Here is a 116774-nt window from a genome sequence, read left to right as displayed (position 1 = left end):
ATTATTGGAAATATCAAGGGTTCAGGGAATATTCACTGTGTCAGCAGCCTTGCGTCTAATGAGGTTGTTTGGACTCTGCTCTCTGAGCCAGAGTAAAATCTTTGAAACATGTTAGTCACAATTTAACTGAAAGTGGGGGAGGTTTTTAACAGTGAGCTTTAAGTAAACTGCATCTTTTTGAATTTCCTGGGCAGCTGCTTTTCTCTCTTTGATGTACTGTGCCTGGTGATGCTGTTAATGAAATGCATAATTATGTGTTACATAATAAAACAGAGCTAACATGAAGGTGCCTAATAGATTATAATGATGTGGAGGCCTGAGAACCTAAAGACTCTTGGGGGTTGTTGAAAAGTTCCGCTGGTGACAAAGATGATGTCTAAAGAGGTTTGAATAACTGTGCTCATAAATTAATTGTGGTCTCTTTGTGTGTAAATGACATTTTTCAGGATTTTGTATATATAAAGATTATTGAAAAAAAAAAAAACAAACTACTATTTGCTAGGCTGCTGATGTATGAAGTGTCAGCGCCGAGTGCTTCCAGTGCCTATTAGAGCTGCTGGCTTTGCACAGATGGGTGCCCTAGGCAAAGACATTTTTGGCACAGCCTGTCTCACCCGTAGGATCAAAAGGAACCAAAAAAAAAAAAAAAAAACCAAAAAAACAAAACAAAAAGAAACCCCCCCACCCCAAAAAAAAAAAAAAAAACAAAAAAACAAAAAACCAAAAAAACCCAAACAAACCAGCTGGCAATATGTACATAGAGTAAATTGCATCCTAAAGAGCAACCCCTAGAATGCAGTCTTGGAATGAATATTGATAGAATATTGATAAATGAAACATTCCGCTTTACGGCTGGAGTTGTAGGCATTTTGTGACTGCCCCCAACTTCCCTCCTTCCTTTCTCTGCTTTTGTCACCTACATTTTCTCTCTCCCTCTGTAATAATCTGTATAACTTGTTCCCTTCAGAGAATCTTTAGGAACTGTTTTGTACACATAGGTATTTTTAAAGGAGAGGGTGTATAAGCTTCCAGCCCTGGACCACATGGGCTCCGGATGGTGCTGGGCTGTGGCTGGGCTTGCTTGACTGCTGCTCTGGGCTCACAGGGGCCCGTCTGCTGGGGGAATTAGCATGCTGGGAGCTCCAGTATGGATTTACAGCCTGCTAGTTACTTGGCACTAATTCCCGAGGGTAGATGATTCTAGTACCTACTAAGAGTGCTTTTGTGCAGGTTAGCTTCAAGAGTGCTTTTGTGTGAGTTAGGCAGGCTCCTTTTTGAAGGTGAAATTTTTCTCACTATTTCTCACTTCCCAAGCACCAAGGGTACCCAGATGGGCAGTTAGTGCATAGTAGCTATTATACAGTAAATTCACACCCAAGCTCACTGAGCATGAACCTCCTCATGCAGCCGAATCCCGAGGCTCTGCACTTTGTCTCTCTCAGCAGGGAGCAGATGGCCCTTCTCTAAACAGGGAATACCAATAAAGCCTTATGAAGAGCACAGATATTGTGTGCATGAAGAGTCGTGTCTGTCCATGTGCTTATATGAGATGACTTGAATCTATCACTGTTCTTGGGTTAACTTCTGTGTCTGTGATTTTTGTTAAGATACCCTAAGAGGACAACTTTGATGTTGAATTGACATCATCTTTGTCATTAGTAGACTAGGGTTTTAGCTGCAAGTTTTGATTTCTTCCTTCTTCATCAGCACCGAGACAGGATACTTTTCATTATGTGAATGACTGCATCTTTCATGTGTGAATCTTTCTTTGTTGCAATTCCCTTTCCCAGAATTTATTTGAACTCTAAATTAATGGTTTTCTCTAGGTCTCTAAGTATTAGGAGGTGAAATCAAGTCAATTTTTAGGTAAGACTTTGTTTTAGGCTGGGATTCATAAATAAGTTGATCTATAATTACTGTACAACTTCATTTTATCTTAAGATCACATAATGGGTTAAGTTTTTGTGCAAAGTTTTCGTGAAATTTTATAAATTATTTTTCTGGTTTTTATGCTTATACTTCAAATATCATTGATTTCTAAGTCATCTGCACGTTTTCTTTAAGGTTTTGCTCCAGTATTGCCTATATCCAAGAGAATTTTGTATCACAGAAATTGCCTCTCCCACTTCCATCTATAGTGAGAGTTCTGAACAACTCCACTTGTGCTATTGTGGCCAAAGTTTAAATTTACTTACACACAAAAGATATTGCTCAAAATGCTTTTAACATGTCTTTTTAAAAATGACCTCAGCCATCCTAGCTTGCCAAAGATAAACAGCATTTCTGCTCGTCAGGCGTTAACCCTTGGAGGAAGTGAAGTCCAATGCTGAATGCAGAGGCACTCGCTCCGAGCATTCAGAGTGCTGTTGTAGAGAGGAGCCATCCTCCCCCCAGATCCCAGCACTCAGGAAGGCTGCAGGGCTGGGGAAAATCAGCACAAGCCTCATGGTTTCTCAGTCGCAGATGTAAAATGCTGCTGAATGTTTCCAGCAGTAAAGGAGGAGGGTCTGGGCCAGGTCAGCTTGACTGTTCCTCCTACAGGATAGAAGGGTAGGAGGAAGGCATAAAGTGGGATGAAAAACAAGAAGAGGTGGCTGATGAGCCAGGCTCTGGTTCTTGCTGTTCTGAAAATATTCTGTATAGGTTAAGACAATCACTTGAAAATATTTTTTAGAGTTTAAGTTTCAAGAGTTTTTATATTTAGAGTTTCATAGTGCTTTTATAGCTTTTTATAGTAATTTTTACTGTTGGTTTTATTCCAGAAGTGTTTCCTGCAGCATGATTCTTAAAAAAACCTTAAAAGGAATTCACAATAAGGATACTCCATTTGTGTGAATGAGTTGCAGCAGATATGATGAAGCAATTCTTAAAATCCCACAGTTGCTGTTTTCCGTTCAACTGACATGTTCCTCTTTTTAAATAAAACAGTTGAATGCTAGGTTTAAAGAGAAATTCAAAGAATGCTGTGGTGTTATTGGAAATCTCTGGCTATGTCCAAGCAGAAAGGACAGTTGCATGACTCTGTTGTACATGGCTGACCATGCCATATGAGTCCTTTGTTGGGATATGCTGTAAATCATCTTGAATGTTATCTTTTCAAATCCAGAACAGAGACAGAAGGAGGGTGAAAATTTAAGCCTGGATAAATTTCCTACAGCTTATCATGCAGAAATGTGTTTATTGGCATTCTTTGAATGCAGATATTTGAAGCGCTTAACAATCTCTAACTGATGAGGTCTATTAAATGGCCATGTGCTGTAATTCACTTTGTCTGAATTGGAGAAAAGTTCCTGGGCAAAAGCCTCTTAGTCTTATGAGGAAAGGTCGCACATTTAGTCCCAGGGTAATTGCTAATGAATATATCTGTTTAATGGGATGCATTGATAGAGGAAATAGTGGGATGTGAAAGGAGATGGCAATTTTTACTAAAAAGCCTTAGTAAGGTATCGTAAGGAGAATTTCTGTGCAGTGGTTTTCACCATGAAAAATATTTTACTTAATTTTGAGTGTGAGACCCACTTCATTGCAGGTCTAAACAACATTAATTGCATTCACATTACTTTCTGTTTGGTTTAGGAGGATTCACTCTGAATCCTTTATTCAAAGGCAGTTGTACTGGTGTGCTTTAAGTCACTTTCCCCACAGCTGTTAGACATTTGCAGTAGCAGGTCAGGTGAACTTGGTCTACCTTTGTGCTTAAGTTATAGTGGTTGTATACAACCATGGAGGTAAAACCAATCAGGTAATAATAATGATATCAAGGGTAATAAAATATTAAAACATACTACATACCTCACCACTCATCTGAACATACAGTCGCTACATAGGGAGAAAGGACAACTACACTTAGAAGAGGTGTTGTGGATGAGATACCATAATTTGTGCACATGATTTTCTACAACCAGAACTTCATGCCAATTCATAGGTTTGTGATTGTGGCGACAGGGATGCCTGCACCATGCCTTGTACTGCCCAACATTGTTCTGCATGGTAACTGGTGTTCCTGCTCCTTGATCTCCTGAGCTGGACTCCTGTTGGAAGCTGCTTCATCCCTTTTCTGGCATCCTTCAAGATAACATTTGTCCAAGGAGCTTGTTCTGTCAGGAAGCAGAAGTAAGGGAAAACAAGTTTATATCTCCTGAGCTCAGCAAGAAAGAAAAAAATTTGGATTTGTTTGCATTTTTAAATATTTGTCACAACGCCAAGCTATTTTAAGCAATCTGGCTACTTCATCTCTACTTACTATCCTCTTCTACATCTGAATTATCACAAGCCACCTGAAATATGGGAATCAGATGTGAATTTTAATGTAAAAGTCATGCTTCAAGCTGACAGGTATGGGAGGGGGAGTTGTCACTGCATCAGCCAAGATTCTCTGGTGGAAGTGTTGATTGATAACCTATACCTGGGAAAGGAGGGGAGCACCCTTCTGCTTTCAGCCGACTGAGTTGCTTTCCATTCCCTTGTGAAAGAAGTAGGTAGTCCTGTGTAACCATTGCCTGCATCTCCAGGTATATGAAAAAAATGCAAAGTCCTTTGTTCCATTTTTTCCTTAGGTAGAGTTCACAAATGATCCAGTCCTCCCCACTGGTAGTGCTGGCTGTCATGCTGGCCAAGATGGTTGGTGACTTGTTCAATGTATCCCTGTAGGGTTCCCTCATGAAGCTGAAATACATTCCCTATTTGTATTTGGAACTTTTGTTCATTTACAAGAGAAAATAGTGTGGTCTCTCATGTTGCTGATCTGTAATTTTTCTGTGTCATGTCTTTTGCAGAGGCTGTGTGGCTTCTCTGAGACCTGGAGCTTAGAGAGAAAAAGGGAAAAATGGAGACCCTGATCCTGAGGAAGGTCCCCATGGTGTGATGTGCTGTACAAAGAGAATGAAAGACTCTCTTCAGGCTTATGGTAGGACCTGAATTACCACTGCCACTGGAGTCCTGAGAGCAGTAAGTGCTCCATAGTGACCAGCTAGATGCTGTTTATTAATGGTCCAATTGAGAATCCAGCAAAGGTTTTCACAGATCATTGTCACAATTTCTTGTGAGCAAAAGCTGTAGAAGAGAGAAACAACAACAAAGTATGGTGGAATGTGTTTTGACATCTGGATGACTGGTCTGGGCTTCCTGTATGTTGAATACCATAAGATGTACCTTTTCAGGTGGTGATTCCTGCCACCCAAGGACAGCAATTAAAGGGAGATAAGAAGAATTGTTTTCTGGAAGTGCTTGCTAATGACTGCACTAAACAGTCTTTACTAAACTAAAGACTAAATGAATAGCTTGGAAAAAAGTTGCACCCTTTATTTTCTTAATCTACATTAATCCAACATGTCCTGTGTATGAACCAGTATCCAAATCTTCATTTTTTCATGGCGTTTGTGCCAGGTAATAAGTACCGTTTCCTCTCCTAAGTGTAGGTGCTGGGACTGTATTTATCCTAGCTAGTGACAAGTCTGTACTACTGTCTTCTATAAAATAATTAGCAGAAATGCTGTTTCTTTGAGATGTTCTCTAGGAATTAATTAGGTATATATCCACAGCCAAAGCTATTTGCAGGACACTTCACTTTTCACCCAGTATTGAGGTCTACTGGATAATCTTTTAGCTTCAAATGACTCTCTAGAAAAATAAAATGTTGGTGACTCACTCTGTTCCACAGTTTCTTCCAAATGTAGCCATGTCTGAAAGGTTTTAACAAGCACATTGAATGCTGGGTATAATCTAACGGCGTTTATCATGAGAGGAAAAATTGCCAGCAATGCAGTAGGAGGAAATAAAAACAATCTGTGACATTATGGATGACTTCTATATGTACCACAGCAGATAAAACAGAGAGGAAGAAGCCATAAAGTTTCCCATGGTATTCCAATTAGATGACAAGCCCATGGAAAGAATTATAACTGCTTTCCTGGTTCAGAATGAGGTCCTATTCACTTGAAGGACATATATATACACATTTATATATATATAAAATTTCATTTTACTCCCACTCCTTCTTTTTTTCTCTCCAAGCACATTAAAGTAAGTTTCTGGATAACCTGATCACAGACTATACCAATACTTTAAAGCAAAATACATAGCATCACAACTTGGTAAGGATTTTATAGCTAGACACTTTACAGACTGCCAAGTTTTAGCCTAAATCCTCTTAGACATAGTCTGAATAGGCTGATATATATCTCAAATAGCAGATGTAGTTGCTAAGCTGCTCTCCATCATATTTAAAAAGTAATGACAGCCAGGTGAAATCTTCAGTGACTGGAAAAAGGGAAACTTCATACCCATTTTTAAGACGGATAAAAAGGCAGACCCCAGCAACTCTCACGGACAGTGGGTTTGTAACCTCGGCGAGTTTGTGGATGATGAAAAGCTGAGTGGCGCTGTTCATCTGCTTGAGGGAAAGGATGCCATCCATAGGGCCCTGGGCAGGCTTGAGGAGTGGGCCACTGTGGACTTCATGGAGTTCAATGAAGTCCTGCACCTGTGCTGGGGCAATCTCTGGCACCAGTACAGACAAGGTAATGAATGGACTGAGAGCAGCCCTGCAGACTTGAGGATATTGGTTGACAAAAAATCAGATATGAGCTAGCAATGTGTAATTGCAGCCCAAAAAGCCAGTTGTATCCTGGACTGTGTAAAAAGAAATGCGACCAGCAGGTTTACTCTGCTCTTGTGAGACCCCACCTGGCACATTGCATCCAGCTCTGGAACACTCAGGACATGGATCTCTTGGAGCAGGTCCAAAGAAGGTCCACAAAAATGATCAGATGGCTGGTATGCCTCTCCTGTGAAGAAAGGCTGAAAGAGTTGTGGTTGTTCAGCCTGGAAAAAAGAAAGCTCTGGGGACACCTTGTTGCAGCTTTTTAATACTTGAAGGAGCTTATAGGAAAAATGGAGAAAGAGTTTTTATCGAGCCCTGTAGTTATATGAGAAGGGTCAACAGTTTTAAACTAAAAGAGAATAGGTTTAGATTGGACATAAGGAAGACATTTACTACGATTAGAGTGCCTCATCCCTGGCAGTGTCCAAGCACAGGTTGGATGGAGCAACCTGGTCTAGTGGAAAGTGTCCCTGCCCATGGCAGGGGTTTGGAACTAGATGATCTTTAAGCCCCTATAGCCCAGACTATTCTATAAGCATGTGGTTCTATGTCCATGGTCTCTCCAGCATACTTCTTGGATACTCTCTTACCTTGTTATCCTCTCAAACAAATGAAGCTTCACCATTCAGCCACCTTAGACCTGGGACTTGGACTGATTCCCAGCTCTCTTATAGCTTGGGCATCCCAAACCCTGAATAGTGACTCAGGGGATTTCTGTTCTGCCTCTTAAAGTAAAAAATATAATAATTGAAACAAATTATGAGGCCTAACATGAAGTGTTTGTAGGAATTCCGAGCCTTAGATCTTGTTACTTCACCTAGCATGGGAAATACACAGATTAAGACAAGACAGTAAAAAAAATTAGTGTTTTTACATGTTACTTTATCTCTCTTTCCTCATTGCTTATGAGCATCCTTGAAACTTTAGAAGTCCTTGAGCAGAAACTCTACAGAAAAGTGTCTGGCAATGAACTTTTCTTTCCATGTGTTTTCCCTGTGGACCAAGGTTTCTCTTTCTTTTTTCTCTCTGACTGATCCTGCAGCTAACAAGATGCTATGGGAGCCTGCTTATTTGCTTCTTTAGTCTTTTATCTCAGTGCCCACACAGTTTATGTAAGGCTCTGCTGTTTTAAAGTTCCACTTATTTACTACACTTTAGTAGTATTTTTCTCTTCAAATGCCTGCACCCAGATGCCATTTTGCAGAGACTGTCCTCTTCCTCTGGTTGTGTCAGCTTGGTTGAGGGTTTGCTGCTCTGAGAAAGTGTGGGTGACACAGTTACATTTGTGCCAGGTTCTGCATCTTCTTTGTTCAGTATTATTCTAAAAGATCGCAAGGTGTATAAACTGTGCCTTGCTGGATTCCTCAAATCAAAACAAGGACAGGAGTTAGCTATGTAGGAACTGGTAGCTAGCATGTATTTATAAACAGGTGATAAATTACATTTGTGTATGCAGAGTGAAAGATTTGGATAACTAACAGCTTGCTTAAATGCCACATAAATTTGGATCCTTCTTCAGTGGAAACTGAAAAAAACCTTTGGTAAACAACACCTGGTTGGTAGCAGAGAGGAAAAGTGACAGGCTCAAGAGAACGTGATTTTAGGTCCTCAGCACTGGTACTGTCAAAGTGTGGATCTTCTCTTACTTAGTTCTTCATCGGTGTTAAGGATGATAAGACCTTCTGTGTTTGATCATCTTGTTGATTCTTCTTAGAGGTCTGGATAATATCCCTAGGAGGAAAATATGTTACACATTGAATGGAGAAGCAAAAACATTCCTTAGATGAGCAAGGTAGGGGGCAGCATTAAGGTCCAGGTCCACAAAGGAATGTGACTCCTACCTGCTGCAGAAGTCAGTGGGTACATTGAGAAGCTACATTATCTACACGCTGGCTGTGAAGACATCTCTGTAAATACTGTTATGTACAAAACTGGTGGAAGTGAGACCTGGATCTTCAGTGGTATTTCACTGCTTAATTTGTATGTAGGCGCTGTCATCTCTGGATGCTCTGCTTCCTATGGAACAGGGAGGCTTAAGATTTGTTTTCTTAATACTCATTATATTTTTGGAACCTCATTGATCACCCTGCCTGTTTTATTCTGTGCTCTGGGTGATAAGGCTCCAAACACAGCTGTATCTAGTGCAGGACTGCTACAGTGCACTATGATTTCCAGCTACATTGCACACCACTGTAAACACCCCCCTTATAAAATCTGGTTCACTGGAACACTCAAAGCTGCTGGCTGCCAGGGAATGTTCCTTAATGAGGGTAAGGAGTATTTGAACACATCTATGACTTGGCAACGCTTCCTGCTTTTTATAAGCTACTATACACTTCAGAGAGAAAATATCTTAGAGGCTACTTTTTAATGGGACAAGTTTACTTAAGAGCTGAGTGGAGTTGGTGCCAGTAGTTCTGTTTTGTTCTAGCTTAATATTGGCCTTGTCAAAGTTCTTATAGTGTCTCCTGGGTGTTTCTGTATTGCATACCATATAAAGCTGGTTTTGGGAGCCAAGAATTTTGGCTGGAGTATATATTATAGTGGTCTCATTATATTTTTCTAAAGTGTATCAGAGGTGGCCCTATATTAAAGATCCTTGGAGCAAGGCTGATTTTTTTTTCTTTCTCCCTTCTGGTTTTGCCTTAGCCCACACTGCAGACATTGGATCCAGAATTTGTGCCAACCCAAGTTTGAGGGTTATTTGGTATCCAAGGTCTCGGTTTGGCCTATGATAAAATTTGGGTAATAAGTGATTTTTTTTTTTTTAGATGATACCTTGGATTTTGAAAATCACCAGACTTTTGGGAGGGTGCTTTTGGTTTGGGCTTGCACTAGCAACTACTACATGAAAAGATTCCTTTCTCATCTTGCTGACATAAGTATTCACTCAAAGACAGCTTGCCAGCATGGTGCAACATGTGGTGCATCCTGTCTTGCCTCTCTGAGAAGATGTGTGTTTTATGACTGCTTGGTGCTTTCTTACTGACAGACATCATTAGGTGGTGGACTTGGCAAAGTTTTTGCATTAGAAGGCATCCAGCCCATCTTTTCTAGAGTGTTTGTGGGGGAAGCTGGATCCTTTTCTGGCTGCACAAAGGATAAAGGGAGCTGCTGTAACAAAGCCATGCTTTGTCTTGGGAGAATCCTGGCTACCACAGAAAAGATGGAGAGAAGGTGTTGAGATGTAGGTGAGATTTGTTAAAATTATGTTTGGGCTTTAAGCTTATGTCAGGTTTAAGAAAACATGGCAAAGAACCATTTTTATTCCTTTTTTTGCCTATTCTCCTGTGCTGGGTTTTGAGTTTGGTGCGATCCCATTACCCGAGAAGCAGCTGTATGAGCCATAACCAGTGGAATTGAACCCCTGACTAAAGTACTGTGGCAGAACCAGGTGCTCCTTTATGTGCATGGAAGAGCAGCAGTGCAGCCTTGGCCTGGTTTCAGTGTGGTGCAGTTGGTGGTGCCCATGTGGGATGGGTGAAAGGATTCATTGCACCCTCCTGTACCTAGAGCAGCTCACTGTTGGACAGTGCAGCGCGTCTCCCTTCATGATCCTATTAACCTGGCCAGGGGCTGATGCCAACTTGCTTTGCTGTACACCAGCTTTCAGACTGTGCTTGCCACAAGGTTATCCAGAACTGCTCCTAAAAGCAACAAAACAAAGCGAAGAGTTGATGCACATGAATCTGTGTGAAGAAGGTTAATCTGAACATGAAGGGAAGGCAAACTTGAAGTTGGGCAGAGTTGCTGTTTTATATTAATCCAAATATTTTTGTTATGGTGGCACGCTTTTCTGACAGGTGGTGGTAAACAAGGCTACTTAGCTCTGTAGTTTTCAGGAGACCTGATTTTCTCTCTTCATAGGAGTTTTGGAAAAAAAAAACCCAAAACTCAGTGATACTGAAGGAGCTACAAAGATGAACTAATGGGCCTATTCAGCTTTAATCTTCAGAGAAGACAGACACTGTTTTCTACTGTTAAATTTCACCCCAAATTCCAAATTTTTCATGAGGTTATTTCAATGTCCAAATCCATTAGGAAAAAAAGTCACATGCAAGCAGCTTTATCATATTATGTGAATATTCAGAGGAGAAAGGGAGAGGAAGGCTATATGGAGGGAAGCAGGTGCTGTTCTGGGAGTTCTGTTTTCAGGCCTGCCCCATTTTCTCACGTTGCTTTGGCCAAACCAATTCATTTTTCAATCTTCTCAGTTACAGAGGGGAAAACAATGCCTCCATGTCTCATGTGGCTTTCAGTGTCTGTTGTCTTTGCCAAGTATTGTCAATTTCTGAAACAAAAGGCCTTATGTAAAGGCAAAATTTCTTGTGAACTCTAGAAAATGATTTTTAACCTCCTCTCATTTTGACTATTTAATTAAGCTACTACCTAAAGGTACTACATGAATCAAAATGATTTTATCTATTTAGATTGGTGAAACCATATAAAGAAGCCCAAGATTCCAGTTGCATTACTGTTTATTTTTAGAGCATACTCTGAACAAATGAAACAAATTGCCTTTCCCATGCTAGAGTAAATACCAACAGATATAACTCTTAATCTAAAAGAAACTTTTCCCAATCTCAGCCAATCCCTTTCCTAAAATGTCCAGGATGAGAACTGGCCCTGTGCCCTCCAGGTTTGGAGATGCAGGCTTCCACAGAGCGGTGGGTGAGGAGCAAGTGTGGAGCTGGCTGAGGTCAGGGATTGGAAGGGCTGGAGGGATTTGATTGGAAGGGCTGGAGGCTGAGCTACAGCACACTGCTGACCTACTGCCCTTGGAAGTGCACTGGTAGTTACTGCAGTCCTCACAACCAAGGATATACAATAGAAGTTACGAATACAGGGATAGTGAAGACGAGCCAACAATCTGTCGGATTGAAATCCTTGAAGGACCTCGTAAATACTTTAATGTTTACACAGGGCCTGTATATTTTCACAATTACCTTTCCATGAGCCCAAAATGTTTTTAACACTGGAATGTTTTCAGGCTTTAAGAAGTTATATTTTCTGATACATCTGAAAACTGCAGGCTCAGCTTCTCTATTGGCCCATTTTTTCTCATGAAAAATTAAAGCTGGATTCCTTTTTTACCTCCAAATATGCAGAATGTAAATGGTGAGTTCTACCAAAGTTATGTATTGATTATGATTACAGTGTGGTAAGAAGAAAATGGCTTGAATTTACAAGAGAATGTTGTACCAAAAATTGGCAAAAAGATGCATCTACAGTATTAGCCTCTATTATAATTAAGAAGTGATGAGAAAAATGACTTTTCTGTAGAGAGATTTTTGAGGGAAAGAAACCTATAAGAAGTTTGAAAGGTTTGAAGCAGTTCTTTAAAACCTCAGGGTGAAAGTTTGGAGGCATGAAGACATAGATCAAATATAGGGAATTTTGAAGCAGCTGAGTGTTCCTCTGGTTTCTGTCACAAGGCGCTTCTCTTTTCTGTCCAAAACAAGGTTCCTGTTAGAGTGTGAATGGGACTGTCATGGAGCTGGCACACCTGCTGCATGTATTAGACATGCAGTGACAATGGATTGGTACTTAATATAAGGCTCTGGCTCTTGCTGTGAGGTCCATTGTGAATCGGCTGTAAGGTCCGTAGTGAGTGTAACACAGATCCCTTTTGGCTCATGGACAAGGCTTTCTGCCTGATGTTGAGAGAGGGATAACAAATCCACAGTGATTTTGGTGGTGTTTTCTATTTCTGGGGAGTCCTGAGAAACCAAAAGAAGTGACTTCTGCACACTTTCTGCAGAAGGAAAGGCGCTGAAGCAGCATCTGGAACTAATAACCTGTGTTTCACAGCTCACTGGTGGGCAGCAAGGGAGCCGCTCCGGCTCCAACAGGCCCTTACGTAAAACCTGCACACAGTGATTTTCAGCTGTGGGAAATTCGAAACGGCTTCTGCTGGTCCAGTGAGGAGGAGACTGCCTGACTCCCTTTTGGTTCACCTGGGACGACAGGCTCCCTGCAAGGGCATCACCGCAGCCTTCAGATGTGGTAGCACGCAGGTGGAGCATGCACATACACACACAGGGAAATCACATCCAGCCATCAAATGGGGTATTCCACTAATTGGAAAGTCTGTTCTGGTGTCTGGCCACCATTTGGCAGATACTGACAGTTTCCACTTAAAGCCAGCCAACCTCACCAGAAAGCCAGCTGTGCGGCTGATCTCATGAAGATGTCATTGAACAACTGTTTGAACTCCTTCATGAAATGGTGGGTCTGATTAGAGGCAGGCTGGAATCCCCTGGGGGTCTTTGTTGGATGTGGGAATACAGGCATCCATTGACGTAATAGTTACACCTCAGTGTTCCTGAGCTGCATGTAAGGATATTATCTTCATTCCGGCACTGGGGACTCCTTCCAAGTTCACCTTAAGCTGAAATGGAGTCTCTTTGCTGTTCACATGTACGTCACTTTTTCTGTTCCTATGAGTGTTGCTATGTCCTCATAAATATTGGTAGGTTGTCATAATGGTTGCCATGATGAAAAGACTTATTTATTAAAAAAGAAGAAACAGATGGCACAAAATGCTTCAATGAATTTCAGCATGTTTAAGAAATGAGATACCCCTTTTAGAAATATCAGTTTTGTGAAGGTGTTAAATGCTATTTCACACAATATCGAGGGAGGTTTTTATTTTATACACACAGTACACTGTGTGTGCACAGAGTGACAGCAGAGGTAAGACAAAAAAAAAAAAGGACACAGAATGGAGTACTTTTATGAAAAGCCATAAAGAGATGCTGATCTCTTTTTAGTTTTATTAGTTGCTGCCATTCAATACATGGAGTTCTGACAGTAGGTGAATGGGACACGAAAGCCACATTAGACAGAAAAAGCCTGAGGAAGCTGAATCCTGGTGTTGGGGAGAAAGAAGAAAGGAGAAAGCAAGTCATACACACAAAAATTCTGTTCCCAGAATTGTAGGTGCATATATTGACCACATTTCACTATAAATACAGGGTCAGGTGCAGAGACAGCCACTTATTTCCTGGAAGAGCAGAAAGTAATATCAGCATCCAGGGTATTATTTTTGACACATTCTGTACTTGTAGTGGAGGGTCCTTGCTGTAAGTCATAACTAAGAAAAAATCATGTGCTGCATGTGAATGGTATGTAAAAAGCAGGGGGATTAGTTAAAGGAATTTTTTTTTTATTATGAAAGTTTGTAGAAATTTGTATCTCGAAGTATTTTTATGAAAAATTATTTCTGGGTCATAATGTGAAAGAGCTATAGGAGGGATGTAGTGCCTTTAGAAAAGGGAGTGCTGAAGTTTGAGGGGTTAAATGCCTTTCTTAAGGAAGTTGATTGTACAGCTGGAAGGAGAAGTGCTTTTTCTTGAAATTCTGGTTAAAAATGTCAAAACCTTTTATTTACTGGACTAGGAACTGGGTGTAATCTGTATCTCTAGGTAACTAATGTTGTGTTTTAATAACCTGACTACACTTTTCCACTACAAAGTGTCTGATTCTCAGAGGGATTGGGAAATTTGAAATATTTGTTATATTTTTTTTCCATCTTCTGTGTTACTTTAGTTTACTTGTTTAGTAATCTATTAGACCTAAATCTTGATACCAATTTTGACTAAAACATCAGCTGATAATCTGTGCCTTATTATTAAGACAGATACAGCTGTCACTGTCCATTCCCAAACATTTTAAAGCCAGAATTTTTAATATACTAGTCGGTGCTTTCTTGGACCAGGGAGAGTGGAAAAACTAAGGTGGCTGGTGCAGTACATGAGGGTGGAGGCCCTGAATGAAGCTTTTATAAAAACTGTTTCACAGGAGATTTCCTCTCTTCTTTCCAGTTTGGATTAGGGTTTTTGGCATATGTTTGCAAGAAACTCATCATGTCTTTGCACTCAAACTGCAAAAGCCAGCTTAGGACTTTGTGAATTTCCCTTGGAAATTGCTCTGCAATGCCCCATCCAGAGAAGATACATTTTCCTGTTTGTTTGGTTATAAGCAAGCTCAAAGGCATTTATTTCAGTGCTCAATTTACTCACTTCTCTCACTTCTCTCTTCTCCATTCCTATGGAAGTTTGTTTGAAATATTTCTTTGAATTTAGATAGCCTGTACTGGTGTCTTTTTGAGAAATTACTTTCTTTGCCTCAGGTTGGTTATAATGCCAGGGCAGATGGATTTAACACAAGCTTAACCCTTTTGTTTTTGGAAAAGATTAGTACAGGCTTAGATAATAACTTGCAAAATACGAGGATAGCTGAATAATTGGCATTCTTAATAATAATCAGCAACGTGTTCTAGGGTTAGCCCATTAGACATCAAGATAGCTAATCTGACACTGGATCCTTCTGTCTGTGTACACTTACACACATTCATATATGTTCTCTCTTGAGCTGGCTCTGCATTACTTGCAGGGGTCCTTCTCTCCTGACCATTCAGCTGAGCAGCCTTGGCAGGAGGGTGTTTGCTACTGGCCCCCTGAGAGCCTGGGTGCTGCATCATCCCCCTTGTCTTGGAGATCCCAGGTGAGGGCTCATAATCCCCACAGCTGAGGTGAGAACCCATTTTGGATTCTCTGGTGTTTCTACCAAAAATTGGCTTTTACAGGTCATGTCTGCTGGATGCCACTCTTCAATGGCCACGGTGCAGCACCTTCTGTTGGACTTGCAGAGCTGATGAGACCAGATGTGTGCCAGACAGCTGCTTGTTGGAAATGAGACATTTCCACACCTGCTACTAATCACCTGGAGAAGTGCCCAGTTCTGGACAGAAACACCAACTGAGGTTAGATGCCTTCAGGTTTGGGTGGAAGCAGTTGAGCAGGCACTGTCAATAGCTCTGAATATTTAGATGCCTGTACTCCCCTAAATAGTCTGTAGTGGTTAAGTTGCTGTTTGTAGAGTTCAAGCATGTGGATCCACTTCCACGATCCTTTACCTGATTATCCCAAGGTCACATGCACATTCTAATTCATTTATTTGTAGCTAAATGCCCTTGCATAAACAACTGCATGTATACAAAGTGGGTAGAAGCTGCTGTTCTTCTAACTTAGCAGTATTTTATACTGATGGTGCTTCATAAGAATGAAGGAAAAAAAGGTAAAGGAACAGAAAAGAAAACTCTTGGAAGAAAATCTCAGAACAGTCAACATTCTCCCCATCTTTCCCACCCCTTGTCCTCCTTGCCCAAAACACAAAGACCTTTTTATCTCTGACTCTTGTTTCTTTTTTGTTCTGCAATTTTTCAAGCATTAGGGAGAGACAATTTACCATGAGATTATGAGACCTTGTGGAAATCCATTTTTCTTTAGTGTACAGTAGTTGTTAAACATATATAACTTTCAAATCCTCTCTGGGAAATAAGTGACAGGGAGACATTCAGCTAACCCAAACAACACATTTCACAGTAAGTGCTGTTCTACCAAAAGGCCTTTAGACTGCATAGCTAAATGTCCCCTCATTTAAGGATATTGAGGGAGCCAGGATCAGGGGATGCTGGGAAGCTTGTTGTCTTACAGTCAATGTAAATATTTGTAGATATTCTGAAGGGAGTCTGAACCCTGCAAAACTTCTGGCTCCTGAATTAACCATAAGGATTTCTCACTTAGTTTAGTGTTCAACTAAAATAGAGACAGTGAGGAGTCGTAGGCCTGGTCTGCTGTGCAAAGTTGCACTGCAGAGTGATTTCCAATAGAGCTAATTAAACAAAAGCACATCAGTAGGATGCATGCACTTACATCAAAGCACACAGAGATTTCATAGGTTTAATTTAACTTCAAATCAGCTTAAATGTGTCTGTTTCATGGGCTAGCACTGAGTGGAGCAAATCAATTTTAAATTTATTAAAGTGGTGTTCTTTTCCAGTGTAAGGAGGTCTTATAGGCTTTTCTGTTTCCCTTTATTGATCTCAATGGTATTCTATGAACATGCTAAAAAATCCTTTATTTTTCACACAGCTTACTTGCAAAACTACTGAATTCAGTCATTTGCACGTGATTAACATTTTTGCAGTACATATATACTATTCTGTTACATAGTGAGATCCATATTGGCATGTAATTTTTGGATAAGCTTTTTCATAGTTTGTTTTCACTAAATGTCTTGTTGAAAAGAAAATTGGTGGGCCTGTGACAAGTATGTAGAAATCTTTTTTATGACTTTTAAGGCAAGGAAAAAAAGAATTTGTATTTAAATATAAGCAATTTCCTGTGATGTTGTGAGTTTGGTCACAATGGGGTTACCTTGAAGGGGATAGTAAGAAAGCTAATATAAACAAATAAACTGCATTTATAATGTAGTAGCAGCTGCAGGTCATCATAGCAGTGTGGCTTGTTCAATACTAGAATGAATATTCTGTTATTCCAGCAAACTGAAATGTATTTTTTAAAAAAAGAACTTTCTAGTCTCAGAAAATGCATGAATAGTGGAGACTAGAACAGAATAACTCTACTTGCCAGTGTTCATAACACGGGTAAGTAATTTTAACATCCTCCAACCTGAGAAGTTCCCCTGAGCTAATGAGCCTGTCCTCTTAATTGCTCAAACTTTTGACCATACTCAGACAAAAAACCACCACAAGTATTAATTAAGCAATCCCCAAAACATCCTCCTGAGAACTATTTATACAAGATGCAGTAGTCAGTCAGGGCAGTAAAACAGTGGTTTACAAGAAGCCCAAATAAAACCTAGGGCTGTCCCGAGCAGGATGGCCTGTGGTGAGTCAGTGGATAAACATTCTCCGTGCAGAAAGCAAAAAAGGGGAGAAACAGCCTAAAACAGATGAAGGAAAGTCTGAGAATATATCCAAGCAAGCAGCATTGCCTGTGTTCTCATGTACCTTAATCCTTGTCATGTGTTTGAATTAGGATTATGCTTCTCTTCCACCCACCTTTAAGTCCTTTAAATCATTTGAAACTTACATAAAATATGGAATAAATCTATTTGAAGAAAAGTTCTCTTGTACTGCAGGTTGTCTAAGGAAACCTCCATGTTATGATTAGATCTGTTATGGTTAGATCCTTAACAATTTATTTCAGTGGGAAAACTTCCATTTGATTTAATAGCAACAGGGTCTGAACTACATTTTCATGAATCATTTAAGACAGTTTGCCATTCAGGAATATTGGCTTCTTAACAAATGACTTTTTTTGTTAGATCATAAGGCAGATTTTCTTCATTCCATGTTATATCCAGTCCCATGGATGTGGTATTGAAAGGAACCTGAAACTTGGATATCATAACTTTGGTGAAATAGCCTCAGTACTTTAACACATTATGCTACTATAGTGAATTATATTTTGGGAGAAAGTGTTCTCACATGTCCTATAAAAGAAAAATTCACACTAGATCTGTTTTTGTAGTGTGGCTGCAGCTCTGTGTCTCCCTTTGAGGCAAATCTATTAAAGTAAGACAGGCCTAGTTGATAAAATCCAAATGTAAGTACCCTGCATTATTCCATTAAAAGGCATTTTCAGCATGGTAAATGAAATGTCCTTGCTTGAAATTGTGTTTCAAAACCAAGGCCTTGGTTGCATCAACACAAGCATGCAGCAGCAGTGGCACTCACCAGCTGGGCAAAGTGTCCTTTGGGAGGCATTTGGGCAAGCTTGTGGTTGTGAAGGTTAGCAAGGTTTTTGACACTGTTTTGCACCATATTCTTGTATCCACTGTGTTCAGTCTAGAGGCTGAACAACCAGATGGTAAAATACCTGGTGGGGTGGTTTGCCTTAGAGGGTGCTGATTAATGCACTGCCTGGAGGCCTAACAAGGGAAGTACTGCAGGGTCTAGAACTGGAACGGTTCACTACAACTGGCCTGTTTAACATTTCCATAAATGACCTGGAGGAGACAGTGGAGTGTGCTTTCAACAGAATTGCAGATGTGACAAACTGGAATGGTCAGGGCTAGACCGCTTATGCTGTGAGGCTGCACAACTGGGGCTTGCTCATCCTGGAGACGAGGTGGCTTTGGAGGCCCCTAACAGTGTGTCCCCTCCTCCTCACCCCCATAGTTATGGGGGGCCCTTGGAGACATGGAGCCATGGTCTCCACAACAGGGCATGGTGGACAAGGAAAAATGGCACAAGTTGAAATGAGATGTTCATACTGGATATGAGGAAATACCTTCCCACCATGAGGACAGTGGAGTAGTGGCACAGGCTGCTCAAGGTGGTTGCACAGCCTTCATTCTTTGGAAGTCTTTAAGACCTGACAGGAGAAATGCACATCATTTGAGCTCATAGTGGAGTGCACCTTCAGCAGGAGGCTGGTCCAGAGAACTGCTGAGATCCCTTCTGACTTGAACAATTCCTGATTCTTATGATCCTACAGGTGCAACTACAGTTTGTCTTGGTGTTTACCTGAGAAGCAATATATTGGTAAAGGCTTTCTTTAGCTAATTCTTTTTAAAGATGTCTTGGGCCTTGTAACAGTCTTTCATAAAACAACTCTTTTGCCTGCTTGTTTCCTACACCCCCAAAGCAAAGTTATTCTTTACACCAACAGACAAAGACTTTATGAAAGAAATGTCACTGATGATGAGCAGTGAATCAGCACAGTCCTCAGTGTGTTCTTACCTCTGCAAAAGCTTACTGAAGATAATGCAAGGTATAGAGTGGATGTAGGCAATACACACACTTCATAATCCCAGACAAAACCAAGACCACAGAAGCATATAATGAGATATCCCTCACATTTTTATAAGTGGCTGATTTGACAAAACAGAAGGATATTTCATAGGTTTCTGTGATAATATGGAATATTTGCTTTCTATGCAACAGAGAAAAACTGTGAAGTTGTGAAGACTGAAAATCTACACTCTGCTAAGAAATACACTGTAGAAATTGCTCTGTAGTATCCCATGATAGGGGATACTATGAAAGGGATGCTGGGATGCCTTGGGAAGACACCCTTATTTAAAGTAGAGTGACACATTGAGACCTTTTCCCACAGTCCTCTGGTTCTTTATGTTAATAAACTTAGTGACATCATTACCGTTCTCCTCCCTGGTTCTAGAATGTTCATGATTCCTGTTCTCCCCATTGGATCACCGTTATGGACACTCCCCCACTGTATCCTCATTGGTTGTTCCCCCCCGGTCCCGCCTTTGTACCTCCCCTGATCCCTTCACCTATTGGCCCTCAGACTGTAATACCCCACCGACACCCACAGACTGTTTAAAAACCCTGGACCCTCCCCTGTTGGGGCTCTCCTGTCCCTGAACCCCTTCAGCATGCTTGTTGTTAAACGGTCACTGGAACTTCATACAGAGAGCCTCTCCTGCTTTTCTCCATCGGCCTACAATCTACAACTGGCAGTGCAAGCGTCTGGTGCTTGTTTGGGCTATCCACCTTCTCTGGGGGTGACACTCTTGGGAAGGTGGCTGTCTTGGCAACATCTGCCATGCAGTCACATTGTTCGAATGAAACAGTATTTGCATTACTATTACTTAAAAACCATTTGGGGTTTGTACGTAGTTCATGTGATTCAGGAAGTAGCTGTTATCATTAATCGTGTTTTCACATTGTGTTCATTGTGCTAGATCTATCATATTCCGAGACAAAGCTTAAGGCAGGCAAATATAGATTTTTATCTGGCCTATGGAAAAGAGGCAGAGGATAAGCAGGAATCTACTCATTTAGGAACAATGAAATTACTTTGGTGAAGTGTTTTACACAACAAGCAGCCACAGTGGCACAATTCTGACAGCAGCTTATCAGCATCTATGGTTCCCTTTGAGCTTCACCACTTATTAATTGGTAGAAGTCAAAGAGGTTAAGAATGAAAAAAAACACATCTCTTGGGGATTTAAAAATTTTGTTTATTGTGCACCCAGCCACTCTGATTTGCAAGGTAAATTACTTCTCATTTTAACTCAGAAATAAAATGCAGTTCAGAGAGGTTCATTTTTTTTTTCTGTAAATTGGTGTTCTTGGTCCCTTGAAATGTGGCTCTGTAATAAGATGATGTTCCAAATTTATGTTGTCTGCAGTCTGTTTCATATAACTGGGGATGGGTATGACGTGTTTTGATGCACATAAGACTATTTTTTGGGGGATTAATTTAAATCCATCCCAATTTAGAAGAAGAAACTTACTTCAGCTTTGTAGGTGCCATGTATGAAGTGCACTGTCTTCTCAGCTCATTTACTCTTAGACAGGTGGTCATATAACAAACCATCAGAATAACTGGCTTGAAAAAACAACCTCGTGTCTGTCAGGAGGGAGGACAATAATTAATAACATATGGAAAGAGTTACTTTTACCACAGGGATGAAAGGTACCATGGTAAAACAGGATGTGGGCAAATGTATGCTCCAGTTGTCTCTGTCTGTGGTTTGTGTCAGCCTGTTTCTGACCAGGAGGTTCTGGCTTATGGTGTGTCCAGATGACAGTCAGAATAATTAATGTTTTTTTTTTTTTTTTGAAAATAGAAACTATGAAACAAGCTTATAACTAGAGCAGTTCATTGCTTTCAGTTGTAAGATTCTGGCCTACTATAATTCCACAGAAATTACTCTTAAATTTTGCAGAAAGTATCTTTATTTTCCATTTCACCCAACTGTCAGAAATAGGGGGCACACATGTTTTTCAATTTTGTATGTTCATATTTCCTGAAGCTTTGCCTAGAACATGAAAGTTATTAGAAAATACTGTAAGAATCTGTATATGATTTGTGAACTATCTTTGAAAGGGCAATTTTTCTAGCTGCTACCGCTGCAAAAAAACAACCTTATTGCAATGATAAGTGTAAGCATGAATTTCTCCAAAGTGCTTAACTTTAATCTACTTGATATCATCCAGAATTCCAGAGGATTTCATCTCAGATTAAAAACCTTTTTTTACCATGAAAAGTCATGCAATTTGATAAGTGGGTTTTAAGACATCCTGCCTAGGATGACCAAGTCATGCATATGGTAGAGTTTATCACGTATCTCACACAAAGCAAGGCAATGCTTGATAAGCACTTTTATTGGGTAATTACATTTTTTTTTTTACATTTGCAAATAAAGCAGATTGATTTCCATCTTGAAGTAATTTACTAACACATTATAAACTCGTCAAATGCTAACGTGGTGCAGAATGCCATTTCCTGTTTACTAAGTAATCCTTTGGCCATCTGCTTTGTGTCTTTCAGGTTAAACCTGGACTTGTTCTCTGCCAGGGACTGTCATGGAGCCTGGCGTCAGAGCCCTCCACCTGAAGGAAAACATTGCCTCCTTGGCTTGACTTCTTGCAAATACAAGCCACAGCCGATTCCCAGTGGTTTGCAGGCCCAAGCCAGAATGTGCAGAGGTGTTCCAGGGAACTATTAAAAGGTTAAAATGCTATCAAATTGATGTCATGCAATGTTTCTGGCTGTTTATCAAATAATTTTTTTTCTTTAAGCATCTGTTTGTGAAGATTATTTGATATGTATATGAAACTTGTTCTTACTTTCTTTAACATGGAAAGAAAGTGTCCTTTAAAGAAAGGACCCAGGTCATTTCTACCACAAGGTCATCTATTGCATCAGGAATTTATGGAAACAGCAGCAATGAAATGATCTTATGGGAACAGCAGAAAAAGGGGAAAAAGCCCTTTGGAGCCTTAAAGGTTCACTGAAACAGTAATTTAAAAGGATTTGAATCCAGTTACTCGTGACATTTCCCATGCCAATTCAAAGCTGGCCCACTCTTTCTTCACATTTTTTTTTTCATTTTATTAGTGTATGCTTTTACAGGAAATGAGTTAACATAAATCATATTACAGACAAGATAAGCAACAAAGTCACTGGAAGTAACATGCTAGGGTAAACAAGAATCAGACTAAAAGAGTCCTTGCCATATGGGGCACTCTCAAAAGGCATATAAAATCTCCTGATAAATGAAGTATTTGTGGTACTTTATTTCATATGACAGCAAGAGTGAATTCATCCTTTTAGGAAGGGATATTAAGACTGTCCTTTGAGTGGTGGGTTATGAGTGGGAGAGGCAGTGACTTAATTTCCACTTTGAGTATCCTACAGAAAAGGAGAAGATGCATATGCACCTCCTACTGCATTGGAGTTCACACAGCAAAGCCCTATGAATTCTGCTTCCAACAACAATAAAACTGGACACATGTAATAAAAACAGATGGCCAGTTTTGTTTTGTAATATTATAATTTTTCATGATTTTTGTGGTTTCTTTTGTCCTGAATGGCTGCAGTATTCTACATCTTTTCTTGTACAGAGTGCCTTTTTTATCCACTTCTGTTTTATCGCCTTAACTGCATGGCACTTGGAGCTACCTATGAGCAAAGAAGGATAAAAATATTTTTTCTGTCAATGTAGATTGTGAAAAAAACTATCTGTGCATCATTGGTGGAGATTAATTTAGGACTTGCCCATTTGCCTACTTTATAACAAATTTTCAAGGATAACTACTAGCAGCTGAGTGAATATTTAATAAAGATTTTGAACTTGCTTCAGTGACAAGTGAAACAGTTTTATATAAACCTTTTAGGAAAACAAATATCTTCTTGCAATGAGAATTGTACAGTGGGAATTATTTGGGTTTCAGTGGCCTGGAGGAGTAATGACATCACTAAGTGCAGTATTGTATACTTGTGTATGATACATATACTTGTTTCCTCACAGTGATGTTATCATAAACATAATTAATACAAAATGTGCTAAGGCCCTAAAACCTAAATTTCTGAGCAGTAGTCTGCAGTGTGTACCAGTCTGAAGATATTATAGAGCATAAACTATTGTGCTTTTTTAGTTCTCAGCTGTTCACAGCAATAAAACTAGAAAGCACACTAGCAACAGCTACAGCTGAAGTTCCTTTAAAATTCACTTTACAGGCCCAGGCTGCTGCGGCATATGCAGAGTTCATGTAAATACTGTTGTACTGTACATACTCTGTATTATAAATACTCTGCATTTTATAATGCAGAGCAAATTGGTGTTGTGGGAAGCAAAAAGGTAGAAAGGAAGGCTGATACTAGGACACTCCAAAGAGAGGTGCCTGTAGAGAAAAGCTGATGCTCCCTGAAAATTCTGGTAGGGTTGTGGTTTTCTTGATCCTCAGAGCTCTTTGGTGATACATTCTATTGGAGCCTTTTCAAAGGGATGAAGGAAGAAGTTTATTTCCCTGTTACTTTCAGCATAAATGAACTGCTGTTAGCCTGTTTTGAATAAAACCAAGATAATATTATAAATGGTTGACAAAGAAGAATCAAATAGCTTTTCTGGCTAGTTGGTACCTTGCTCCAGTGAAACACATACAGAGAGATTGTCTGGGAGCAACAATTGTGTTCTGGGGTGATCTGACAACACCCCTTCTTGCTCCAGTGTTTGCCCAGTGGCTTGAGGACTTTCATGATGAATTTGGAATGCCTTGTCCCCATAAGGGACCACAGGTGACTTTGGTGTTCTGCTGTTCTCACCAACACTGGGAAGGGAATGCTCTGCAGTCATCCTCTGAAACAAATCTCCAGTAATGTGATGGGTCATGGAATTTGGGTATTCATGACCAGAAGCACTTAGGATTTAGGTTTTCCATTTTACTCATAAAATTACAGCTCTTGCAGCACGTAACTCTTAAGACCAAGATGACAAATGCTGTGAACTCCTTAAAGGAGAAGGATGCTGTTCAACCTCTTGCCCTATGAGACCCAAGGAAATCCCATATGGATGTGACATGACCACAGCAGGAAAATGGTAAGTTATTTACACATCTCATACATCAATAATGTTAAAGTGGAGGATGTGTGACTTGCCTGACATATCTTAAATAGGTGGCTGGGGAAGATGTAAAAAATAATTGCTATGATGTTTTTGTTGAGAGTTGCCTTGGATGTAATTATTGGCCCTCAAATATGGTTGTTAGGTTTTCTCCTCTCTTGAACAAAAATGTTGTTATTAGGTTAAAAAGAATGGAATAACAAGCTAATGAAGGGAAAGAAACAAACAATCTGCTAAGCTTGCATGAAGGCAGTGGCAGCTCATAATTTTTTAATAATGTTTCTCATTTATATGTTTTTTGTACCATTTTTTTCTCATGAAATAAGCATGGACGAAACACTGTAAATTTGGTCCAAATGTAAAAGTTATTCAGTACCTGGCCACACTTGGAAACTGTAGCAATGAGAGTTGCTGTATACAGATGAAGTGTTGTTATGTTTCATAACACATATGAGTGATTCTGACCCTTTGAAGAAAAAAGGTCAATGCCAGCTCCTACAAAAGCAAGGATGGTGGCCAAGCGATGTTGGCTGGAATTTGCATGGGCCTACAAATGCACCTTAATGTTGGCCTGTAGCAAACACGTAAATACTCCAATTTTATTAAAGAAAAACACAAACGTGCCTCCTCCTCTCCCCCAGATCTTCCAGATCTGCCTAGCAGGGCTAGATTTTTCTCCTACTCTTTGTGATCTGGATGGTTACCCACTGGGGATCAAGATGAGATCACTGAACACATTTTTCCATGGGTGACCTAAATCTGAAACTGTTATCTTCCCCAGCTGAGCAAGCAGTAGAAAATAAAAACAAAAGCAACTACTAAAGAAAATTTCTTGGCTTTAAAATTGTTAAAGAGGAAGCAAGCTGTAGCTGAGAAGCAAGTTTCCAAAACAAAGACCTCCTTAGAGTAATACATTTGACACTTTGCCACAGTCAGAGCTCAGTGCATGCCTGGGAAACCCTTGCAGAGTTCAGTTTGAGGAACGTGTGGCTACATGTTCCTCAGACTCTACTCTGCAAGGGTTTCCCAGGCATGCACAGAACTTGATGGTGAACTTGATGCATTGATGGGGTTGATCAAATTACTATGTGCAGCACAGAGGGTTGAGGAACTGACTGGCCCCCTTCATTTCTCCCACAGTAGTGATGATACTTGCACATCAGAACAAAAGAGACTATTCTTTTGCACTGCAGCTGGAATGCCTCCCCTGTTGCCCCCCAGTGACTGCAGCTGAGCTGAGCTGTTAAGAATGTGTTAGCCCTGAGCCCGCTGAGAGCTATAAATGTCATGCCCTCAATGACATGCCCTCCTGGCTAGGTGGAATTCATTCTTCAGAGTGACCTGAGGATAGGACCACTGCCTTCCTTCCCAGGCCGTTTCTGCCAAAGAAACAGCATGAGGCTGTAAATGCATATTGAGGAGTTGTTGGGAGGTCCCTTGGCTCTTTTTTGTCTTGGCTGCTCTAGATTGTGGCTCCAGATCCTCCTCCAGTGGGAAAATATAGAGTTATGCTTCTGCCTAATTTCTGTGAGACCAACTCTGAAAAAGCTATTTTTTTCATTTCCACATATGTTACAATGTACTGGTGCAGGGCCATTGTGGGGCAATGAAGTGGTTCTTTGACATGATGAAGAGATTAGACATATCATCACTTGTGTTTTGCTGCTCCATCTTCTTTGCCAGAGGTTACTTCATAATGTAAAGTACAGTAAAACCAGAAGACATGGAGGATTTGAGGAGAAAAGCTGTAGGTAATGAATTTCTTTTCCCTGTCTGTAGACATTTCTGGGATATAACATGGACAGTGATGATATTGCATGGTCAGCAGCAACATCTTTGCTGCCATGCTTTGCATCCTCTGATTGCTTCCCTCTACAGGCATGTGTAATAGATGACAATGTGTTCTCTACCAGGGTGCTTTTTTTCTGGGATGCTGTTTATTCCTTGTTTTATGTAGGTTTCCTTCATATCTGTGACTGATGAATACCATGTTCCTCCCAGGGACTGTTCTGATGTTGCCTTTGCCTTCACTTTTGCCAAGGAAAATTAGGGAGCAGCTTTTCTGTACTGTGGTTAAATCCTCCTGGTGTCCGTTGAAGTAAAGCAGGTGCATGCTGGTGTCTTGTTAGACCAGGAGCTGTCCCCTCTGTGTCCTTTGAGAAAAAATGGTGAAGAGAGTCAAAAGCTGGAATGCTGCCCAGCAATCTTAATTTCTGCTTTGAACACAGCTGCGAGACAATTTTCCTGGAGAAAATACGAGGTTGACAAATACCACTGAGTAGCCTGTTTGGGAATTTTACCATAACAAATAAGCCATTTTGTTCACGCCTGAGGGTCTCAGATCTGTACCATACGTACCTTTCCTTCTGTCAGGCTGAGGGCTGGATTCCCTGTGCTTGCCTCCCTACTCTTACCTACACAGCTGTTAGCCATTACTCTGCATTCTGTTTGTCTATCTTTTAGCTGAAGGAAAAATTTTTTTTTTGCTTGATTTAATTTGACTGGGATAAAGTAATTATGCAGAAACCACGATACCTCTGATGGTAAGCAGACTGTACAGAATATAACTGTCTAAGCAGAAATGGGTAAAACTTGGTTTTATGCTACTTCTGTAGGGGACGTGACATTTTTGGCATTGTGTCTGCATTTTTGTGTGTATTTTTTCACCTAGGAAACCCCATTTCTTCTCACCCATCAAGTTTACTGGAACTTCAGCATTTGTGGTTTATTGAAATAGGTACTTTGAAGCCAAAAAGAAATTTAAATAAAATATTGAAGGTAACATTGTCAAAAATCCTTGTACTGTACCATGTTTGTTCAAACTGTTTCATCACAGTTGGATGCCCCACCGCTGGAAGCATTTAAGGCCAGGCTGGATGGGTCTTTGACCAGCTTGGTCTATGGGAAATGTTCATGCCTGTGCAGGGTTGGAACTAGATTATCTTTAAGATCCTTTGCAATCCAAACCATTCTATGGTTTTATGATTGCACATTATGGATATGCTAGGCAAGAGTGTATTGACTATGTGATTGCCATAATTAAGTTTGTTTGATATAAATGAAGTGTTCACAGTACTTAATTTTCAGGACAAAGTTGGGAATCTAAGATCCTTTCAAAAGATAAAATACATCCAAAAGCTGTGGTCTTCATGTAGCTAAAATGTTAGTAGATGTTGGACTTGCAGAAACCCCTACTGACTGAAAACATGGCTTCCCATCCAAAGATATTTCAAAAGGTCTAATACCCTGGAAACCAGATTCAATCCATCTTAAAATAAAACTTAATTACCTCTGAAGGTCTTGTTCTGAAAGGTGAGTTAAAGCCTGCTGCTATGTGTAATCACACAAATCTGTTTTGTAAGCTTTCCTTAAAAATGTCCAGCTGGCCTGGGCCAAGCTGCACAGGCCTGCAGAGCACGGCATTGCCGCTGGGATGCTCCCAGCGAACCCGGCGGGACTCCAGCGTGCTTGTAGATCTGGACGTGGAAGCTGACTTCAGTGGGGCTGGGAGCACTGGCAAGAATGCTGAGTTACATCTTTCCACTTCAGAAACTCAAGGGAGATATTAAACATCCGCTTGATCAGCAGCAAACTCCCTGCTCCAAATCTCGCTCAAAGGACGTCATGTCTAATGGAGCTGAGCTGCCAGAAAGCTGCACCTGAGTGAGGAGGATTTCTGCCTCAGGTTAGTCCCCGGTCCAGATCCAGAAGAACTGCCAGAGGAGGGAGCCAAACTTCATTTCTGTTGGCAATATTTATTTTGCTGCTGTTCTTTGCTGCGCTCCTGCACTTTCTGCTTCCTTTGTGGTAGGAGGAAGCCAGGTACAGAACAGTGTGCGCTCACGAACTACTTCTACTCAATGGTCCTGCTTTAGATTCCCTGCTTGTGAGGTGGTATGGGAAGGGAGATACTCTGCTCTCCTCAATCAGAAGACATAGTAGACCAGCTGTTCCCAGTAACAATAATGACACTATTGCTGAGACAAACATTTTCACAATGATGCATGGGAATGCTAAATCCAAACCACATTGTTTAGCTAATGCATGCTTTCGCCCTGCTAAAGGGGAATGTCACATAACTGAAAGTAAATTGAAGAGATCAGAGTTTAGAAAATATGACAAAGTTGAAAACTTAAAGCTGTAATACACAGAAACATCCTTTAGTAGTGAAATCAATGATCCAAAGTGGTGTGTGTATGTGTATTTTATGGCAGTTTATTAGGTACGACTCCCCTCTGGCCAGTCCAGTGAACAGACACTGTTGCGAGTCAGGAATGCTTTCTGCCAAGCACTTTAGTGAAACTGAATATAGCATATAGATCTCCTTTCCCACAGAACATATCAGGCATTGCAACATATCATAGATATGTCAGGCTGTAGGTATGGTTTCTGGCATTTTTCTTTAATCTGCACTCCCAGCTGGGACTAATGAAACACTGCTCTCAAGACTTGTGCATGCACATGTGTTCAGAGAGTCCTCACACACTGTTTTAATAAGGTAATACTTTTATTTTTGTTAGCATGAAAAGAGGTACTTGCCTTCAGTAGTGATGCGATACAACAGCTTAGAGAAAGGAAAGTTAAAGATGAATGGAAACATCAAACATTTAATTTATAAATTAATTACTGAGCTAGTGATATCTACCTTAATATTGTGACAGCCTTGCTGCTGGCACTTTCAAAATAACTGATACGGGTTTGAAAGATTGTTGGAGAGCCTTTTCCTTCTGGCACTGTTGTGGAGAGATTGCTAAGTTTAGATCACAAGAATGCAAGAATGCAAAGTTACTCAATCAAATGCAGAAGTCTGCTAAGTTCATGCAATAAATGGAGATAAAAATGGGGTTTTGTTTCTTACCAGAGGATCATGGTCAACTTCCCCCCTTCCTTTCCACTGGGCCTTTGCTGTACATTCTGGGCAACAGTGATTCTACCAGGTCTGATCAAAGCTAGAAACACCTTTGGCAGTGGTTTGAAGGCTTCATATGAACTCAGCAAAGAAGAAAAAAGGGGAGGGGAAGCACATTAAGGACTTGTAAACTATTTTTAGGTGTGCAGACTAGGGAGCTGACAGCAATATCTGATGGCAATATCAAAGTGCCTTTGTGATTACTTGGTTTTCATGTTAGAGGGTAGAGTCTGTCAGCACATTGATTGTTTTCACTGTCCAGCCCCCTGCTTTTGAAGAGCTGCTCTAGTTAATTTCAATGATACCCTATACAGTAATCTTGCCTATTTAAATAAATGGACTTCAGTACTTTCAACAAAAGCCCTGGGTGTTATGATCCTCCCATGCATTGTCAGCGTCCGGGGGCACTGTAGCTCATGAATAACACAGATGGAGGAAGGTTTATAGAGTCTGTGGCAGTGGTTTTATTTCATATCCAAAGTGCGAAAAGCTTCTTCCAAAGGACAACATTATATGATACTTTTAAAATAGGTAGGCCTGTTTGGCCTCGAAAATAATTACGCAGGTGCTGTAGGACTTCATGATGGAGCCCTTTGCAGGGAAAACTGGAGTGTTGCAGAGACTGTGTGCTAACCCAAAAAGTCAAATTAAAAACGTATGCAGCCACACTGCATGTGGGTGGCTTTTAGGCAAGTGCAGAGTGTTGTTAAATGTCGAAATCAAATATAGGCATGGGGAAAACTGGTGTGTGAATGGAAAGACTGATCACATGCTTGTCCTGCCGTTTAAATGTGTGGTAGGCTCCTCTGAAATTCAAAGTCTGCCTAGCAGCAAGCCAGCTTGTAGAGAAATACAAATCTGATTTTAAGTCTTCATACATTTCTAAAATCTAGCCTTTCTGCAGGTCTGAAAAATAAAGTTTGCATTTACAATTTATTAACAGCTGCCTTTGCATTTTCATGGTGAGGCTGTGGACTTTCTGTCTGCTCATTCACCCTGATGATGTTGCCCATAAAACCTGACAACTGGCAACTGAGGTAATGAGTATTAACTTCAAAACATAGCCTTGACATAGAAGAAATCTCTGTACTGTAGATTTGAAAACTGAGGTACAGAGATTAAATATTTGCTCAGTGTCCTTAGAAAAGCTGTAGCATAGAGAGAATTTGATCTTTGCTCTGGAAAACCTCAGCCTAGTACTTGATAGTGACCTTTTTATAATCTTTTAGGTAAGATGCCAAAAATTCATGCAACGCTCCCTCTTCATTTGAAGAACGAAATATTAAGTAAACAGTAATGATTTAGCCTGCCTAACCTGAAACAACCCTGTAACCTTGAGATTTTATTGTGTAAGATGAAGATTTGGTTGATTTAAAACAGTTCCCAATACGTGATGATCTAGTCCTTATCTACTGTCTAGCTCACCATATGCAGAATACTCTTTTTTACAAGTTTAAAAAAGCACAACACTATTTCAAGTCAGGCAAATGATTGCATTGGATATTGGCTAAAACAACAGATAAAATCAGGTAAAAAAAACACCCCAAAACCCAGGTACTTTTGGTGGATTAATGCAGGAGAAATAAGCCTAAAACTTTCTCAAGTAAATGAAAAAATGATGCTTCATGTTCTTTAATCCATCCTCCTCCCCTTGTCCCTTTGTGTAGCTATTTTATCCATTCCATTTAGGAGACTCCTGCCTTGAATGCTTTTGCCAGTTGCATCACCTTTTAATGTTCCTTCTGTTCAATTGCAGCTACTTTGGAGCTGTAGTTCCTTTTATGTCACTCACCCAATATTTAGAATTTGTAGTTTCCTCAGATAATTGGCCATCTTGACAGGAAGAGTGACACAATCAGCTGTCAGATACTTTTCATTCCTGACTTCCATGCCAAAACTGACATGTGGATATTGGAATAATAATGTGTTATCTTAATTAGGTGTATCTTCATGATACATGCTTTATAACAGATAGAGCATACGAAACTACTGCAATGCCTTGCCAGGGTATCTTTGAAATGAGATTCCCTACTTAAGAGTTTTCTTCCTTCTTAAATAAATAAAGAGCAAACGAACAATTGCAGAGTCCAAGTCTGAATCTTAGCACTTCCTGTTAAACCTCACAAAATAGTGCAAGAAACATGTTTGGTCTGCTTTCTAAGGCTTGATGATGTGATAGGAAGGATGTTGTATGTAACATCAAAGAATGATGTTGTTATGCCTCTGAAGCCTGACTTCTGGAAGTCCAAGGGAAATAATGTATGCTCATTTTTCTCCAGAATATGGCAGTTTTTAATAGGCTTGGATTCTTATCAGAAATGTTCCAACGATTTCCTTCACTGTGTTTGTGTGTGCTTTTTTCTTGACTATCCAAATTTCTCTCACACTTTTCGAAGTTTTGTTAAGTGACTCCTTGCTGGGTTTAGTTAAGAGCAGTGCTGAGCAAATTGCAAGCTGCCAAAACCAGCCAACAAACCACTGGTGATGAGCAAATGTTTCTGCTCTTTCAACTCATGGTGAATATTACTGTTTTCTTAATTCCAGCATCATGTTCAAGTGGAAAATGGTGCAGTCTGGACTACAGACCTGAACACTGTTTGGACCCGAGCAAACAGGTTCTGGCTGTGGATCAGGGTGGATCATAACTTTCACACTTGCTGTCTATATATGTTAGGATTAAAGTCTTGGGAGTATTCCTGGCCCAGTGATCTTTCTTGAAGTAGACTTCTTGGAGCTGTACATGATGATCTCGGAGCAGAATTTAGATCTATATATTTATGTCTCTTAGAATGATTACAGACTTTTTTTTTTTTGAAAGACTGTAGAATGTGAACCTTTAGAGAGTCTTGCAGAATGAAATGTGTAATGCACAAAAGGTAATTCACAGGAAATGACTGGATTAGTTTCTTCTCTATATCCTCTGCTGCAGTGAATATACTCTGAATATATTGTGTTTTTCTCCATTTCCCCCTCCAAATGTAGTCTGAGTGGAATAGGTCTTGCCTGTTGTAGCATGCCTTATTAATGTCTTCTCATCATTGTCCTCAAAACCAAGTCCATTAATTGTCTATGCCACATGTCCAGATGATGGCATGCATGTGGTAGGAGGCCTAGGGAAGAGCAGTGACTTTCTCAGGAGGGGAGATGTGAACCCAGGGCAAAGTGTTTGCTCAGCCATTAGCTCTGCTGCAGTGTTGCACTTACCTTAGTAATCTGAAAGAGATTTTATTAAAACCAAAGCCAGTCAGATATTAAATTGAGACAAATAAATTTTCAGTAGTTACGAAGAATACCAAATTCCTTCTTTGTCCTGTGAATGGGATGTGCTTTAAAGGTGGGAGCAGGTGACAGACTCCTAGTATTTCTGGCTGTGCCACTAATTTCCTTCAGAATGGATGCTTTTCCACAAGTTACACTCACACAGGCATTCCTATTTGTAAAAATCCCTTTGATAACCTTAGATGAGAGACCAAAGCCATTGAAAAAAAAATGCAGATTTCAAGACTACATAGTGAAACAATTGACCATTGCAGGAGAAAGGGATCTTCTCTCCAGTGTTAACTTGTGGGGGGTGAAAGTGATAGAATAGTTTTCTTCAAATGTGTGTTCCAGATCTGTACAAAAATGTAGACGTAGATTCTCACAGAATATCTTCCTTTAAATGGTATTTTATAATAAAGGACTTGAACCTAGTTCTTCCATATCCACTCCCTAGGATCTTTTGGATCACGCAGGCATGCTTTCTTAGAATCATAGTCATGGAATCATTAAAATGGCTAAAGACCTCAGAGTAAGCCTTCTGCTGTGGAATGCTAATAACACCTTGAAGCAAACTAATCTTTCCTGAGAGACATTTATGTTAAAGCTAGTAAATCCCTATAACATGTTTTGGTTTGAATAAAACAGTATTTTTGGACACAGAAATACTCAGTTAAAAAATAAAATTCCCAGCTTATAGTTGGTGTTCCAGTCACAAAAGCCACTTGGTATGTTGTTTATATTTTTTCTGATGCCCTAATGAAGATTAGGTGTCTGCTCTCCTCTGAGTTCATCAAGCACATAATGTAGCAGTGTGTTGCACAAGTATGTACTACTGTATTAACTCCTAGCTCCTAGCTGTAATCACATAATAGGGCTAGCACGATGTTAAGTATGCTACAAACCAAAAAGATCTGTGGTGGTCCCCAAGGTATCTGTTATCAAAGTGTAAGTTAAAAGTTGAGAAGTGGATAGTATGAATGGAGGGCGCTTGTGTATGTGTGAGTGTAGCAAACAAATACTAGGATAAAAATAGCAATTTTATGTATCTTGCTTGTCAAGGCCTTATCTGTGTAATGCAGAAAGGTAGAACTCTGAAGAAAGGTTTGAAAATATAAATTAATTTATAAAAATATTCATTTTAACATTACTAAGTCAGCAATAATATTGAATGTCTCAATGAACTCTAGAGTGCAGTACTGTGAGTGAAGGTTTCACTGATGATTTAAAATAGGACATAGTATTTTGGCATAACTTGTTTTAATGTAGATGTTACTTAAGAAGGATGAGGGAAGCAACAACAGTCTATCTACTTGCATTTAGATAATTGTATTTGCTTATTACAGGTATTGTCTTGTTGAGTGCAAACTACACAGTTCATGAGCTGGTCCTGACAAGGACAAGGTCAAGGAGAGGTCAAGAAGAACATGTAGGATAGGTGATGTCTTTTAATCTAATATGCCAAACCTAAATGAGCAAACATCTGTGTGATGCTGCTATTGCTAATGGATGTTTAGGAAAGCCAAATGTGTGGTCAGCTCACTAATACTTTAGAATCAGAGAATATCTCAAGTTGGAAGGGACCCGTAAGTAACACTCCTGATGCAGCTTTATTCCATTTCCTTGCATCCCACTGCTGGTCACCAGAGAGCAGATTAGCACCTCCCACTCCGCTGCTGTCCTTGGGGAAGTTGTAGACTATGATGGGTCCACCCGTCAGCCTTCTTTTCCCCAAGCAGAACAAAACAAGCAGTCTCAGCCACTGCCCTATGTCTTGTCCTTGAGGCCTTTTACCATACTGGTTGCCCTCCCCTGGACACACTCTAATAGTTTGATGTCCTTCTTATCTCAAGAACCCAAACCTACATACAAGACTTGTGGTGTCATCATATCTCTGATGCTAAAGCATTGCGTACTTGCTGTTTAAAATTTGCCCATTATAATGAATGTAGTCTGCTCTAACTTCAGGTTAAGGCTGTGCATACTGCTGGAGAAAAAGCACATCTCTGAATTGGAGACAAATTAGAAGTCTTTCTTCCCATCTCATCCTCTCTCCTATGAGAAGGCAACCTCTTTTCTTTCAGTTCTTTCCCTGTTTAATAAGCATATTTGGGTGATTTAGGATGAGTAGTCTATGAAAGAAGAGATTATGTAACATATGTGGTTGAGATAAAGAAATGAACAGGTTCAACTTAAATTTAAGGATGACTAGAGACCTTACAGGGACATATCCCATAAACTGTAATGCCACTCAGTGTCTGTTGTGCCAATCAGAGTCAGAGTTGTGCAAGACTGCTGGTAAAGAATTCCTTTGCTCAGATAGGCCATAGCATTCTTCTCTTTCTCAACTTCTCTATGGATAGCAGAATTGTTATAATATTTAATTCACTATGGGATAGCACTTCTCTGAATGATGAGTGTTTATAAAACCTTTCAAACTTGAAAAGCATGTAGCATTCTTCCCTTTGACAGATGACCAAAGGATTTTTAGGAATAGTAAACGTTAAGCATAGTGGAAGAAAATCGTGAGTTTCTAAGGCAAGACTAGCATTGTAGTTTTAGGAATTTATACAGGCCCACCTGGAAAGTCATCATGTGTTACTGAAATTTGGTCTGCACATGGGAATGTGGCTGGCAAAATGATGTTAAGAAGGAGCAGGGCAGTTATGTATGATGAGGTGCCTGTACACAAATAGATATTCCTATGGAAAATGGCTGAATCTCAGCTGATGGCTGATACCAGTTTTGCTGCACATTTCTGCACTATGCTATCACGTAATTACCACTTAGTGCGTGAATTTTAACAGCATGGATAACCTCACCCCTAAGCCAATACAATTGACATTGTCTTAACAGAGATACGGTCACAGTAAAGGAAAACAAAAATTTGTAACTGAAAAGTGCTCTAATTTCAATTGCTAATTTAAGTCTTACTGGCAAAAGAATTGATAAAGTTTGGACAAGTTCTGCTGGTGTAGCTCTGCTAGAAGTCTTTTTGTTAGGAGTCAGACTGGGAGTCTTTTGAACCTCTAATATGCTGCACAGAAGGAAAGAGAAATGCGTTCTTGCCTTTTCCAGATAACAGTGGAGAAGCTGCCCATTCTGTCGCGCCCAACCATGCTGCTGAGTCGCTACACTACAGATCCCTGGTATCAGCAACTCTTCATCAATCTGGTAAGGCTGAAGCCAACTCTAAAAACAAACATTTCCTCCATGAACAATATGTTTGTTATATTTTCTCATTTGTTTATGATGGCTGTGTCAGCCGCACTGATTTACATAAACACTGCCAATCCTGGGACGTTACATTCTCAACAAAAGTAGCTGAGTACAAACAGCATTCCGAAGTTTTAATTCATATTGTATAAACATAACAGATGTTGATAAAATGAGCCAAAAAGAAAATACAACAAAGGAGACCATTTCAAGGGGGCTTTTGATTAAAATACATTCCAGATTGACAAAATGATACAATGTTAATGGAATAGATCATTTAAATGTCATTATTTGGCTCTTATAGTCCTATAAAGCAAATATAAAGCAACGCTTTTGAGATTTAAACTCCATTACCGTACAGTGCCTATACATCAACTTATAAATAAAACTATATTTCTTTTCCCTTTCCTTTTTCTTTTTTTTTTAATGCCTCCTATGACATTGCCACATTTATTTCCTAAATACTGTACTAAAATACTCAGTACAAAAGCAATAATAAGTCTGGTATACAGAGTAAGGCCTAAAATAAATATATTATAAACAAAATTAATGCAATTTCTGCCTCAGTGAATTTCCAGTCATTGAAACTGAGATGGGCAACACTGAGAAATCCAGGTTAGAGGCCTAGTTCAGTTGGGTTTTCTTTAAAAAGATATAAAATCTGATCCTGTTAATTCATGTGTAAAGATAATGAGACTTCATTTGAGATTCATCTGGTCTAAATCCCTTGCTTTGAGAATAGCTAGAAGGAGAGAAAATTTACAAAACCTGCAACGCTCCTAATATGCACTATCTAGTTTAGCTTGAGTATTTTCCTTTAACAGATGGGGAAACTGAGGTGGAGAGAGGACACATGGCTTTCCAAAGTTCAAGAGGAGGTCATACATGGAAGTAGAAGCCAGCTCAAACTGAGGCCCAGTCCAGTGCTTGCGCCTGTGGGCCACAGAACTTTTTTATTATGGGAAACCTATGGAATTCAATAGCATTTCATATTAATGTGATCCCTGGAGCAACAAAGTTTACTATCCCTTTCAATAACTTGTTATCATCACTCATGAAAGCTCTGTTTCTGATATTCACGTAAATATCCATTGTGAATTTCCTGGGTGCAATGATTTCCTGTGGCAGTGATTTCCATGGCAAAATTACATGCGGTAAAGAAAGAGGAACCTCTTTACTTTTGATTTGTTTTCTTCCTTATGTCTATTCAAGCCTGGTCTGTTCTTTAAATGAGAGAAGGAGAAGAGATGTGCCCTTCTATGTTGTGCATTTATTTATTTTGTTTTATCATGTCTTTGTTTCACTCTTCCTCTGTCTGGGGAAGCATAGCATCTGGGAAGCACAATACACCTTCTTTGGCAGAACTGGCCAGGTCACAGGAATAATATTGTAGAATTATGGGAAAATAAAGTGTTAGTGAACAACTACATACTCTATAAAGACCAGCTTGGTTGACAATAAAATGATCTTTAACTTTGCTCCTATCAAGAAACCATTAAAGCCCTCATAGTTTTCAGTCACCAGAGTTTAGTACTGCTAGGCCCACTTCTCACACCTACGTGATTCTTTCTCTTCCTTGCAGCCTATGTTTCTATGTGAGTTGATTTTTATAAGGTTGTACTACAAAATATTATAGAATGTCATAAATGGTTGTGTAATGAGATAGCAGCAATAAAAAAATTTAAAACTTAATAAACATTGGGATCACTGACTATTTTCCAGCAAATCTTAGACCAGAAAAATCTTAACTTCGAAAGTGGACTTCAACTTTGCTTTTCCAGTCTGTGAAATTTGAGTGCATTCCAGTCATCAGAATTTATTTAGATTGAACCTTATGGTTTACCAAAAAATAAAGTGGTTCTTTTACTATGGTATTTCCTGATGCTTTAGGTATAATTGAGGATGTGGAGCAGGGAGAGAATCCATGTTCTTATTGGATGCTGTAGAACCTGCAGAACCAAGTGTTTGGAGTGATCAGCAGGAAGGACTTGATGCCTTTCCTGCTGGAGGAGAGGCTCAGGCTCCAGCTGGCACCACAAAGCCCTGATGCTGCCCCTGGATTCAGGGCCATGCATGCCTTCTTAGGCTTTGTCACTTGTTTGGAGCCCATGTTCTTCTTCAGGAATACATAATCAGAGCTTTTCCACTTGATTCCTTCCAGAGTGGACATGCTTAAAATGTGTAGTATCTTGACATGAGAGATTGTAGCCTCAGAGCTGTGTCCTTTCAGCTGCTTGGTGACTGCAAAATTCACTAATTTAAATGCTTGTGAGACAACATAAACATATGTTTATGGAAGACATATAAAATGTGAAAGATGGATGTCAAGAATGCTTTTGTCATGCTGTGTCTATGTCTCTTGAAAAATACCATAACCATCAGCAGCCGCTATGTTGGCAAAGCCTTTCAGTGAAGACTAAATCTTCAATCTCTTAGTATCTGCCTATTAGAAAATATTTTAGATTTCCTCCAATGATTTTGATGTTTAATTTTGTTCTGTTAAATTCCAGAGGGATTCCCACATTTTTGGACATTAAAACCAAACATGTATGAAGGAATCCACCACTATTAATGTTATAATGAATACCAAGGAAAACTAGTAATAATTTATTGGTTATAAAAACTTGCCAAAATTCCTGAAAGTGAATTTCTGGTATTTGAATCATTCAGCTCTGACTCTCCTATAAGTAAAAGATTTGTTGGATGTTCTCTAGTTTCCCCTTTAGTAATTTGTCTTTAATATTAATAATGTTGTTTCTGTAGCACCACAGAGAAAGCACAGTGCTTTAAAGCTAAAGAGTCCAGTCAATGCATACAACTGGCAGGCCAGAAATGCTCAAAGTCACATGAGACAGGCTCTTTAAATGGTCATTTAAAATATGTCATATGCAGGATAAGAAATGCTCTGCAAATTATCCATCTAAGAGACACAGACATGGATGTTTATTTAGATCCCGTTACAGTTCATAATCTTTTGCTCATTACTACACTAGCAGGGTCATTGTCACTACTGAGCCATGCCTCACCTACCTGGAAAATGCTAAATTCTTCTTGAAGGAATTAGGGTTTGTGTGATAGCAGAATTATCTAGAAACCATTGGTGATTTCCTCTTAAGGCAGTGAGAATCTCTTCTCTTGATAAGCAAATCTACTCTTGGGAACACGGTATGACCCTTGGGGATGGTGCTGTGCAGGGCTGGGGATTGGACTTAATGATCCTTGTGGGTACCTTCCAGCTGAGCTTGTTCTGTATGACTCTGGGATTCTGAAATCTGAGTAACCTTGCCATGAATTTGCATCTTTGGTTCAAAGCCCATTGCTGATTTCCTTTTCCTTGATTTATTGAGTACACAGAGTATCACCTTTCTAAGACTTGAGTAATGTAATTTTTTTTTTTGCTTACCATGTCTGTGGCTAAATGACTCAGTACAAATTGTAGCTGGGGTGTAGTTTGCAGAGTATGAGAGCTTGAGATAGCCAGGATAACAGTAACTTGTTACACAACTTTGAACTGGCCACATCAATGCTTGGCGTATCATTTTCTCTGCCCTTAAATTTGAAACAGTGATGTGAATCCACCACAGGTACTGTGAAGAGTATATGTGAGAAAAATGTTACAGGAATATAAACTATTTATAAGACTATTTTAGGCTGCCCAGTTATAAAAATCATAGCAAGGTTGCCTTTTTTTCCTCCGTTTTAGTACAAGTGTAATTTCTAAGCAAAAGTTCACACAATTTACATGGAGGTTCTCTTAACTCTGTTGGGAACTGGGGCATGGCATGCTACATTTTTCCATACATCAAGTATCTAGTTTCCTTGCTAGAGGAGGGTTTCTTTGTTTGGTTGGTTTGTTTTGGGTTTAATTTTGTTTTTTTGTAATGTATATGTGTTTGTGAAGACACACAGAAGAGAATTCCTCCCAGGACTGAAAGGAGTCACTCCTTTATATTCTGGACTCCAGTGACAAACTCATCACAAATGATAATAGCCTAATATAGGATAATACACTAATACAGGAAAGTGAAAACTGATGAAATTGGTAGGATTTTTTTTTTCATTAATATGTCATTCTCATGATCTTTATATAGAACAGGTCTCTAAGGAATCACAGTAACATGTAGTCCTATCATTTGACTCTTGGGCACAAGATACTTGTGCCCAAGTACAAGATTCTTTTTATCTGCTTTAGTGTATGGTAAATGTTCTGCTATTTCTTCATATATTTTGAACTAAAAGCCAGATACAGTAAAGATGCTATTTTATATAAGATACAGTTTATCAATTTTCACAATTTTTTAACCCAAACTTCAGTGACAAAGGGCTTCACAATAAAATTCAAGTATTTGGCATTATCCTGCAACGTCCATCATGTAACATTGGTTGTGTTTTTCCTGTCATGTGACACTCACATACTTTAGAGTTAATTGCCCAGTGTTTTTAAACAGCCTGGTTTATCACACTGGAGAACCTTTCAACATTGTTTCACAACTGATTCCTTCTTACATTTTTAAATGGGATTTTGTCCTTTAATCACATTTATTTGCTGACTATGAACAAAAAAACCTAAAGGAGGGAAGACAGATTAAGAAATTATTTGTATCTACTTTATATAAAAATGATGACTTTAAGGATTCAGGGACAAGCATTGCTAAAGGTACTGGTAATATGATATTGTCTATCATACCTCAAGGCTCAGATAGCCTTAACAAAAAATCTAAATGCTAATGGAAATGTAGCTGTACTGTGCAAGGGTAGCGCCTGAAAAATCACTGATGAGGAAGTGCTGCAAAATGGTACCGTTGTCTCTGCTGCCCCTTTTCACATAGCTTCAGCTAACAGAGCTGTCAGTGTACCACTGGTGATCATGAAATCACTTAATGAAATGAAGTGTAACCAGCTCTCTACTAAAATAGTGCTTAATTAAGTGTGACCATGAAGTGATGGGAACCATAGTAGTATACAAGGGAATGCTTGTTCATTCCTGAAAGGCCTATTAAAGTAAGAGGAAATATGTGATCAGCACAGTTGTCTGAATGTCTAACATGGTATGGCATGTGAATGCCAGCATCGGAGTTCAAACACATGAGGAGTTACAAACCAGAATTATTTACACTATGTGATTGTAATCAATGCCTAGACACTTCTGAGGAGCCAAAGCAATGAAATGGTTCAGTAACTTGCAGTATCTCATTAAACTGGTAAATTTTGCTCGACTGAGATCATAGATCATAGACTCAACATTCTGCCACTGAGGTTACTCCTTACTCCCTGACAACAGAGAAACGGGGAAGTATTACCAGCTTCTGCATATTTTATTTTGAAGGGTTACAGAAAGGAACTTATATTTTTGTGCAGTTTATATTTGCAAAGACCTCTGTAGATACGAAGTCCCACAGCTTTTGCTGTGGTGTTGCTATAATTCCCCCTCTTATCTATGCTGGAGCTGAGATGTGGGATATGAAGTAGCCTGCTGAGGACTGGAAAGTGAGTCTGTGGCAGAGCTAAAAGATCTTCAGACTTCTAACTTCTTAACTTCTCAGTATTAATCTCTTTCTTGCAAAGTGAACCCAAAAGCTAGCCCTAAGAGAAGGCACAGCAAGCTGTGTGACTTCCATGTCCTCTCACATTTTGTCAGTTTTGCCACACAGAAGTGTTTCTAGTGGAATAGGGCTGTCCCTGGTATACAGAGCAAAGCCACCCGTGCAACAGAGAGGATTGTAAGGACTGCCCCTGTGGAGTAGGCACTGTAGTCCTGTATAATTTCTCTCTGTCCCATTGTGAATGCATCCTGGAAGTCTCCTAAGACATGCTGGGCCAGCACAGCAAAGGATGGGACCCCTGCTGAGTCACTGCATTGCACATGCAGAAGGTATGGCTTTCTGTGAAAGCAAGAGATTTAAAAAAAGAAATAAGCAAGACTTGAGATCTCTGGTATGTGTGTATATGTATAGATGCGAACATGTGCATGTATACAGGTAAAAAAAACGAACCTTTTTTAAACTATCATTTGTAATTTAGGAGACAGGCAAAGCGCTGAATGAGGCTATATATTTCCTTTGAGGAAAAAAAAAAGGAGGAGTAAACAATTTATGTGTATCTGGAACTTGATTATCCTACAATTATACAGGCTACTACCTATAGAAACCTTTTTAATCTTTCAGGAGTTAGCAGTAGGATAGAGATTACTGTTGGTCCAAGTTAAGGTCTGAGAGCAAGGCACAGATGCATAACAGACAGAATCAAGGGCCCAAGAGAGCCATGTCTTTCAGGATATACACTAAGAAGTATTACTTTTCTCATATGACAACCACAGCATAGAATATAAACATTGTTCACAAAAATGACATGACATTTTTAATCAGCTTGGGCAGATTGTGTCTCTGACAAGGATCTTTCTTGCATCTTGTCTTTAAGGTGATGAACATCTGAAAACACCAGCTCTTTGAACCTAGAAAGCTGAGTCTCACAGAATCAGAGAATTTACATTAGAAGGATCCTCTGGGGGTCATCTAGTCCATCCCCCTGCTCCAAAGAGGTCCAGCTAGATCAGACAGCTCAGGCTATTCAAGCCCTTTACACCCTCAAAGATGGAAAACCCATATCCCCTACTCCAGTATTTGACCATCTTCATCATAAAAAAAAAAAAAAGAAATTATACTTAATTTGAGTTTCCTATGCTACATCTTAAGTCCATTGCCTATCATTGGACACGTGCAGGAGAATCTGACTCTGTCTTATCTGTAGCCTAAGGACAGGTAGTTTCCGCAGTCAAGTCTTCTCTGAGCCTCCTCTTCTCCAAGTTGAATTGAATTGTCTCTCTAAGCATCTCCTCATATGCCTGTGCTCCAGCCCCCTGACCAGTCTAGTGGCCTGCTGCTGGATTTCCTCCAGTATGTCAATGTTTTTGCTGTACTGTGGAGACTTCTCTTCATCCCCAAACTGACTTGTGCAGGTATCATGCTTATCTTCTGTATCATTCAAGTTTTAGCATACATTCTGCCAACAAAAGCATGATTTCATTAGAAGATAAGTCAGAACATTCATTTTTTTAGCGGAAGAAACTTGGGGACAATGAAAATGTAAGGTTTTTAACTCATTGCTACCTTCCCCTTTAGTAGGTAATGTGTTCTTATGTTCTGGTCTTTTTCTCAGCCCACAATTTTCAATGGCTTCCTGAACTGATAGGAAGTCTTCACAGTCCCCTCTCAGCATCCTGACAGAAATATTTACATCAACTTGGGCCCTTGGTTGCGATGTCTTCTCTGTTTCTCAGAGCTCTCCTTTCTGCTTCTTCTGAAGGCTCCTACTCCTTGTGTGTTTCACCACTCTGTCAAGATTTGTTCTTCACTCCAGAAGTTTTTTCCCCATGAAATTGCTCAACTGCTCTTGGAAAAGCACAATTTCCTCCTCCTTCCCGAAGATGCCCCCTGAGTACAGCCACATTGTTGTCTGCTGTCTCCTGAAAGGAACACAATGTCTATTAGCACAGAGTAGCTTCAAATGAAGAAATTAAGAATTATACACTCAACATGTTAACAGAAACATCCACAACATTGTTATGAAAAGTTATTCATTAGGGTCTGGCTGTGATGTTGGAAATTACTCAGGGTGGTTTTATAACAGTTAAAACCCGTAAGGTGCTGTGTGTGAGGCTTTGGGGTTTGGACATATTTTTCCACAACTCTTTACATTTGTCAGCAAGAACATACAGCTCTTTTGACAGTAGGACCTGGGTGGGCAGATGGCTGCTGGATGCTGTAATAGGAGGTTGGCAGGACACAGAATGATAAACTTACTTGTCAACAGCCTTTCTGGCTTTCTTAGGACAGACTGAGCTTTGTACCTCTGCAACTTGTTTCCCATGTAGTCCCTGGTAATTTTTTTGGTATGGGTTAATTGATTTTGTATTTGCTTGCTGCTCTTATTATGTCTGCCCATCATGGAACCCTTCTCAGCACAGAAGCTCATTTTGTGTCTATTATTCCCTGCTTTTTTATGTTGCTTCCCTCAGCCAGAAGGAATTCTTCTTAAATTGTTTGCATGTTGGTGGCAACAGAGATGGAAGACCAAAGAAAATAAAGAAAAGATCCACAGTAAATGTTGAAAATGGGATCCATCCAGTGTGTGGCATGGAAAATAAGGCTGCAAGCACCACTAGGGTGATCTCCAGTTGGGTGACTGCAGCATTACAAGTCAGAAGAGTTTACAAAGCACCTCAAGATGAAGCAGACCTGTGGCTCCATCTGTATTTGGTATGGCCCTTTCTCTGAAAAGCAACCTACTGGCTAGAGGCAGGCCAGATCAAGGCAATCTGCAGTGCCTTTTTGGCCCCTGTGTCTGCATTTCCTTCCTATGAGTCCAAATTATTGTGTAGGATTGGTGGTCACTAAAGTTTCCCATGGCATGGATTTGGGATATTGCTAGGATAGGTGCATGGACCAGCCTACTAAAACTATTCTTGCGTACTGCAGGCCAGATGCCTTTAATGTCCCATTGGTTCATAGTCCATTTGTGGTTCTCTCTTCAGTATTCTGAGCATTTGCGCTTTCTCTCTCATACAGCACCTTTTTATTTCCTATTAGTCATGTATTAGTTGCAATGCAGTTGTGTTAACAGCATTTTTCCACAATGAATTTCACTATTTTATCTCCATATTTCTGCTCCCTTCCCCTTCCCTTCCCTTCCCTTCCCTTCCCTTCCCTTCCCTTCCCTTCCCTTCCCTTCCCTTCCCTTCCCTTCCCTTCCCTTCCCTTCCCTTCCCTTCCCTTCCCTTCCCTTCCCTTCCCTTCCCTTCCCTTCCCTTCCCTTCCCTTCCCTTCCCTTCCCTTCCCTTCCCTTCCCTTCCCTTCCCTTCCCTTCCCTTCCCTTCCCTTCCCTTCCCCTCCCCTCCCCTCCCCTCCCCTCCCCTCCCCTCCCCTCCCCTCCCCTCACCTCCCCTCACCTCCCCTCACCTCCCCGTTAGGCATTATTACTTCACTCTTGCTACTTGACTGCTTTGCATAAAAATACCTTTATCTGCAAACATTTAGGAAATTTTGCTTTCTTTACTTCACAGCCGAGATATTGGCATAGAAAATGAATCACTTTTTATCTCCCCTTGTTTTCCCTTGTTCCAAGGTAATTTTTGCAGACTGGTGCAAAGCTTTGAGTGCTCCTGTTTTCCTTTTTAAAACAGAGGGCTCTGAATTGCCATTGCCTGGTACTGCAGGCATGGTCAGAGGGGTTGCATTTCTTGCTCATTCGCTAGGCTCAGAATACATCTTGTTAACGCTACTCAAGGCAAGCTCACAGTTTGCTGAGGGTAAGACGTACCCCAGTGAATGTCACCTTTTTTATTACAGTTTTGTAAACTTGAATGAAGCTGAGTAGAGCTGCATAAAAGGTCTCTGCAGAAATAAACAGAGCAGATCAGGGGCTAAGTGCAGTTTTCCCATGTGATTTATATATTTTAAGATTAGGCCTGGCATTTTGCAAAATGCTGTTTGAAGTTGTTAATTAGGTTTGCCTGAACAGGCCAAAACAGACACAACTAATTGGTTGAGATTATAGCTATAAGATTGTGACCTCTCACAGTCAAATCTCTCAATGTATGTTCTTGTTTAGGTCTGTCCTTCTGTGGTTTTTTTTGGAGGAGGCAGATAAAGACTGCCCCATATCACTGAGATAGTGAGGAATACTTTGGGGAGTATCATCCCTATCTCAAATCCGCTGTTGTTTGTGGGAGGTTTCTTTACTGAATACCTGTCTTCATGCTACTTCTCCTTTTGACAGGAGGAGCCCTACCAGGTGACTTTTCAACTTTTTATGAATAAAGCCCAGTAGGAAGGCTTTTTACAGCATCAGTGCATCAGTGTATCAGTAAGTACAAAATAATTTAGTCACGTCTCATAGTCCATGCAGTTACTGGCAAACCTGATTCATTTTATGAATAATTTTACTTGGATCTTAGTGAAAAAATGTTCTTATTAACAGTATGAGCAACAAATTTCCAGACAAAAACATGGAGGAGGGAGAGTATGTATAGACACAGTCTGGTGGGGGGGGGAATGTGACTTCATTGCACTTCACACGATAAGAGGGTTCACTTCAGGAGCTGGTAACGGGATGGAGACTTGAAAGGCCGGGCTACAGGAAATGGGGATAGTGAGTCAGGAAATGGCAGCCTTCCCTCCGAGTCATCCTTGAACCACTGCCCTGGTGTACTCAGAGTGGGAATTGGATTAGTATAGATCCTGTTCCTTCAGAAGAGATTTCAAACTTGGGTCATGACCATTTGATGTTGTCAAGTGTTACGTGCAGTTTCTCCTTAAGAGCATGGATTTCAGCTCCCCCATCTGCTCTGATCTGTAGCATGGGTGGCTGTCTGTGCTCTGTAGCTGTCCCTCTCCACAGTGGCAGATATTCCATACCTCCTGCCCGGACTCTCTGTCCTAATGCTGCGAGGCCAGCTGAGTTATGCACTCACTTTGCTTCTTGTCAAAGTCACTGTACGGCTAGTGCCCCAGAGGTGTCTTACACGGCTGCTAAATAGCTGTATTTTCCTGATAAATGCACATTACTCTGTAACACTCAATTAGCTTACCAGAAGCAGAAGAGCTATCTGTTAGGGGGCCAGTGGCAGTATACGGTGGTTGCAAGGGCACTTATTAGAAGGGTATGGTGGGGTGAATTCCTTTGTCATTATCTGTAAGTATCTAAAGAGGGGGACCAAGAAGATGGAGCCACGCTCTTCTTGGTGGTGCCAGGCAATAGGACAAGAGCCAATGGGCAGAAAGTGAGGTACAGGAAGTTCCACCTGAATGTGAAGAAGAACGTCTTTACTGTGCAGTGACCAAGCACTGGAACAGATTTTCCAGAGATGCTGTGGAGTCTGCCTCACTGGAGATATTCCAGAACCATCTGGATGTAATTCTGTACCATGTGTTCTAGGAAGACCCTGCGTGAGCAGGCAGTTTGGACCAGATCTGGTCCCTTCCAAGTTGATCCATTCTGTGACTCTGTGATTCTGTGTCTAGGCGGGCAGGCAGCAGCAAGGCTGAGGCCGCCGGTCAGATCACAGCTGGGAACAGGCACCTCAGCTGGAACGCACCGTGCTCGCACCTCTTAACTCGCCGCTGTTAATTGACAGAACGGGGTTACGCTTCGTACCGAATTACGGCCCAGAGGAGCCTGACGGCAGCCGGGGCTGGCGGGAGACCCCCAAGCGAAACGCGCCGACGGGGCGGAAAGGCGCCACCTGCTCCCGCCCCCCGCTCCCGGCAGACGCCCGCCCGCCGCCTCCCGGCGCCTGGGCCGCGGCCCCCGCCGGGCCCGGCGCTGCCGCCGGCCGCCCGCGGCGGCGCCGGGCGGGCCCCTCCGGCGGAGGCGGCAGCGGCAGCGCCGGCAGCGGCCGCAAGATGCCGCCCTGCCCAACGCCTTGGCGGCCGCGGCTGCCGCCCCGGGCCCTGCGCGGCCGCCCGCGGAGCGCCCTCCCCGCCGCCTGGGCCGGGCCCGGCCGCCGCCGTGCCGCCTTCCCGGGGCGCAGTGCGCCGCGCCGCGCCGCCCCCCGCCGTTTTCCGCAGGAGGCACCTTGTCCGGCTCCACTCACAGAACCTCGGAATTGTTAGGGTTGGAAGGGGCCTCTGGAGGGCATCCAGTCGAAACCCCCCTGTCAAGGCAGCGTCTGCTAGAGCAGGTGACACAGGAAGGCGTCCAGGTGGGTTTTGAATGTCTTCAGAGAAGGAGACTCAGTGACCTCCCTGGGCAGTCTGTTCCAGTGCTCTGCTGCCCTAAATGTAAAGAAGTTCACAAAACCACAGAATATGCTATGTTGGAAGGGACCCACAAGGACCATCGAGTCCAGTCCCTGTCCCCGCACAGCACCATCCCCAGGAGTTACACCATGTGCCTAAAAGTGTTGTCCAATTGCTTCTTGAGCTCTGTCAGGCTGGTACTGCGACCGCTTCCCTGAGGAGGCTATTCCAATGCCCAAACACTCTGTTGCAGTTTATGGTCATTGCTCCTCATCCCGTCACTGCGCACCACCAAAAAGAATCTGGCCCCATCTTCTTAGCATCTGACTTTGAGATACTTACAGGCATTAATGAGATCCCCTCTCAGTCTTCTCTGGACTGAACAGACCAGGTCCCTCGGCTCTCCTCATAAGAGAGATGCGCCAGACCCTTCACGGTCTTGGTGAAATGGTTCTACTGGGCTACAGGCAGGTTGGGGGTGGCTGCTAGTGAGGCTGGGTGAGGCCACTAAATTCAAGCACTCAGGACTCCGGCACTGGCCAGGATTCAGCAAGCTTCTACAGGGAGAGCAGAGCCACTGGCACTGGGGTTATCTTACAGTGACAGAGGGGTAGGTGCCAGCACTGAAACCCAATGCATTCTGTTCATTACAGGTGATCTCAAATGATTTTTATTCAAAACAAACCAAAATCAAACAGCAAGTAACTTGGATGTTGAATTTCAGTAGCAATTGACTGTGTTGCCCTTTTGAACCTTGTGTGTTTTGGTTTTCCTGCATTCAGCATTCTCCTTAAAAGAACTAGTACATAGACTGCATGGTTTTTGGGAGCAAAACTGTCTGAAGAACACAGCCCTGTGCTTTAACAGCCGCTAACTGTGTGCATTCATTGGGGAAAAAGTCGAGAGCAGTTAGACCACACTTCCAGACTGGCTCTCAAGGAGGCCAAGGCCATTGAGATTTTGGGATTATTCATATTTCAAAGCTAGTTTGAAATACAAAATTGTTTCGAGGCTAAAGGAATGTAAACAATTGTCACATGTAGTTGTTGGGGATTTTTTATGAGAGAGGTTTGTATTACTTAAAAATTGCTTACAATTGCTAATTTAGCATCTGCGTGGAATGCAGTATTGTCTGGACTGCTGTATTTGCAATCAGAGCAGATAGCAAGCACAAGCACTTCCTGCACAGCTTCTTGGCTGCGACCTAGACTGACCCCATGAACAGCAAGTCAGGGTGAGCAGTGTTGGACTTTGATGCTTTCTTCCGTTATTGCTGGTGTGTTAAACCTAGCAAAACTGCTTGGCTACTCTGCTGAGCTTGCCACGTAGTTCCAGCTACACTGTAAACATCTGTCTGCCAACTGACTGAAGCCACTGTGTTCATTTTGTGTGGGCTACTGAGCTGCTGTCAGATGGGAATGACTTAGGTTATCCCATGTCTTAACCAGTGTACTAGATTCAAGAGGTTCTGAATGCCTTTATCCTTGCCTGACTTACCTGTTTTTTGACTAGATCCTTCTGAGCTATATGTTTTCAGTCCCTTAGTAGGCCTCTAAATAATCCCCAAGAATGTGCTGGATGTCATTTTCCTACAGAGCTCAAGTAGATTAGACAGAAGCATTGAGTTCATTGGATGGCTATGGATTCAGTCAGCTCTTCTATGCATCTCCTAACCAGTAGAGTCCCATCTCTTAGAGACTTTGTGATACTAGTTTTGACAGGATGCATTATGTGTTCAAGGTTACATCTGAAAACCATAAAACTACAAAAACGGGATTTTCAAGACGGCAGTACAAGCAACTGCAGTGGCAAATGAGCTGAGATCTCTGAGAATGTTATTCTATCATCATAGACATGTGTGTTGCTTTCAAGGTGACAGTAGGGTGTGACTGAGAATACCTGTGCAATGAAATGTACTATAGACTTGGAAGTGTTTGGTTTGGAAAAAGAGTGCTTTTCGCAAATGTGAGTATGCATTTAGCACTCACCAGGCCTTCTGAAGTTAAATGAGAATTTCAAAACACTTAATCCTGCAAATCAGACTGTCCGTGTATATGAAGGAGCCTAGGAATGTTCATTCTGAAGTTAGAGAAACAGCCTCGTTGAAGAGATCCTCATACAGATGGTTAGGCTTCAGGACATGAAATTTGGGATTTATTTGGCTGAATACCCTAGAAGGCATTGTTAACTTCCGTGACTCATCCAGACTGTCTGAACTTCTCAGATTGAAAAAAAGGAAGCAATGAGCAGGTTAAAATATGACAGAGCTTCCTGTCTTGCCTTGAAGAGAAGGAGTTTAGAAAGACCTTTTTCATATTCTGCTGATCCAAGTTGAGTTCAGTGACTGGACAAAAACAGTAGAGGAGATGCTGGTTGTGAGACGCCATTCTTGCCAAACCTTTTCAGCCTCTGAAGAAGGCTTATTTTGGCAGAATGTTAAGCAATGCTTTTTGGACTGCTTTTTATTTGGGGAGGCTTATGGGAAAGATGCTCCTCCCCAGGCACTGAACCATAAATATTTGAGTTTTATGCAACCAAAATTCCTTTGAGTAGACACAGAATAAGTGACAAAAAAACAGAGCTTTTACCAAACCTATGAAATGAATTTCAACTTTGCCAGGTGTTTGGCTGTAAGACTGTGAGGTCCCATATTTAACAGCTCATATACTTTGCCAATAATATGTGAAGTGTTTCATTATCTTATACACTGTAGTTGGCACACAGCAGTTTGCAGACAAAGAGTGATGGTTTATGATATTTGTGGATTCCATATGCAAGTTGTAGGCATGAAATGATGTGTGGTGTCTGATAAGACAAATATATAAGAATGAAAGAGTTCACATAGCAAATATAAGATACTTTCAAGTATCTGATAACTAAAATGATAAAGTGCTAAGTAACATAAATACTTTGATTTTTGTCTCCTTTTATAATTGCTCAGAATATAAAAAAAATAACAGGCATGCCTTCAGCTCACCCAAGCTGTTGGAGGAGTACTTGGGGCAGATGAAGAGCTAATTAATTCTGAGACTGCCAAATAGCCAGAGCCTTTTAGGATATTCATCCTAAAGGCCAAATTTTTTACAAATTAAAACTTAATTTAGATGGACAAGCTTATGGGACCAACTGCATACAACTGCATATTGACCTCAGTTCCCAGTATCCAGTGAAGTATTTTGATCAGTATTGAAATAATTACTGCAAGATTCTGGTTGTAGTTTTATGGATTTTTTTCCCCTGTGGTGTTTTCACTGTTTGCTGAGTTTTAATCTTTCCAGAAGAAAAAAATCAAACAGCTTGAAACTTTAACTACTTCTAAGTAAATCTTTGAGGAAATCTTTAATGTGTTGATTTGCAGCATAGCAGTGTATTTAAGTGTGCCCTTCTTTATGTATAATAAATGTTGTGCTGAGGTAGGGTCCACGGATGAAAAGCAACTGCCTATTTACACCAGCAACTCCCCAGGCATGGGAATCTTGTGTGTTGTAAGAGTGGCACCGTTTTCTGTGGCAGTGCTTGCAGCAGCCTGTGTGGTCTGCCCTGCTGGCCTTAGCAGCCCGTCTGAACTGGCAGGGGCCAGCAGCCCGGGAGACCTTGGTCCCTGGGTGAGCCCTCCACCAGCCCACCATGGAGTCACAGGGCTGCTCCCCAGCTGCAGTGAGCAGGGCAGCTCAGGGAGATCTGCTCTGTCTCACCAGCTGTAATGCAGAAAAGAACAATTCTGGGTATCCAGAAGAGCGAGGAGAAAGTTTGACTATGAAAAGCAGAACAGGGAGCTTCTTGCTTTCATGTCTTCTTCAAGGACTTTGGCAGAACTTTGGTGTGTTTTGTGGTGGTTCTGCTGCAGCTTAGGACCTATGACAGATGAACATTTTTTTTAGAGAGCTAGTGAACCTTTCCATGTGAACAAGCATCAGCATTCAGCATTTGTCTGATGCTGAATTTCAATATTTTTATTATTCCCCCCTTGAGGTGTCTCAGAAGTATGGAAGATTATTTAAATGAGATTTTTATTGTCATTTCTAGTGAATTTTCTGTGCTGTAAACACTGAAGGAAAAACTCAAAGGCAATCCCATCCCTTGTGGGACTGGAGTCTGTTATTAGTCATCTGACCAAGAAATGGGAACAAGATAAGAGTAACATTATTTATATGTATCTAAATTAGTAGATTATCAACAACTATATGAAATTTAACGAAGACAAGTGACAGATTGTGCACCTGGGAGAAAGCAACACTGGATGCACACCCAGACTGGAGAATGAGATGCTGGAGAGCAGCACTGCAGAAAGGGACCTGAGGGAACTGGTTGGTAGAAAGTTGAATGTAAGCCAGCAGTGTCCTGGCAGCCAGGAGGGCCAAACCTGTCCTGGGGGCCATCAGGCACAGCATGGCCAGCCAGGCAAGGGAGGGGATCGTCCTGCTCTGCTCTGCCCTGGGGCAGCCTCCCTCAAGTGCTGGGGGCAATTTTAGGTGCCACAGTGTAAAAACGATTTAAAGCTATCGGAGGCATCAAAGGAGGTCTGTGAAGATAGTGAAGGGTCTGGAGGGGAAGCCATACAGGAGCAGCTGAGGTCATTTGGTTTGCTCAGCCTGGAGAAGAGGAGGGGAGACCTCACTGCAGTCTGAAACTTCCTTGTTTCAGGAAGAGGAAGCAGAGGGGCAGGTGCCAATCTCTTGACTCTCATGACCAGTGACAGGACTTGAGGACATGGCCAGAAGCTGAGTCAGGGGCGGGTAGGTTGGCTATCAGGAAAAGGTTCTTCACCCAGAGGGTGGTTAGACACTGGAACAGGCTCCTCAGGGAAGCGGTCTCAGCACTAAGCCTGACAGAGTTCAAGAAGTGTTTGTACAGTGCTCTCAGGCACATGATCTGATTCTTGGGCTTGTTCTGTTCAAGGGCAGGAGTTGGACTTCCATGATCCTTGTGCTTCTTTTCTAAGTCAGGACATTCTATGATAACACCTGCTTAGATGCAGGTGGTCACAAAAATTGCATATTAGAAGTTGTCTGAATTCAGTGGTTTCTTATTATCAGAGACATAGGCAGTTCTAAGAGATGCATGTTTCTCTTTGTGTTTGAAAGAAGCAAAACCCAAGAAATTTCCAAAAAGCATAGATGTTTTGAGGAAAATGATGGAAATAAAGCTTTCCACTGAATCTGTCTTATTATGCTGACACTTTTGTGGCTAGTCTCAGCTCTAGTGACTGTACAGATATAGTTCCTTCATATTCCTGACTGGACAGTTGTGAAGCCCTTTTTCTGGGACTGATGATGTAAGAGAAGACCACAGGATTCTGATTCCTGTATCAACTTTCTGCAAAAGTTGAGGAAACTACCTTATTTGGAGAAAGTAGCATACACAGATCCAGATTCATCAATGTTTTCTGGCTGATATGGCAAAACACAGTTTTTATTCACTCAGCTTCCACAGGGGAGTTCACTATTTTTGATTTTATCTCACTTGTCTGGACTCTCCTTACAGTAAATGGACAGAAGGTTTCCACAGACATAAAAAATGATCCCCAGTTTGACTGTGGAAATCTGTGTTTAAAACAGGCATTGATTTAGAGAGGACTTAAGAGTGCCTTAACTATTTGTCTATCATCTAGTTTTCTGCATGTTGGGCAGGAAATAATTCAGTATCGTCTAGCTTTTAGTAGTAATATATCATGATTAAGATGTTTATGTAGGATAAGGATAGCAGAAAAATTCTGAGAAGGCTTGCTGAGCCTTACATTTCTGAGTGAACCAACCCCAAAGGTGAATCAGTTACTGATACTCTCTGAACAAGGTGGGAAAACCACATCAAATCTGTTTGGGCCATATGCTCTAAATAGCCTTTGAAAATACAAGCATGAGGTAAATTATGGTTATTGTTAGTGAAATGGTGTTTTAATTTTGAAGTACATCTTAAATGAGAGAAATGTTAGATGTTTATTTTCTAACAGTAATCACCTGTATGAAATTTCATTTAAATACTTGTGAATAATTAAAAAAATTAAATCACTGACATTTTATCAAATCTTTGCTTAAGACCTGAAGATCTGATGGAATATGCAGTTTTCATGAAGTGAAATAGAAAGGCTAGAATACCATCTGCCTAAAACATAAACCTGTTCAATGCAGAGATGGAAACTACAGTTTAAGATTCCAAGAATTTGTGATGTAATTTCAATAGTTGTTCATCTTCTCTCAAAGACATCTGTGCATGTAGAAGTAATAAGGCATGTCCTTGTTTCAGTGCACATCATTTTAGGTCTTGGAGTGCAGAATGTGAAAATAAGTTTTTCTTATGTTTCATTTTAATCAGGATAAAATGACAGTTTTAGAGTTGCAGACTGCATGTAACAAGATAAGCAGTACTGCTTTCTAACAATACATGCACAAGTTGCATGTATTGTTAGAAAGAGGTATGTACTTAGAAAGCAAATGACAGCCCTGAAGGTACGGTGGAATTGTAAAGCACTGGTGTACACTGCTTATCTTTTATATCATTCTTACAACCTTGGCACACATAGTTTATGCTCAAGAATTTAATTTCCTTAGTTTTATATTTTTGCAGTTGTTAAAATCTACCATATATCCAAAAATAATATAGTCAATTAAAGAATTTTGCAGAAATTATTAGAAAAGCAAACATTTGTATCAACATTTTATTCACACAAATGTCCTCTCAATATATTGTCACAGCTCTCCACTGTTGTTGGGAATTGTATATGCAGAAGTCAAGCAGAATTAAGCTTTCATGAGCAGATAATTAACAGATAAATATATTATCTCTATGCTCTGTAAATTAGATGTTGTTCTTAAAGAGTGGTTTCAGAAGCCCTGGTTATCTTTTTTTTTTTTAGCAAAATTTCATGTTCTTATGTGTTTTTTTTTTTTTTAACTGAGTTTATAGCTTTTGAAAACACCAGCAAGCTTTATGGTGACTGGTGATTTTTATTTAAACTGATTCTACACATTGCCTTGATATTTTCTTATATGTCAATGTAGCTTGGAAATATGATCCATTTCTTGAAGTGTAGCTAATAATGCTCTGGACTCTTGCTATTGTAATGGTGTTAATTCTTCCCAGTCTCTGTTTTGCTGGTCTGGCTTGCGCAAAGAGTTTAAAAAGGCCAGGAACCTAAGACCACCGGCATTGCAGGGAAATAACATCTGAAAAGTTCCCAATCCTACAGTCTGCCCTCCTGCTGCTGAAGAGAAATAACAGACTTGATTTGGGTTTATTTGTGGATGCCTATTTTATAAAAAACAACAAATCAAAGAAATAAATCAGTGCAGATCTTATAGGATATTTTATCTGCTTTGTTTTGTTGGTTGCTGTAGCATGACTGATAGAAGAGACACGCTACTGGGAACATGTGTAATGTTATTTTGTTTATTGTGGTACATTTCTGTCATTTTGCTTATACACTCAACACTTTCTCCCACCTTATTTTACTTTTTTCCTCCCAAATCTGCAGATTTTATAGTCATCAGTTCTTAGTTTGTTTTTGGTTTTGTTTTTTTTTTTCCCACACTTTGAGTCAGTCTTGCAGTTCTTATTCAGTCCTTACTTTGGAGAAAAGCCTTCAGGATTTCAACAGGTGGTCTCCTGGAATCACCTCTTGGGTTTTGCCATATTGAGTTCATAATGTCTTTTAGAGAACTGAAGCTGAAATCACTTTGCTTCTTTGTCCAGGTACAATGTGAAATTGTACATCAAAATCTTTATCACCAATCAGTATGTCGAAACCACTCTTTGAGTCTGCTTTGTTACTGAAGTCTCATTGAACTATGTGCATGATGAGAACAGCAATAAAGGGAGACTGCAAAGTCCATGCCTCCTTTGAGGGGCCAAAGAAGGAGGCATAGCAAGGTAATTTGGGACAGAGTCAAACAAGTTTCTTTTGTGTTGCTTCAGCAGGTGAAACGTGCCTTCTTTATTCAAATGATGAAATGTGGAGATGTTCTTTGCACATGTACCCATAATGCATGTGCTGTAGGGTTGGGGGAAATGAAATCCTCTGCTTTTATTTCCAGAATCTGCTCTGTTGAGTCGCCAGGTTCATTACTAGTTTCCTTGAATGCAGAAGCATTTCTGTTTTGCAGGTGTTTTGCTAAAATTATGTTTCATTGTAAAGAACAGGTCTGTTTGTATTTTTAAAATCCTACATTCACTGGTGTAATCACATAAGCAATTAGTAATAGCCAAACAGTTAACAGTAAAACAAGATGTTTTTGATTTGGATTTAAGTCGTTGAAGAGTCCTTTTCTGAGTCATACAAAATGCTTCAATTGTGTGATTGTCCTAATCATTGCTAATGAAGTTGACACACCCATGATGTTGTTTTTGGCTTTGATACCTAAAGGACTTAGTGAAGCAGCTGGAGGGTTTGGTTGTGTTCCACATCTCACAGTGTCATGGGACACTGGAACAGTAGTTGCTTCAGGGAATCAAGAGAAAATCAACACTGGAATCATCAGTGTTCATCTACACTCCCACTTTGATTCTGCTCTGGTTTCTTTTAGCTTCTCACTTCTTTTCCTCAATGCAGCAGTAGGAGATCATCATAATTCAGTCTGTGCAGAAAAAAATGAAATACTAAAAATGGCTTGATCTCAGTTTTTAAAATGTATCTGAGGAAAAATAGGTGATAGTTTAGGTCTCTTCAGTAAAGTGATTTTACAAAATCTAAGTACTGGACACTAAAGCTAATCAGGTTTAACGTGGGAATAAACTGAAAAATAAGTTATGCAAGGGTAAGTAGTTAAAAATTGCTAAGGTGTATAGACTCTCTATAAGGGTGCCTTCAAAACATGATATCTAAAAGATATGAATTACAAATCAACCAGAAGTTACAGTCTATGTGATCAGGAGGCTGGTCCAAATGGAGATGGGAATTTCTGTTGAATTTTTAGGTTGTACCACAGGAAAACAGTAAGGAAAAAGGGAAGTTTTTTCTTTTAAAGTTACTAATGTCTTCTGGCTTTTCTGTCAAATAGGCCAAATATGGGTTGCAACTTGACAAGAATAATAAATGCTTAAACTCTATGTGTTTTTTTGACATATTTAATTCTTAACTAATGAGTAGGCTCTCTTCAGGAAAAACATGATAATGATGTCTAATTGTTAAAATGTGCTAGTTAGCACTGTTGAAAGACTTCACTTGAATTGTAGTGTAGGAGAGGAAAACTCCTTCCCTGTCTTTTCTTTAAATTGTCTAGGTCCTGACCTCAGGTCTTACTGTTAAGAAACCAAAGAGTTCACCCGTTCTTTCCTCCCGTTGTCAGTTCAGGAAGCAGGAATAAAGGATCTTCCAGATTATGCCAACAATGTTAGTATGGGATTTTGATTCCCTTCCAGCTGAGAAGGACCTAGCATCATCCTAGGGTCTTTTTGAGAGGTAATGTGCTTTTTTCCTAGCAAAATTAGCTTTCAAACAGACCTAAAAAGAATAAAGGAAATAAAAAGACATAATTGAATATGTGGAAGTCATTACAAATAAGGAGCATAAAAAGGAGAATTAACTTTCACAAGATACGTGCCAAAACATAGGCAGGTACACCAAAAAGATTTTGAAGAAAATTATGAAAGATAGAAAAGTAAATAAATTCACTTTTCTATCTCAAACACATTAGAAGTTGAAACTCTACTTCTAAATCTATAGAATATAATAAGAGTGTGATAGCAGTGTACTGATACTCACTATGGAGTGGCTTACAGCTATTGTAACATTTTTCAGGAGGGGAGGAAAGAAAATATATTCAAATTGAGGCAGAATAGTTTTAGGCTAAGTATAGCATAATTTTTAGAAAAGCACTGCTTACTGAGTATTTTAAATGATTCAAATATGAAATTGCCAGATTGTTAACTGGAATTTGCATCCTAGCTGTTTGAGGGTGGAAAGTGGCTGTTGTGCTGCCAGTCTTGAATCTGGCTTTGTGGTAGGCAGACTTTTAGAAGCTAAGTAATAAAGATTAGGTGAGAAGGCACAGGCCTATGCATTATGAAAAATTTACATTGTGGTTTTGTAGCACTACCTTGCTGTTCTACCATTTTTTGGAATGAGTTAACATAGACTGGTTGGATGCTGTGTGCTGCTCCAAGAAAGATGATCCAAAGTCATCACCATTCCTCTTATAAAATTATTACGTTGTTCAGTAAGTGGGAAAGTTCCCTTCTCGGAATGAAGTGAGAAGTAAAAATGTAACTTTGCAGAGTAAAGGGTTTTTCTGCTAAAGTCTAACTAGTTTAGTCTGCATACACGGGCCTATTGCTGTATTTATGAGAGGATGAAGGACAAGGTAGGCTTGTTCAAGAAGAAGGTCCTTTACAGGTCAGCAGAAAAAAGCTCATAACACTCAAAGACTAAACTATAAAGTGGCAGATGAAATTCTGTGTTAATAAATGCAAAATAATCCACTCAGGGTGGAAATCCAGCTGTGACTATATGTTACACAGTGCTAGACTCCACATAAGCTGTTGCTGTTCAGGGAAGTCACCTTGAAATAGCTGCAGGCAAGTCTATGCAATCCGTAGCTCACAGCCAGTCAAAAAGCTAAGTAAATTTTAGGAATGGATAGAAAGGGGACAGACAAGTAAACATAGAACATCCCTGACTTTGCTTAAATGAAGGGTAGATTTCTTGTTCTTTGTAACAAGGCAAGTAAATAGATGTGTACTAAAGGTTACTTTACAGTTATGTATTCACTGTTTTCACAGTAAGCCAATACAATTTAAAAACAGCAGACCCAAAGAATGACAGAAGTGTCAAAATGTCTAAATGAAACTTTTCCCCCTCAAAAATGAAGTTCTTCGAGGTCACATTTCGAGTTGCTTCTCCAAGCCCTTGCAGCTGTGGGATTCACAGCCTCCTACTTAAAAAAATTGTTATCGATGTGTCATACCATAACTACCAAGAAACATCAAGCTTTTGGGAAAATAGTCTAGTGAGCAGCCCATGATCTTTACAGAGCCATTTCAGTATCTCTCAGCACCTAAAATTGTCTGTGATCCACCAAACAGGCAAACATCCCTGTATTTTTTGGCATGTAATGGTATGGCGTGATGTTTAAAAATTATTTATGTTACAGGTTACAAGCTAACTCTAAAAATTGATTTGTGGCAAATGACACTTCCTGTGCAAATCATTAGTTTAAAGACAGTGAATTTCAATGTTAATTTTTATTAAGGATGAAAGATAAAGATGCAAGCTGAAAAACAGCAGTAAGGTTTTCTTGTGAGGGAACAGAGACGTATAGTCATATAAATGTCATGCATATTTGCCAGAATTTTATCAACAGTTACCTTAGCTTTCTTTTCTCATTCCCTTGCTTTTAGGGATTTGAAGAAGGTTAACATCTCCCCCTACTTCCTGTGCAATAAATAGTTAAGAACATGGATATTTTCCTGTCCTGGGGCAGTCCTTTGAGTTAACATAGGAGAGACACTGTCAATTATTGTTTCAGCATCTCCTTCTACAGATTCACAAATGTATCCTGGATGATATTTGGTGGCTTCAAGCTTGAAGGATTTGAGTTAGCCAAAAGGATTAGATAACTATAACCATTTCATCAATGTTATCATAGAGTCGATCGGCTCTGGCAGAAATGATAAGGACAATTGGCCTTCCCTGTGCTTCAGATCTGACTGCTACACAAATTTAGGAGTATCCATCAGTTAAACTAAATATATATATATATATGCATATAGAAATAATGAAATCTGTATCTCTTGTTTGTTAACCCTGGACTACAAAATATTTGGGAACACATTATGATGTCTGTTGCCGTAGCAGAAGTTGCAGTAACTCCATTTACTTAGCATTACTTTTTTGGATGGTCATATTGACTGCTCAGTTTGACTGACATCAAACTCAGGCAGAAAGTTTCCAAGCTGAGGCAAGCTCTGCCAAAACAAAAAGAATTCTGTTATTGTTGAACTCTACATGCCTAACATGCAACTCTCATACAGCAGTGCTGTGTTTTGGGAAATACTAATCAACTGGGACCCAGAAACAGGCAACAAAAAGACTTCGCTGGCTCCAAATGGCAAATTCCCTTTCTCTGAAAGGGCAAAATGAAAGGAGGTAAGGGATGTTTACAGAGAGTGCTTGTTATTCCTTCTTCCTTACACATTTCTAAATATACACTTTCCTATTTGAAAGGATTTCTTAGCTAGATAGGACTTATATTTCTTATAATTCCTATTTCACTTATAGGACTTATAAGTGTTTTAAATAGAGGAAAAAAAGCGAGGAGTAAGATCATTGAGGCTAATGAGAATGAGAGGGATTCTAGAGCATACCAGCCAACTTTAATTATATTTTGCAATTTACTGCAAATACCATTATGGGATTTTCATATGTTGGGGGGAATTCTCCAAACTTTTGCTCAACTGACTTCCATGGGAATTCATATGAATAATGACCTTATCATTCATGATATGGAAATAATTATTGTTGTACTGGATAGCTTGTCAGCCTGTCTAGTACTGCTGCAGATTTTTGCATGTGTTAAGCTAGGCCAAACCTTGAGAAATGAAGCTACATCAAGGTGCTTTGCTTTTCCTTCATCCTAAGGACTGTATACTTCTAGAAAGCACAAAATTCATGCCTAGACCTGGGAATGACCAAATCACTCACCTTTCTTCTTTTTTTCCCCTCTTCTTTTTCTGATTAACATCCTAGGTATGTTGTTCATTAGTTCATGGCATCTGCTTTTGTCACTTCTTGGGATAAAAATCCATGAAGAAAAATACCTCCCTAATTGATAATTTTTCCAGTAAGTGCTGATTTTCTCCCTTTGCTCATTTCTGTTTATTTAAGAAATTACCAAGGTGTTGTAAAGGATAACTCATAATTGGGAGTCTGGGGATGTATAACATGACATGAGGACGTCGTCCAGTCTGAGATACAAACAATATAGACTTTGCTGCTGGCACTGTGCTAGCTGTGAGGGCCATGCTTCTCCTAGTGGGAGCATGAGCAAGGCAAATAGAAGAGGACAGGTGCTGAGCACAGCAGTTCTGGTATCAGCAAGGTTTGCAGCGCATCTGTTCTCTCAGTCTTGCCTTCAAGGGCTTAAAATTCACATGTAGCTAGTGAAGAAACAGACATGCCTCAAATCAAATAAAGCCAGAGTATAATTAAATAATAAAACATTACAAACAGTGCATTTCTAGGGAATTACAGCATGCCTTGGGTGGAGTTATAAGGCATGAGGCCAAAGGTTGCATGGCTTTAATCATCCAAGAGGCACAGAAAGCCCCTGATACTGACAGTACTAGAGAAAGGAAGAGTGAAATGGTGTGGGCAGTCTTTCTGCATACTGTTTAGAAACCAAGCTTTGATTTTATGCTATTTGGGTATGGAACTACCTGTATCTCTTGCATGTCTCTTCTGACCTCAACCAGTTAACCTGCTAAGAGTGCAGAATGATGCTGGCACATCCAACCAGCTACTTCAGCACCCGAGTACCTCTAACGACTGGAGCAGAAAGTCTGACTCTGGATCAAGGCAGTTTTTTCCAGCCCCTGTTCCTGGGCCAGGATTTCCATGAGTAGAGCTCAACAGCAATGACAGCAGCTGCTAACTCTGGTATGGAGAACAGGGAACTGGGAGAATGAGAGGATCCCTGGGGTGCTGTAAGCTGGACTGCTGAGGGGGTCAGTGCTGAGGCTGAGGTTGGGGAGCCTTGAGGTGATGTATCTGGGGTAATAGACATTCTGTCACCATGGGCTTGGCCAGAGTGGCCCAGAGGATGAGTTGGAAGACAGAGTTGCATTTTCCAGTGGGGCAGAACAAATTATGAGTGAGACCATTTCACTGCTTTTCAACATGGGTGATTAAAATATGATTCTGATACCACCCTGTGTGCTGATGGTTAGTGTTGTACTTCTGTACAGGAGGTTGTGAGAATTCAAGGAGCTGTGGGTGAGGTGGCCAGCGTCCTCCTCTTCATGCTCATCTTTTCCAAGTGAGCTTCCAAGGATCTGAAGCTTTACCCAAGAGGTAGGTATGAGGAGATGCTTGCAGGTGCAGTGTTCCTCTTACCCTGTGCTCTTCCTGTTATCTTCTGGTGTTTGGCTGGAGAGAGAGCAGACTTCAGCAGAGATATGAGAACCACAGCTGGCAGCAGGATGTCGTCTCTCAGCGAGGGGTAGAAGCCAAACCCAGTGCTCTTGCTGCAGTGGCAGCTCCCATGAGGGTGGAGAGTAACAGGCTCTTGGAGAAGAGGTCTTGTGAGGTGGGAGCCTTTGTGTCATGCTGGTAATAAATTCTTCAGAGACAGAACATGCTGATTCACAGAAACTGAGACTCTTTGTGGGAAAGAGTTGGCTTTCACAAATATCTTAACTTGAAAACTCTTGTGGAAATAAAATTTTGGAACCATCAGAATGTTTTGGTAGTTTCTAACTGAATGGCTTTCTCATTTAAAAATACTTTTTGTTTTGAAAATTAAACCTAATGACATATTTAAGAAGTTGCATTAAAAGATATGTTTTGAAATTGTCAAAGCAAAATACTGACCTTGAACTCCAGGGTTTTTTTTTCTTTTCTCTAGGTCTTTAGCTTTGAAAATTGCAATAATTTAAAACTTTCCTCCCACTTTGAAGTGGGATATTGATATGCAGAAAACTGTTTACAGGGAAATTGTTTCTCTGTCAGCTTAACATAATGGACTATGTCACTTTAACATGAACTAGCCTCATTTAAAAACAACAAATTTCTAATAAATTCACTTTAAAAAGAAATAAAACAATTCTATTGCTACAAAGACACCTTTTACTGTCACAATTATTCTCCCACAAGTACAAGCATGTTTTCTGATTCTAGGCTTAAAATGTTTACTGATGATTGTAATGCACTCAAAAGAAACCAAATACAGATGGTTAAGTTTGAACAATGTTTTTCTCACACAGTATTTAATGCTCAAGAAAGTCATAAAACAAAGAAGTCCCAATTCAGTACTGTGTAGCATGTCCTGCTGATGTGTTTATTTCTGTTGCCTGGATTTTAATCACTGGGATGTGCTCACTTCAAATGTGATGCTAAACATTGCCTGTTATTATAATGCATTTCCCAGGAAAGTGCATTCTGACTAGCATGCAAAGTGCAGAAGAAAAACTTAGGGGGATTATTATATTTTTTTAACATGGCCTGAAGAAAAACAATGGTTCATTCTTTGAAGCCCTGTATCCTGAGTCCTATTTATACTGTTACCAGTTTGGCAAAGGGAAAGGGCCTTCCAGATGAGTGTGTATTATGGTTGTACCTACAGGTTCACAGTACCAGAGGGCCATACTCTGAATTCATCTCCTCACAACTCACTGTCATCCTTTTTGCCCCCACTGTGCCAGGAAGCTTCATGTCATGGCTCACAGCTTTACCCATGTGCTCAGTCAACCTTGCAGGGCCCAACACCCATCTGCTTTGTACTGACATTAAAGATGCCACTATGTTCTTTCCTAGGAGTAGTTGCAGAGTCTTTGGCTATAATTAAGTCCCACAGTAACCACAGTGCAGCAAGATGTAAATGAGTCCTTGACTTTCAGTGGTTGTGTTTTGGTGGTGATGGAGATTTCTGGGGCACTGGCTGAGTTATATGGTGAAATCCTGACACTGATATCATTAGGACTCACTGGTCCAGCTTGTATGATAGAAATGCTTCTCATCATAGTGATATGGAGGTGACATAAGATGTATAGAACAGATATGATTCCTGGGTTTGGCGTGTTTTTTAAAATTTTCTTTTATTTGTAACATTCTTGGCACCTTTATAGTACTATATATAGATTCAATATATTGGATTAAAATGATGGTGGATGGTGAAGGTGGGTGAAGGGTAAAGCAGAATAGCTATGGTGCAAAGGTAGCACCTTTCCATCTTGTCTCTATTATTAAAACCAGGACAAATCTTTTTTTCTATTCACTAGGACTTACTAGAACCTTGGTATCAGCTCTGACTCAGGCAACCATGAAAACTGTTCATCTTGTGACTCTCCCCACTTTTAGTGCCCTTCAAGTACTTTTTACCTGGGAAACTTTATGACAGCAATATCTTGGAACATAAAACATTATTGTCCTACATTGTGTGCTTGGGACTTACCTTTATAGCAGAACAGCAAAAGCAGCAGGTTGGCAGATTGGCTGCTGAGCTGCCTGGGTGCTCCATGTCGTTAGTCCCAGTTACAAGTGTTACTGAAACCCAGCACTCACTGCTAAGTGTTGAGGTACAGAGATGGAACAGAAGTGCTGTTGGCAGCCATCACCAGCTAGTTGTTTTTGTCTGTGATTTCATGATGTTTAAGACACAGCGGAGCTTTTTTCTCATTAGTAAGGGTCAGTATGCAGAAAACAGATCTCATGAAGTCCTGGTGTACTGTGTCACCCTGTTCCGTCTTCATTTCAACATCACCCACTCCCACCTTGCCTGAAAAATCACACACTCTGCAGGATGCCTTGGGAAGACGGATTGTTTTCATTTGCAGGGAAGTTTGCAGCAGAGCACTTTTAAAATGACATTGTAAGAAATTGCTACAGTGCAAGACCTGCTCTGACTTTTATTTATGTGAAAAGAGATCTGGGTTAGGATTTCTAGTTGGAAGAAACCCACAATTTTACTAGGACAGGGAGGCTCATTCTTCTCTCTTGGCATACCATGCTCTCTGCAATCTATTTGAGAGGCAGTAAAGGAGGTAATAAAGTGGCAATCAAAAACAATGCTTCAGTAGTCCTGATCCACAGTTTGTGGGATTTCATTTGGAACTTATTTACCTAACCCACTCCCACACATGTATCTATCTTAGGCACCTACAGGAGTCGTCTCTTTGGAGGGCTTGAGGCTGTCAAAAGGTTAAATTTAGTTCTTGGAGCAGCCTGGAATACTTTATTGTTGGGAAGGGGAAGTGCTGAGAGGTAAGGGTATGTGGGCACTGCAGGTAGAGACAGCAATAATGACTCAGTATTCAGGAGCAATGCATTTCCATCACTGCCACAGTGAACCAGATTAACTGATCCTCCTAAGAAGAATCCTGGATTTCTCAGGGATGTGCTGGGACTGGAAGCTTTCTGGCTACCAGATCTGAGTGAGAATTTTTTTTTGTCTCAGCATCACACCGTACTGTACAACAGCCAAGTGGTATCCAGGGCGGTCAGAGCTGTGAGTGCTTTGGGTGCTCTGATGGACAAAGCAGGTATGCCCAAGTGACTTACCTCACAACATCTGATTGTACCTTCTGAGGCCCCTTCCAGCCTGAATTACTCTATGATCCTGGCATCCTACATTTCACAACTGCAGAGCTGTTGCTGCAGCCCGAGGTAATCCCTTCCTTCACCCCATGGCCGAGGTTAGCTGGCTGCACCCACAGTAGGACAGTGCTGATACTGACAGTGGTCCTGCTCGTACATCTGAGCAAATACTTCAGAGCAAAGTCGATGCATTATCTTTTACTGGCAGGCATATAATACAAAGGAGACATGAGATGATTATATTTTTTTCACATTCATTACTTTACATATTTTAAAAAGCTGTCTTTCACAGATCTTTTCTCTGTATATTGATTAGGAGCCATTCTGAAAGCATCACCAGCTGCTTATTTGCAGCTATGTATGAGGCTTGTCAAGATTGTGTTTCTGATTGAGCTGGGACATGTTCACAGCATGGCTGGCTTCCATAATCCTGTGTGGATATGCTGGATGTTTTCTCTTATGTCTCAGGATGGCAAGAATGACATATGCTTTCTTGCTTTCTTGACATATTCTGTCATGCCAGTAGATATTGACCTGGATGTGACAGAAAAAAGCTGAAGACATGTATGAATGAACTTAAAATTCAAAATAATATGGACAGAAGAGGCTTCTTTCTCAGTTTTCTCTACTGTACAGCACTTCTCTGGAAGTTCTTTCCATTTCCTCTCTGTATTTTTGCACATATCTTCTATAGGGCAGGTGTATGTTTAAAGGGTAGAGCTGAACAATAGAAATCCTATAGGTTTTTTATATGCAAAGGTAGTCTTCTGTCTCTGAACACTGATAGATTTAAGGTCCTAGGCCAATTGTTATATACACTGTTGGGAAATTAGGAAACGGTTGGCCATGACTATGAACTTATGCAGAGCATTTAATTCAATTTTCATTCTTCCAGAATAAGGGTGGAATTCTGTGTTCCTTGCTGTAGTAAAGTCCTGCTGTTCAGCTGAGTCAGTGTAATGGACAGTTGCCTGAATGCATTTAGAAATAGAGGGCCAAGCAGATTATCTCCTCTTTATTAGCTTTCTTCCTTGCTGTGGGATTTCAGCACATCCCAATCTTGAATACATTTCTCTTTGCAACATACTTTTGGATGGAGGAAACTATTCCAAGTTTGCTCACAGGGAATTGACATGGGGAGAAGTGAAAAACTTTAAAACATTCAGGTTTCCAGTGGTACAGGTGGGCCCTTACTCAGGTAGCTGAACACTTTTAAAAAATTCCCCTAGAGATGTCTTTCTGAAAATGAGCGATGTGGCAGCGCAGGGACTGAACCCACCCCGGTGTCCCAGATGCTTAGCTAGTGCTGCAAACACTGGCTTACCCTTCCTGTCCTAACACTGTACTTAGTCCTGTCACTGCTGCCTTTGATTTAGAAGGGCTGCTCTGAATAGAAAGACTGTACTCAGGGTGAGTAATGGTGGTGAAATTTGTCTTTTTAGTAGTTGATTTTTAAGCCTGAAAAATCTGGCATATTCACAGACGTGAATCAGTGCATCCAGCTACAGATGTTATCCTCTGGAAACTGATGATCCTGTACCCAGCCGTACTGCCGTTGAACTACAGAAATGCTCTCAGAATGTGATTCCTGTTTCTACGACATCCAGAAGACAGTTGCTTTCTCTTTGTAGAAGCAAAAGATCAGAGGAGGTAAAAAGCAAACTAGAATAACACAGAGGAAGGGGAAAAATGTGTTCAAAAGACCTCTGTCTCTCCCCAACTTCCTGCTCCCTCCCCCTGCCCCCTGCCTCCTCTTCCTTCTGTTTCTAAGGGTTAAATATGCAGAGGGAAAAAATTGCTAGACTTTATGTCTGTGCTTGGTGGGAACTATTAAATTACAGCTGGATGTTTTTAATTATGCCACACATAAATGCCTGAACACAACAGCGTTTTAATCCAAATGTGAGCCTCATTTATGTGTGTTCTGTGTTTGCTCTGAAATGCACTGGCTGGCACTTGTTTGTGGTGGCCCCTTTGTGGCATTGTAACAGTGTGTGGGGTTTTTACCTCCCCCCCCTTTTTTTTTTTTCCCAAGTGCGAGGATGGGAGCTAGTGCTGGCGAGGGGGAAAGGAAATGGGTAATAAAACAGAGAGCTAAGCGGCTCACTGGAGCCAGGGATGCTGGGATCTGGTTAATTGCTCCGAAATGAAAAAGATTCGGGGGTTTTCATGAAATCCCATAGGTGCATTTGCCAAGCCTCAAATATTAGATTGAATTACAGTTTCTAATTCCTCCCCCCCTTTACCCACAGCCATGTGTCTTATTTCTTCCTAAAACTTGTCCACTTTTCAGAGCAATGAATGCAAGAAGGAAGCTGAGTAAGGACTGCCTGCCTGCTTGTTTTACACCTTCCCCACCTACATCTTTTCCTAATCCTACCTTTTATTAAAAAACAAGGAATCTGTCTCTCTCTCCTCCCGTGTATCCTGATCTGTTTGTGGATTTGAGGTTGAAATGTTGCCTATATATTTTGCCTTGCAAGGGGCTGCAGGGAGGGCGTACTGAGGAACACTGTCTCTGTCCCTTGTTCTCCACACCCACGCACTAGCTAAGCATAATACAATCCTTTTCTGCATAGCCACCAAGACTTGTTTTTGTAAAGGGGCTTTGACCTGTCCCTCTCATTTTCAGAAATAATTTTACATTGGCAGCTAGTTCTGCCAGCATTTTTACTATCCCACAAAGGGATTTCAGCACCTGATTTGTGGGTGTAAGGGGACTTCACTGGGAAATGACGTCAGTGGCGTGGCTTGGAGGAGTAGCTGTCTCCGAGATCAAATCCTTAAATGGTAGGATTGGCACCAACAAAACTGAAGCTAGAGCTGAGACTCTCCTGTGTATAAATTATGCCCACAAATCAAGATGCAAACCCCTTTTCTGACAGTTATTGTGTTTTGTTAACCAGTGAACAATGTATATTTTCTTAGTCTGGACATTTTGAGATTATGAAAAGTGCACCTTGGTTATTAGGCTGGTATCAGATCCAAGTGTTGTTTCTCCTCTTGTGAGGAATTGGAAATATTTTCTCTTTCTTCCACCCCGGAGCTGGGAGGGCTTTCTGAGTCACCTAGTTATGCCCCAGCCTTGGAATGGACCTTTCTGCTGGAAATTTCTCTGCCATGTTTTCCTGAGCTAATTCTGCTGATGCTCTCAGCATCCAGCTGCCACTCCACAGGCCGATAATTCTATAATTCTGATGTACTTCTTACTCAGGGACCCTTTTTTTTTTTGCCTTCTACTTTTGTTTAAACTTTCTTTTTGTGTTTTGGGTAAAGGTGATTTGGCATGCCAGCATCAATCAGCTGGCTCAGTTCCTCTGTCCTCCTGGAAGTTGTTTCCTACATTCCTGTGTTATTTCTCACCTTCCTCATACCATTTATTTGTGGAAGCTCTGCTGGAAAGGAGTGTGTGAAATGTTCCTTCCAAATTATGCATGCACATTAGCAATTAATTGTAAGTTCCTACTTTCAGTCTACTGTGATTATTTTAAATAATTAAAAATTAAGAGCCCCATTTCCCACTCAAAGGCAAGAAGGATTTGGCCACCATTTAACTGGCAGTTTACCCAGCCCCTCATGCAGCCTCTGCTGTTAGGCACTAGTCTGGGCTGCTCAGCTTTAGAGAGCAGAGCAACTAAGGGCATGCTTGAGTAAAGCATGCTTTGATACTTCTGCTGTTTCCTTGTACGTGATCTCATGATGCATTGCTGTGGGGAGATCTAACTGTTCTGCCAACTTGTTTTCAAGAACTGTTTTCAAAGGGAATGGTTTTAAATTGCTCACTTGGGGGGTCATTTATTGTCTGTTTTTTTCTTTTTTAGTGCTGGGTCCTCAGGCGTTCGAGGGTGAAATCTCTATTGTTCACCCCACCTCCAGAATGATCAGAAATCATGGATTTTTACTTAGCCACCCACTGTCTTTTGACCTGAATACTTCAATTTTTCTTTCCCACCCAGTGCCTTCCTAATGTTAGCCACAGTCTTCCCATCTTGCTCTCACCCTGTAGGGTAAGGAAATGTGGTTTCATCCATGAATTACATTAATGCCATTGTGTGAATCATTAGTGGATCCAGCATCACAAGCCCTAGGGGATCAAATACTTGCAAACCACTAGAGAGAAATTCTAATATCAAATATGTGGCAGGAATTGTCCTAGCTCGAAGAAAACAAAACAACCCTCTTTAATACCCAGAGAAGGTCATGGTGCTTAGAGAGAAGAGCAGCTTGTGTAATAGCCTCGAGGGGCCAGAGGAAGCCATCCTGCTTCTCTCTCCTGTCTGTACTCCCTCTTGCCTCTCCTCCTCCCAGGCAGCTCCCTGTCCAGCAGGCTAACAAGATCCTTCCCACTTGTGACATATAACAGCAGTATTTGAAGCCCTGACTAGGCTGTTGCCTTGTTCTTCCTCAAAACAAACACAAAGTCAAGACTAAGCATGACTAACTCAGGAAAAATAAAGGTTAATAAAGACAGAAATTGAGCTTTAGTGGTGGGGTGGGAGAAGAAAAGCTGAACACCTGCTGTTCTGCTGTGGTGCCATCCCAATTGCCCTGGAGGCTGCTGTTAGTTCTGCCTTTGCAGGCCTTTTTGCCAGTGTTTCTGCTTTGCCTTTAGCACTTTTAGAAGACAGCACAAGAGCATGGGATTGTCTCACAGCCCAAGGGGGAGTGTAAGATATAAGTAACCCTGTGATTGCTTGCTGGCATCTCTGATGATCCCAACACTTCAGGAGGTGTTCAAAAGCTGATTAATTTTTTTTTTTAGTTGTGTGTAGTGGCAGGTGCTCACATTTTAAAATTTTGTCCAATCATCCTCTGGGACATAAATGCACAAGGCATTTTTGGCTGGTGGCTCTTGCAGTATGCATTACCTGCGTAAGAACAGGAATACTGTGCAAAAGCAGAGAAATCAGAGGGGAGTGGCTCTGTTATGCATACTGGGGCACAGATTTCCCTTAACGACCTCATCCTGCTAACCTTGAAGAGAAAATTCAAAGGTACTGCAAACCTTTTCTCTTTGGAAACACTTATTCCCAAGTATCAGGCAGCAATACTTGACATTCCCCGCAAAAATTAGGTGGTTAATAAATTTCAACAATCTATCTAAGTAACTGGCATAGCTAGATCATCCATGCTGCAAGTGACCAACCTAGAGATGTGCAGAACATCTCAAAATAGCTGTTGAAATACTTGGGTAAAATTTTCATTTATCTTCTTTTGTGAACTATGAATTAAAGTGCTGGAATGTGAGAATTTCCAGTCCAAGATGGTGGTGGTGGGACCATAACTGAAGGGAGGGTTAGTTTTATCAGAGCAATTTTGAAACAATTTGGAATCAAATAGGTTGGTTTTAATTGTGTTTGGATCTGAAACTCTTCACAAACTCTTCACTGAATTGGAGTTCTTACAGTCTGTTTCAAGAGCTAATAGAGATGACAAAGCAATGGGGAGTGGAATTTTTAAAACTGGTATTCTGAGAAATATCAGGTAACATTCAGAATTTTAAAATCCTTGGATTCTAACATCTGTAAGCAGAGATTTGGTAACTTACTTTTTGAAGCTCATTACCATAGCAAACTTGCTAATTCTCTGGCAGTTATGAAGGTTTAGCCAGCAATGATGTCAGACTCAGAATTAAAAGTATGTGTGGAACAGATAAGATAAAAGGTGCCTTTTTTCTTTGAACATGGAGAGTTTTCTGGTTATAGTTTCTTGAACTTGTTGAAGTTAATAAAAGATAACACAAACTATTTTGGGATGGGGAGAACAAACCTTTAGGCACAACAACAACAAAAAAAGAAAACCAGGAGTAAAGCTCCTCCTATCCAGACCTTAAGTATATGGAAGTTTGATTTTCTGTGTGTGTGATTAAATGTCTTAATTTATTAAGCAAAGATTTATTGAAGAAAGGAAAATTATGTTTATTCCATGCATACGGCTACTACAGTGTCTTTCTGAATTATGGATATTTTCCTGCACATCAATGTTATTACAAAGCTGGAGAAGCATCAAAGGAATATTCTGCTTGCTGTATGAGCCTTGGGAAGTTAAGTGCTGAGAGGAGACTAGGTTATATTTTCCCAAACTGTGAAGCAGATAAAAATGGGGCTAAAGATGGCTGTAGAAGATGATACATAGCTCAAGCTCATGCTAAACAAGCCCTCACTGGTTAATTTTCTAATCAGGATTAACAATGTTCTATTATTTATTAGGAACGTGGAAACACAAAATATTTTAAAAATTGAACTAGATACTGTTCCTAAATATTGCCCCTTTGCTGTTTGTTCTAAATATTGTCTCTTTTGCTATTTCTACAGGAACTTAAAAGAACTACGATATAAGTAGTGAAAATGTAAACAGTAGCCAAGACATTTATAAGTGATAGCTTCTATTAACAAGGTACACTATAAACAGACCTCAAGGTATGTGAGCATTCCTTATCAAGCAGAAGTTTATATGATAGCTGAATAGTTTCATGATTTCTAAAAAGCTGTTTAAATCAGTGGACTTAAAGTAACTCTTGTCAAAGTCAGAGGAAATTTTACCAGTGGAAATAGAATTAAGCCCTAAAGAGATCATTTTTTCAGCACCTTTGCAACTTTTCATCTGCCACCATTGGAGCCGATGGAAAGGGTTTCATTGACTTTGGCACATAAAGGGATGTTAGCTGTGTAACCCAAGATATCTTGTGAGTGCCAAAGAATAAACGAAATTTAGAATGAGACCAGCTTTGCTGTAATGGTGATGATATAATACTCAAGAGCAAACAACTAATAACCTCTTCTTAAAACAAGAATCCATCATGAATGCTCCAAGACTAAAGGGAAAATTTGCCTCTGGCCTCTGGGATTCCCTGCTGGGTAATGAAAAGAGGAGCTATATCATGCAGAAAATGATGAGGAAAGAGTAAAACCCCTCAAGAGAAAAAAGCCTGTTTCTTTTCCCCTCTTTGTCTCCTGGCATACTTATCTTTACTGCTTATGTACAATTCCATTGAGAAAAACCAGTTCATGATAGAACAAACTGAGAAAGTGCTAGTTCAGGCAGCTTCTTCTTTTCTTTCATGGATTAATGGCAACTGAAAATGAAAGGATTATTTAAGGCCACTTGGGCAATATTAAGTACTGCCTATTGTGTTAGTCTAGAATCACATGTAGCCTGGAAACCAAAGACAGCAAACCACATTAGGTTAGTGTAGGTGGACACCTAGGTTATGAAACAGGCAGTTCTTGGATTTGCTTGTCAGTAGTTAAAGAATTGCCAGTTTTGAAGAAAGAAATTTAAAAAATGGTGATTTGCAGTCAGCCTTTCTGAAATTCCCAGAGGAACAGCCATGTTACTCAACTCTAGAAAACAAAGTCTTAGTGACCATTCTCAGTGATCATTTTTTATTTGGACTTCTGCTGAAGATACAAGAAGTCAAAGTTAAATCAAGTTCACTATTCATGTGTACTAATATGGGGCTGAGCTGGAAATGGTAATGTTTTGAAAGTTGTAGCCTGTTCTTGTCAACCCATTTCAGAACGAGGGGAAAGCTTTCTTCATCAAATTCATTCTGCTGTGTTTTCCTGTGAGTCAAATGCAAACAGCTGTCAAGCCTTTGCTGGGAAATGCAGTTCAGTCTGGCAGGACCTGGGAAAATAAGAACTTGAGCGCACCATGGCGTGTATCCATCACTCTCTGCGCTGGGACAGAAGCTGCCTATTGAGCAGCCATCTACCTTTGGCTTTTGCTTCTCTCTGTATCAGCTAAAGGTTCTGACTGCTCTGCTTCGCCATTTCTGGAATGCCCAAAATGGCATTTCTGTCAAGCCTTTGCTGGGAAATGCAGTTCAGTCTGGCAGGACCTGGGAAAATAAGAACTTGAGCGCACCATGGCGTGTATCCATCACTCTCTGCGCTGGGACAGAAGCTGCCTATTGAGCAGCCATCTACCTTTGGCTTTTGCTTCTCTCTGTATCAGCTAAAGGTTCTGACTGCTCTGCTTCGCCATTTCTGGAATGGCAGAGGTGTACTGGCAAAAATTTCCTTGGAACTAGATCTGGAAATCTCCTTGCCTTGGATGTGTGTTGTATGAACTAACATTTGTTTGGAGGAGTTGAGTGAAAGGATTTAATGTAAGTGTGAGAACTTCCAATTTCAACATACATGAATTTTGGGGGGTGTGGTGGTGCATCCACTTGTTAGTATCAGGAGGCCACAGCTCTTGTAGTACCCTGTAGAGGAAGAAGCTTCAGTGATACTGTCTGGAGAATGGCTAAAGGAAATTAAACACAGAAATGATCAGCAGAAAGCTACTACTTTTTGTTTGTTCGCTGGTGAGTGTGTTGGTAAATGGCCTTCATCCCAAATTATGCTCATTCTGCAGTCCGTGCACCCCTATGCTTCAGGAAGTTGGTTGCCAGTGACCTAAGAGCTTTCACTGGGGATGGACATTACCCAATGCTGGTGTTGTATGGAACTTGAGATTCTCTTCTTGCACAGATTAGGTATTCATTACTGCTGTAGAAGATAAGGGCCAAATCACAGACTGTTCCCAAATGAACTGGCTGCATTACACTGTGTGCTCTCCACTTATAGCTCTGCATTCTTGAGAATTTAGAACTGATATTTATAAAAGGTACACAAAAATTATTTCAGTCAACAATGAGGACTGGAAAGAACGTACTTCTGCACAGAATACTTTGTGCCTTCCCTCCTATTTCTTTGTGTCTTCTTTGTTTCTTCTTACTGCTTCTTTCTTCCTTGTTAGAGTTTTGGATGTCTTGCTCCATTGATATTTCCTATTCTGCTTATTTTGAGTCTTGTAAGAACAGAATAAATGGTCAAATGATAATTTCTATTTTTTTCCTGAACAGATGTTGGTGGAGGTTTCTTGATATTTAGATAATAGTTATTAAAAAACCCTCTGAATTCCAGGCTAAGGTTTTCAAATGGGCCCAGGCTCCCTTTACCCTTTTATCTAACCTTTATTCTTTCAGACTAGAAGGCATTCTTTCCTATGTGTTAAGGAGTGATTTGTTTTCTTCTCAGTCTGGATCTACAGCAATCTCCTGAGTTATTTTGTCTAAGGTCCTTGTAAAGAGAAGCAGGAATTTTTGTTCCTCTTCTCTCACACAGAAGTGAGTTCTTTTTGTCTTTGCTTTGAGCAGTGGGGAGGGGGAATTCCTTCCTGACAGTTGAAAGGACAAACAATTTAGAAATATAAGCATTAAAGAAGGGCAGAGGATGTCATTTGTATACCACACTGGTGTAAATCAGCAGCAGGGTCAAAGGAATGTACGTCACATCACTTATCAGGAAATTTTCTTGCCTCCATGTCCATCTTTTCTCACAAGATTTTGGCCCAGTTATATCCCAAATTCTTGTTGGACTGGCCTACTCATGCCAGAGTATGCACTGGAAGAAAATCCAGGCCAAAGTGAAGCAGTGTCATGCTTCAGCAGGTGGCATCAGACATAGGAGAGAGCGGCAGCAGACACAGAAGAGAGACAAATGCTGTGGACAGCCCTACCCCAAGGTTTGATCACAGGTAACAAGGCTGAGGTGCCTTCACAAAAGGGTGTATTGGAAAAGGGATAACCATTCAAGTGGCAATGCCTAACATTATACAGGTAGCACTATCTATAGTATACCCTGAAAACTCCAAAACCAAATTTTCACTGGATTTATGAGTTGTAGGACAGGAGCCAAGTTAGCTGTTACTCGGTCTTGATGTGTTTGGAGCGATCTCATCTTTATATGTCTGGAACTTTGTTTTCCTGACTTGGTTTCTTCATATCTCCAACAGTTTTTATCAAACTGTTAACAATGCATTCTTTCTCTAATTTGGCTTAGGGTCAGAAAAGGGGCTCTTAAATATACACATTTTGTTTAATGGGCTTTTCTTCTAATGAATCAATTCACAGACATTCTCTAGTCTTTAAATTTTTCGATTACCCTTTTCCTGCCCACTCAGGAAGTTCTTGACTTCCATTTTTCAGAGCAATTGTAACTTTCCCATTAATTTGGTAGGTGTGAAGGCACTTGTCATCTGCCCTGACAGATTCATGCACTTATCTACCCACCCATCAACCAGTCACATTCAATGGGATCTTTAAAGGGGTCCATAGTGTGTTCATAGAGGTAAATCTGATAAACCACTTACAACAGAGGCCATCCAACCTCTGGTGTAAGTCACAGCTCTCAGGTTTTTTATAACTTAGTCCATTCCCCTTATAGAAAACTGCTGTCTGTGTCAAGTTGACTTTTACACATGGAAGGTTTCACTGAAGTTGGTTTAACCCATATCAAGAAGGGGGCAGAGGCTAATAATAAGTAATTTTGGACTATGACAGTATTATTTCCTCTCGCTTTGTTTCTTTCTCTGTCTGTTTTTCTGTCTCTGTGTCTCTAGCAAATTCTTTTCCTGAGAGATTTTACATTTTCCTGCCCTGTAAAACTCTACACAAATCTGACTTACGAGCAAATTATCTTTATACCTGCTCATTGGATCACATCAAACATCTGCTGCTAATGTTCCTGAATGTTCTTCATACAGATCATGCGGCTGGCCATGGATCAGTTTAAGCGTACAACATTAACTAAGGATGATCGCTAATATTAAAGGTGCTGGTCTGAATTACTGTTAGTGCTGTCATACATCTTTGGATTAACCAGAGTTCATATCTGATAAATGTCAAAGTGACCCTGTGGAATATAGGGAAGATTGCACATGATTTCTTTAGATTTAAACCTCATTAAAACATTGTTTCTATGAGATGTGTGAGTATTTCTGCCACAATTAATGATGATTTTTGTTTTCAATTTTAATTATTAGCAAATTCTTTACTAAAAGCAAAGGCTATGCCCTATAATAAGATTATTATACACCCACCTTCTCCATATTTTTCTTGGGCATTTTGCTCTCTGTTGGCTGAGAAAAAATTAATGAGATTTTTTAAAAAAGATACATGGTGATTTTATACTTTCGGGTATGAATTAAAAACATCATTGAGGTTTAGATGCTCAGAAGATGTGTATCCTCACTGAAATGACATAGATATATCTGTTGGTGTGAGTCCAGGGAGGGCCATGAAGATGATCAAAGGGCTGGAGCACCTTTCATCTGAGGAAAGCCTGAAAGAATTGAGGTTGATCAGCCTGAAGAAGAGAAGGTTCCTGGGAGACCTTCCCAGGTGAGCTGGAGAGTGACTTTTTACAAGTGATACAAGGGAGAATGGCTTGAAACTGAAAGAGGATCAGTTTAGTTTGAATATTAAGAAAAAATTCTTCACTGTGAGGGTGAAGTTCCAAGTCTGGAACTGGTTGCCCAGAGAAGCTGTGGATGCCTCATCCCTGAGAGTGCTCAGGGTCAAGTTGGATGAGGCTTTGAGCAACCTGGTCTAGTGGAAGGTGTCCCTGCCACAGGCAGGGTTTTGAACTAGATGATTTTTAAGGTCCCTCCCAACCCAAACCATTTTATGATTCCATGAAAGGATACCTTTCTGTACAAGATTATTCATTATATATTGTAAGTAATTATAATTAAAAGTAATTTGATTCAGTATGAGTGTTCATTTCTGGGTTTTGTTTTCTGGAGCAAATTTTTTGCTAAGCAATGATCCATGTTTTCTGTTGTAACACCTTTTAACTGCAAGTAGGTTTTTTTGGGTAAAATATAAGTGCCCACAACTGTATCTGTAAAGAATGTTCAACAAAATCCACAGCAGACCAAAGTGTGTGATGTAAATAAGTATGTACGTAGCACATGTATATGATATATGTGTAATTCATTATAGTGTATAGCTCTGTGTATTGTAACTGGGCAAGGAAGCAAAAGATCCCAGTAGTTCCAGGGCCTGATTCACCATTGCACTGTGATTGCTTTGGTCATGCAAAGTAATTGTAAAACTGGCTTTACTGGGCAGTTAAAGTGGCTTTACAGCTGTCTTGTGGCAGCTGAATGAAGCAGCCAATGAATTCAGCACAGAACTCCTGCTGTTGCAGTGTGGGGGAAGCTGCTCCCCAGACATTCTTGCCAGTGAGCATCTCCCTGAGACTGGAGCTGGGCAATAGTTGGAACAATCTGTGTTTTCACAGCACAAAACATTGAGATCCTTTGAGACCTTCAGTGAACCTCAGCATGTTCGAATTGATTGCTGGAAAAGTCCTGCATGCTTGCAAGTCTAATCCTACTCAGAGGGAGCAAGTCTACATTGTCGGTCTCTGCTCTGCACAGAGCAGCATGAGCTGTGGCGGGTTTGCTTCACTGCTGGGGTGGCTGCAACACCTTACACCTCCTGAGATATCTGCATCATACTTACAGCCCAGAGTAGGGCTGTGGACTCTCTGACAGTGAGAGAGAACAAACCTGGTAGAAATACCCCTGCCCACGTTGTTTTTCAGATCTCTTTCTAAAGAGCAGTTTTTCCTTCCAAAGGGTAATGCTGGAGGGCAATCAGTGCTTCTGTGCCTGAACTATTCCTTTGTCCTGGTCAGCTGTTTCTCCATCAATGCTGCCAAATAAAGGCTGAACTGTACTACAGCTCAGCCTGGGGTGTCCAAGCACTCCAGTGCTGTGAAAGAAAAGGTGGTTTTTTTTTTTTGGTGGGTTTTTTTAAAGAATAAATAAAATAGGAAAAAATACATAAAATATAATAAATAGCTACAAAATAAAAATACACTCAGAAGACGCTGTGCACACAATAGCTGGAAAGCAGGAGTGCAGCCCTGTTTTCCTCTGTCAGTGGGTCAGTGTGTTCTGTAAGCACTTCCATCCTGTCGGGTCCCTGGTTGGTCTCCACCTGCTAGCCGGCTCACTCCAGAGGCAGCGCTGACCTGGCCGCTCCCTCATTTCGCTGGCGCCAGCGGCTTGATGGGCCTTGCACTTTGATTATTTGTGTTAACAGTTAATTTAGCACCATGGACACGTGTGCCAAAGCTGCCTCCACTTCCTGCAGCCTTCCAACAAATGGGACTTTTATGAGATGCCTTTCACAGCTCCCCCGCCTCCTCCAGCTCAACTCATTTGCCTCTTTTCTCCCCCACCCTCCCCCGCTTTCCCTCCCCACCCCACCGTCTCAATCTCAGCTGTAATCTTTTCTACATCTTGCAGGAAAAGAGCTATTTCTGGCAGCTCTGTCTCAAACACTTGCCCCACTCAAACTGATTTAATGGAGATTTATAGACGCGAGGCTATGCAGCTCTGAGACGCTTTCCTGAAAAGTTTTTCTGTGCCTGTGTTACGTATGGAATTTATTTATTTAATGTTTGGTGTTGCAGCTACACTGTCAACTGTTTGTATGACATATTCCACATACTTTTTTTTTTTCTTTTTTTCCCTATTTTTTCCCCCACAAGAATTCCAGTGAAATCCTGTTACGCAGCACATTTCTGGTCCAATTCATCCCAGCTGCTGACTTTACCAAGCTAAAATCTAACACCCAGGTCCAATTTCATTAAACCCCAGCCAGCATGGTTCTTTGTGATAATACTGACTCTTGTCTAAGGCAATATGTATTTTGGCTCGCTGCTACAAATAAATCCTGTCGTAAGTACCTTCTTCCTAGTGTGCAGCACACTGCAATGGTCCAGGAAAAAAGCAGCTTCTGTAAGAAGTTGCAGAGAAAAGAGTATTTTGTAATAATTTATCGTGATTTTCCAAATAAGCTCTCTGCTATCTTAAGAAATTAGGTTCTCTAAAAAGAAATGAGAACTTTACTTGTATATTAGAATCAAAACTGCTGTTTCTGTTGTCATTCCAGCTTTGATTGATGCAGAGTGACCCAGACTGGTATGTAAGGGACTCTGTATTTACAGCCCAATACAGGCAACATATTTATTCTGTGTTATTCTTTTCCAAGTGCCCAAGTACTAAAATTAGCATTAAATGTTCAAAACACAGCCAGGTAAGCAAAAAGAAACATATTGTTAAACTCTCATTTCCTCTTCCTCATTGGAGGGTGCTTTGTGTAAGTGCTCAGAAGGGTATGTGCTGGTATTGGGACTCCTTCTGGACTCCTCCAGCAGGCACATATCACATCCAGTCCCACTTAGCCTCCACATGAGACCTGGCTTTTTTGTGGACTCTAAGCCTGAGGGTTTACTTCACTTGACCTCTTTCCCATGCCTGAAAGGGGACACACACGGATGGTCCCCTGTCTGCTTACAGGAGCAGGAACTGGGGCTTCCCCATCCTGCCAAGTGCTTCAGGTGGCTGCATCTCTGATGGCTTCAGGTGCAGGAGCCTCCTGATCCAAACTGCTTACAGGAGCTGGGGCATAAAGCTGTTTCTCAGTGTCTCCCCTGAGTGACAATTTTTTCTTTTTTTAATGAAATTGAATGAGCTAAGTGCAACCTGTCGAGGACAAATCCTGTACTCTTCTCATCTTGCATACAAGCACCGTGTGAGCCCTGATTCTGCCTGCTCTCCTGCCTCCTGCTTGTTTAACAAATGGTATTTTGAAATAATGCCATAGTGTATTTTTAAATATCAAATTTTGCTGTGTTTTGAAATTGCAGATTCCATTTGGTCAAGAAGGCTTTATCCCTGTGTTTAACGTTTTGTTATTATGGTCTCTGCTAAGCTCCAGGACAGCACATTTTGGAGGTCACTGGTGAATATCCTTTGCTTAAGCTGAGGCAGGTACTTTCCTGATGGATTTTTTTTTTTTTGGTGACACCAAGGGAAAAGTTAACAAGTTGGAGGAATATGGATATTACCATTTCAGATCAGACCAGCTGTGCCTTGAGACTACTGTTTTGCTGTGAGAGTAGCTAATCCTGGATAACAGGTTTTTTACAAATTAAACATAGTTTGAGAATGATTATCCTGTGTTAGGGTAGCAGCACTGGAAATTAAATGGGTTTTCCAGTCTGCCTATTGTGCAGCACATTGCTTTAGACTTTTTGGGAATTTACATTTGTTCTGGTCAGTTATAAGGTTTTACAAAAGACCTAGGAAGTGTTGAAATTGCAAGTTCGCGTTGGACCAAGTGTTGCAGAAACATGGTGTTTCAACACTGTGTACGTCATGAACCTGTAATTTCAACACTTTCTAAGAGTCACCAGAGTCTTCCAGGCTGAACTATAACATAACTAAGTTTTCTCCCCTGAACACTCAACTATCCTTTTTTTTTCTTTTCCCTGGAAAATATAATTTGAAACACCATTTGGCTGACATAAAAGACTTTAAAATTGTTTTATTAATAATGAACAAAAGTCAAAGTAAAGGATTACTGCAAATGGAGAAACTTGCTGACTCTAGTGGTAGCGGGCGTGAGTCCTTCTGCTGGATAAATACAGCAGACTAGGGTTGCAGTTTTAATTATGGATTCACTTGCAAGGGACAAAACTGAATTTTTACAAGCTGTCTGTGGTTATGCTTCTGCCTTATGTCATTGAACACTGGTTCTGATATCAAGTGTTAAACTCCTGCAAATGAATCTGCTATTACTTCTGCCTCTGGGCTGTATTTCCCTCAGGCTCAGCCAGAGTGGGGAAGAGAGGTGCGGCACAGCCTTGAATGCAATTTTAAGCAATTTCTACCTGCCCTACACAATCCACACAAACACAGATAAGACTTATGCATTGTGGCATGCAGCTTCTCCTTCACTAGTCTCTTTCCTCAAATCATACACAACAAGCATCAAGGATGCAACCTCCCTTTTAAAGACATCTCTTAACCCTGGAGAAGCCAGGGCTGTCACAGCTGCCACAGTAAGAAGGGACAGGACCACCTTGCCCTGTAAGACATTGTGGCCTTGTTTCCTCAACTGGCAGCCCGTCTGTTGAGTGACCTGATACTCCCATTCAGTGAAAAATTTCCTTGGTCCTAACACAACTTTTTGTGCACTGACTCAAAGCATTTTGCAAAGGTTGAGCAATATCCTTTTATTAGATTGAGAAATTGAGACAGACAGAGCAATTGCTGGAAGTCCCCAGTGAGGGCAGCAGAGGATGAAGCCCCAGTAGCCAAGTTCTTATTCAGTAGCCAAGTTCTTATTCAGTAGCCTGTTCACTTGGAGACACTCTCTCCATTCACTCAGCTTCCCACCATCCTGTGATAGCAGGAGGGAAGGCAAATATAAGGTAAGTTCTTGATGCAAAATCTTTGTTTTGCACTTTTCCTTATGTGTTTGCCCAACTTCAGTAACATTTCAGAAGCATCCTCCTCCCCTTCATATCCCTTGATATTCCCTCAAGATCTAAATGACCAATATTTTCTTAAAGTACATTTTTCTCTTTTTGCATTTATGAGATGAATTGGGAAACTTCCTGTACTATCCCTGGGAAACTGGACAACAAGCAGGACAGGAACTCCTGCATTAACATAGCTTGTATTTAACATACACTGGTGTGACTGTATCTGAGGGTGGGAGACAGAGAACTACTGGGAATAGCTAGGATTTCTCCCTGTTGTAGGCAAGGCTGCTGAGAAAGCACAAACCAGCCACAGTGGTGAAGTCATGCAAATGCAATGCTACCAAAGGCCACAGGAATTGTGGAAAGATTTGTGTAAATATCTCATGGATTCTTGTGCTCTAAGGTTTATGGAAACAAAAACCACAGTCACAGAGCCCATGCCACATTTGCTCGTCCCTTCCCCCTTCTGTTTCTTCTCTACAGAAAGGCTGTAGAACAGTTTACGTGCAGCCAAGAAACTGATATTTTTTTTTCTTTTTGTGGTTATTAGTAATGTTTAAAAAAAAAGTGGGAAAGATGGTAAGCATAAACAAAGTTCAGCAGGGTGCAAAGGGAAGCGTGGCTGATTTGTAAGTATCACGTGAACTTCTTTGCTGTAAGCATGCCTGGAAAAATACATGCCACACACATGCTTCCCAAGTCGTTTCAGACAACACATTGTCTCTATCACCCACCAACTGGACCCCCCTTTCCCTGCACCATTTCATTCAGTAGATCGTCCGTGCAATTTGCTTACCCTCAAAGGGAAGATACTGCATGTTTACCTTTCTGCTTCATTTTTGAGGTTTTGTCATGCTGTCTTGAGAGGCTGACAATACCTACCTCTAGACAAAACCAGCCCTGTTTATTCATGTCCTGATGTCCATTCCTGTCTGTTTCTGACTGCACCAAGGACATTCTCCCCTTCTTCAGATGTTTTGTATCATTTCAGATAGCAGTATCGCAGTAGAGAGGGACAGTCTACATGAGGGCTGTTACGAGTAAATAGCTCAGTGGAATAATGCACCTGCTATTGGGGGATATATGGGTTGGTCCTACTGCTGCTGCTGGATGTGAGCTCCTGGGAGCTGGTGATTGACTACACAACACTATTGGGAGGGGAGAATGCTCTATCGGGTGCTCTTTCTTTTTCAGGTCTTGGCTGCTTGCAGTCCCATACTGACAAGAGTGAGGTCGGGAAAAACACGAAAGGAGCTGGTTAAAAGATATGTCCTTTGTTTAAATTAACCATCCCTTTCTGAGTGTAAGGGAGCTTTACCATCTTTTGATTGGATCCACAGAGCAGAGTGCAGGGAACATGGGAGCGAAGAACTCCAGGAGGGGCTGGAAGCTGGAAGAAATTACTGCGAAAAGAAAGGAACAGCCTGTATTGTCTCAGGGTAATAATGAGCCTGGCTGCAGGCACAGAGACTGCTGTGACCCAAAGGCGATCATCTTCCTCATGTCACAAAACCCAAACCTTTGCTGCCTTCCTACAATGCCACAGCACTCCGTGTGTGCCACCCCCGGTCCCCTTCATGCATTGGGGTGCATTTTTTTTTCCTTTCCAAGAGGAGATTTTTACATGTAGGAAATTGGACAGGGTGAGCTGGTGCTAATTCCAGGCTGACTGCGATGGCCATGCAGCTGGGCCTTCCTTGGCCTCTTGGAAGGACATTGGCTGTGGCTCCGAGCAGCCCGGGTGCTTCAGCAGGTGGCACTGTGAATCCTGCTCACACACTGTGGGGCTTTTCTGCTTCAAGAGGTATTTTTCTTTGGATAAGGAATAAAGCTGAGGTTCTGACCACTTCTGGTCTTTCAAAATACCAAGGTATTTTTCAAAATACAGGGGTGCTGGCCTAGGCATCCCAGCCAAACTGCAGCTTGGGTAGCATCCTGCCAGTTCAGAGCTACACCAGTGATTCCACTGGGATATGATTTATTTCTTCACTTCCTGTCCTAAAGGAACACCCACAAAGTTGTGAAAGTTGTGCACAGAGTACACAGAGCAAAGGAGGCTGCATTGATTGCTAGGTGAGGATTAGCTTAGTAATAGCTGGCATTTCTGGAGTGGCTCTTCAGAACAAAAGTGAGCAGGAAAGAAATAGCTAAGTAGCTCCTAGTCAAGGAGCTGATATACAAGTGAAAAAGGGGACAAAATGCTCAAACATGTCAGTTGTGAAACATTTATTAAGTTATAAAGCCTACAAGGACCAATAACACCATCCTCATTGTCTGTTCCTGCAGCCACTTAGGGCACAGGCTTTAGTCTTGCTTTAACAAAAGCATGAGGAAGTTGGTGCTAGTTATCCTGCTCTGGTCTTTTCAAAGCACCCAACTGGCAAAACTCAGTAATGGTGATTTATTTGCTTCTATCACTTGCTTCAGCTATGGGCTCAAAAGACAACTATTTGATTTTATTACATAATCAGAGTTTTGTTTAGATAGACAACTTTGTGTTCCAGATTCTAGTGGACAGTATCATCACCCTTTTTCTCATGAGGGAGTCCTTTGCTTTGCACAAGATTTGGAAAGTTCCAGAGAACACTTGCCCACCTGCTTCCAGATTCCCTCCAGCTTTTCTGTCCTCCTCCCTTCCGTGAGCACTGCATGCAGGGTGCAGTGCTCCTGACCCTTGCAGAGTGCTATTTGCTTATTTTATCTCTGAAAACAAAACAAATTTCTCTGTGTTTTGTTCTATTTCCTACATGATAGAATCTTTTGTTTTCACTTGCAACCTTTGCAGCTTCCAAGAATTTTTACTCCTTGTGCTTTGCTGAGATGTGTGGGGTTCAATAGTCTGCCATCAGGCCCTGGCCCAAGGTCGAGGATTCCCTCCTTTTCCTTCCCAGTATTGTCCTGCATCCTGCAAGGCCCTTCTCCTTACATTGCTGTGGCTGTCTTGACAAAGGGGACTGGCACCAGGCATGCTCCTGCTGCCACGGTGACAGCTGCTGAGCACTCGCCAAGCTCTCATGACAATAGCATGACCTCAGATACTTTATTAAGAAAGTTTTTTAACTTGAAAGGGAGGGTACACTTAAAAGCAGACAATAACACCTTGTCCCAATGCAGTGCATTGTTTTTGCAAGCCCAGGATAGAAATGCTTTATTATAATCTTAGACTATTCTCTCCCAGCCTCCCTCCTCATTTTATGCACAGGTTCATCCACATCCATGGTGAACTCTAGTTCTCAATAGCCTCTGTGCGACTCAAAACATGCAAACAGATGTTATGGACCACTGGGCTCAGTATGAAACCAGGCATCATGTTGACCAGGCCATACTTTTCATGCTGCTGTGACCCTGATTATTTCTCTGTGCTTCACTTTCCCTGGGGTGATAATGGAGTAAAATTGGGTGATGGTTGTTTAGTTCCCACAACAAAGCCTCCTGAGCAACATGGGTCTGGATGGAGCTGTGCTATGGATGGCAAGGGAGGCTGGGAGCTGTGCTGCTGCATGGAGCTTCTCTCCCACAGGGACATGGAAAGGGAGGACCCTGGTGGGCAAGAGCTTGTGCTGAGCTGTGCCTGAACTCTGCAGCTGGGATGGCTGTGGCAGAAAACCTTTGCCTGAAGCCACACAGAAAGTTTGAGAATGAGTAAATAGGCTTGGCAGAAGGAGGAAGTAGAGCTGGTCAGAAAAATTCTGACTAAACAAGTTTTCGTTGGAATTTACCGATTCATCAACATCAAAGCACTTTGTGGAGAGGGTCCAATTTTGACAAAGTTGCTTCCAAAACCAGGCAGGGCTTGAAAATTGCCTGCTAGGCACATTTTGGAAACCTGGCTAGTTTTATGCTGATTTATGCTGTCGGTTCCTTAGCAGTTCAACAACTGGCTGTTAAGAAGTGTATCTCTCCAGGTGTAACTCTGAAGTGACTGTCTCCAAGCAAGGAACCCCGTGGTGATCAGTGTCTGTGACCCTGTTCCTGCTGCTTGTAAAACCCCTGGCTCAGGAACATTGGCTCTGCAGAGTGCTATCAACTCTAATCAGACACTTCTTCTTAAAAAACAGAGACATCAACTGACATAAGAGTCACTGCTTTCAATTCTGGGACCTTTTAATTTGAATTTTGAAACAAAATGTCTGTGTTCCATTTCTTTTTATACATTCTAAAATAACTCCATTGATTTAAACAGTTACTACTCAGCTGAATTTGTGTAAATTGGAGAACTTCAATTAATTGCTACAAAACTTTTGGAACAGAATGAAGCCTTCAAAAACACCTAGATATTTATTCTTTCCAGTTGCAGTGAACAATTCTTCTTTTGGTTCTTATGATGATACTGGTAGTAAACCTTAAAAAACAAAAAGAGAGGAAGAAGAGGAAGAAAAAAATTATACTTGCTGGACCTGGTTCTTTTCATTGTGCAATTCCTCTTCTTTTATCATTTGCAACTGCGTTTGTGCGTGTGTGTGTGCAAGACAGGGAGACAGAGAGGATATTCACATTTCCCATGATATGTCTTGTTTGGGATTGTGATAGCTGTATTCATTGTGCATAATCTGTAAGGCTTTACAGAGCATTTCTTCAGCTTGTCTTCATGGAAGGAAAAACTGCTGTGGTTTTTTTTTTTTTTCTTTTTTTTTTTTTTTTCTACAGAGGACTTTTCCAGTGTCTAGTGTGAACATACAGTACTGGAGAAGCACAGAAATATGCCATTGCTTTCAGGCTTGCCCAGGTCCAGATGTGCATCCCAAGATGTGCTAGCTCTGGGGAAACATAAAGCAAACTGAAAGGAACGGGATTTTACTGAAACAAACAGGATTCTACAAAAAGAAACAGGCCAATAAAATCTGTGCAGAGAACATTTTCTTTCATAGTACCTACAATCATGCAATTGTGCTCATGCACTGTACTTCAAATATGCCTGTATTTTGCAGCAGAACTCTTTCCTATATTTTTTTTTCAACTGGACACAGGATAATCTTTTAAGTAATGTGTTTATTTTAGCTTTGTTTTTCCCACTCCCCAAGGTCTGCTAGGATTTTTCTCCTATCTTTTTTATGTGCCAATGACATTGCTTGTTACAAGGTCAGGATCAGGATTCATTGTGGGGGGCAACAGTGCTATAAGGGCTTGACATGAGATCAGAAGTAATGCTACAGTAAATTAAAAAAAAAAAAAGAGTAGAAAAAAAGTAGCAAGGCTCATGGTGCCGAAAGATCTGGGATTCCCATCCAGACACCATCTGTGAAGCACTTGGGGACGGTGCCTAATGTCTGAGTCATCATGTTTGGCAGTCCTTTACCCAGTGGTCTGTTTCCCTGGGGGGAATATTCATTGGGGGAGAAAAGAAATGGTAGAAGGATGGAAGATAAACTGCCCTTTAGCCCCATGATTTATATTTGGTCAGAGTACCCCTGTTCTATTTTCTTTTACTTGGAATGTATCTTGGACATGTTGTTTCAATATGAGACAATCAGCTGGGCTCTCAGAGGAATGTCCCTGGAGACTCAAAACAGCCTCCCAGTAGGGTAATATGTTCAGCAGAATTCTAAGATGTATTCTCCAACATCTGCAGTCTATTTGTGCCTCCAGAATATTTCCCATCAGCATTTGGGGAATCAAAAGGCACTTTGAGAGATGATCACCAATTCTCTACACTGCATAACTTGTAAAATGTTTACTTCTTTAAACTTCTACTGAGCTGGTGGTTGTTTGTTTTTGTTTTTTGTTTTTTTTTTTTTTTTTGGTTTTTTTTTTGTTATTTGTTTTTTTTTTTTTTAGGAAACTATCAACAGAAGGACATGAAAATACACTTTAAATTATTTTTTCATATGAGTGGGTTCTGAATGTAGTAGTAACTTCCTGGGAAAAAAGAAGGCTTTATCATGAACACCACAGTCAATGTCTCTTCTGGGTGTGTGACAGAAAAAAGAACTTGTTCAGCTGCACATTAGAAGTAAGTAGACAATCAAATGGAGAGTATTACATGTTGCATCTAATATGCCATGTCCTCATTTTCATTATTTCATTTGGTTTTAGTAACCCCATGCAAAAAAAAAAGGCAGATGCGGAAGTAGAAACAAACTCCAGGCAGGTAGCGAAAATAGCAGAGAACTACATAAAGCATATTTCTTGTAGGAAGAAATTGAAAAGATTAAGATTATTTATGCGGCAAACTAAAAAGAAAAAGAGAAATACAGCATGTGTCACACCAGGAATAATAGATAGTATGCAGAAAGCCAATCTAAACCTCCTTTGCAACCTTCTCAGTGATATAGGAATTAGGAATGTTCAGAAAGAAAAGGAAATATTAATTGTCACAATGTGCAATTAATCTGTGGACACCGATTTTTCAGGGTATCGTTTGTACAAGCAGCAGAAAGTTGTTTGAAAGACTGAGAAAAATATTGCACAAATATGAAATGAAAATGTCATCTAGGCAAGATAAAAGCAAATCCATCTAGCTTTATTCAGGAGGGCACATAAAGGTAGAAGAAAGATAGGCATGTTACCACAATGACAGGAGCACAAGGGAGCGAGTGTTCTTATGGCAGGGGGTCTCTCAGTCACCTGTCAGTATTCATGGGAAGCTGTCTTTATCCATGACACTGATTGCTATTTGATTTCAGTGACTGGGAGCCCTTAATAATTAAGAAATTGATTAACTTCTTTCCAGTTGTTATACTTCCTCATGAGCTGTAGGATTTCACGTGGATGAGAGGAGGCATTTGTTCATGAAAGGGCAACAGTGAGAAATTACAGGCAGCTCTTCCCTAGCATTGCTCTTATTGGCTGTGTGTGTAAACTATCAAACTCAGTGGACCAGAAATAGGTATATTATGGCAATCTCCTACCACAAGGCAAATGGAGCAAGCTGTGGCACTGCACACGAAGCACATGAACTCACACCAAACAATAAAGAAAACATCTAAGGTTTGCTTTCATTCATCTTTTCTTTTTTTCCCTGAGATCCTTTCTCTGTTTCTGTTCTGTGAAAGCCAAATAAAAGCAACAAATAACTGAAAAATCCCTAAACAAACAGTTGGGACTTTGACTTGCGAAACTGTATTTGCATGTTTGTTCTGAAGAGGTTCCCATAGCCCAGCTCTGACTTTTATCTATCCCCACAGGATGTACTCCTACACTTTTTCTTCCAGGGTCCCATGCTTCCTGTGGGTGTTCTCACAGCTGCCAATTCAGACAGCTCGAGTCTGGAATAGACTTTTCACAATCCTGAAGATGCTATTCTCTCACTAAGTCAAATGATTCCACACAAAAATATGGCAGATGTTTAGCATCAGGAATCAAAATAGCATTTTCGCACCACACAGCACATTCTTCTCTTCCAGATACCTTTCATTTCCTCTCTACAGGATATGGAGCAATTTTCTTCTTTTGCTGCTGTTCATGTGAACTCAGGAATCTGCAAATTATACCAGGACATTTGAATTCCCGTGTAATCTTTTCTGAGAGGTAACGGGGCTTGGTTCACTGATGTCTCATGATTCATTTTTTCCTGTCTAGAAGATAAATACAGATGTAATAACACTGGATTGCTTCTTGTCCTTGATTTTTCAACAAGAACTCCTGAATACTGAATCTGTACTTCAGAGTAAGAGTAACCATGGGCCAGAATTACCTAAATGGGTATTAATTGTTTCTGCAGAGGGGTCTGCAAGTTTTGGAGCTAAAGAGAGCCAGATTCACTGATGCTGGTGATGAATATTCCTAATGACATTAATGGGGATATTCCAACTGAGATTTCAGCCACCTGTGGCCTTGGGTTAGCCTGTGGTATTTTCTTGCAGTGATCTAGCTTTTGTTTTAATGAAGTCTCATTGAGCTGTGCATGTGGCCCTCTTCACCAGACTTTTCACTGGCCCAGAGAAAAGCATGTGAGCATTGTGCTGAGCCCAGCTCACACCATTCCCCACTTTGTCTCTGGAGTTCCTCAGTACTGTTCAGTGCAAGGTTGCTGTGATGCTGTATTGCCCATTGGAAAATGTCTTAAGTATACGTATGTAGTTAGGGTGAAGCAACTTGGAAAAAGCTGTGCCTAACAGTCCCCATTCCAAGCAGCAAAGAGGAATTAATTAATTTGCAGTCTGATTCTCTGTCACAGAGACCCTGGGCTTTCCACACATTCTGAGTTTAGCACTGTGACACACTCTGTTAAAGCTTTAGACATGAAAATAACGAACACATTGCCTAACAGAAGATAAAAGAACTGCATGGCTGTCACATAAATTATTTAAGCCAGTAATTAAATTACTTTCTTTGACCCCCATTCACTAAATTACTTCATCAAGAAATTGCAAGCTCTTTCTCTTCTCCTGATGAGTCTGAGACCAAAATAAATAGGAGGTACATTACAAAGTCTTCACTATATGAAGTTAGCTGTTACTAATCTTCATTTTACAAAGAATTTACACTATGCTGCCTGTGTTAGACAAATCTTTAAAGGAATCTTAAAAAAAAACCGTTTGGAAGGTGCAGAATTCATGCAGAATTATCCTTTCTTCTTTTTAGTGTAGTTTGGTGATTAGGATCATCTGAAAAGTTTTTAAACTCAGCATTTTTAACAATGTAACCTTCTCCCAGAAAAAATGCCTGCTCTCTCTGCAAATTTTCAGTTTTGCTTTAGAAGATTTAACATCTTCTGCAGACTATAGGATTTAAAAGCTTTTCAGAAATATTTGGTCTTTTGCCCATTTTTGAAAAGGAGGGGATGGGACATTTTCAGACAGCTATGCAAAACAAGCCCCGTTTACACCAAACCCTTAACATAAACATATCATGCATAAGCTTAGCAGCTGTATTGAAGTCAGCAGAGAGAGTGGAAAGGCTTTTGAACTCATATTTCCACACTGGACAGATCTGCAGTGTTAGTACTGGTGGCGGATGAGGGATAGACAAGACCAAGCATACTTCTGAGGTTTGTAACTGTGTCTTGTATGGCTTCCCCTCCAACATCTGGAGCTGGGGGAGAGGTGCTACACAAACCTGACAGATTTCCTACCCAAGGCTTCCCATATGTGATGGGCAGCTTAAAAAGTCTTTGTTGGTTTAGTGGTGGACTTGGCAGTGCTGGGTTAATGGTTGGACTCAATGATCTTAAAGGTAATTTAAAATCTAAATAGTTCTATGATTTTATGATTCTATTCTTTGACCATCCAGAGAAGAAAGACTACAGTTTTTATCAATCACACTAAAAAAAGGGCAGCAAGGTTGCAGGAAGAAAATGTTCAGTGCTTGGCCTGAATCTTGCAGAGATCCCTGCATATTTTACCAGACACTCGCTGTGTTCTTTCAGGCTTCTCAGGAATGTCTCTAGCAGCAATACCATAGGCAATGTGTCATCCAGTGTGAGCATCCTGGAGGAAAATGCAGGTCCTGCTTTGTACAGCTTCCTCCCCACAGACAACTGTTTCTTTACTTTTTCTGCTCAAGGGTAAAAGAAGGACTGAGGGTCAGTATTACACTTCATTCTATAAATATTTTTAGTGCGCAAGATTTCTAAGAAAGTATTCACACTTTTGAAAATCCAATACACTGCAAAGATAATACTCCTACTCTGGTTTACTCTATTCACACACTGTGCTTTTGTATTTCTGATTCTTATATGAGTCTGCTAGAGTAAGAGGAAAGGACCTTTCTCAGAGGCAGAGATTGCAGATGACCTCATGCTGAAGAGACAGGATGCAAAGCACAAAGCTTCCAGGGTACCCACGGGGCACCACGAGAAACTTGGCAGGTTTGTGACACTTCTGCTTTGATTTGCAATATAGAAAGTCTATAGTCCTGGAGTTTCCTAGCAAAATAAACATTTTAAAGCACATATGAATATGGACATGTTCTGGACTTAAAAATTAGGTGTGCATATTTCAAATCAGTTTTTCATTTCAGTACAGACTTTCCAGGATGTGAAGATCTATAACTATATTCTTAAATTTTCACTATTCTCTACAAGATGATTCCTCAACAGTCAGTAGGAAACAGTTTTCTCTTGCTCAAGGCATAGCCATCTCAGTTGATTAATTGAATGTCCTTCAGGAAACTCATCCATTTTAATACATATATTGAGAAAAATAATTCACAATCCATTCTACATGGGGAATTAGGCTAAAAGCAACTTCAGTCTTCTTTCTGATGTAAATACAGCAGTTGGATCTTTCCTTCCCTTCTCTAAAGAAAGTCTGTAACTTGTTGACAAATTGGCACTTTAGCTAGAGTTCATGATTCTTGCAAGTGGACATAAGGATGACAATGGAACTTTATCTGGCCTAGACCATGTAGCAGTTCCAATAATGCCTCATTTTAGGAGACAGTAATATTACAAATAGGTCCTTGGTAATAAACTGGTTATTTGCTGAACAGAAGTGCTAATTACAGCCCTATGTTGGATATAGTGCCAAGTTCATATTCTCAGTATTAGCCCAGAAGGCACTGGTTTCCAAAAGATAAAAGCTCTTCCAGTAAACTCAATTGTAAGACTGGTGCCTGAGACTAATGGCACCAGACAGAAGCTTAAAAAAGCTATGGTACCTCCTTCTTAATAATTTGGATGTCTTTTTCCTTAGATAAATTAGGGGTTATTGACTAACATACTTGGGAACACAAACTCTGTGAACTACTCCTTGAGTTTGGGTTGATCTATGCAGGGATCAGTCACGAACCACCAGGACAACAGTGTCATACATTTTACAAGATGGGAAAAAAGTAAATATTACTAAATAGCTATGATGCCATAGAAAGGGCAAAAGGTTATGAAAATTATTGGCTTGAGGAAGGAGTCATGTATACAGAGGGATGGAAACACTTGGCTAATAAGTGTGTGGCATTCCATGGCTGTGATATCAGAATTCCCAATACCAGGCGACTTCCCTTTTCCGAAATCTTCAGCAAATGCCTAAATTTCCCACAGATAAAGAAGATAATCAAATGGGAAAGATAACCCTCTGTAAGTAGGAAAAGTTTTTGCACTAGAGAACAGCACCACTATTCAGCTGCGTGGACACAGCCTCCTCAGTGCAGTTTAATATTTTTAAGGACCCCAAAGAAGACCCCTGCTTTTTCTATGGATACATTTTTCTCTGTTATTTGGGCTGGACCAATTAAAAATGCCTATGGTGCTTTTAACATAAAGGAATGAAACCTCGATGCCTAATTTCTGTCCCATGTACTGCCATCTGTGAGTTTTATTGTGTATTTCTAATCACCAAGTTCCTTAATACTCTCTATTTTAAGGAAAAGATATTGTGGCTTTATTTTATAGATATGCTCTGGCTGGGTATGTATCTGCTAGGATTAGTTGTGAGGCCTATTTCATACATCAGTATACTGTAAAATATGCTGCTGTCTCCATCTGGCTGCTCTGAATCTTGGTGTGCAACCCTAAAAGGAGACCTTGGACATAGCAGTTCTCTTTGTGTCTCTTGCCTCTTCTAGAAGCCTCGTGGAGAACTGCCCTATTGACTAGATAGAAACAAGGGATTTTGCAGCTTGTGAGGTTTTTTTGTTATGGTGTGTTTGTTTGAATTAATTTGTCTTGGGTAGTATTACTGCATGGTGACAGGACTACAGAAAGTGCTTTACCTACTGTAAAAGATTGTAGGTGGAAGGGCCTCAAAGAGGTAGCCTTTGATGTCCTAAATACCAAAGTAAATTCAAGCCTGTCCCCATTTAAGCTTGTACTAAGAGAAGCATCTAAAAATATCAGAAGTGTTCTTAACTCAGTGCATTGATGTGGATGGGAAATTATGCTCTGTTAGCATAGATGGACATGCTGTGGCTCTGTTTCCCATCTAAGAATAAGAGGTTTCACCTTATGGTTGCTTATCCTATTTACTTAATGCCACTTTTCAATATTCCACTCACTAATTTTGGAATTCCTCAGGCACTGACTGTTCCTCTGAAATGCCAGTGAGCCCTGACAAAAGAAAAACCCACAAATAAGTAGTCGTTTTGAAAAGCCTTATATCTGAGAATCACTGGTCCTGCCATTTCAGCCACCTGCTGCCTGGTGTGGCACTGAGAACAGCTACCTCCCCCTCAGCCCCTGTGTGTTCTTGGTTCAGGCAGCTGCAGTGAGAATTCTTCTTCAGGCAGTCCAGCAGTGCAGGCTGCCAAGGTTCATCTCCTGTGTGCTAACCTACAGGGCCTCTGCGTGTGAGAAACATGAAAGTATGACCCCTTTCCAATGGATGATCTAAGGAAAAATACATAAATGAAAATACAGCAGAGTCCGGTCATCCGTAGTTATAAATAACTTCTGTTGTTTGGTCAGCTGGAATCACACAAACATGCTATTGTTAGGGGCTGCATACAGATTTTGAAATAGGAATCATGCAGAAGATGAAAGGAGTAATTAACCAGATAAATGCTTGGTGTCTGTCTTACTCTGGCCATCTAACAGATGGGCATGTGAAGACCTGCAGTGCTATCGATAACCTTCACCACATGCCCAGCTCTGCCAGTGTGGAGAGCTGCTTTGATTGACTGACTTCCTAGAGAAGAGCATCAAGCCAGGACTTCTGCAAAAGACAGGCACAGGCTCTCCCTTTAGGGGTAGAGTTGGATTAGAGTGGGTGAGTGGAGTGGGAAAGAATGTGAACAGCAGAAATTGTCCTTACAGGAGAAGGAGGAAACTAACAGAGCCTTGCATCTCAGGTCAGGTTTTCTGGACATTTCCCCCACCCTTCTTGTGAACAATAAGTCCATTTGCTATCTCCTTTTCCTTCCTTCCCCTTCCCTCCTTGCAATGCTGGGCTTGGGAACAGGGTGAAGGGGGTTTTTTGTTGTAGTACCCACAGCAAGCAAGAGAGTGGCGGCCCTTTGTAGCCTTGGCCAGGGAAGGGCTTGGAGGAGGCTGCTTACAGCCACCAGCTTTCCAGTCGGGAAGGAATGGAGTGAAGAGTGTTTCTGACACACAGCAAAATAGAAGAGCAGTTAAACAAGCACTGGAAAGCCAAGGGTGTGTTTTAGGGCTGTGTGATGGGCCAAGCTGGTATCTTTTTGAGGGAATTGCTAGACTGAGTGCTGGACAGGCCTTAGGTGCAGGCTCTGCAACAATTGCTTATTAGATTGGGGTCAAATTTTGCTCTGGGAGGATGTCCTCTAATGCAAGAATTTAAAATGTTGCAATAGTATGTTCAAGGATTCTCAGATCTGCTGCAGTGTGGTGCCACACACTTGAAAAAAACATGCCTGTACCTCACCTTGTTGATGCAGTCTTTTGTGCCTAAAAGCAAAGAAGACACTCCTCATTGCTTCCTAAGAACTGAGAGAGACAAAGCTGGATGCTCTGGGAAGCTTAACAAGAACCTGAAGAGACACAAAGGCTGCCTTTTCAGAAAGGAGCAAGATAGAGAGAATAAGCAGATTTGGCCCTAGGCAATTTATATTTGTTCCTCTTCCCTTCTGCCTTGTGCAAATATTACTCCACTCTCTTAATTTTGGCGTTTCTGCCCTTGCCTTGCAGACCTGTGGAGTGGGAAGTCAACCAGGCAGCCCAAAGGCACCACAGCCAGAAAAGAAACAGGAGGAGGATGTGGAAATAATTGGAAATCCCTGGGTTCCAGAAAGTCAGCAGAGAACATGCCAGCACCCTTAAGCTAAGGAGGGACCTGGGAGAGGGTGCAGTTTGCATGTTTGGAAGGAGAGAGGGAAGTGCGTGTTAATAAGGCAGTGTGAAGGTCTGTGAACTGCAGGAGAGGCATTCGAGGTGGGGACCGCACCCTGTCTCTAACTCCCTCATCTAATCTGGCTGCAGCAGGAGCCCACACAGAAAAGCTCTTTCAATCCCCTTGCTGTCAGCTGTCTCCACACTGCTTTTGGGCTCCGCAAATGGCTAAAATGTGAAGCTTGGGTGGTGTGTGTGTGTGTGTACTGTGTTTTGTGTTAGCTTATAAAGCTTTGAAGTTGAAAACTTGTTTTTAAAATAAATTTCCTCATGTTGTGAAGAGCAAAGCAGCAAATTTGCTACCTGAAACAACCCCCGTATCAGTTAAATTATCAAATGCAAATGGCTCATTGGAGTAATTCAGGAAAAAAACCAAAACTACTTCTTAAGAAACAGGCTATACATTTAAAAGATTTATGTTCTTCTCACTCAAGAACAGTGCACAAACAATATGGATGCTCCCAGCTGTGCGAGCTGCCATGGTTTTTATCATACTCTGACAGTGTGATAGGCTGAGCTGAAGAGTTTTAACTTGTTCTGCAGGACACTTGGCTGGAGCAAAGAAACTTCTCCATAGCCCAAGTCAGTTCAGCCAGTGCAGAGGAAGTAAAAATCACCCTCAAATGCCCCTTTTTGGAAAGTCCTCTGGAAGACGGGGAACTTCCCAACTTTAGAATGCTGCCAGAACATCCTATTTCTGCAGACTCTTTCAGAATAAATTATTTGTAAGACTGTGCATTTCCTTGGGACACTCATCTGGGAAAAATTAGGATAATTCCTTTAATCAGGCATTGTGGCTGGGGCAGGGAGAATTGAGGAGCCACATGACCTCTCTCTCATATGCCTGTCCTTTGTGGCTGTGTAGGACAGAGGGAATCCATCCTCTACTAATGTAGCCACTGCAGACTTAGCCCAATGAACCATTCTGTTTGCCCTCAGGCTCCTCCAACTTGAAATCAAGCAACAGTGCCACTTTCCTGCATGGAAGCTGCTCAGCAGGAGAAACAGGGAAGAGGTAGCAGCTGCTTAGAGCTCTTCCCTTTTGCATCCGAGCTGCTTGCTGGCCCTGAGGTGCAGAGAGGGGGAAAGGGTGATGGGAGGCAGCTGGGGAATGTGATGCCCTCTGTATCCTTCCTGTAGTGACAAGCCTTATTCAAACACTTCAGTTTGAAAAGCTCAGAGTGCAGCTCCAGGAGAATGCTTTCAATTCATAATCAAATATGGGGCAATAACAGATGGATAAAACAAACAAATGTGGGGGAGGATGAGGTACATTCTCAAACACTCTGGAGTGTGTTCTGGGAAGAAGACACCCACTTTCTACATGTTATTTCTCATTCAGGGTAATCTATGGGCAAGTGAACTTTGGTACCTTCTTGACTGTGCTCAGAAAAATTGCTGGAAGATGCACCTTTTTTTTTTTTTTTTTTTTTTTTTTTTTTTTTTTAGTGTGGAAACAGTTCTCATCTCCTTACAGGCTTTGAAGCTCTTCCTATCCCTGCTGTATTACTCCTCTCCTTGTTACATGAGGAAACTGAGCAAGTAGCTTGTCTTTCTGATCAGCACTAATCCTACCCTGTCACTTTGCCAGGAGATGCAGCCTGTTGAGCAGAGCCCTGGCACAGCACCTCCTACGTGCATTAGTGCTCTGCAGGCCTCATTGTGTTACACTCCTCACGATCCCTGCTCTGCAAGCTCTGCAAGAGGCTCTTCTGTCCAGTGGTGCACTGGGTTCCCACTGCATGTGCAGCCAACTCCATTGTTCTGTTGGTGATGATAACGCATAGGCTTTTACAGCTAAGAAAGCCTCCATGCAAGCTGGGGGGCTTCTCAAGGCACAGCAGGTCGGTCACCAGAAAAACAGCAGTATGCTAGAGGAGTCTGTAATGATTCATCATCTCAATGTGCTTGTGTTCCTGTGGCTCGGGACTGCATATAAGATTTAAAACCTGCAGCAGACATGGGGACAATGGTAGTAAATGAACGTCCTGACAAAATGGTGTAAGGTGAACTTTCTCAGTTCAATCTTGTTAATCAGTACGGGGTTACTAAGCAGAGAGGGAGGATCTCTGCAGCTGGCAGGCCTGTGCCATAGTGGCTAGAAGTGAAGCATGTCAGCATCTTGGAAAGCAAGTTTTTACCTTCATGGGTTAATGGCACATAGATTGTAATAGCAGAATTTCCCTCTTAACTGTTTGTGCAGCAAGAGATCTCTCACCTTTAATTTGTTTTCAAATGTGATCAGTCTCTGCCACCTGTCAGCCAGCCACAGATGCAATATCATACCAGTAGAGAGGTAAAGGACAGAACTAAGTGCAGTCAGTTTAAGAAAGGGTAATATACATTTCAAATCAGCAGCAGTAGTTTAATTCTAGAAACAATGACAAAATGCTTTTTATTTTTTCCCCGAGTCCAGTTTTGGAGCCTTGTTTCGAAAACAGAACATTTTCTTGGCATACCTCTTCTGATTTCTTAAATGTGCCAGTGGAGGAAACATCACGCTCCTGTGTCTTCGACTTTTTTGTAATAAGACCCAGTTAAAAAACTAAAGATATTAAAAATTCATTAGAGCATTTAAGTGGTGTAGTCAATGAGACCTGTTGTTTATCAAAGCATTTCCAGCCAAATAAAATGTCTTTTTTTTTTAATCATATAGTTAGTGGAAGACATTTGTTCAGAGTGCTTTGTATAAAATTGATTTTGTATTTATATGGAAATCATTTTACACTTCTTTAATGAAGCAGTAGGTAAAGTTAGGCAATAGGGCAGATCCGTGAGAACATCTCAGCTTCAACTGCCAAATTCCCCTTTAGGTCAAACAGCAGGTGAATTACATCACAGTACTGGGGCAGTACTCAGCAATAAAAGAAGTTAAAAGCAAATGTTTAATTAATTGTCTTCCTCATGAAGCATTTTTAGGGTACCTAAGGGTTTGCAAGTGAAAATACAGTGAACCAAATTCTGCTCTGATTTCCTAATGGTGTCTCAGAAAGAAGATCTTGGGTTATCCATATGAACTATCATCCCCCAAACAATTGTGATACTTACATCTGACACTACTAGATCCTAGAAACATAGGAACCTTTGGACAAATCGAAATTGTATTGTTGAGGCAAATTAACCACAAGAAAATAGTTTGTCAAGTCTCATTTTGAGATCAGCATCAGGGTAACTGATATTTAATTTCTGTTCAGCTGCATCAAATGTGACCAAATCAAGAGCCAAAATAGCTAATGCAGTTTCTTATCACCCAGAAACTTGCACAAGTTCTTCAAGAGCTGTTATCATTGAAATAGCTCTGTTCAATGTGATTTCAGTTCTGCCTCTCAGTGTGGTTACTGAGAATGCTAGCTGGAGATGTGAAGTTAACCACAGTGTCCCAGAACAATAAAAGTTGAGCCAATGCATTAGATCTGCATGACCTTTCACAGGAATCTAGATTGAAGGTGACAGCAAACTTGACAATTGAGTTAAGACTCATGTTGGTGAGGAAAAATTGTATGAGGCTTGTTGCAGTTCCCATCAATCTAAACACAGTGGGGTCTGGTATTTTTGTTCGAAGGATTCTGTTACTCTTTTAAAACTATTTGAAAGGGTAATGGACATTTATGCTTGGAAGACTAGGGACCTATTTGAATTTATGAGATTTCAGTATTTTAAGCTTTAAATTAGTATTTAAAATGTATGCTTATCTTATGATATAAAATCCATGGTTAAGCTTAGAACATAATGTTTCTCCAGATGTTTACATACATGAGCCAAACTGAGAAAAAGATTGTCAAATAATTTGACATCCAGCTTTGGAGAAAAACTTCCTTGAAATCTCTTCTGAACTGTGAATCATTAAAAAGAGTAATCTTAAGTGCACAGTATTTTTCAATGGAAGTCTGAAAAGACTTCGTAGTCTTAGAAGGACATATTTTATATACACACATTAAATATGTACTCTTAAGCCTCCAAATAAAGATATATAAAGAGTACTTCTTTCAATGCTGTGATTTATCACGAACAGAACCTTCTCAGTTCTATGCATTTTTCTCTTGCATTTATAAATTTATTCTTGTCAGAAGTACAGAAGCTTCCAAAGCTTCCTTTTCTTGTAAAGATGTGCCTGATCTTATCTTCTATAAAAAGCTCTATTTTGGCTAATGCTCTATTTACATAGGAATGCAAGCATAATTAAATGCTGACAGCAAGAGGTCTGTTTGGGTGAAATCTGAATGAGTATCTTATAGCGATGTGGTTAACAAGCCTTATAAAAATAAAAAAGAGAAGCTGCACCCTCACACACTGGGCAGTGTTAGTAGAGGGTGTCCTGGAGTGGAGGTATGTAAACAACGAGGTGGCAGAGTTAGGTTTGTGGTGTTGACAGCAGCATAAACAGCATAAAGAAGGCTTCTAAACAAAATCTCCAGCTGATCAGTGGAGCCGACCCACCACAGGCCTCCAGAGCTGCTGAGGAGGCAAGGTGCATGGCTAGAGGGTGCCTGTGTGTTTGCAGCAGCAGGGGAGATGTGCTGTGAGGTACTGCTCAGCCATGGGGCTGAGAACAGGTGTGACCCCGAGAGGCAGAGCGGACATGGAAGCTCTAGAGAGCTGGCACATCAAAGGGCTTTAGCAGCACCAAGTCTTCTGCTGCCCCAAATTCCAGAAAAGGAAGAAGTAGTCCCACTAAAAGTTAATTTAGCAAACCACTAGAGTTACTCTGTCAGGAGAAAACAGAGTGAGTGAAATCCTGACCCCCTTAAATCCATAAGGATGTTACAGCTGATTTCAGAGAGTGGTAAAACACTAATCAATCCCTTTTGCTAAATCTCTCTAGCCCAAGCTGCCTGTGTGGTTTTTAAGGGCACAGAAAGGGATCAATACTCTGTCCATCTTTCTCCTTTTCTAAATTTTCCCCTTGTCTGCCTGTTCTGTTGGAGTCAAAACCCAGTGTGTGTTGAAATCACCCACGGATGCTAAAGAGCAGCATGGCATGAAGGAAATACTGATTTGCACAGTGTTGTAGATCTTCCTAAGAACGGATAGTGAGCCCAGGTACCTTCTTTTTTATGTCACAGGCCATGAAAAGTAGTACTAAGTGAGATATGAACTGCCCTGAACAGATGCAGCTGGTGTGTTTGACTGTGATAAGTGGTGGAAAAGCATGCCATATCTAGGAATGTGTTTATTGGTTGAAAAGTTGCATCTGATACCATTTTTTACTGGTAAGTTTAAATAGGGAATACATATATACTTGCAGCAAATACTTGAGTAGATGGTTATATTTGGGTTTGCTCTTGTTAATGCAGTTATTCACTGTTGCCAATATTTTAAAATGTATTTGTATAAACTTGGGCATTTAAATCCATATTTCAGTTTACAAAGAAGTGGTCTCGTTTTCCAAAGCACTGAGAGACTATGAGACTTCTTGAAAAATAATTGTATGAGCATCAAGTGAGGTGTTGACATGACTGCATGTAGGTAGATGTGATCACAGTTCATATAGAAATCAGATCCATTCCAGATTCCATTCTAGAAGATGTATAGGTGCATTAATTTAGTGCTAATGTCCTGTGTCTCAGCAGCAATAGCTTGTTAGTAAGGGCCATCTGGTTTAAAATCAGAAGAAACTGTTTTAGGAAGATTCCTAGGTTAGCGTATTTCAAATTTCTTTGTAGCTGCAATTATACCTACTAAATAATGAAGTATTTAATAGCATATTTTGTAGCACCACCTTTATTTGGCTTGTAGTGTAGTTGATTAAATTTAGAAGACTATACAAGCTTGTCCTTTCTTTTTAGTTGACTGATGGAAGTAATTTGTCACTGTTTCCATCACAGGCTGCATGATTAAGATCAGAGTCAAGAACACAACTGTGCAGATCTCAACCACTGGGACCATTGCTGTGCACTGAGATAACCAAAAAAGGTAGAGGCTGAAAGAAGACAGTGTGATTTGAAATTAATCAAGATGTAACAACTCCCTTCTGTAGGCTGTGGTTGGGAATTCTCAGCTGAGCTGTGTGTGCCAGTGGCTGATTCACAACTGCTGGCCTGTTCCTTCTCTGACCTAACGCTGTGCTCTTCTCACAGCTGCTGAGCTGCTGATAAATCCTCTTAAGTCTAAAACCTTGGGTTGCCTGAGGTTAAGGGAGCCCTGAAAGTCTGCACCAGCTGAAGATCAGTCCCTGGGTGTCTGAACCCTACAGGGAGTGCTTTTTTTCCAATGAGCATGAGGTTTGAGGGAACTGCAGGGACTGTGATCTGAGAATACTGGGGGGAAGCAACAGCCAAGACTCAAATAATAGTTCCTTTGGTGGCAGCTAACACATTTCCTGACTGCAGTGCTGTCCATGTAACTTGAAAAGAATTCTGAATGAGTCTGTGGCAGAATAAACTAGTTAATGAGATCATGGGAGAGGGCTTTTTTTTCCCTGATGACCAACTGTTGTCTTGTCTGGTGGTAATAAATACACGACAACCACAAGTAATGGAAGAGTTTATAATTGCCAACAATACTGGATCCCAGGCTTTCTTTTCCATGGGCCAGCGCAGTGCATGGGCCACACGGTAGTTCAGAGGAAGAACAGACAGGCTGAAAGCAAAACATAGATTTTCCCTTCCAGCATGGCCTTTTGCTGCGCTTCTGGGGAAAAAAAAAACAAAAAAACAAAAAAAACCTCTCTGTAGAGTATTTATTTCAGTAAATCTTTAGAGACCAGTTATACAACTAAGGAAAAGTATGTGAAGGAAAGGATAGGATGCTTTCCATAAGGATGGCTGGGCTTGGTAGGAAGATCTGCTTCTGATTAACATGCCAAAAAGGTACTGAGGTTGAAAGAGAATTTTACTAGGCACTTTTAAAGGAAACTGTTTAGAAAAATGCCATGTACTGACCTCTGAGAAAGATCTCCAGAATCAGTGTTTCCTTCCAGTTCACTCTGAGGTTTCTACCTTTCTTCTCTGTCATGCACTCAATAGCAATAATAATAATAGCAATACTTTCTGTGCTACAACACTCTCTACTTCAAAGCACTTCACAAACACTGGACTAGATTCAGTCTGGTCTTCTATGGATATAAACTTTCTGTTGAAACCCTGGCTCTCTTATAGTGAATGGCAAATTTCCCACTGCCTTCAGTGGGGTTGAGATTTCACTCACTCCTTGTCAAAGAATTTGGGCAAAGCAAACCTTCTGAAAGATGTGAACGTGATAGCTGAAAGGAGATGAAACCTCTTCGTTTCAGGGAACACATAAATTCTCAAAATGGAGGACAGGCATATTCAGACTGTTAGGGGAGTGACAAAGGGAAGAAAGCCTAACCAATTATTCATCTCACAGTGTCTCTTTTCTCTGAAATCAAGCATTAGGACAGTTCTCTGGTTTTGTTGTGCTCTTGAATTTGTAAGTCTCTGGTATTTCTATAGCTATGACTATGGTTAAACAGCTGCTTGACTTACTAGCTTGGTTATAGCTTACTGACTTGATAACCTTAGTTTTCTAGTACTTTTACTTAGCATTGTCCCTTGCAGTTGTTCATATCAGAACAGTAGGGCTTTATACCCCTTTACACAGGGGCAGACCAGTCAGTAGTCAGATCCTTGCTCACATGCATGCTCAGATATGTTTTACTTTTTTAACACCTAAAACACTGCCAGTATCTTGAATATTTTTAGTCCTTTTTATCACATTGCTCAGTGAAAACAGCCTTTAAAGTCTTTTTGGGCCGAAGAAGATACTGCATGTTTTCAGAAGTATATTTAGAGGTTGTGAATTGTTAAGTGTTTATTTTGTATGACTGAACACTGCTTTTATAGTTTTGTGATCCCAAAGAAATTACTAACCATATTCAAGGCTGAAGAGGAGACATAGCATGGAATATCAAAACTGAACAGTGAGGAAGATATTAAGAAATAAAAATGCTTTAAAAATTAGCTGAAACATTGAGTGATGGCAGCCAGCTATATTTGCTCCTTCAGATCGGGGCTCTGAACCTGAAATCCTTATTCAGGGCAGAATTTGTATGATGTTGCCATCTGCCTTTGCTTTTGAATGATCCTACTGAGCATTTCTACCCTCCTGGGGTAAATAAACCCCATCTGTCCAACAGTGTTTGTTACCTGAGCTGCTCTCATTTTCAGCTTCCAGTTGGTACATCCTGAATATGCCAAAGAGCAGTCCTGACATCTTGGCCTTGTTTTTCTTTCTGCTCTTCCATGTGTGTATCTTATTACATGGAAGTATGCTGAGAAGTAGTTTGCCATGTAAAAATGTGATGAAAATTGAAGGAAGACTTCAGATTTTGGCCACGGTTCTTCTACATTTTTTTTTCCCTATGTATAAGTCTTTACAGCACAGCCAGAAGAGAATGTGGAAACAGCTGAAAAGTAAGTTGCTCTTCTCCTCCTTAGGTCTAAAGTAATAATTTCTCTGTGTATTTTGGAAAAGCTGCTTTCCAAATATGAGCTTCACAGAGTTACTGTGGCCTTGTATTTGCATTCTGTGCCTCATCACTAGGAGCAGCTGAACTAGTTTAAATTCTCAAAAGCAATGAAAAATTCACTAGAGACAATAAATCATAGAAATCATGAACTTCTGACTAGTGTGAAGTCATTCAGAAATATATTTCCCACCAGATCTCTGCAGTCTGTGGTATTCCCATCAGGTGATTAATCCTCTGTCAGGGTGCAAAAGGAGACAAGGAAATACAGCAGATAAGGAATACAACACTGATTATGCTTCCAGACTCTTTGGGTGATAGAAACAGACTGCAATCAGTTGCAATGCCTTGCACTGTATGCCTTTTAAAAATTCTAAATTATGACTAAAATGATAAAGTGCTCTGAAGTATAGATGTGTGAATGTATGTAGGGGTGTGTAGGTGTAAAGAATAAAAAACAAAACCACTGCATTATCTTTCCTGACCAGCTGAAAATAGATATTTTTTAGGTAGTTATAAGGTTTTCATTTTTTATTTTTCTTTTTTTCCCTTTGGGCTGGGAAAGCAGTCCCTGTAGTGTAAGAGGAACACACAGTTTTTGAAATTGTCTGTTACAGTGATTACTGTCACTATTGGCCTCTGAGTGTGCTTGCTCTCATAGGAAAACTTGGCAGCACTGGATGTTACCAGATGCTTGAAGAATGAGTAAAAGTGGAGAGGAGCACAGGTGTATAAACCCAGGAGAAAGAACAACTCAGTGAACAGAAATTATGATCAAATATGAGAAAGAAGAGTGGGTTGGTGGTGTTTGAGTGAAAAATGCAATTTTTCTATTGCAGAGCTTGAAGAGATTTTTGACTGAAATCAGAGATTTAAAAGAGTGGATGCCCTTAAACACTTTTTCCCTGAAGGAAAATGTTGTGGTGATTGCTGTTTGACCTGACTGGCACGGTCTGAATGGGAAGGGGAAGGAAATGATGTTTGGAGCTGTCGATAAGGATTCTGATTGAAATACTGCATGCCTTATTTTGGCTTCAGTCCTTATCCCTTCTTGAATGGTTAAAAGGAAGAGAATGCCATGTAATCAGAATTGAAATTTCATTAAAGGCACGGAACAGATTGTGTGGCTCTCATTTACACCTGCACAAATTTGGATTTGGTCCATGAAGCCCAACTAACTGGTGGAACTGAGCCTGGTGTCTTATGCGTGGTCCCTGAGTCTGGCAGCAGTGGCGGGTGAGCTGCTATCAGGAAATGGGGCATGTGTTTCTGCCCTCAGATCTGTGTGCTAAGTGCTAGGCCTGCCCTGACAGATGTTCAAGTGCCTCTGAGTAAGCAGGGAAATTATATACAAAAGTTTCCTATTACGGCTGGAATAAACAATTTCTTAACTTTTGTGTATGCTTGTCTTTCAGAGAGGCACAGTGCTCTCACTCTGTAAGAACTGATTAATTTCCTCAGTTCCTCTGGATCCCAGCACCTCTGGAACCTGTGAGAAATTCCTTTTCATACTACTACACTGACTTCTCAAAAAAGTTTAAGTGCTTCATAAGCATAAATTAATTCAGCCAAACAGCATTTCTGTGATGTGGGAAAACCTGTGATGCCTACCTGACACCACTTACTTGACTTGCTTAATATTACATACTGAATCAGTGATGTAGATAAGAACCAAATTTGGGATCCCTTCTTCTGACCTCCTTGCTTCATGCAGTGAATGCAGGCATGGCAAACTCACAGTATTCAACAAGTGGTTGGATTGTGACTAGTGTACCTTTGCATGATAGTGCAAAAGTAATTCCTTTTATGAATTCCTCCTCCCACTTCAAAAAACTACCTTTAGTGAGAGGAGAATGCTCTAAAAAACTCACTCTTAAAAATGTAGCACTGAACCATTTCTGCCCTTAATTTTTTACCCCCATATAACTGTGAGTGGCTTTACTTAACATTCACAATCCAGTTTCTTTCTTAGGTGGCTGAATTAGCTGGCTGGCCTTTAGATTTGGTTCCCTCTGGAGTCAACAGACAGGTGTGTATCTAGGAGGTTCTTCCAGAGCATGATTCAGAGCAAAAGTCCAAGTCAGGTGGTCAGATTTGAGCTGAGTGAGTGCCTAAAGCCTTGACAAATTCATGTTCCTGATTGCAAAAAGTGGAGCTGGGATTCATCTGACAACACAGTATAAAAGAAGTGAAATATGTCTGATAGAGAAAAGACCAAGAAATGATTATGTCTGTGCTATGTTTGTGCATCTATGAGGGCTCTAAGCAATAGGAATAAACGTACAGTGGAGACATCTATGTTACAGGCAATTGTCTAGCTGGATTTGCATTACTGAGCATAACTCAGAAACGATACATTGGTTTTTGAAGGCTGATTAAAATGGCCAGTTTTGCAGTAATAATCAAACAACCTGTTGTCATTTGCTCTCTCCCTTACATAAAAACTTCTGCCAGACATTAATTTTCCACTCAGGGAGGCTAAATGCATGTGAACATTATCTAAGGTATCTTGAATATCTTTTCTTAAGACAAGACAATGACATTTCTCTGTACAAGTTCAAACATGACTCTCCCATGTTGCAAAGAACTGTCAAATTGAATAACAGGTAGAGTGAAAGCAGTTCTTTCCCAAACTATTCAAATGAGCATCACCTTAAATAAACAGAACCTGGCTAAGGGTTACATGAAAGATTTGTCATAGCAAGAAGTAATATTTGAATGATAATATCTCTTAATTTATTCATTATTTAAAGTTACTGTTTTAAATAGACCTAGAGCAGTCTTTCCCAGGTAACCCCTGAGATGAAGTTATCAGTCTCTGTCTCTCATCTTCACTGCATCCTGCTGTAAATAATGCCTTTGCACATGGTATCTCCTACCAGTGGAGATTGCAGTAACTCTTTGGCTCCCAGCAGAAGTAGCTGGGGGTGTGGTTAAGCCAGGATGCAGCGAACATGATTCATACAAAAAACCTCAGACCTTGGACTGGTTGTAAGGGATTCCCACGTTTATTATGTGGGAAAGTGTTGAACATATTGTATAAATTATACAATGGAGCTGAAAGATTGGGATTTCCCTGTGTTAGTCAGTTGGTTACTACACTAGATTTAGACCGTCATTAAAGAAGAAAAAAAGAATCTTTCTTATTATAGACAGCAAGACAATATTCAGGACACTTTTTAATTAAGAGAATCCCAGAGAAATTAGAAAATGATGCAGAAATTGGAGCAACAACTGATTTGCTTTTGCAAATAACCACAACCTTTACAATGAAATGGCTTGATACTTATTTTTTTTATTTCTTGAAAGCAGAGTTTCTCTAGCAATTCTGAGAAATTGAAATACTGACAGAAGACATGACCTTTCTGTGGTATTCAGGGCATTTACACTGTCTGACTGATTCTACTTTAGTCATCTGTTATGGTGCAGTTTGGAGGAACCCAGGTTCCTCATACTGCCTGTGTAGAGGAGGCAGGCATGATTCAGAGAAGCCAGGCTAAATGCCTAAAGGAATTTGAAGGAGATGGTGTGAATACCACCTGTGCTTCTACTCTGAACCTCATTTTTCAGTAACTTGTAGTTTTACTGTAAAATTTCTCTTGGAGCTCAACCTTTGCACACATGAAGTCAAGGACTTGTAACAGCCACCAATTTGTAACAGCTGAGAATCTGGCCCAGGATCTGTAATTTTGTTTTTAATAGCTATTTGGAAGAGATTATTTTACAACTTGTTCTAATATGTACATTCCCAGTAGACTGCTCAGGTAATTACTTGGGCTGTAGTTCAGATATTCCACAGTTTGAAATATACTCGTAGAAAAATCAATTCTTCTGGGCACAGAGGTATAGAACAGTCACTTCTTTGGCATGTGTGGCTATTCCTTTGCAAACAAATCCAAAGTTGCAGGTGTATAAATGAATAAAGATGCAAATATTTTCAGTTTGTATTTAAGGATATATTTGGAAATTTGTTACCTGGCAACACACAAGGTTACACAGAATAAAGAAAAATGAAGAAATTATCACAAAAAAGAAGTTTGACATTGAAGAAAAGTTTTATCTGCCATCTTGAGTGCTACTGACTTTCTCATTGGCTTATATGAAAGATATTTTCTACCTATAAATTTCTCTTATGTTCACAGGTCAATAGAGCTTAGTTTAATTTCCTATGCTAAACTTATGTATATATTTACATTATGTATCTCCATAATTAATAAGAAGTTAAAGATCTCTGAGCCACAACAAATTAAAGTGATATTTCAAACAAGGTGTTCAAGCCTGATAATTTAGTGCTTTAAAGATCCTCCCTGCATATATGTGAAATTATTCTGAACTGGGCACACTGGATGCATAGGACAACTTCATAAGTTAATTTTCCCAGGTTAGAGTCTTGACAAACTGCCTCCGTTTGTATTGTGAAATGTATTTCTCAGCCCTGCTCCTGATTTCCCAGGGAACCCTGCCCTTTATATTAGAAGTGAATAATTAGATCACTGCGTTTAATGTTATTATGCAGCTTGCCAAGTTTGGGTAGGCTATCACTTGCTAGAAGGTGTTCTCGGTCACCCTAATGATTGTAAGGCAGGACCAAATCATTGCTTTCCCTTGGGAATCAACCTCAGGGTGGCGTCACTCAGTCAGTGCATGACTTTTCTTTCAGGGTTTAACAAGCCTCACCAAAGACTAAATGGTGTATTGTAAAACCAGACCTGCAAAGTCTCACACACCTAACAAATGAGTCCCACTCCTTTTTGCTTAAGGAAAAATTAAAACAAAGGAGAAGAAAAAAAAAAAAAAAAGAGGGCTCGCCTAAAGGGATTTTTCAGTGCTATTAGGAAAAAAAAAACCAAGTCAAACAAATAATTTTCTCATACCTAGAGACACAGTGACACTATCTTTTGCATGACACCATAACTGTGCTTTGGTGGTAGTGATTAAATGCTGTTCAGCAGGTTAAGCCCTGTCTGAAAAGTTCTGTTTAAGAAAAAGGATTTTCTGTAGAATGGGTTATTTGGCTTTCTAGCAGTTTAAAAAAACAAAACAAAAAAAATTAATAACAAAAGGTTGGATAAGATTATGAGGAAGATTTTTTTATTACATGAGAAATAATGTAAAGAGAATTTTTAAATAAATTTTTCTTTAATCCACGAATCAAAATGCTTCACATTGAAACGTTCTTAAACATTTAAATGGGTAAATAGTATTGCTACTTCAAATGTTTTAAAAGATATTCCCACCTTACCCCTACACAAAATAATTGGGTAAAATAGCTATATGTTCCTCAGCACATTTCAACACCTCTATTCTGAAAAAGGACTGTAGCTACAAATTTTGGATAATTCAGTCAAAATTACCTGAATTTAATACTGTCTCAGAAGATAAGCCAGGAATAGTATTTTAGTATTTTTTTTAGCACATCATGTGCTTTTGTATGCTATAGGTACATGTGAGTGCTCTAAGGAGAGGATGAAACTGGCACTAAAGGAATTCACCGTGATACCAAGAGCATCTTTGAAGCAAATGCCTGTTGCAAGTTACAGTATCAGTGCTTTGTCTTTATTCCACCTGCACATTAATTTAATCTATATATAATGTTATGAATATCCTCCTAATGTGAAATATTTAACCTCTAAGAACCCTTTGTAGATACAGCTTTGCCTTTTCTTTTCACACACCTAAACCTTCACTCATATTCAGCCATTCTATCCCCACACAACCTGTATGGGGCATACACTTTTAAATAATAAGACACATAATTAGCCATTAATACACTAGAGGTTAATGAGTAGGTATAATCTCATTACCGTAATGGGAGTTGCAGGTGTAACTTGTAAGCAGCCCTAGGCTGCCAAAGACTGCAAAGGAGTTATTGCTACCTTTAAATAAAAGTTAAATAAACATGATTCATATTTAAATTTTCTTCATGTACCTTGGCATTCCAGAAAGTTTTATGATTATAGCTGAAATGGTTAGTTGCTCCAGCAAAAGGCTAGGATACTTGTCCTAGCTGAAATTCCTACCCAAACTAATGTTGTTGATAGGCTTTTCCAATGGGACTCAGACAATAAGTTTTCATTTATACTTTTTTTTTGCTGTTGTTTTCTAGTAATTTGACTAGATATGTTTATAATTCAAGATCACAGGAAAAAATTCTGCTGGGTTGTAGTGCCCTAGAAAATTTAGGCACATGTGACTTTGTGTGAAATGTTGTGTGTGTGGTTGTTGCTATCAACATATACATGGTGTATATATTGTACTTTGCTGCAGTGATCTCAGGAACCACTTGTGTAAAGCCTGGTTTGGTTTGGAGCCAGCAATGCAGCTGTTTACCTCCCCAAATATGAGTATTAATGAAAAGTTTTATTTGTAATTGCAATGAACTAGTGAGCTTCTAAATGAAAGTGAGCTCAGACACAAACACTACATACCAGGTACTTATTCTTCAATTTTTAGACATAATTGTTTAATAGATAACTTTTCATGCTTTTTTAAAGAAAAAAAAATCCTTACTGTTCCTTAACTAATTTGATTGCATTCATTGACCAGAATATTTCCCTGTGACAGCCAAAGGCACAGCATATTTAAATGTTCATTAAGTTCCACTAATTAATTGCATAAATTTCACTAACATATTATTGAGTGAGGGGTTTGCATTATATTACAGAAGAATCCTTTGTCCTATATTTCTTTTCTTAGAATGCCTCAGAGCTTTGTTTGAAATTATTAAACACTACTTCAGCGGCAATTACAGTTTTTATCATGAAAATGCATTCAATTTACTAGATTTTCCAATAGCATCTTACTCTTTTTTGAAGAAGCAGTGCAAAATGTAGTATGCTACACCTTTGATGTCTCTGGAAAATGAATAGTGACTGCAGGGCAACTCCATCTAGCTATGGGTTGCTCAGGTCTCGTGGGAGAAAGTTAAGTCCTATTCCGCCTGCTGGGAATCAGCTGGGAACCTGCTGATTCTCTCTGTCTGCCTTCTCAGAGTGTTTCACCTGCTTCCTTGCCAATCCCAGTCTCTTCACACAGGCTGTGGAGCAGCAGATGGGAGGTGGGGCAGCACTGCAGTAAGTGGAGCGGGAGGTTTGCTGGCAGGGCTCTCTGAACTGCTCCAATTACTGAAGCTGGCAAGGGTGAGGGTGAAGCAGGTGAAAGGGCGTAGTCACCTAAAAAAAAAAAGATGGGTGGAAAAAAGGAGTGGGAAAAGGGATTAAGACAGTTAATTTATCAAAGATGGTTAGAGAGATGGTATTCACAAGTATATTCTTTTCCCTTCAAGCTTTATTGCGCAATGATAAAGATATCTACCCTTGATTTCCTTAGAGCTGTCTGAGAACCTGAACTAAAGACTGCCAGAGATTTCTCTCCAATCAATGACTGGGCTCCTCTCTCACAAACATCCTCTACTATGTATTTTGTTTTGTGTTCAAATGGCACCGTGTCTAGGCACAGTAAAGAGACATGGCATTCTTCTGTCATTATCACTGTTTTTTTTTTTTTTTTTGTTTTTGCAAATGTACATATAAAGGTTTTGCCTGGTGTAGTACACAATTGGCATACCTATTTCATGACTAAAGAAGCAGAAGAGTTTAAGGCTGTACTTCCAAATCTGACCTCAGTATCTGAAGAGACAGATTTCCAGTCAAATTCAGGATAAATTAGCTCCCATCTATAATGATGTCAGTGGGTGTTTCCCAATGAATATGGAAATTTGAGACTGGAGGAGATCTCTAGGGCAACAGTCCTCTGCTGTCAGAGAGAATCACGGCATTTTCATGAACCAGTGTAGCTTTATCTAAAATTTATGTTCAAAATTTTGCTTTCCTATCAGAAGATTGTACCAGAACTTTCCTCCTTTACTATTTAGAAGCCTTCCTATAATTAACGCATTGTATTTATCTCAGGGGGATCATGGCTTTTCTTCTAGGTTAACATCTTCAGAGGGGTGTGCACCTGCAGCTTCCACCGATGAGCTTTCCAGCAGGCTTGTTCTCAAAGCTGAGAAAATCAAAAGCAAATCCCCCCATGTTCATTATCAGTAGTTTGAACTAAAGTTTTCAAGTCAGGAATTGTATCATATCACTGATGTCTCCTTTGCCTGGATACAAATTCAAATCCCTTATGATTATTATAGTCTTGAAATTGAGAGGTATCATGAATATGTAATTTTGACCAGTAAGAACCTATGCTGTTGACATTATCATTCAGTAAAATGTGCTGACTTGAGGGACATGAATGCATTGTGCAATGCCTGAGAATTATCTCTTGCTAATTAATCCCTCGTTATTTGTAATCTCATGGGAAATATTTTTTCCTGTATGGCTAGAAGGAATATATGGATGAATCCTTAAGGTGGCCTCAGTATTTTATCATCATTTTTTGTTTAGTGGAAGGTCTTAAAGCAAATTTACCATGTACACAATTTTTTTGGGGATGTTGGGGTGGGGGGGTCATCTGTAATCATTGTAACCTGAAACCTGGGTGAATTTTATACAGAAATTCCCTTCTAGCTAAAAATAGGGCTAATTAACTTCCATAGTTAGAAGCCTAGATTGCCTCCCTTGGCTTTCGTCTTTCATGGATGCACTGAGTGCTGACTTTGCAGTATCAGCAGATTTATGTATTGCCTCAGGTTTAGACTTTTCCTAACTTCTATTTTTTTTTTTCTTAGGCTTGTAGTTTACCATTTAAAGCTGTATAAACAAGCCAATGTTGGATTCTGATAATGAAAATAACTTTATTCAGATATGTAATTTCTATGTTTTATTGTTTGCAGAATCAGATCTCTGCAACCATTAAACTCACCAGAACAGAGAATAGCCATTAATTTCTCACAATTAAAAGGCTTGATTCTCATTTTCCTTGAAGGGTATCTGCATATTCTTCAATAAGGGATAAAGAAAAAATCTTTAGTGCATTGTGCTACTGCTTTATTACTACTACTGTAATAAAGATTAAATGTAAAATTATTCTTGTCTGCGAGCTTCAATTGAAAGCACTTGATCAACACTCCTTTTCTACAAGAACTGTTCTTAACCGTCACCTTATAATTATTTTTTAAATCCAGCTATTTCTTTGATAAATATGGTACAAGAGACAGAACTCTCTCTAAAAGCCATTTAACTGTATTTTGTGTTCAGAGGTTTTTCCCTGGAATATTTTCTCAAAGGTAGGAGTTGGCATAGCAAGCTCCTTCTTATCTGACAGCAGCTGAGCATTTTCAGTCCTTTCCTGGAGACAGACAGCTCTTCAAGGAGCTGGTCCACAAGCAGAATGGTTGTCTCAGGAACTGGTATGTAATCACCAAAATCAACATCACTTAGTGCTATTTTCTTGTCAGATCACCCAATGGAAGTTAGCCATAGTTTTCCCACAAGAAAATTACTAGTTTTCTCCTCAGTCTTTGTCAGATTTCATTGTAGATGCAAAAGAACATGGTGTGAAACAGCTGACTTACTATTTTAATTAGCAAAACTGACAGTAGTTAGGTAAGATGAAGCTGATTAATAAAAAGAATTCTGAAAAAAAAATATCTTAGTTGAGTAATATGCAAAACAAAAAATATTTAAACATATTTTCAGCGGTTATGGTTCTGTTTTTCTCAAAAACTGTGAAAACAGCTAATTGGAGTGTCTCAACATCTCTATGACATATGAATTCACTTTTACTATCATAAATCCTGATAGGAAAACCAAACCCTTTATTTTCAAAACAGCCTCTGATTTTCGTTCATACCATTTCATACCACTAGTACCAGACACACAAGGCTCGATTACCACTACTACTAAATAAATCCTGCCTTCGCAACAATTTTTCTGTTCTTTTCTCCAAAACATAAATCATCAAAATTGGCATGTGAACTCCCATTTCTACTCTTTCTATCTCTCCCACAATATCAAAGCAGATATTTTGACATATTTAGTATAGTATGTTTCAGTCTTCCTAATTTTAAAATTTTTCTGTTGGCTATTTCTTACACTGATTTTGGAAAACTTGGCTATGGACCCTTTTTTGCTGTCCAAAACAATTGTTTGCAACAAACCCTTCTTCTTTGTGTAATGTGTATAGTATTTTGGGGGAACATTAGCAGCTTCTCTCTGAACAATAGGAAGACTGTGTCTTAGAAAGCTCTGGAAAGGATTTAGAGGTCAAAGAAGACAAGTCACTCAACATGAGTTCCCAGTGAGATGTTCTGGGAAAAGACTGATGTGGTCCTTTGATATATAAGAAGGGGAGTTGTGAGCAGCATAAGGAGGTGTTTTTACCTCTATCTGACACTGGGGAGATTAACACTCAAAACACTGCATACTGTTCCTGTCTCTTAGCAATGTTGTTGTAACTACAGTGGTCTAATGATATGAGAAAGATTTGTAGCAAGGGATGCATTTTTGTTTATTGGACCAGCTCAGTTGTTTGGAAAAATACAGAAAAACAGTAGGGCATATGGGCCCGTCTTCATATCATGATGATATCTGTATTGGGAAAAGTTTTGCAAAAGTACAGAAAAGAGAAATAAAAGTTGTTCCAACCTGTGAAAAAAACCTCAATAGGATAAGAAAAAGAAGAAACTCAAGATGTTCATCATATGAAAAAGAATACTGAGTGCATTAATATTTTCAGTTCAGAGCAGATTCAGGGTGCTAAGGGGCACTATGATTTGGAGATGAAAGACATACTGAGGAGGAAAAGAAAAACATAATGAGGAAGACAGCAACAAACGATTTAAAAGAAATAAGGCACAATTATTTAGAAAAAAATGCAAGTAACAATGCCATGTGTATTTGTGCATGCATGTATTTGTACAGGTGCCTCCAGTAACTTTTGAACATGTTTCTCTGCAATGACTCTTTGTGGGGGGAAGTCTGAAAAGCAATTATGTTTCTGCAGCTTTCATGAAAGTATTTGGTCAAGAATACGTGAAGCCTCTCTTCGAGCAGTCCTGACAGAGGGATCTATAGTGATCTGAAGTACTATCAGGGCCATAATGTGACCTGTCACATTAGTAGCACACAGAGGATCCACAAGGACTTGGGGAAAAGACCTTAAAACTGTTCTTCTGTATATAGGAAGAAAACCTTAATCAGAGCTCACAGCTTGTTAGGCATCAAAGTCAATCAACCATGAAACACAAAACCATAGGGGACTAAGCTTTATTAGGCCCAAACCTATATTAGTTGTGTAATACTTAGGGTGATTAGCTGTAGGGATAAACTTCCAAGGGAGAAGTGGGTTAGCCATCTTTTGAAGTCTTTGGATGTCTTTTTTGGAAGACAGTGAAACACAACTAATTGGGGTAACAACAGGAGTAAGTGAACGCAATTGTATGGCCTTTATAACAGAGAAGGAGAGCCTGATGACCTAATGATCTTTTCTGGCCATAAAAATCTACAAATCCATTTATTGTAAATGCAAAGAATCTCAGATGAGTCTTGTGAGCAACTGGCACAATGTCATCCAGCTAATTAGCTCTGTGGCTAGTGCCAAACGTACGTTCAGGTGAAAGCACCCCAGCCTGGCTGCTGGGTTAACGCGCTGTGCTCTAACATCTTTCATTGTTGTCAGTGGAATGTTAATAGATGACGGCAGCACAACAGGGGTGAGGACGGACAACTGGGAAAAGTTTAAGATAATGTCATCAGAACTGAGTGCTGTCACAGTATAATAGTCTCCTGCTGGTGCCTAAATGCAGAGGAACTCATGGAAAATTAAACATCAAGGCATGTTCATTTGCAAAGCTGGAGATATGGATCCTATGGCAATCTCCTGTTACAATGGGCTTGTTTCTGCCTTACTAAATGAATGTGGAATCAGTGGACCAATATTTGTAGGGTTTTCTACATGGCCAGAAGCCAGGTGTACTTTATTGTGTACTTAATTTAGATTACAGAACATTTAACTACTAAATTAAAGATTAAAAAGTATAGATTCAGATTCTGCTGTTAATTCTGCTGTGATTATGATCTCCTTTAGCTCCTGAGTCAGGGGCATTCTTGATGTCAGAACAGTCAGTGCGGAACAGGCACTTTAATTTAGAAGTACCTCACAGTTTGGACATGGTAACAGCACTCCCCCAGCCAGTTACTATTGCTTACTTGATAGATAATAGCTTATTAAGATGGAGTATCTTCATCAGTTTAGGTTATGTCCCCTCATGTAACACTTACTGCAGTGCAGGCCCAGGTAATAAGCCAGAAGTTTGATGAAAATAAACCTGGAATTCCTCTGCAGACTTATTTCCCTCTCTGTACTCACAAGATGTAGTACTTTATTGTGAGAATTCATTAGGACGTCCTAAAAGAATACAGACAGAAAGATGAGATTAGGACGTCCTAAAAGAATACAGACAGAAAGATGAGATTTGTATATATTCATGACTCTAGTACTACAAGAAAAATACTGATTATTGTAAGAGCTGAGCACAGAACAACTATGAGAGTTGGCAAGGATGATCCACAATTAATAACGTATGACAGGTCCAGTAACTAGTAACAGCTACTTGTTATTCTTTTGTTAGCTACAAAACCATGTTACATTTGGATTTGATTTCCATAAATATCTAAGTGAGTATCTGGATCTAGAATTTCTGGCTCGAATTCAATTATAATTTGAATGTTATCTGACTAGCTGGATCCTTTTTAATCTGTATCATTTAATGCAGGGCAGCCACCTAGTATAAATACTGCTGTGTGACTGCTGGAATTTCAGTAAAGTATTTTTAATCCTTAAATATTTTTAAGACTTGCCTATACTCATCTTTTAATGTGTTCACCTTAAACCAACAATCTAAACAATTTTTTAAAAGAGATTTTCTGAGGAAACCATGTTTCCCTTCTAACAGGTATTAAACTTCCTTTTAGTCAACAATGAATGATATGACAAAGTTGTCACATGCATGGCCACCTTTGAGACTTAAGGCAGGATTAATTTCTCTGGTGTATAATACTTCAGTCTTTCTGTAAATTTTAGCAGACTTTGCATTGGTGAGAATGCTTCATTGGTGAGAGTAATACTTCTTTTTTTCATATTTTCAACGTATTTTTAGTAGGATTTTTTCCCTCACTGTGTTTTCTAGCACTATGTACTGCTGAAAGTGAAAAAGTTTGATGGAACAGTAGTCTTTCAGCATGACACATCATATGTAATCTTTCACTAGTGTTCTTTGTCCTGCAACAGCTGACAGAGTACCTGCACAGCAAATGATGTTTTCCAGACACCAGTGAAAGCCTGATGTTATTTCTTAAGAATGCAGCAGCTACACTACAAACTAGAATTACACCACTCTAAAGCTAATTCCTCCACTGGTTTCCCACCTGCCTTGCTGCAGAAACAGTTGCCCTTGCTGGCTGCAACAATGATACTCTAAAATCAGCTCCTAATAGTGGTGCTCCTCCATGTGCATGAATGCTGAGAATAAAAAATGCAGTCCTCAAAATGCAGAGGTATCGTTTAGAAAAATGCCAGCCTGATGGTGCTAATTACATGTGTAGAAAAATGAGTGCTGGAGGTGAGCCTGATTCTGCCAAGGTGTGCTCATTCATAAACATTAGAGCCACCTTTCACACTGTGCGTGTCGTATTTCGTACTGGAGGTAGTGGGAATCACTGGTATCTTATCCTGTCAGATCTAGCACACGATTGAACAGGAACTGGACTGGCTTGGTATCAGAGGCTGAGGGTTTCTGGAAAACACTTAAATATTGCAAGAAATGTTTTCAGTAATAATTTCTGAAATTTGAGAGGTGAATTTATCAGATTTTGTGTACTTCCTCCTTTTCTTGTATCCTAGTAATAGATATTACTGTCATGCTATATCAAGATATAGGCATCACAATGAAATCATTAGGTCTGTACTGGCCCTGCTGAGCTGGTATTGAAGGAGCGATGGAACTTAAAGTG

At 40.3% G+C, this 116774-nt stretch overlaps 3 long non-coding RNA genes and 1 pseudogene across 4 annotated transcripts; 3 read left to right on the top strand and 1 right to left on the bottom strand.

The window, feature by feature from the left end:
- Nucleotides 1–4569: 4569 nt before the first annotated feature.
- Nucleotides 4570–37916, top strand: LOC137470313 (chloride channel protein C-like; annotated as a pseudogene).
- Nucleotides 37917–46773: 8857 nt separating this feature from the next.
- Nucleotides 46774–61799, top strand: LOC137473329 (uncharacterized). Of its 2 annotated transcripts, XR_010998692.1 has the most exons (4): nt 46774–47373; nt 53447–53577; nt 55100–55276; nt 61307–61799. It is a non-coding gene; the product is annotated as an uncharacterized lncRNA (long non-coding RNA). The 2 variants fall into 2 exon arrangements; XR_010998693.1 differs by lacking the exon at nt 53447–53577.
- A 14610-nt stretch (nt 61800–76409) lies between these two features.
- LOC137477953 (uncharacterized) lies at nt 76410–77629 on the bottom strand. Its single transcript, XR_011001316.1, has 2 exons — nt 77314–77629; nt 76410–77205 (listed from the first exon to the last, which is right to left on the bottom strand). It is a non-coding gene; the product is annotated as an uncharacterized lncRNA (long non-coding RNA).
- A 19973-nt stretch (nt 77630–97602) lies between these two features.
- Nucleotides 97603–100842, top strand: LOC137473322 (uncharacterized). The gene is made up of 2 exons (XR_010998691.1): nt 97603–99488; nt 100274–100842. It is a non-coding gene; the product is annotated as an uncharacterized lncRNA (long non-coding RNA).
- Nucleotides 100843–116774: the final 15932 nt, after the last annotated feature.

The sequence above is a fragment of the Anomalospiza imberbis genome, chromosome 1 (assembly GCF_031753505.1).
Source record: "Anomalospiza imberbis isolate Cuckoo-Finch-1a 21T00152 chromosome 1, ASM3175350v1, whole genome shotgun sequence".
NCBI lineage: Eukaryota > Metazoa > Chordata > Aves > Passeriformes > Viduidae > Anomalospiza > Anomalospiza imberbis.
This window is presented reverse-complemented; position numbering and strand designations above follow the sequence as displayed.